This window comes from Elgaria multicarinata, chromosome 1, assembly GCF_023053635.1.
Source record: "Elgaria multicarinata webbii isolate HBS135686 ecotype San Diego chromosome 1, rElgMul1.1.pri, whole genome shotgun sequence".
Lineage (NCBI taxonomy): Eukaryota > Metazoa > Chordata > Lepidosauria > Squamata > Anguidae > Elgaria > Elgaria multicarinata.
The window spans coordinates 213,917,645-214,031,387 of NC_086171.1; the positions used below are offsets into that span (position 1 = coordinate 213,917,645).

The 113,743-nt window shown below is 46.6% G+C and overlaps 1 protein-coding gene, 1 long non-coding RNA gene and 2 other non-coding genes across 5 annotated transcripts; 1 reads left to right on the top strand and 3 right to left on the bottom strand.

Annotated features, from left to right (window-relative positions):
- Positions 1 to 9,938: 9,938 nt before the first annotated feature.
- SIRPB2 (signal regulatory protein beta 2) lies at positions 9,939 to 94,582 on the top strand. The gene is made up of 4 exons (XM_063143357.1): positions 9,939 to 10,042; positions 85,815 to 86,159; positions 90,913 to 91,239; positions 94,407 to 94,582. Exons 1-4 carry the CDS (start codon positions 9,970 to 9,972, stop codon positions 94,580 to 94,582), a joined length of 921 nt encoding a protein of 306 aa, XP_062999427.1. The 5' UTR covers positions 9,939 to 9,969.
- Positions 94,583 to 97,412: 2,830 nt separating this feature from the next.
- Positions 97,413 to 105,740, bottom strand: LOC134413289 (uncharacterized). Of its 2 annotated transcripts, XR_010026463.1 has the most exons (6): positions 105,637 to 105,740; positions 103,363 to 103,600; positions 101,460 to 101,681; positions 101,018 to 101,180; positions 99,299 to 99,431; positions 97,413 to 97,743 (listed from the first exon to the last, which is right to left on the bottom strand). It is a non-coding gene; the product is annotated as an uncharacterized LOC134413289 (long non-coding RNA). The 2 variants fall into 2 exon arrangements; XR_010026462.1 differs by lacking the exon at positions 101,460 to 101,681 and having other exon boundaries at positions 105,637 to 105,738.
- Positions 98,601 to 98,735, bottom strand: LOC134413503 (small nucleolar RNA SNORA5). The gene has a single exon (XR_010026510.1). It is a non-coding gene; the product is annotated as a small nucleolar RNA SNORA5 (small nucleolar RNA).
- Positions 103,026 to 103,160, bottom strand: LOC134413502 (small nucleolar RNA SNORA5). The gene has a single exon (XR_010026509.1). It is a non-coding gene; the product is annotated as a small nucleolar RNA SNORA5 (small nucleolar RNA).
- Positions 105,741 to 113,743: the final 8,003 nt, after the last annotated feature.

Consider the following 113,743-nt stretch of genomic DNA (forward strand, 5'->3'; position numbering starts at 1 on the left):
GGTAGGGTAAGCAGGCACAGGGTAGGGTAAAACTAACAGTATAAAGTCTGCACAACATCAGTACAGGGATCTTTTCCAGAGAAATGGCATCAAGCAAAGCATGACACAGCATTTTGTGTTACACTGTATTCTAACCAAGAATAGCATTTGTACCATGCTGGGTTGAAATGTCTCCATGACAAATGGCCATATTTTGTTGATGGATAACTTTTTAGTGCTGGCTGAATTGGACTTTCTTCTTGAGACTGTACAATGTAACTTTTCTTTTCTTTTTTTCTTTTCTTTTTTATAAAGGGAGGCATTAACTGAACCCCTAAACAAGTATCCGGAAACTCTGAAACAATTTTGTCTTCAGAATTATCTATTTCAGAAATATCAGACTCACTACTATTGCCAGATAATTTATCCTCCCAGTCATGTTGGAGCATGTTCAGAGGAGGGCAACCAGGATGATCAGGGGTCTGGAAACAAAGCCCTATGAAGAGAGATTGAAAGATCTGGGCATCTTTAGCCTGGAGAAGAGAAGATTGAGGGGAGACATCATAGCACTCTTCAAATACTTAAAAGGTTGTCATACAGAGAAGGACCACGATTTCTTCTCAATCCTCCCAGAGTGCAGGACATGGAATAACGGGCTCAAGTTAAAGGAAGCCAGATTCCAGCTGGACATCAGGAAAAACTTCCTGACTGTTAGAGCAGTACGACAATGGAACCAGTGACCTAGGGAGGTTGCGGGCTCTCCCACACTAGAGGCCTTCAAGAGGCAGCTGGACAACCCTCTGTCAGGGATGCTTTAGGGTGGATTCCTGCATTGGGCAGGGGATTGGACTCGATGGCCTTGTAGGCCCTTTCCAACTCTGCTATTCTATGATTCTATAAGTTCTGGTTCAGTTAGTCTCTCCAAGGAACCCCTTCTTCTGTGACATCAGACCAGTCAAGTCGTGGTTCATTTAGTCTTTCTGAGGAACCCTGTGCTTCTGTGTTATTAGACCAGTCAAGTCCTGGTTCAGCTAGTCTTTCTGAGGAACCCTGTGCTTCTGTGACATCAGACCAGTCAAGTTCTCATTCAGTTAATCTTTCTGAGGAACTCTGTGCTTCTGTGACATCAGATCTTTTCCTGAGCTTGTGAAGTACTCGTCTAAAGAACCAAAGGACTATGTTTTTGAAGATGATGCTCCTGATGAAGCTGGGTGTTTTTTTATTACAATTCATTGCCTTTGTAATATGTAATAAAAGAAATAAGAGGCATTGAATATGGTGGGATTAATTGATGAGTAAACATTCATAGGCTTGCACTGTGAGTAGATTCTCCCCACCCCCTCATTCCTGTCCTAATTCTCTGAGGAGAAAAAAGGAAGATGTGGAGAAGGTACAGATTAATTCTTTTCTCCCCCCTCTCATTTTTCCTGGTTTACTGTAATGAGAAAAAAAGGAAGAGATCCATGGAATAAGCAGATTAATTCTTCTAAGGGTGTTCTTCTGGCTGGCGGCTGGTGCTGGAGTATAGTTTGGAGAACTGCCAAGAATAAGTTTAGGCATCAGGGGGTTTACATGTGATGCAATTATGAGTGCCCCCACCCCAAACCTCCGGTACCTATACCTAATTGGTGGGGCAGAAAGTGGGTTCATTGGAAGCAGAGCCAAGGGGGTCACCACCCTCCCAGAAAAATCTCCAGAATAACACAGAGAAAGAAGTTTGTGGCAGAGCCAACTTATTGAAGCAAGGGGAGGTGCGAAATGAAGAAGCCCATTTCACACACAGGCAAACTGAGGTAGCAGGAAAATAAGAGACAATTACTGAAAGAGAAAGAGTGGGTTACATAAATGCAGCACAGTATGTTCCCAGGACCAACAGTGACCATGCTTTTTTAAGTGTCTTAGAAAAACACAATTTACCCAGGGTATGTCACAACACAGAGAAAGGCATTTATAGACAAGCCCACTTCTCCAACATTTAAATTAAATGGAGATGGGAGACCAGGAAACCCATTTCACACATCGACAAACTGAGGCAGCAGGTGAATAAGAGTCAATGACTAAAAGTGAGAGAGTTTTCCCCCTTAATCACATGTTTAAGGGGGAAATGTGCCCCATCAAACAGGAGGGATTCAGCTAGGAATATGTATTAACTTGCACCATGAGAAGGAAAGAAATGATTTTTTTAAAAACCACATGTTCACAATATAATTGAGATTAATTATAAAGCAAAACAAAATGGATTCTAGGCCCAAACACACACACACACATGCACACACACACACACACACAAATAAATATCTCAATCTGCAAATCACACACACACACCAAGCACAAATAGATTTTTACACAACATGGCAGCACAGACTTCAATGCAATCCCTACTCAGTCACAACCCCATGAAAAGATTTTTACATGAATCTATTGGGCTCTGATGGGAATGGGTTTTGTTAAAACAAAAGTATTAGTGCTGAGGGCAATGACCCCTACCTGCCCAGACATGAACAAAGGACACCAGAACCACCACCAGCAAGAAACATTTTTTTAAAATAGCAATAAGATCATACCAGGATGAAGATGATGATAGTGATATTCTTGAAGCTGCCTGCCCCCACCCCCGGCCCCTGCTCAGGACTTAACTGAGACAAAGGTTAAACAGAAAAACTTTAGCAGAACTATTATACGCTGGGCAAAACAGGCTGATACCAAAAAGCAATATGCACCCCCCAAAATAAAAACAATATAAAGGAAGACAGTCCGCTGAACATTAAAAATCCCCAAAAGCTTTTTGCAACTAGCACAGAAATATTCTACCAACGAGATACAACTCACAGAAAGGCAAGAGTGGGGTAAATAAAATGTCCGTCAGTGCAGAAGATTTAAATAGTGTATTGAGCATTTTCCTGATAAACGATATTAGGAGGTGTTTTTATAAGGGAGAGCAATAATGTAAATGGGATGCTTGATTGTCAGCAGACTGCCTTAAGGGAATGAAATAAGATATCAGTAATTTGATGAAAAGAAGGAGAATCTTTCAAAACATACTCATGTAAACGGGGTGCAGTTAGCAGCGGTGGGGAAAGCAGGTCTGGAACTGGCTCTGGAACGGGATCAAACCCTCGCCCTTCACTGCCTTCTTGGCCGTCCCAGAATGCAAGCAATTATAACAGGAGTCCAGAAACTGGGGTGGCATGCCCCTTGTATGGGTGGGGGTGCTTGCCCCCCTCCGTCCCCACCTGGAGCCACTACTGTTCAAAGCATACTGTATTTCCACCTTACCTGGAATCTGGCATTTCCCCCCTAGTCTAGGGTGACCAACTGTCAGGATTTGTCCGGATTTGTCCTGGTTTTTGTTCTTTCCATGGTGTCAGGGGGGATTTTCTATAATTTTCAATAATGTTCTGGAATGACACACCTTCCCCTTTAAGGCTGCCATTAGCATGGCAGGAGGGAATGACATGCTTTCTTGAGGCACATCATTCCCCCACCCCAAGCTCCAATTGAGGTCTTAAAGGGGAAAGTGGGTCATTCGTGGACGTTATAGAAAAGGCCCCAATTGGAGTGGATGGTGGTAGTGCAGAATGAAATCCTTTCCCCTCCTCCACTCCAATCGGGTTCTTTAAGGTGGCGGGGGAATAACGTACTTTTTGCAGGACTCAGAAAGCTGCTTCCCCACACACACACTAGGTGTCCTCTTTTTTGGTTTCCCAAATATGGTCACCCTAATTTGAAGGAATGGGAGAATATAACACACAGAGTATAGCAAAAGCTTCAAAGTACAGCAAAACCTACAAAAGTAGGAGTGAGTGAAGTTAAATTCAGATACATTGAATCTCTCACTTGTTCTATATTTCAGTGATTTTAACATTAAGATGTTACGTAGAGCAGATTTGTCTTAAATGTGTGCTATAAAATCAGACATGTGACCAAGGCTATGTTCAGGTGGGCACACCCCCTTGGTGCTGGACACGCCCCCTTGGGGGCCGACCATGATGTCCTCCTTTTTGGTTTCCAAAATATGGTCACCCTACCCTAGTCATACTTAAAGCGTGTTCAGAAGAGGGCAACCAGGATGATCAGGGGTCTGGAAACAGAGCCCAATGAAGAGAGACTGAAAGAACTGGGCAGGTATAGCCTGGAGAAGAGAAGATTGAGGGGAGACATGATAGCACTCTTCAAAGACTTAAGAGGTTGTCACACAGAAGAGGGCCAGGATCTCTTCTCGATCCTCCCAGAGTGCAGGACACGGAATAACGGGCTCAAGTTAAAGGAAGCCAGATTCCAGCTGGACATCAGGAAAAACTTCCTGACTGTTAGAGCAGTACGACAATGGAACCAGTTACCTAGGGAGGTGGTGGGCTCTCCCACACTAGAGGCCTTCAAGAGGCAGCTGGACAAGCATCTGTCAGGGATGCTTTAGGGAGGATTCCTGCATTGAGCAGGGGGTTGGACTCGATGGCCTTGTAGGCCCCTTCCAACTCTGCTTTTCTATTATTTTATTTATTTATTTATTTATTACATTTTTATACCGCCCAATAGCCGAAGCTCTCTTTCAGGGTATGAAAGTCCCCAGTGAGGTACCGTATTTCTTCAATTGTAAGACGCACACTAATTTCAGTACCACCAACAGAGAAATAAAAACTCTAAGACACACCTGTGATTCTAAGACACACCCCATTTTTTTAGATGTTTATATGGGGGGAAAAGTGTGTCTTAGAATTGAAGAAATAGGGTATGTGCTGTTTGCTTGTTGTACACAGCTTTTCCGGGTAAATTTCAACATTGTGGGCTCGTGTAATGTTTGCGCTAGGTGGAGAAGCAAATGATTCTTGGGTGCTTTGGTTATTTTCAGAGCAGGGCCATGTCTAACGCCCTCCTCTCCAGCCATATTAGAATACAACTCCATCGTATTAGAATGCTACAAACACATGCTGCTTTTACACCACATCTTCCCTGTTTCTCCGTCATGGGTTGTGTGTTGTGTCTGGAATGGTTGCCTGTTTTACGCTGCAGTCATTTCACTAGTATTTGTCGTAATCAGACTCCTTGCGCAATTGAGACATTGAAAGAAGCGAGGAAGGGCTTTACCACAGCATTTATGGACGTTGTCGCACACAAACGACATTTGTGGGGACAGTAACTACTTGCTCCCATTGAAGATTATCAGAAGATATAACAAAAACTTCACATCAAACTCAAATCCTAGGGTGACCCTATGGAAAGGAGGGTATCTTTAACAGTTGCATAGAGAAGGGAATTTCAGCAGGTGTTCATTTGTAGGCATGCAGCACCTGGTGAAATTCCCTCTTCATCACAACAGTTAAAGCTACTGGAGCCCTGCCCCAGTGACCAGATACAAAAGAGGGCAAGGCTCCAGCAGCTTTAACTGTAGTGATGAAGACGGGATTTCACCAGGTGCTGAATGCATACAGATAACAACTGATGAAATTCGCTTTTTAATACAACTGACAGAGGAGCCCAGTCCTCCTTTCCATAGGGTCACCTTAAAAGCCACACCCCTTCCTCTAAAGGAATATGTAGTCTCACCCCTTTCAAAGGATTACCCTCACCTCCTGCTGAAAGTCCTGATGCAGACTGGACAGCCCAGCCCAGCCCAGAGGTCCTACCACCAGAGGTCCTGCCCTGAATAGAGGGGGTCATTGGATGGGGGCATGTGACCTCCCCTACAAAAACATAGAATCATAGAATCATAGAATAGCAGAGTTGGAAGGGGCCTACAAGGCCATCGAGTCCAACCCCAGGGGCTCAATGAAGGAATCCACCCTAAAGCATCCCCGACAGATGCTTGTCCAGCTGCCTCTTGAATGCCTCTAGTGTGGGAGAGCCCACAACCTCCCTAGGTAACTGATTCCATTGTCATACTGCTCTAACAGTCAGGAAGTTTTTCCTGATGTGCAGCCGGAATCTGGCTTCCTTTAACTTGAGCCCGTTATTCCTTGTCCTGCACTCTGGGAGGATCGAGAAGAGATCCTGGCCCTCCTCTGTGTGACAACCTTTTAAGTATTTGAAGAGTGCTATCATGTCTCCCATCATGGCACCAAGCATCAATAGTAAGAGGTTTTAGGTCCCTGCCATGAGCAGGGGCAGAAATGACCCACAGAGGTCATTTCCAACCACTCCCTGGATTGGCATAGAGGGAGTCACGTGACCCATCTACATAGGCATGCGCAAGGGTGCGCCAGATGTACCCAGGCACATCCTAATGTCTCAAGCAATAAGTGCTAAATTGAGGGGGGGGCATTGAGTAGGGATCCAGAGAGTGATCCAGACGCGGTGGGAACAGTCCTCTCACTGCCCACCATTGCTGCCCACCAGTAGGAGTGAAAAGAATTGTTCTGCCAGAAGCCTCTCTGGAGGAGCCCCGCTTCGAAGAAGCCAAGAGGAGGAGCCCCAAAGGCTAATATCGCCTTGTAAGCCCCTCCCCTGGCCAGTGTCACCACAAAGCCCCACCAATGCTGGTGCTTGAGGAGCGTCTCCTCATTCCCCTCCCTTGCCTGTAAGAGACCCCCATGGTCAGGCAAGCCAAACGTGGAGCAGGGGATCAGTGTCTAAATAAATAAATAAATGCAAATAGCGTCCTTTGTTATTGAGTATTCAATAAATGTTCGCCTTTTTAAAAAAGCCCTGTGTACATACCCAAATGAAATATGCTGTGCACGGCTAGGCCCCTTCTACGTACTTGCTCCGTCGTAACAGACCAATAAGAATGAGAAGGATTTTGGAATTGTTGTAGATCACAAGCCGAATATGAGCCAACAGTGCGATAGGGCTGCAAGAAAGGCAAATGCTGTTTTGGGCTGCATTAATAGAAGTATAGCTTCCAAATCGCGTGAGGTACTGGTTCCTCTCTATTCGGCCCTGGTTAGGCCTCATCTAGAGTATAGCGTCCAGTTCTGGGCTCCACAATTCAAGAAGGACGCAGACAAGCTGGAGCGGGTTCAGAGGAGGGCAACCAGGATGATCAGGGGTCTGGAAACAAAGCCCTATGAAGAGAGACTGAAAGAACTGGGCAGGTTTAGCCTGGAGAAGAGAAGATTGAGGGGAGACATGAGAGCACTCTTCAAATACTTAAAAGGTTGTCACACAGAGGAGGGCCAGGATCTCTTCTCGATCCTCCCAGAGTGCAGGACACGGAATAACGGGCTCAAGTTAAAGGAAGCCAGATTCCAGCTGGACATCAGGAAAAACTTCCTGACTGTTAGAGCAGTACGACAATGGAATCAGTGACCTAGGGAGGTGGTGGCCTCTCCCACACTAGAGGCCTTTAAGAGGCAGCTGGACAACCATCTGTCAGGGATGCTTTAGGGTGGATTCCTGCATTGAGCAGGGGGTTGGACTTGATGGCCTTGTAGGCCCCTTCCAACTCTGCTATTCTATTATTCTATGATGTTTCAGGGCCGTAACATACAATCATTACTGCAGTACCCTGCAGTACCCAGGCCATTTCTACACCAGTCTGTAAATGCTGGTCACAGCCAAGTCCCTGTGTGTCCAAATGAGGCACAGGGACTCCCAGGGGCTGGAAGGGGGGATGAGCATGGGTTTTCCCTGGGATAAATAATCCCTGGGGAAATCCGATTCTTCCCACGGTCTTGGGATCATCCAGAGACCACGGGAGGTGTGGCCACCCATCCCAGCTTATTCCCTCCTCCCCGGGAGTAGCGGGGAGCAGTAGAAGGAAGGAACCAGGCTGGGAGGAATCAGGGGTTGGGGGGGAGCGGGAACTTTAATAAAAAAAACCCTCACTTTTTGTTGGAGCGCACATGCGCTCAGCTCCTTTAAACAATTATTTTTTTAAAATGGCGGGCGCGACACCCTTCTTCCACCTGTGATGTCACGCCCACATGTGGATTAAGGGGAGGATCTCATAATCACGCCCTAAGCAAGGTGAGCTACTTTCACCCCACCCCCACCCCCCGGCGTACCACCCCCACCCCCACCCTACCATACCTCCACCCCACCCCAGGTAGGCGGAGACAGGCGTTACCTTTCCCTCGCCTGAAGTTGTCCCGGCTTGGCTTCAGCTGGGTGGGGCAGGCGGGCGGGCAGCTCCACGTTCTGACGTCTGTCGTGCCCGGAAGTCAGAACGTGGAGTCGTCTGTTCGCCCCCCCCCCCCCCACCAGTGTCCTGGCTTAGCTTTGGCTCGGCGGGCCCAGCCAAAGCCAAGCTGGGACACTGGGGGAGTTGCGGTCAGACGGCTCCACATTCTGATGTCCGGCGCGCACCGGAAGTCAGAATGTGGAGCCATCCGACCACCCACCCACCCCGTGTCCCAACTTGGGTTTTGCCGGGCGGGCGCCCAGCCGAAGCCAAGCCAGGGACGCTAGGGTAGGGGGGCGGAAGGGCGGCTTTGGAACAGCGCACCCGGAAGCTGCCCTCGTTCGGCCACAGCAGCTCTGGGAGTGGGAGGGCGACTTCCGGGCGTGGCGTTCAGCGCCCCCTTACCTTCGTGCTCTAGGCGGCTGCCTGACTGGCCTCTATGGCAGCTCCAGCCCTGATCCTCCCCCCTCCCTTCCTCCACACCAGACTGGTGTAGAAATGGCTCCAGTTTGGCTCAGTAGGGACCTGGGACCCTATATGGCCATACCTTGCCTCACAGGCCAATAGGAGGAGTTTTACCCCCAGATAAACACCCTTCCCCACCAGCCAATCAGATTCGAAAGAAACGGCATTGTTTCCTTGTCCAGGCGCGTTTTCTGCATAGAGAACACGGAGGTGCCCAGATGAACTCTGCGACACGCGGGTTTTCCACCTGTGAGGTGTGTGATGTTCGTGTGTTGTTCCCGGCTTTTCTGGGTAAACCGTCAACATATTGGGAATGTGTAACGTTTGCCCCAGGTGGTGAGGCAAATGACCCCCTCGGTGCTTTTGGGAGGGGGGTGTTTCACAGCAGGACAGTGTCTAACGACCCCCTCTCTCCAAAGTATAGTTACACACCTCCATCATAGTGGAATGATGCAAACACATGCTGCTATTTCTCTGTTAGGGGTCGAATTTTGAGTCTGGAACTGTTGCCCGTTTTGCTTTGCACGCATTCCACTAGTATTTATTCTAGGGTGACCCTATGAAAAGGAGGACAGGGCTCCTGTATCTTTAACAGTAAAGTAGAAAAGGGAATTTCAGCAGGTGTCAAATGAAGAGGGTGAAATTCCCTCTTCATCACAACAGTTAAAGCTGCAGAAGCCCTTCCCTCTTTTGAATCTGGTCACTCTACAATAGCTAGTGTAGCTTTAACTGTTGTGATGAAGAGGGAATTTCACCCTCTTCATTTGACACCTGCTGCAATTCCCTTTTCTACATTACTGTTAAAGATACAGGATCCCGGTCCTCCTTTTCATAGGGTCACCCTAATTTATTCTAATCGGACTCCCTGCACATTGCTGCAGGTGGGGAAATGCAATTAATATATTCAGAAAAGGGGAGGCTCAGAGTTTGATGTGACGCAGCCTTTTTTTACAACCTCCGTTGTAAAATCTGCAGAGGCCTACCACAGCATTGATTATTTATTTATTTATTTATTTATTATATTATTTATTACATTTGTATATCGCCCCACAGCCAAAGCTGTCTGGGCAGTTTACATAGGAAGAAAACGCTTAAAAAAAAATATACAAACAATTTAAATTGCAAAAACTACATCGATGGATTTTGTTGCACGGAAGCGACACTCAGGAGACAATTCTCAACTTGCTCCCATGTGAAAATTACCAGCAAATATTACAAAAAGAGCCATGAAAGGTTCTTCAGATGTTTCTCTTTTCTTACAGAAACGGACCTCCGTTAAGTTACCCTCCAACATCGTAATGCTCAGAGATGTGGGGGTGTATAGGAATCTAAAGGCACGATCATTGGTTCAGATTCAATAGGAGGAAGTGACCATTTCCTCTTCGTTCTTTAAAAGAAGACAGAGATCTGATGGGGAAAGAGATAAGTGAGAAAGAACTCAGAAGGATCTCCTGCCTGCCACCCCGATGGCTGCCTCAAGCCCCTTCTCTGGGTGGCCACGTCTATTTCGGCTGCTGCTCCTTCTCTTGCTCCTTGTTGGTGAGTGCTCAAATGTAGAAATTGGACTTGCCACTGTGCTCAGATTTTGAGTTGCAGAGAAGTCCTGTTGAAAGAGAATATTACAGCAAGACCGGATTGATGTCTCCTTGTGGTGGGGGTAGGGAGACCCTACCTGGCGCCGATGGCGTCGTCACAGAACTCCAATTTGGATCTGGAGCTCCGCAGCAGAGCGGAGCAGACCATAGGTGGATTGACGCAGGGTGGAGCAGACCCAATCCAGAAGTTGTGGATCGGGAACCGGAGAGGATCGGGGGGGGGGGGTCCGTGCACAGCCCTAGTGAACAGATACAAAAGAGGGCAGGGCTCTTCTGCCCAGGCTTCCAGCAACAAATCAGGGGGGCGCCATCCATCCGGGAACACCACCGCCTTGACACCAGAACAAGGTCAGACGAAGCAAGGGCTGTGATCACCTCGCTCCAGTGTAAAAAGTTAAGGCAAATCCCCAACTTTTTAAATCCGCACCTTCGCAGGAAAGCCCCGTGGTGGCTGCAAGGTGGATGCTGCATTGTAGAACCGACACAGTCCCAGCATTGCTGCCATCGTGGGACTTTGAAATGTATAGCCAGACCCCAGATGGGTTGGAGCATTGGTTGCAAGGACCAACTCTCCTTGGGGTGGACTTGAGCATCTCTCCTATGAGGGAAGGTTACATCAACTGGGATTGCTCACCTTTGGAAAAGAGGAGGCTAAGGGGAGACAGGATAGAGGTGTACAAAATGAGGCCTGGTGTGGAGAATGTGGAGACATTTTTCTCCCTCTCTCATAATACTAGAACCCAAAGGAGTCATCCCATGAAGCTGATTTTTGGGAGATCCACGACAAATAAAAGGAAGGGCTTCTTCACTCAGCGCATTGTTAAATTATGAAACTCACTACCACAAGATGTACTGATGGCCACCAATTTGGATGGCTTTAAAAGGGGGTTGGGTCAATTCCTGGAGGAGAAGCCTATCCATGGCTACTATCCCTGATGGTTGTGTGCTATCTCCAGTATTCGAGGCAGTAAGCCTGTGTGCACCAGCTGCTGGGGAACATGGGTAGGAGGGTGCTGCTGCACCATGTCCTGCTTTGTTGGTCCCTGGCCAATGGCTGCCTGGCCACTGTGTGAACAGAGTGCTGGACTAGATGGACGCTTGGTGTGATCCAGCATCAGGGCACTTCTGATGTTCTTCTTATGACATGTCTGGGGAGGGGTGGACCTGCTGGCCAAAGCAAAAATGGTAGGTCCCTGGCTAACAGACATGAAAGGGAGATTAATCAAAAGAACAGTCAAATGTTTTCTTTTCGTTTTAAAAAAGAATAATTGTTATTACTAGTTATTATGAAGTAGGGATGGCACAATACGGGCCGCAAACGCTTGCGTGCAGGACCAAGGCGAAAAGGGGAGAGCAAGGCTTCACTTGCCTCCATCTTGCAAGTTGCCCCGGCCTCCCCATTTTCCTGCCCCGAAGCCCAGAAACTTCCTCCGCCTGGAATCAAGAGAAGATGATAACATTCATTTCCTTGCAGGTGCTGAAGGACGGAAAGGGGGGAAGTTTATGGCAGGATCACCAGGTGAGATCCTCAATCTGACTTGCACACTTAGAAGGGCTGATCTACCAGGAGGTGTGAAATGGCACAAGGGCTCAGGCAGATGGCACCCCCGCCCCCACGTATAGAATCAAAACGAGTCTCCCCCCCACCCCCGGGTGAGGAGGCTTTCCCCTGCATCAAACACAGATGATATCAAGGTTGCGTTTTGCAAGCCTTGGGATGGAGTTAAGGTCATTTCTGCATCAGAACCACTGTCTATTATCTTTCCGAAATCATGGAAGATGGGTGAGGTGCTGGATGACTGGAGGAGGGCTAACGTTGTCCCTATCTTCAAAAAAGGCAAAAAGAAGGAAACTGGGAACTACAGACCGGTCAGTCTGACATCCATCCCTGGGAAAATTCTGGAGCAGATTATAAAGAAGTCAATCTGTAAACACCTTGAAATCCATGCAGTGATTACTAGAAGCCAACTTGGATTTGTCAAGAACAAATCTTGCCGGGCTAATCTGATCTCATTTTTTGATCGAGTAACCTCCCTTGTGGACTGTGGGAATCATAGAATCATAGAATAGCAGAGTTGGAAGGGGCCTACAAGGCCATCGAGTCCAACCCCCTGCTCAGTGCAGGAATCCACCCTAAAGCATCCCTGACAGATGGTTGTCCAGCTGCCTCTTGAAGGCCTCTACTGTGGGAGAGCCCACAACCTCCCTAGGGAACTGATTCCACTGTCGTACTGCTCTAACAGTCAGGAAGTTTTTCTCAAACTGTAAACCTGCCCCCTCAACTTATGCTTCACTTTTTCCAGGGGGATCATAGACCCACTTTTGGGAGAAGATGGAGGCAAAGTAGGAATTGAGCACTTCAGCCTTTTCTTTGTCCTTTGCTTTGGTTTGGAACTGAAGCAGAGCCTTTCTTTGGTTAATTTCGGGAAGGTTTGGATGTTTTCCCCAACAACAGCAATGGAGAAATCAACATAGGGGCTACAATTATTTCCCTCTGGACAGAATTGTAGGAAATTTGCAGGCATAGTATCCCCACCTGACAGGTGGGAGTCTGACATATAGGTTTGTGTAAGGAGAGACAAAAGGAGTTATTATTATTATTATTATTATTATTATTATTATTATTATTATTATATTTATTTGTATCCCGCCTTTTGCCCAATGCTGGGCCTCAAGGCGGCCTTACAAAGTTTAAAATATACATGGGGGGGGGGGGTGGAGGGAAACAAAACCATAAACAATTAAAAAATACACAACAAAATTATAAAACATTAACATAGATGGAGGGCTGGATTATTCTCCAAAGGCCTGCTTGAACAAAAAGTGCCTTTAATATTTGGAAGGGTTTTTGGGTTTGGATTTTCAAAAAAGTGGATTTGATGGTGATGATGATGATGTGATGATGTTTTCATTTCTACTCTGGTTTCTCTTCAGATCGTAAAAATCCTTTTCCTCCTATTTATGAGGAGGAAGTTCTGGGTAAGAATTATTATTATTATTATTATTATTATTATTATTATTATTATTATCTCCTTCATTACTCTAGGATGCAGTTCATCAGGCCCTAGAGATTCAAACTCATTCAAAGAAATTAGGTGTTCCTTTACGATTTGTTTATCAATCTCAAACTGCAATCCTGCCCCCTAAATTTGTGCTTCCCTTTTTCCAGGGGGTCATAGACTAGGGTGTCCATATGAAAAGGAGGACCGGGCTCCTATATCTTTAACAGTTGTATTGAAAAGGAAATTTCAGCAGGTGTCATTTGTATATATGGGGAACCTGGTGAAATTTCCTCTTCATCACACCAGTGAAAGCTGCAGGAGCTATACTAGAGTGACCAGATTTAAAAGAGGGCAGGGCTCCTGCAGCTTTAACTTGTCCTGCTGGCCAAGACAAAAATGGTAGATCCCTGGCTAACAGAGGTGAAAGTGAAATTTAACAAAGAACAGTCAAAATGGTTTTTTTTTTCTTTTAAAAAGTTATTATAAAGTAGGGATGGCACAATACGGGCTGCAAACGCTTGCGTGCAGGACCAAGGCAAAAAGGGGAGAGCAAGGCTTCGCTTGCCTCCATCCTGCAAGCTGCCCTGGCCTCCCCATTTTCCCTCCCCGAGGCCCAGAAACTTCCACTGCCTGGAATCAAGAGAAGCTGATAGCATTCATTTCCTTGCAGATGATGAAGGACAGAAGGAGGAGAATGTTGAGCCTCAAAGTCCAATGGAACTATCACCAGGTGAGACCCTCACTCTGACTTGCACACTTATGGCTTCATCACACCAGGGTTATACTGTGAAATCACTGCGAATTGCGTGCAAAGGACTCCAAAGTTTTCCAGTTTATAATCTGCTTTGACTGTGAAGTACTCCCATGCATCCTGCTTTAATTGTACTATAAAGCCCCCCCCCCCAAAAAACCTCATCTTATTTTGGTACCCCTTTGCGGTGAGGTCAATTCACTTTCTCAAAGGCTTTAGAGACCCTGTTTCAGGGGGTGGATTCAGGGAGACCCCGTGCAGGAGAAACCCAGGATCCAAACTATTATTATTATTATTTATTTATTTATATAGCACCTTCCCCCAGTAAATTCATACTTCTGCTGTCCCCGGTCTACCATCCCTGTGGGACTCCAACCATCAAGAGAGCAGCTGTTATGGTGGATTATGAATGATGCAAATTCCAGTGGGTCATTCGTACACTCATGGGCCTGAGGGACAGTGCTGGCCCAAGGCTGCCGGAGCAGGGGGTTGGATTCGATGGCTTTAGAGGCCCCTTCCAACTTGACATTTTTCTCCCTCTCTCAAAATACTAGAACTCAAAGGGGTCATCCCATGAAGCTGATTGGTGGGAGACCCTTGACAAATAAAAGGAAGGACTTCTTCACACAGCGCATAGTTAAATTATGGAACTCACTACCGCAAGATTGATAGCTTCAACCCACGTACCTGTTTCCCTCTAATTATCCTCCACAGTGCTAATCTGTCGGCGTTGTTGTTGTTGCTGCTAAATCACACCCTAGGCGGCAGCGCTCCTAAGATCCTTTGCAAAGGGTTTAAGGGGGGAAATGTAAAAAAATCATAAAAATCAACAGATGACCCAATCCTATTCAAATTTGGTATGATTAAAGCTCTCCTTAATATCTATTACTGTGCCAATTTTGAAATTTTTATCTTTAAAACTTACGCAGATGTAAGCATTTGTTTAATTCATATAAAATCCTGCTCCTGCGCCCCAGTAGCCGCTCCAAAAACATGCTCAGAAACTAGTAGCAAAATAGGGCGGGTCTTTTCCCTTTATAGCACAATTAAAGCAGGATACATGGGAGTACTTCACAAATAAAGCAGATTATAAACTGGAAAACTTCGGAGTCCTTTGCACGTAATTCGCAGCAATTGTACAGTATAACCCTGGTGTGATAAAGCTCATTGTGATGGCCACCAATCTGGACGGCTTTAAAAGGCGGTTGGATAAATTCTTGGAGGCGAAGGCTCTCAATGGCTCCTAGCCCTGATGGTTGTGTGATATCTCCAGTATTTGAGGCAATAAGCCTGTGTGCACCAGTTTCTGGGGAACATGGGTAGGAGGGGGCTGTTGCACCATGTCCTGCTTTGTTGGTCCCTGGCTGATGGCTGGTTGGCCACTGTGTGAACAGAGTGCTGGACTAGATGGACCCTTGGGCTACCTTTGTGCCTAGTCCGGTAACTTCAACTAGTTCAAAATATGGCAGCCAGGCTGGTGTAATGTGGTACACCTAGGGGTGACCACATTACACCAGTTTTAAAATCTCTTCACTGGCTGCCAATTAGTTTCCGAGCAAAGTATAAAGTGTTGGTTATCACCTTTAAAGCCCTACATGGTTTGGGTCCAGGCTACCTGCAGGGTCGCCTTCTTCCGTACAATCCGCCCCGCACACTCAGGTCCTCTGGGAAAAATCTACTTCAGCTAGCAAAAACTAGATTAACAACCGTTACCCAGTGGACCTTCTCTTCTGCTGCTCCCAGACTGTGAAATGGCCTGCCGGAGGAGACTCGTCAACTTAACAGTCTACTAGCATTCAAGAAAGCTATCAAGACTGATCTCTTCCGGCAGGCCTATCCAGTGGAATTTTAAGATGTTTTAAAAATGTTTTTAGGATGTTTTTTAGCAAGTATTTAACAATGTATATTATGTTTTAATTGAGTATTATGTATCATATGTTGTTGTTCCCTGCCTCGATCGGGATGAAGAGGTGGGCAAGAAATACTATTATTATTATTATTATTATTATTATTATTATTATTATTATTATTAGTCTGAGCCAGCATTAGGGTACTTCTGATGTTCTTATGACATGCATGGGGAGGGGAGGGTCTGCTGGCCAAGGCAAAAATGGTAGGTCCCTGGCTAACAGAGATGAAAGTGAGATTTAACAAAAGAACAGTCAAGCGGGTGTGTGTTTTTATTATTATTATTATTATTATTATTATTATTATTATTATTATTATTATTATTTATATAGCACCATCAATGTACATGGTGCTGTACAGAGTAAAATAGCAAGACCCTGCCGCATAGGCTTACATTCTAATAGCATCATAATAAAACAATAAGGAGGGGAAGAGAATGCACAATGAATAGTAGTTATTATAAAGTAGGGATGGTACAATACACGCTGCAAATGCTTGCGTGCAGGACCAAGGCGAAAAGGGGAGAGTAGGGCTTCTCTTGCCTCCATCCTGCAAGCTGCCCCGGCCTCCCCATTTTCCCTCCCCGAGGCCCAGAAACTTCCACTGCCTGGAATCAAGAGAAGATGATAGCATTCATTTCCTTGCAGATGATGGACTGAAGGAGGAGAATGTTGAGCCTCAAAGTCCAGAGGAACCAGGTGAGACCCTCACTCTGACTTGCACATTTATGGCTTCATCACACCAGGGTTATACTGTGCAATCACTGCGATATTCAGACTATGGCCGTAGCTAGACCTATGGTTTATCCCAGGATCATCCCGGGTTCGTCCCTGCCTGAGCGCTGGATGCCCTGTGTGACATGTAGATGAACAGGTTTGACCCCAGGACAATCCTGGGATAAACCTTAGGTCTAGCTATGGCCTGTGTTTTACAAGCCTTGAGACGGACTTAAGGTTGTGTCTGCATCTGTTTCCTTTGTCAGGGGAAGCCCAATTGCCTTTGAAGTTGGAGGCTTTGTAGCTGGATTGACCAACAAACTTTTCCCTGCAGCCAGGTCACTGCGGGGCTGTTCATACGTCATGTTAACCCACGGTGGCTTATGAATTAAGCACAGTAGCTTATTTTGCAAATAGCTGGCTTTGCCCCCTCACACGATGAGACAAATAAGCTACACGGCAGAGTTTATTCCGAGCGGATCTACACTGCGTAAGGCGCTTGCGTGTGCCTGCAGTGCGCCCCCAAAGCGATTGTGTAGATCCTGGAAGGAAGAGGCGGAGGAAAAGGCGGCTGGGGAATCCGGCCGCTTCCTTGCCGCCACCGCCCACCTCCCCGCCGGCCTCCTGCTGCCAGTGAAAGAGCCACCCGGGTCGGAGAGCTTCTTCCGCTCTCTGCCCCGCCTTCTTTCACCGAGTGGCTCTTTTGCCGGCAGCAGAAGGCCGGCTGGGAGGTGGGTGGTGGCGGCAGCAAGGACGCAGCCAGATTCCCCAGCCTTCTCTTCCTCCGCCTCTTCCTTCCAGGATCTACACGATCGCTTTGGGGGCGCACTGCAGGCGCACGCAAGCGCCTTCAGTACACAGTGTAGATCCGCTCCAGATCCCTCCTCAACCCATCCCAAGTCTTTGCTAGGTCCCTTTTCTCCAATTCTGCATAAATCTGCTGAACTGAGTTACCTGCTTCCCTTTAGATTGGGGTGAAGTCAATTCACTTTCTCAAAGGCTTTAGAGACCCTGTTTCAGGGGGTGGATTCAGGGAGACCCCTTGCAGGAGAAATCCAGGCTCCACTACCAAGGCAAGAGTCTTGAACTTCCCCCAGTGAAGTCATACTTCTGCTGTCCCCAGTCTACCTTCCCTGCTGGGCGCTAACCATGAAGAGAGCTGATAGAGTTGATTACATATTTATTTATTTGTTCATTTATTTATTACGTTTATTTATTTATACTGCCCAACAGCCTAGGCTCTCTGGGCAGTTTACAACTGAAACCATGATATGACAATACAATTTAAATCTTTAAAATCACATGAAACCAGAGAAAGTTACAGTCCAGGGAAGGCTTCTCTTAAAAGAGAGATGTTTTTAGGAGGCGTTTCAAAGATACTACATTTTCCGCCTACTGAACCACATGAAGGAGGTTTTTCCAGAGGGTGGGGGCCGCTACAGAGAAGGCCCCGCCATCGAGGTTCTTCATGACGACATTCTCTTAGTCTCAGAATAATGCAAATTTCTGTGGGTCATTCATACACTCATGGGCCTGAGGAACAGTGCTGGCCCAAGGCATTTTGCCGTCTGAGGTGGGGGAGAAGATGCTTCCTCCATCTCACGAACAATCTCACTTCAACAATGGCAATGGGACAATGACTTCAGCCACACATGACGGCAATAGGCTTAGGAGGATGGCAGGGCAGGCCGCATTGCACAAGGAGCTCCAACACTCTGGTTGTGGCAACGGTGTGGGCCTCAGCAGGGCCCCAATAATGCCCACCCCTGGTGCTGGCCCTGCTTGTGGAGGGATCTGATTGGCCTCTGTGAGAACTGGGTGCTGCACTAGATAGGCCTTTGGTCTGATCCAGCATGGCTCTTCATAGAATCATAGAATAGCAGAGTTGGAAGGGGCCTACAAGGCCATCGAGTCCAAACCCCTGCTCAATGCAGGAATCCACCCTAAAGCATCCCTGACAGATGGCTGTCCAGCTGCCTCTTGAAGGCCTCTAGTGTGGGAGAGCCCACAACCTCCCGAGGTAACTGGTTCCATTGTCGTACTGCTCTAATAGTCAGGAAGTGTTTCCTGATGTCCAGCTGGAATCTGGCTTCCTTTAACTTGAGCCCGTTATTCCGTGTCCTGCACTCTGGGAGGATCGAGAAGAGATCCTGGCCCTCCTCCATGTGACAACCTTTTAAGTATTTGAAGAGTGCTCTCATGTCTCCTCTCAGTCTCCTCTTCTCCCGGCTAAACATGCCCAGTTCTTTCAATCTCTCTTCATAGGGCTTTGTTTCCAGACCCCTGATCATCCTGGTTGCCCTCCTCTGAACACGCTCCAGCTTGTCTGCGTCCTTCTTGAATTGTGGAGCCCAGAACTGGACGCAATACTCTAGATGAGGCCTAACCTCTTCTTAGGTTGTCCACCCTTGCTCCTTCTCCTCCACAATCTGCTGCCTGAGGTATCTGCATCCCTGTGCCTTATGACAGAGTGGGACAAGGGCCAGAAACTTTTATGGAGCAGAATGGAACCCACCCCCATGACTTCGGGGAAGTTCTTCCTACTGAGCACAGCTCAAAGAGCAAGGCTGATCCTTTTGGTTGGGTTACTAAACCCATATTTTGACAGGTGAACTGTGAACAAATGGATGAGGACACGCTAGGTCAGCCTTCACTTGGTGGCCACAGATGGGTTGGACTGCAACTCCCATCATTCCCAGCCAGCAGGGACAAGGAACCCAGGGAAGGTTCACCCCCAAAGGCCTCCTCATTGCAGTGAGGAAAGCTCCACCACAGGTGATGTCACAGAGATGGTCGGGCTGCAGAGGGACATCTTACATGGGTGGACTGAATGGGGTTGGCTTTGGATCTACTTTCCAAAGTCCCCTTGTTCGTAGGACAGGCCCCCACGAGGTGTTAGACTACAACACAGAAGACGATATCTGCTAAAGCAAGGCTACACAAAACAGTCAAGATTCAAGTAGGCCCTCTTTATCGGGTTCATGAAGGATTAATACTATTTGGATGTTGACGGGAGTCTCCCTTTCCACATTCTCCGCCCCAGGCATACCTATGTACACCTCTACCCTTACTCGCCTTTTCTCCCACAGATATACCGTCCATGCTGTCCAAGCCAGTGATCAATGGCCCTAGTACCAGAGTGGAACCAGGGACCACAGTTACCTTCAACTGCACCACAGGTGGATTCTCCTCCAGTAACATCACAGTCACCTGGTTAAAGGGTACGAATGTAATCCAAGCCTCAGAGATGGTCATTCTGCCCCAAGACGGGAAGAACTCCTACCGGGCCGAGAGCTCTGTGCAAGTGCAGCTCACCAGAGAGGATGTGATGACCCAGCTCACCTGCCGGATCAAGGATGAGGCTATTCAGGACGTCCTGGAGGAACGTTTTAATCTTTCCAAAATCCTAACAGGTATGGAGACGGGTGGGGCTATGGGTACCAGTTTGGGGGCAATTGCAAGCAAGGGGACAAGGGGTGAGTCTTGGATGCCAAGGAGAAGGAGCAAGTCTAGTTCTGGGCTCCGCAATTCAAGAAGGACGCAGACAAGCTGGAGCGTGTTCAGAGGAAGTCAACCAGGATGATCAGGGGTCCGGAAACAAAGCCCTATGAAGAGAGACTGAAAGAAATGGGCATGTTTAGCCTGGAGAAGAAAAGATTGAGGGGAGACATGAGAGCACTCTTCAAATACTTAAAAGGTTGTCACACAGAGGAGGGCCAGGATCTCTTCTCGATCCTCCCAGAGTGCGGGACACGGAATAACGGGCTCAAGTTAAAGGAAGCCAGATTCCAGCTGGACATCAGGAAAAACTTCCTGACTGTTAGAGCAGTATGACAATGGAATCAGTTGCCTGGTTAGGTTGTGGGCTCTCCCACACTAGAGGCCTTCAAGAGGCAGCTGGACAACCCTCTGTCAGGGATGCTTTAGGGTGGATTCCTGCATTGAGCAGGGGGTTGGACTCGATGGCCTTGTAGGCCCCTTCCAACTCTGCTATTCTATGATTCTATGAAGTCTCCATTAGCGACTTTTTTTCCTTTTCCTTTCCTTTCCTTTTTTGAGCTACCAGAAGGCATTTGCCAGGCCACTGGGTTGCTGGAGTCAACTTTTTCCAGCAAGGCAGTTCTTGTCCTTGCAGTTCTAGATATTAAAGTGCAAAAGCTCATCATGACTGCCCTTGTAGCCGTGCCCCCAACGAGAATCCATAGACCCCCACCCACAAATAGTCAGGTCTTTATTTGATCTCTTTCCCAGCAACAACAACAACAGTTGTGTGTATATAACATTCAGAGGTGCTAAGACTCTGATTAAAAACTCTATCATCAAACATACACATCCTCCCAACAAAAACCCATTAACAAAAGCTCACGGTTATGTTTGCTGGGCAGTACCTGTGAATTGGATGACTTGGCTTGTCAAGAATTCCAGCCTACCTGTCCTATTGAAGGATCAGGTCGTACAAGAGTTGGGGACCCTGATGGGCACGCTTGGCAAAGGGCATTGGCTGGCCGTGTGTCCTACTTCACGGGTGGCAGTCCTCTGTATGAAAGGCTGCCAGAGGGCTGTCCTCTATTCTGAGCATCATGTTTGAAGGTCTGTCCAGTCTAGGTGGGAATCTACACTGGTGTTATTCTAACGTTTTGAATGGGTTACTGTGACGCATAGCGTCACGTGACCCTGGGTCTCCAACGTTGTAAATGAGTTGTACTTACAGGTTCTTCTGTTTCTTAGTTCCAGCGTGGCTACAGATTCATGTGCCTCCTTCTACCGGTATCAGAGCTGCTGGGTTTGCTCCGCCCACTTCCTGTTCTCCTTCCTTCGCCCCGTTTGCTATCTTATCTGCTACAGCAGATAAATCACACCAGCGTTACACTGGCCAATCACTGACAATTGCATGCAAAGGACTCGGAAGTTTTCCACCTTAGAATCTGCTCTTATTGTGAAGTACTCCCATGCATCCTGCCTTAAAATTTGAATCAAATTGGGTCATCAGGTTTTTTTTATGATTTTTTTTTAACATTTCCCCCCTCTTTGCAAAGGAGCTGAGGAGCGCTCAAAGGATCACTGTAGCTCCGTGCAGGAAAATTAACAAGGATCCAAAGTCCAAAACTCATGACCAGCGGGGTTTAAATGCGGCTGCTGCTAAAACTTTTCAATTTGGTCTCGCATCCCAACCCTGACCAGACCCAACCCTGCTTAGCTTCAGCAAAGTGGCTGTCTCCTATGCATTCAGGCAATTCCCTGGGACTTGTGTTAAGATGTTTTGGGAGGGAGGGAGTTTGTGTGTGCTTGCTTATGACTATTGCCCTGCACTCCTGGCTAGGAATGAGGCAGGCAGTGGGCGGAGCAAACCCAGCAGCTCTCAGAGAAGAGGGAGGGAGAACAACGGAAGGATTGAACCATGTGCCCTGCAGTAACGTTACAGCTACAGAGAACCACATTAGAAAGGGACACTAGCAACGGTATAAGACTAGTGTAGATCCGGCCCAAGTCCGGTATAAAGACAAAGAACCCAAAGTAGGGTGAGTCCGGGGGCCCAGAAGGGACCCATCCACAGTGAGCATCTGCACAGAAGGCTAAGCAGTGACACGGGTCACCTGGTCAGCCTGGCCCCCTGTGGTTCTCCTACTAAAATTTATTTATTTATTTATTTATTTATTTAAAACATTTATATCCCGCCCTATATCAGTAGGCTCTCAGGGCGGCGTACAGATAAAATCAGACAATATAAAACAGTAAATATACACAGCTAAAAACCAATTAAACCATGAATCAAGGTAAAACCAGTATATAATTAAAAAAGCAGTGAAAGCAATTAAAACAGTTAAAACAATGTGCCATTTAGTGAAATTAACCATTAAAGGCTTTGTTAAAAAGCCATGTTTTCACTTGGCGCCGGAATAAAATAAGCGTTGGCGCCAGTAGGGCCTCCAAGGGGAGGGCGTTCCACAGTCGGGGTGCCACCACAGAGAAGGCCCTCTCCCTTGTCCCATCATAGCGAATGTGTTGTGCTGGTGGGATGCGGAGAAGGGCTCCTCCAACAGATCTCAAGTCTTGGGCAGGCATATAGAAAGAGAGGCGCTCCCTCAAGTATCGAGATCCCAAGCCAGTTAGTTAGGGCTTAAATTTAAAGCAAGTATTTCTAAATCTGCATCTATACATATAAAGTAGAACATGCAAACGTTATGCTTATCTATGCCCTATTATGGGGTGATGCATTTCCAGTCTGGTGCGATGCGTGAGAGGACACCCTGGTTTTCAGCATGCAGAAATGACCCTTTTGTCTGAAGGACAGATGGCAGCCGTGGGCTCAGCGACACGGTCCGTGCAATGGATCTCTTATTGGTGGACAAGCTGCTTTCAGAGGGGATTGGAGAGGAGTGAGATTGGAGGCGTGGCAGGTGAAGGGTTAAATGCCCGTTCTGCCTTTGCTTCCAGTTCCTCTCCCCCAGGGTGAAGGGGCATCAGTAGGTAACATAAAGCTTGGACCTTAGCTGTTTTGATGTAGGGGAAATGAAGTGACTAAGGCCATGGCTAGACCCACCTGGGCCGGATCTACACTATTGCTTTAAAGCGCTTTATAACAGTTTTATAGCGCTTTAAAGCAGTTAAAACGCTTTATAACTGTTATAAAGCGCTTTAAAGCAGTAGTGTAGATCCGGCCCTGGTCTAGCGCGACGGAGGGGTGAGGATCTCGCGATGTGGTTATCGCAAGGTCTCTCCTCTGTCTACACACGGTGTGCGATGTCCCAGGAGGAACAGGACGTCGTCTCCGCCATTTTTTTATATATATATTTTTTTGAAGGGGACAAAGAGCACGAGCGCTCGTGCAAAACATGGTAAGTTTTTTTTTTAAAAAAATTAATTTCCCCGTTCACCCCACCCCACCCGATGAGGAGCTTTGTGCCCCGTGCCCAATCCTTGCAGTTACTCACGAGTAGCCAGGAAAAACTGCTACGCCCGGCCACACATTCCGTGGTCTCGGGATCATCCCAAGACCACGGGAAAAGCGGCCTAAAAGTCTATGCCGATATCCCGAGGCAAGGGATGGATCATCCCTCCCTGCTCCCAGGGTCCCCTGTGCATCATGTGATCTCGGGGTGATCCCCAGGATATCGGCAGGTCTAGCCATGGCCTAAGGAGCCAGGCTAAGAGCCCAAGTTCACCTGGTGCTAATCACACGGCAGGCAGATGAGGGTTAAGGTTTCCTTTAACGTAATTCGAGTTGGGACCACTGTGCAGTGGGAAGGGGGGATTAAATTTCCCCCCTCCCCATTTCCCACTGCAAGTCCTCCACCCCCAGGGCAGAGGATGGGAGGCTTTATAAAGAGAAAGAAGTCTCCATTGGTGTCAACGGAGGTTTTCTCTCTTTTGTTAACTCCCCTTTCCTGTGGCAGTCGGGAGGGACAAAAATTGGGGAGAAGGTTCAATCCTCTTCTCCCAGTGTACAGCGATTGCGATACAAATTTGGGTCACGTGTACTTAAGCTAAATCTAACACACTCCGGCACATCCTCACAGTCGTTTTGAAGGAGATCCCATTGCACGTCAAGCGCACATAGTTTACAGGTCCACACCCATGCCAAGCCAAGAACATGGGCTGTTGCTACCTGCAGATTAAAAATACATCAGACAAACTAAGTAGACCCAATAGGTCCTGACGACGGCACTTGACTTGATGGGTTTAAGATGCTGGTTTGATCAAGATCTGTCTATTCCCCTTAAACCACAAGTCCAAACCAAAGCAGAATGAAAAGATTTCCCCTCATGGATATTAAAGCCTTAATGCTGATTTCTTTGCCTTTGTCTAGTTTCACCCAAAGTGGTCATGGAAAGCAACCCGTCTCCTCCCATCACGTTGAATGCAAACGTGACTCTCACCTGCATCGCACATCAGTTTTATCCGAATAAAACAAAAATGGAGTTCTTTGTCAATAAGAGCCAAATCAAACCAACAAAGATTACCCGGTTCATCCGTAGTGACGGGATGTTCTCCCTCAGGGGTATTGTGAACATGACAGCGACCAGAGAGAGGGACCTGTCGGAATTTGCTTGCCGGGTCACGCATGACTCTCAGCCTTCAGTTGAAAGAACTGTGATGCTGTTAGTGAAAGCAGAAACTGGTGAGATCATAAACGTTCCAGTAATCTTGGAGGTGAATGTGGATTTGCACAACCATTATTCAGGGTTTTTGTCTCCCCTAGATTGACTTTTTCCTCTCTTTTCATCAATGTGCAGGAATCCGCAACGGATTCAAAGGAGTTCCGATTATTTCTATGAATCCAAACTGCAGATGAGTCAGTGGGCTGGCTATGTCTGAGTAATGCAGATGGGTTTTTCACTTTGGAGGAGGGGGTACTTTGAATTAGGGGTACTTAGCACTTGCACTAAGATACGTTTAGGCTAATGTGAATTAGCACAAGCAGAATGAAATTTTAGCTGCGGGGAAAAGAATCCAATTCCCTCAATGACAGTGCAAGAAACATTCAAAGAATGGATTTTTAAAAAAAAATCCATAGATCCCTTGTGGGCTGTGGGTGCATAACCCTTTTCCTGGGTCCTGCTTCTCTTGTCACTAAGGGCTTTGCCAGACCTACCTGGGAATCTGGGCCTGTAGAGGGGCCAGCCCGTGCTAGAAGCAGCACAGGCTTTCGCTCCTAGCTAGACGTAACACGCAACGGGGTAAAGGAAAGCCCCATCGTGTCAGCCATTTTTTTTTTTTTATCTTAAAGGGGCCATGTGTGCAGGAGCGCACCAACGATAAGGTAGGGTGGGTTGTTTTTTTAAAAAAAAGGGTTCCCTGCTCCCCCCTGCCTCTGATTTCCCCGCAATGCCCCCCTCGCCCGCCATGTCCAATGCCCTCCTCGCCCCCCGCCATGTCCAATGGCCCCCCACCCGCCCGCCCACTGTATCCAATGCCCCCTTCGCCCCCCCGCCCCCCACCATGTGCGATGCCCCCCCATTGCCCCTGGGCCACGATTCCCCCCCCCCTGCGATGTCCCCTGGCTCTCCTCTTCCCCCCATCTCTCCCACCAGGGGGGCTTCCACACACAGTCTTCGGGGCGCCCCGAAAGCACTTCAGGGCGCCCCGAAACTCCTAGTGTAGCTACCTGGTCAGAAGAGACAGAGGAAGAGGCGGCTGCAGCGGCGGCGAAAAGTTCCCAGGGCTCGGCGGCTTCTCTGGTGAGTCCTTGCTGCGGAGCCCAACTCCCCGCCGGCCTCCTCCTGCTGCCAGCAAAAGAGCCACCCGGGTTGGAGAGCTCGGCGGAAGAAGGCGGGCCAAGGGAGGGTTTAGTCCGGGCTGACCCCAGGATCCCCTGTGCATCATCTGGACGCACAGGGGTGAGCCCGGGTATCAGACCGGGCTAAACCCTCGTCTAGCAACGGCCTAAGTCAGGTACCTCAGGTGTGTGTTTGCCATGGCCGGGGGGGGGGAGCCTCCAAGGCAGCTTTCCCTGACCTGGTCCTCTCCAGATGTTTTGGATGTCAACTCCCATCAGCCCCATCTAAGATGGGCAGCGGTCTGGAATCCTGGGAGCTTTAATCCGAAATATCTGGAGGGTACCAGGTTGGGAAAGGCTGATCCAGGGGGAGGCAGCAGGGAAGAATCAGCACGTAGGGATGTAGGGATCTTATTACAATCATTGGATTTGTGGTTTGCAGATTGTCAAGCGTCTTTTGTTCCATCATGGATAGAAACGGATTTATTTTTTTACCAGGTTTTCATTCCACTTGTGCTAATTTGCATCATTGCTACTTTGCATAGCGTATTAGTGCGCTAATGAGCTCTTGTGCAAATGTCCATCAGTTAATGCAAATTAGTGTACATTTGCACAAGTGCAAATTAGCTCTAGTGCAAATTTTCTCCCCCCCCCCCCATGGGAAAAATCGGTCTGCAAGTCCGCAGAATTCATGTGACTTAGAAAAATCCATTCGGATGCAGAATCCACAGGGTCATAGATGTCAGAACTCATTCGAATCCTTTGTAGATTTTCTCTCACGTTGCTAGTAACACGTGTGGGAAAGTATGAAGCAACTTTTTCCTGAATTTTACTTGGGGGGGAAAGTGAGTCAGGGAAGACATGACAGAGGTATACAAAATTATGCATGGGGTGGAGAATGTGGGTAGATAGGGAGACATCCTCCCTCTCTCTCATCACACTAGAACCCAATTGGGTCACTAAACCATGAAGCTGATTGATGGGAGATTCAGGAGAGATCAAAGGAAGGACTTCTTCACACGGCGCTTAGTGAAATTATGGAACTCACTACCACAAGATGTAGTGATGGCCACCAATCTGGATGGCTTTAAAAGGGGGACTGGATAAATTCCTGGAGGCAAAGGCTATCAATGGCTACTAGCCCTGATGGTTATGGGCTACTTCCAGTATCTGAGGCAGTAAGCCTGGGTGCACCAGTTGCTGGGGAACATGGGTGGGAGGGTGCTGTTGCACCATGTCCTGCTTGTTCATCCCTGGCCATTGCTGGTTGGCCACTGTGTGAATAGAGTGCTGGACTAGATGGACCCTCGGTCTGATCCAGCATCAGGGCTCTTCTGATGTTCTGATGTTCTTATGACAGCAGAAGTATGAATTCACTGGGGGAAATTCAGGGTTCTTGCTTTGGAAGTGGATACTGGAAATCTCTTGGTCGGAGTTCTTAAAGATGACATTGCCCTTGAATCCAGTCTCTGGAACAGGTTCTCTAAAGTCTATGGCCTTAGCTAGACCTACCGTTTAGCCCACAACAGAGGAGGGAAGACCCTGCGATGTGTTTATCACGAGATCCCTCCTCTGTTTACATGCAAGGCGAGACGACCTCAGAAGGAGAAGCGTTGCACCCGCCATTTTTTAAAAAAATAAATAAAGGGGCAGCAGCGCACGAACACTCGTGCGCTAAAGGGAAGTGGTTTTTTTAAATTTTAAATACTTTCCCCACTCTCCACACCCTACCCCCGATGGGCACAGCACTTCCAACTCTGCTATTCTATGATTCTATAGTTCTCAGCATTGAAATGAATGAAGCATCCATGAAACTCCACATTCACCTTCATCTGCCTTGAATGTGTTACAGAGTCTCTATATGCAAGAAGGGTCTCTCTTGGTGGGTACTCATTCATCTGTCTTTTCCTTGCAGGTCAGTGGCCGTTGTCCATCCCTGGTCTCTTGATTGGACTCGTCTTGAGCAAGATTGTAGTCGGTCTTGTTCTCTTACACCTTTTCCTTAAAAAAGAACCTTGGAAGAGAAACACAACAGTGAACCCCTGAGGGACAGGGGACAGCAAAGAGCGCTACCTAGACCTTGTCTACGTCTCCTCTGCTACCATCTTGTCCTCACAGAGGACTGGAAGAAAAAAGCAGAATGTGGATTGAAAGATCAGCACCAATCTGATTTAAAAAAAAGTGTTATCTTAAACCAAAAACAATCCAAAGAACAAAATAGGTTTAAGGAAACTGAGAGAGTGCCTCTCCTTAGAGATGCCTGCCTGCCCGAGACTTGAGATCTGTTGGAGGAGCCCTTCTCCGCATCCCACCGATGCAACATATACACTATGATGGGACAAGGGAGAGGGTCTTCTCTGTGGTGGCACCCCGACTGCGGAATGCCCTCCCCTTGGAGGCCCGACTGGCGCCAACGCTGATTTCATTTCTACGCCAAGTAAAAACATGGCTTTTTAGCAAAGCCTTTGATGGTTAAACTCACTAAGATGGCCCATTGTTTTAACTGTTTTCATTGTTTTTACTGCTTTTAGATTATATACTGGTTTTACCTTGGTTTAATTTGTTTTTAGCTGTGTATATTTATTGTTTTATACTGTATGCTTTTAACCGTATGCTGCCCTGAGATACTAGTAATATAGGAGGTGATACAAATGTTTTAAATAAATTAAATAAATAAATAAATTAGAAGCAATGAAATTAAATAATTAAATTATTATTTTAAATAAATTAAATAAATAAATAAATTAGAAGCAATGAAATCAAGAAATACTTTTGTAAGCCGCCATGAGAGCCTTTTTTTGGCTGAATGGCGTCATAAAAATGCTTAAATAAATAATAAAAAAAATGTGCCAAATTCAAATGGAGCTATACCTGTTGGAATAAAATCATGTGTCCAGAGAAAATATATTTAATCATAAAACAAATATGTATAATTTGAATGGAATGGTCCACAAACATACAACAAACAATAAACCCAAATGCGTTTTGACCCACAAGGACTTCATCAGTGGGGAAGGGGGGAATTTAAACAGATTATAAAAAACTTTTTTTTGCCCCAAATACAAGAATTTCCAATAGGACCTGAAAGCAGAAACAAAAACAGTAATCTTGGTTGCCAAATACCTGTTCGTACTATTCCCACCTTGATCCCATGAATTTGACCTAATAGTAATTATTTTACCAAAAAATTGGCTCCTATAAATCTTCAAAGATATAAGATGGGGGACTAGGTGTTCCCTCCCGTCTCCAAGAAACTGGGGGATAAAAAACATACCTAATTAGCTTTTACAAAATGGCATAATCTAAAACAACACTCCCACAAAATGCTCACTCGGGAAAAAATAATAATAATCTGACTTTGACTCCCAAATTATATCTGAAGTGTAAATAAGGTCTTTAGTTTGTGCAGGTTTGTAAAAAGTAGGGCTGTGCACGCCCCCCCCCCCCCCAACGAACCGCTTCGGATCCCAATCCAGACCTTCCGGATTGGGCCGGAACTAGTTCAGGTCAATCTGGACCTCGCCCAATCCACTCCGGAACCGGATCCGGAGCGAGATCTGAAGGTCCGGATTGAGATTCAGACCCAATTTTGCCTCCCCTTCCCCACTTACCTATGGTGGAAGGCGGAGGCAGGTAAGTGGGGAAGGGGGGACAAAATGGGGGCCAAATAAGCCCCCCTCCCCCTTACCTGGCTCCGTCGCGGTCCGGGTGGCGGCTTCAACTAAAGCCCAGGCCTGGCTTGAGACCTGGGCCTCAGTTGAGGCTGCCGCCTGGACCGCAATGGAGCCAGGTAAGCCCCCCTCCCCGGCTCGCCCCCTCCCCCTTACCTGGCACCTCCGCCATCACCGCATGGGCTGGAGCGGTGGTAGCAGCACCTGGTAACCCCCCTCCCCCCACTTATCTGCATCCGTCGCGTTCCAGTTCCGGCTTCAACTGAAGCCCAGGCCTCAAGCTGGAAGAAGCCCGGACCGCTACGGAGCCAGGTAAGCCCCCCTCCCCCTTACCTTGCTCCGCTGCTGTCGCACACTTCCTGGTACAGGTATTTGGCCACCCAGTTCTATCAATGCACTAAAGAGGGGAGTAGAAGAAGCTACAGATGGTTTCAGCTCAAGATGCCAGGCTGTAACACCTGTAAGGTGAAGGAGGGCTGGTTTTCAATGAAGAAAAACAACCTGCCCAAGGTCACCCAGAGAAAATAACAAAATTGGCACATCCTGAATTCCAATTCCAGTAATTCTGGATAGCAGCTTTGCGTATGGTGGCCAGGTGCCCTGCTTTACTGAGGACAGTGGGCTAATTGAAGGAGTATCATAAGACAGTTTTCTGTTGGAAGGACTCATCTATTTCAGGGGTGATGAACTTCTTTGAGCCTGAGGACTGAGTTCTGTTTTGGAGAAGCTCTTGTGGGCAGCCTTCCAGTGGTGGACAGGGCTGAATGAATAATCCCCCAGGGATGGAAATTAGGGGCAGCCAACCCAATCAATTTCATCGGGTCCACTGGCTTGGGAAGGGTATGATAGGGGAACCCAGTTTGGGCTATCTATTTGACTATTCATCCAACTGGTGAAACAAATAGTATACGGAGTTCATGTGGCATGAATAGATAAATGCATACAGGCTTACAGATGCATATGTGCAAATGTACCACATAACATGAAAGGGACACATCAGAGCCATGAAATAATTATTTACGACATTTATATACTGCTCCACATCTAAACAAATTCTGGAGCAATGAACTTTTTCCAGGTCTAGCCTTTAAGGCACTGCCAAGCTTTTCCTTGGCAGCTGTTTTAAAACCTTTAGTTTTGGTTTTTTGTTTGTTTGTTATCATTTTGCATTGTTTGCTATTTTTGTGTGTTTCATAAAATGATTTATTTATTTATTGCATCTATATCCCACCTTTTTTCCTCCAAGGAACTCAAGGCAGCGTACGTATTCGTTCTCTCAATTTATCCTCACATCAAAAACGTTGTGAGGAAGGTTAGGCTGAGAGTCTGGGACTGGCCCAAACTTACCTAGTGAGCTTCCACAGCTGAATAGCGCCCAGAACTCGGATCTCCCAACTCCCAATTCAACACTCTAACCACTATACCACACTGGCTCTCAGTGCTGTGTGTGTTGTTGTTTTTTAAAAAATAGAAAACTGGGGTAGAATTTAATAAGAATTAATTTGTGGAAGTAATTATCAAGCATAATTGTCCAAACCAGCCAATCCTATGCTGATGTGACCACCAGTGACCAAAGTCCAGAAGTCAAATGCATGCCATAAATGTGGCCCTCTTCTATAACTCCATAACACCTATGATCTTAATACTATCTTGAAAGTGAGTTTAAGTGGGATTTCTTTCAAAGTGGGGGAGGGTATTGGATAAGAAAATAACTTGCCCAGCACAGTTTCATCTGAAGGAGCCCTGCCCCCCTCTGAGAATCCTCTCCTAGGCAAGGAGTGCCTGAACTCTGGCTCCAAGGGGAACAACTCTCATCTTGGGAGGGACTGATGGGATTTGAGGGCCAACATCATCTGAAGGGCCATAGGCTCCCCAGCCCTGATCTGAGGTGACACGGCCCTCTTACTTACTCTCCAGGGAAAACGGTCTACCTGGCAGCTTCTTTTGCAAACTGCTTAATCTTGCTCTTTTGGAAGGCTGGGCTAGTTCTAGTGAGAGTTTTATAAAGATATTTTTAATTCTACCAGTTGACACTTTTATTGACGTAATTTGTTTTCTTCATATTAATTTCATACGCCTTTGCCCGAGCCGTTCTGTTAGGCATGTGGCTCAAAATACCAAATAAAATGTTGAAAACAACCTCAACGAACTTCCTGACCTGAAGGAAATGAATGGCTACATTGGAGCTAATCGCCCATCCCACAAAGGTGCGTCATGGTATGTGAAGCTGTAGTCTAACAGGGGTTCTTCTCAGTAGAGTTCCAGGCCCTGCTGTAATGCAGGGTCCTTGGGAAAATCTATTTCACCCCCACTTATTGTGAAGACTGCAGCTAAGCTCAAAGGGAATAGGACATTCTGAAGGGTGGGGATGGTGGAAGATGTCAGCATCCCAGCTAATAAACAATGTACCAACATGGCCTACTTGTGAGCCCTGTACCACTACCCTGGGATTATCTAGTGTCAGTTTTCACATTGGGAGCAGATGGCTGGCTGTGGCAAAAAGGGCAAGCCAGAGACTATCCTCTGTATTTTCTGACAGCAGGCTTTCCTTCTCCCTTCCCAAGCCAAGGACATGACAATCTTGCAGCAGATCTCCTCCCTGGACATAATTTTAACTGATGTTGCTCTACCCAAGGTAAGTGAAATAGTAATAAAAGAAGTCTTAATAGAATGTCTAAAGCTAAAGGGAGGGAAGCAATGAGGGAGATGAATAACCTGAGTGTAGCAGAACAAACCCAATTTTGCATCCCAGCCAACCACACCTTTGAAGTTGGACCACATTTAGCTAATCCCCTTTGAAGCATCTCATCTCTCTTCAGTAACACCTACTGTCGAGGAAATCAAGCTGGTTCTTGATTCCTCGTACAAGCAGGTACTTTCTAAGAAAATTGTTGTATTAGTCTGAAAATAATGCCCACAGGTATAGGAAAATGGCTCTATAACACATTAGCTCAATCCAACAGAAAGTTCATATCTTCCTGCTTAATTAAAACCTATTTTTAATTTTATACTGCTGTCAGAATCTAGCTGATGCTGAAACCACATGCCACAAGACAGTTAAACAGATAGTGGGATATTTTTAAAGGCTAGCTAACCACAAAAAGGAAATAGATAGGAAGACGTATTTTTTAAGGTGAGCTAACCACAACTAGGAAACAGATGGAGATGTATTTCCTGTAGCTATTGTAATACCCATTATGGTGTTCTAGTCAGAGAAGTATTATTATTATTATTTATTTATTTATATAGCACCATCAATGTACATGGTGCTGTACAGAGTAAAACAGTAAATAGCAAGACCCTGCCGCATAGGCTTACAATCTAATAAAATCATAGTAAAACAATAAGGAGGGGAAGAGAATGCAAACAGGTACAGGGTAGGGTAAGGAGGCACAGGGTAGGGTAAAACTAACAGTAGAAAGTAACAGTAGAAGTCTGCACAACATCAAGTGTTAAAAGCTTTAGGAAAAAGAAAAGTTTTTAGTTGAGCTTTAAAAGCTGCGGTTGAACTTGTAGTTCTCAAATGTTCTGGAAGAGCGTTCCAGGCGTAAGGGGCAGCAGACGAAAATGGACGAAGCCGAGCAAGGGAAGTAGAGACCCTTGGGCAGGCGAGAAACATGGCATCAGAGGAGCGAAGAGCACGAGCGGGCAATAGTGTGAGATGAGAGAGGAGAGATAGGAAGGAGCTAGACCGTGAAAAGCTTTGAAGGTTAACAGGAGAAGTTTATATTGGATTCTGAAGTGAATTGGAAGCCAATGAAGAGATTTCAGAAGCGGAGTAACATGGTCGGAGCGGCGAGCCAAGAAGATGATCTTTGCGGCAGAGTGGTGAACAGAAACCAACGGACTGATGTGAGAAGAAGGAAGGCCAGAGAGAAGTAGGTTGCAGTAGTCCAACCGTGAAATAACCAGCGCATGAACAAGCGTCTTGGCGGAAGAGACAGACAAAAATGATCGAATCCTGGCAATATTATACAGGAAAAATCGACAAGATTTAGCTACTGCCTCAATATGAGGAATAAAGGAGAGCGAGGAGTCGACTATAAAGCCAAGGCTACGAGCTTCCTTGACCGGAGTAAGCGTAACATCATTGACAGTAAGAGAGAATGAGAGATGAGGAGAAGGTTTAGGAGGAAAAACAAGCAATTCAGTCTTTGCCATGTTAAGTTTCAAGCGACGATGAAGCAGCCAAGCTGAGATATCTGAAAGACATGCCGAGATACGATCGTGAACATCAGGAGAAAGTTCCGGAGATGACAGATATAGTTGTGTATGCCTAGGTGCTTTGCTTCTAATTGGTTGTTGTGTTGCAGAGCTGTATTACGTATTATGATTGGTGGGAAGGTTCTGCCATTGTATCTGAGGGGAACTGACCCTATAAATATGTTAACCTGTCCTGAAATTGTTGGGCAGTTCCTCAGACTGCCACCCTGCAGCGCTGCTTGTAATAAACCTTCTAAAGAGAGAGAAATCATGTCTTGAGAGTTTGTGACCACCACTCAGCGAACCACAGGGGCCTGAAGTTTCGGGTTCCACCACACCTACATTCTTGGTGATAAGATGAAAGCATACGTGGGCTATATTATTGTCTATTGAAGGGGTAGAATAACGTGACACATCAAGGCAACAACCTTCTGCTCCAGCCATCCTTGCTTCATTATCATTATTTATTACATTTCTCTACTGCCCCATAGTCAAAGCTTTCTGGGTGGTTGACATAAAATTAAAAACATATACAATTTAAAACCATAAAAACATGCAGCGTACACAACATACATTTGAAACCATAAAAACATGCAGCATACACAACATACATTAAAAAAAACCAATAAATATGCTTCTTCTGCCTTTATGCAATTCCAATGTGAGGTGGCTGCCCTCTGCCATCCCCGTTTGTACCCGAAAGGAAGCCTAGGCAGGTACAATTGAATTGGCTCACCTTTGTTGGCACCTTCTCCATAAAACTCCACAAATATTGATATATCAGCAATCCCCAACCTGGTACCCTCCTAATGTTTTCAACTTCAACTCCCATCAGCCCTTGCCAGCACAGCCAATGGTCAGAAATGCTGGGGATCATAGTCCAAAACCTCTGAAGGGCACTAGGTTGGGAAAGGTTGTGCTCTATAAACTAGTGGGAAGATGTGCCTCAGGTGAAATTGTTGTTTTCCTGTAGTCGCTCAAACAAGAGTTCTAATTTAATATGAAATCTCATTCAATGTGTCTGGGCTTTTCACCTTGGAGGTTTCCTCACACTCAGCTACATTTCCAGGAAGGATCCATCACGATGCCCCATCATCAAGCCACCTTCTGTTAGGTCATCATTGCTAAGCTGAGACGTCCTCATGAAGGGGACTCTGGCTATGTGCAACACAGTTCTAAGTCAGCCATGTGCTGATGGCCTTGGCAGCCTTCCCAACGTACAACTTGAAGCAGCAAATGGACATTTGGAAGCAAGCAAAACACATAAACATACAACCCAGAGCTATGAGTATCTTCTTCCCTGAACTACTTAATGAATTCCATAGTGGTCCCCAAAAGTTCCATTGGGCTCCCTCAACCATTCTATTTTGTAGGGACAATTTCCTTCCTGGCCCCATTTCAGGACTCATGGCTCCGAGGGCTTTGGCCATAGAGTTTCCCAGTTCTTCTAGGGCTGAGGATAATTTTAAAATATCCATGTGATTGGCACCTGCCTCATAAAAGGGAACAGCTCCTCTGAGGTACATTTCTATTATTGCTCCTCCATTAGCATTGAGATAATTGTGAATCTGGGGAGCAGGCAAGGATTTCAGGGTTCTCTCAGAGGAGGAAATATATGAAAGGGAACACAGGCCAGGGTCACTGCACGGAAGCATTTTGTGGACACTCTCTCTGCATTGCCAAAATGTTCCAGCTGCATATGCATAGACAAATATAATCTGCACATTGGTCAGACTGTCTTGGAAGGGATCTGCATATCCTAATAGTACCCTAAGCATATATTTGGGTACTATTAGCATATGGGGAGGGTACCCACTTGTGCTAGAGGGTAAAAAGTTTTCGTTACTTGGGGCCTACATCCAGGAGACATTTTCCCCATCCCACTCATGACTGGCCAGGACTGAAAATATGGGTAGGCCACTTTTGGCATCTTTGAGCCTGTGAGAACAGACCCAGTAGTGGGTCTTGTTCTGAGTCTTGTTCTATCTGCTTTACATGATGGAGTGTTGCCTTAGTAGAAGGAACTCACAGGGGTTACAAATGGGAAGACTAATAGGATTTCTCTTTTCATGAGAATTCTATCAACAGAATTATAGTAACAATAATAATGACTGTGAAAAGCAAACACACTAAGTAAGGCCAGCGTGGCTGAACCCATGAATAACTAGTTTCTAAACCAGTTTTCACTGAGGGCAAATCCTTTAAGTTCAGTCACTTCAACTTCACTTTGAGGTCTCCCGAGGGGTTAGCAGTCATGAGAAAGCCATCCGCAACTGCAGTCAGTTTTTTCTGGGCTGGGCAGCCTGCATCGCTCCGTTGGAAATCGCTGTCTCTGTCCCTTGGTGTCATCTTTTGTCACTCTTTCGCAGTGCGAGAAGTAGACCCAGCTGTTGTAGCCCTCACACTTATGGCATTGATTACCCTTAACAGCGGCGTTGGTCGCAAGAAGCACCTGATACGGACTTTTCCACCTCGGTTGCAGGACGTTCTTCCTTTGAAACAATTTGATGTACATTCAATCTCCAGGCTCTAGTAGTTGATGCAATCTGTTGACTACCTGTGAATGAGAAGCTTGAACACACTTCATTAGGTTCTTGCAAAAGTAAGACAGCAGTTCATCTACTAGCTCAGTCTGGCAAACCACTCTGTATATGGCTCAAAATACCCAGAAGATACGGGTTTTCCTCTCCTCTGAAACATGATGTGTCCTTATATCCTCAATATTCCCTTTTCTTAAATGCAAAAAGAGATTTCATTAAATTCCAAGACCCCCAGGTGATCAGGCTGGAAGTTGGGATTTCATGAAGAGGAGTCAGGAAACTCAAACCAGCCTCCAAAGGAGGAAAAGGCCACATCATGCCTTGCAACAAGGTCACAATATGTTTAGGGTATCAAGACATGCTCTATGGGGTGAATAATAAACTTTACATTCTTTACTTACAGAGGTGGTTCTGTTTTGCTTGGTCTCACAGAATTCCTGGGTTGGGATTCGAGCGTGCTCCGGACCCACGGTTCCACCCGAAGGGGAGGCCAAGCCAATAGGGATTTCAAAAGGTCCCTTACCTTGGTGCGCGCTGGGATGGTGGTCCCCAAAGGGCTTCTACCGATCTGGTCCTGACGAGCCTTGTCGACTCCCAGACAAGGAATCCAGGTATTGTCATGGATTTCCAAGGCACTGACAAAGACATTAGCAACAGCATTCGTTTCGGCAGCAAAAATTTTATATTACAGAGTAAAGAAACTCCATTTGCGTGACTCTTTTCTGGAAGAATTAACTAAATACTTTATGAACTCATCCTTCAGGATTAGAAGCTGCTGTGCAGGAGAATGGTCCATATGGATTGTTGAGGGTCAAGGAGTCAGCAGGGTCCAGAGAAGCAAGGCAACATCTTGAGGTTAACTTATAGTTGACTGCAGCAGAGATCTGGTTCCAGCTGGACTGATTTATGCCTGGTCCTTAAGAAGCAAAGCAGGCTAATTAAGTCACCATGTTACTTTCAAAGGAGGCGCCAAGCTATGGCTTCTTCCTTCTCTACCGTTCACATCTGAACCTATGGCATATGTACAGATGAAGAATTTCTGGGTCTGCTTCCTGCACATAGGGACATCTGAGAACAACATTGGAGGAGCCAAGCTGTTCTTCCAAACATTTTGTGGAGTGCTGTCAGCTGGACCATGAGATCTCTTGCCTGATGGGCATCAAGGTAGGTTTAGGTCCCTAACAACCCAATGAAAGGAATGCTTTAACGGGCAGCTGGGTAGCTATAAGTCCCTGGCATCCCTATGAATGGGACACTAGTTGTGTCTAACCCAGTTTAAAGTCTGCCAGCTCTTAAACGGGTGGCCGGGTAGCTAAAAGTCCCTGACATCCCAATGAATGGGATACTACCTGTGCCTAAAACAATTTTAAGTCCACCAGGCCTTTAACGGGTGGCCAGGTAGCTGTAAGTCCCTGGTATCCCAATGAATGGGATACTAGCTGTATCTAACAGAGTTTTTAGTTCACAAGCCCTTTAACAGGTGGAAGGGTAGCTATAAGTGACTGGCATCCCAATGAATGGGACACTAGCTGTGGCTAACACAGTTTTAAGTCCGCCAGCCCTTTAATGGGTTGCAGGGTAGCTATAAGTCCCTGGCATCCCAATGAAAGGGACACTAGCTGTGTCTAACACAGTTTTAAGACCAACAGCCCCTTAACGGCTGGTAGGGTAGCTATAAGTCCCTAGGGTACTAGCTGTGTCTAATACAGTTTTTAATCCACTAGCCCTTTAACAGGTGGCATGGTAGCTCTAAGTTCCTGGGATCCCAATGAATGGGATATTAGCTGTGTCTAATACAGTTTTTAATCCACCAGCCCTTTAACAGGTGGCAGGGTAGCTTTAAGTCTCTGGCATCCCAATGAATGGGACACTAGCTGTGTCTAACACAGTTTTAAGTCAGCCAGCCCTTTAATAGGTGGCAAGGTAGCTTTACGTCCCTGGCATCCCAATGAATGGGACACTAGCTGTGTCTAACACAGTTTTTAATCCACCAGCCCTTTAATGGGTGGCAGGGTAGCTATAAGTCCCTGGGATTCCATTGAATGGGACACTAGCTGTGTCTAACACACTTTTTAATCCACCAGCCCATTAATGGGTGGCAGGGTAGCTATAATTCCCTGGGATCCCATTGAATGGGATACTATCTGTTTCTAACACAGTTTTAAGTCAGCAAGCCCTTTAACAGGCGGCAAGGTAGCTTTAAGTCCCTGGCATCCCATTGAATGGGACACTAGGGGCGTTACTAGACGAGGCTCTAGCGCGCGTTACCTTCCGCAGTCACGTCGAGGCTTCCAGATGACGTTCACGAGGATCCGCCGTTATCCCGCGGTGAAGCCTCTTTCTCCCGACTTTAAAAAAGTGAGTTTTAGGGCGCCTTTTCCTGCTGTCCCGCGGTAATTCGGAGTACGTGTGGGAGGATGTGAGGTCACTGCGGTCGGCACTGGTCAGGAAAAGGCGTGCTAAGGGGGAGTGGTCAGCGGCTTCGGTCAAGCCGCCTCCGCCATTTGCGCGCAGTCCGCCAGCTGGGGCAGCGCGGCGGAGCGGCTTTTTTTTTTTATTTCCCCAGTGACAGTTTGCGCAGGACCGGAGAACCGGAAAAGTGGCTGGTGACTCCTTGCGGTGGGCAGCTACCGTGGCCGCATAATGGCGGTGCTGTACGCTGCCTGTTAGTGTGGGTACCAGGCTGGCAGAGGGCAGAGCTGCTTGTGGGCTGCTGCCATGGCTACGGCCAGATGTGGGTTGGCTCCTTGGGATGGGGCAGAGGGCACAGAGGCGATCATCGCCGCCGACACCTCAGAGGCATGATGGGAGATGTAGGCACAGAGTGGCCATGCAGACGATTGACCTCGGGTCATATGACACCCGCCACGATCCCCATCAGGAAGTGAGCGCATCAATGTTGACCCTCAACAGCACCAGCAGCACTTCAGCTGGCACTGGCACTGCCGCCGCTGCCGCCGCCAGGGCCGGCGGCGGCATCGCTGACGGCTGCGCAAGTTTGCGGTCTTTCGGATGTGCGCAAACCGTGCAGCGAGCGAAAAAAAAAGCCGCGGCAATCAGGCCGGTGTGGCTGCGCAACCGTTCTCGCGGCGGCAGCAGCACAACCGGCGCAAACTTCCGCCACAAATCGAAGGCAGGTGTGGAGCATGAGGCGTCACGGCTGAACGGGAAAAGCCGCTTTCACCGCTCCTCAACGACGGAACACCCGGTAGGTCTAGCAACGCCCTAGCTGTGTCTAACACAGTTTTTAATCCACCAGCCCTTTAATGGGTGGCAGGGTAGCTATAAGTCCCTGGGATCCCATTGAATGGGACACTAGCTGTGTCTAACACAGTTTTTATTCCACCAGCCCTTTAATGGGTGGCAGGGTAGCTATAAGTCTCTGGAATCCCATTGAATGGGACACTAGCTGTTTCTAACACAGTTTTAAGTCAGCCAGCCCATTAACAGGTGGCAGGGTAGCTATAGGTCCCTGGGATCCCAATGGCAGGGACACTAACTGTGTCTAACACAGTTTTTAGTCCACCAGCCCTTTAACGGGTGGCAGGGCAGCTATTAGTCCCTGGAACCCCAAGGAATGGGACACTGCCTGTGTCTAACACAGTTTTTAGTCAGCCAGTCCTTTAACAGGTGGCAGGGTAGCTATAAGTCCCAGGGATCCCAATGAAAGGGATACTAGCTGTGTCTAACACAGTTTTAAGTCAGCCAGTCCTTTTATGGGTGGCAGGGTAGCTTTAAGTCTCTGGCATCCCAATGAATAGGACACTAGCTGTGTCTAACGCAGTTTTAAGTCAGCCAACCCTTTAACGGGTGGCAGGGTAGCTATAAGTCCTGGGATCCCAATGAATGGGACACTACCTGTGTCTAACACAGTTTTAAATCCACCAGTCCGTTAATGGGTGGCAGTGTAGCTATAAGTCCTGGCATCCCAATGAATGGGACACTCCCTGTGTCTAACACAGTTTTAATTCAGCCAACCCTTTAACGGGTGGCAGGGTAGCTATAAGTCCCTGGGATCCCAATGGCAGGGACACTACCTGTGTCTAACACAGTTTTTAGTCCACCAGCCCTTTAACGGGTGGCAGTGTAGCTATAAGTTCCTGGGATCCCAATGAATGGGACACTACCTGTGTCTAACACAGTTTTAAGTCATCCAGCCCTTTAACATGTTGCAAGGTAGCTTTAAGTCTCTGGGGTTCTAGCTGTGTCTAACACAGTTTAATGTCTGCCAACCCTTTAACGGGTGACAGGGTAGCTATAAATCCCTGGCATCCCAATGAATGGGACACTACCTGTGTCTAATACAGTTTAAAGTCAGCCAGCCCTTTAACGGGGGGCAGGTAGCTTTAAGTCCCTGGCATCCCAATGAATGGGACACTAGCTGTGTCTAACACAGTTTTTAATCCAACAGCCCTTTAACAGGTGGCAGGGTAGCTATAAGTCCCAGGGATCCCAATGAATGGGACGCTAGCTGTATCTAACACAGTTTTAAGTCAGCCAGCCCTTTGACAGGTGGCAAGGTAGCTTTAAGTCCTGGCATCCCAATGAATGGGACACTAGCTGTGTCTAACACAGTTTTAAGTCAACCAGCCCTTTAACGGGTGGCAGGGTAGCTATACGTCCTGGCATCCCAATGAATGGGACACTCCCTGTGTCTAACACAGTTTTAAATCCACCAGTCCGTTAATGGGTGGCAGTGTAGCTATAAGTCCTGGCATCCCAATGAATGGGACACTCCCTGTGTCTAACACAGTTTTAAATTCACCAGACCTTTAACGGGTGGCAGGGTAGCTATAAGTCCCTGGGATCCCAATGGCAGGGACACTACCTGTGTCTAACACATTTTTAGTCCACCAGCCCTTTAACGGGTGGCAGGGTAGCTATTAGTCCCTGGGATCCCAATGAATGGGACACTACCTGTGTCTAACACAGTTTTAAGTCATCCAGCCCTTTAATGGGTGGCAGTGTAGCTTTAAGTCCCCGGGGTTCTAGCTGTGTCTAACACAGTTTAATGTCCGCCAACCCTTTAACGGGTGACAGGGTAGCTATAAATCCCTGGCATCCCAATGAATGGGACACTACCTGTGTCTAATACAGTTTAAAGTCAGCCAGCCCTTTAACGGGGGGCAGGTAGCTTTAAGTCCCTGGGATCCCAATGAATGGGACGCTAGCTGTATCTAACACAGTTTTAAGTCAGCCAGCCCTTTGACAGGTGGCAAGGTAGCTTTAAGTCCCTGGGGTACTAGCTGTGTCTAACACAGTTTTAAGTCAGCCAGCCCTTTAACGGGGGGCAGGGTAGCTTTAAGTCCCTGGCATCCCAATGAATGGGACACTAGCTGTGTCTAACACAGTTTTTAATCCAACAGCCCTTTAACAGGTGGCAGGGTAGCTATAAGTCCCAGGGATCCCAATGAATGGGACACTAGCTGTGTCTAACACAGTTTTAAATCCACCAATCCGTTAATGGGTGGCAGTGTAGCTATAAGTCCTGGCATCCCAATGAATGGGACACTCCCTGTGTCTAACACAGTTTTTAGTCAGCCAACCCTTTAACGGGTGGCAGGGTAGCTATAAGTCCTGGCATCCCAATGAATGGGACACTACCTGTGTCTAACACAGTTTTAAATCCACCAGTCCGTTAATGGGTGGCAGTGTAGCTATAAGTCCGGGCATCCCAATGAATGGGACACTCCCTGTGTCTAACACAGTTTTAAATTCACCAGCCCTTTAACGGGTGGCAGGGTAGCTATAAGTCCCTGGGATCCTAATGGCAGGGACACTACCTGTGTCTAACACATTTTTAGTCCACCAGCCCTTTAACGGGTGGCAGGGTAGCTATTAGTCCCTGGGATCCCAATGAATGGGACACTACCTGTGTCAAACACAGTTTTAAGTCATCCAGCCCTTTAATGGGTGGCAGTGTAGCTTTAAGTCCCTGGGGTTCTAGCTGTGTCTAACACAGTTTAATGTCCGCCAACCCTTTAACGGGTGACAGGGTAGCTATAAATCCCTGGCATCCCAATGAATGGGACACTAACTGTGTCTAATACAGTTTTAAGTCAGCCAGCCCTTAAACGGGGGGCAGGGTAGCTTTAAGTCCCTGGCATCCCAATGAATGGGACACTAGCTGTGTCTAACACAGTTTTAAGTCAGCCAGCCCTTTAACAGGTGGCAGGGTAGCTATAAGTCCCTGGAATCCCAATGAATGGGATACTACTTGTGTCTAACACAGTTTTAAATCCACCAGCCCTGTAATGAGTGGCAGGGTAGCTTTACCTCTCTGGTGTACTAGCTGTGTTTAACACAGTTTTTAGCCCACCAGCCCTTTAACAGGTGGCAGGGTAGCTATAAGTCCCTGGGATCCCAATGAATGGGATACTATCTGTGTCTAACACAGTTTTAATTCAGCCAGACCTTTAACGGGTGGCAGGGTAGCTTTAAGTCCCTTGGATCCCAAGGAACGGGATTCTATCTGTGTCTAACACAGTTTAAATTAAGCCAGACCTTTAACGGGTGGCAGGTTAGCTTTAAGTCCCTAGGATCCCAATAAATGGGATACTAGCTGTGTCTAAAACAGTTTTAAGTCAGCCAGCCCTTTAACGGGTGGCAGGGTAGCTTTAAGTCCCTGGTATCCCAATGAATGGGACACTACCTGTGTCTAACACAGTTTTAAATCCACCAGTCCTTTAATGGGTGGCAGTGTAGCTTTAAGTCCCCGGGGTTCTAGCTGTATCTAACACAGTTTAATGTCTTCCAACACTTTAATGGGTGGCAGGGTAGCTTTATGTCCCTGGGATCCCAATGAAAGGGATACTACCTGTGTCTAACACAGTTTTAATTCAGCCAGACCTTTAACGGGTGGCAGGGTAGCTTTAAGTCCCCGGTGTTCTAGCTGTGTCTAACACAGTTTAATGTCTGCCAACACTTTAACGGGTGGCAGGGTAGCTTTAAGTCCCTGGGATCCCAATGAATGGGACACTAGCTGTGTCTAACACAGTTTTAAGTCAGCCAGCCCTTTAACGGGTGGCAGGGTAGCTATAAGTCCTGGCATCCCAATGAATGGGACACTACCTGTGTCTAACACAGTTTTAAATCCACCAATCCGTTAATGGGTGGCAGTGTAGCTATAAGTCCTGGCATCCCAATGAATGGGACACTCCCTGTGTCTAACACAGTTTTTAGTCAGCCAACCCTTTAACGGGTGGCAGGGTAGCTATAAGTCCTGGCATCCCAATGAATAGGACACTACCTGTGTCTAACACAGTTTTAATTCTGCCAGTCATTTAATGGGTGGCAGGGTAGCTATAAGTCCTGGCATCCAAATGAATGGGACACTACCTGTGTCTAACACAGTTTTAATTCAGCCAGTCATTTAATGGTGGCAGGGTAGCTATAGGTCCCTGGGATCCCAATGGCAGGGACACTAACTGTGTCTAACACAGTTTTTAGTCCACCAGCCCTTTAACGGGTGGCAGGGTAGCTATTAGTCCCTGGAATCCCAATGAATGGGACACTGCCTGTGTCTAACACAGTTTTAAGTCATCCAGCCCTTTAATGGGTGGCAGTGTAGCTTTAAGTCCCCGGGGTTCTAGCTGTGTCTAATACTGTTTAATGTCCAACCAACCCTTTAACGGGTGACAGGGTAGCTATAAATCCCTGGCATCCCAATGAATGGGATACTACTTGTGTCTAACACAGTTTTAAATCCACAAGCCCTGTAATGAGTGGCAGGGTAGCTTTACCTCTCTGGGGTACTAGCTGTGTTTAACACAGTTTTTAGCCCACCAGCCCTTTAACAGGTGGCAGGGTAGCTATAAGTCCCTGGGATCCCAATGAATGGGATACTATCTGTGTCTAACACAGTTTTAATTCAGCCAGACCTTTAACGGGTGGCAGGGTAGCTTTAAGTCCCTGGGATCCCAAGGAACGGGATTCTATCTGTGTCTAACATAGTTTAAATTCAGCCAGCCCTTTAACGGGTGGCAGGGTAGCTTTAAGTCCCTGGTATCCCAATGAATGGGACACTACCTGTGTCTAACACAGTTTTAAATCCACCAGTCCTTTAATGGGTGGCAGTGTACCTTTAAGTCATCGGGGTTCTAGTTGTGTCTAACACAGTTTAATGTCTGCCAACACTTTAACGGGTGGCAGGGTAGCTTTATGTCCCTGGGATCCCAATGAATGAGACACTAGCTGTGTCTAACACAGTTTTAAGTCAGCCAGCCCTTTAACGGGTGGCAGGGTAGCTATAAGTCCTGGCATCCCAATGAATGGGACACTACCTGTGTCTAACACAGTTTTAAATCCGCCAGTCCGTTAATGGGTGGCAGTGTAGCTATAAGTCCTGGCATCCCAATGAATGGGACACTCCCTGTGTCTAACACAGTTTTTAGTCAGCCAACCCTTTAACGGGTGGCAGGGTAGCTATAAGTCCTGGCCTCCCAATGAATGGGACACTCCCTGTGTCTAACACAGTTTTAAATCCACCAGCCCTTTAACGGGTGGCAGGGTAGCTATAAGTCCAGGCATCCCAATGAATGGGACACTACCTGTGTCTAACACAGTTTTAATTCTGCCAGTCATTTAATGGGTGGCAGGGTAGCTATAGGTCCCTGGGATCCCAATGGCAGGGACACTAACTGTGTCTAACACAGTTTTTAGTCCACCAGTCCTTTAACGGGTGGCAGGGTAGCTTTAAGTTCCTGGGATCCCAATGAATGGGACACTACCTGTGTGTAACACAGTTTTAAGTCATCCAGCCCTTTAATGGGTGGCAGTGTAGCTTTAAGTCCCCGGGGTTCTAGCTGTGTCTAACACAGTTTAATGTCCAACCAACCCTTTAACGGGTGACAGGGTAGCTATAAATCCCTGGCATCCCAATGAATGGGACATTAACTGTGTCTAATACAATTTTCAGTCAGCCAGCCCTTTAACGGGTGGCAGGGTAGCTTTAAGTCCCTGGGGTACTAGCTGTGTCTAACACAGTTTTACGTCAGCCAGCCCTTAAATGGGGGGCAGGGTAGCTTTATGTCCCTGGCATCCCAATGAATGGGACACTAGCTGTGTGTAACACAGTTTTTAATCCACCAGCCCTTTAACAGGTGGCAGGGTAGCTATAAGTCCCTGGAATCCCAATGAATGGGACACTACCTGTGTCTAACACAGTTTTAAATCCACCTGTCCGTTAATGGGTGGCAGTGTAGCTATAAGTCCTGGCATCCCAATGAATGGGACACTCCCTGTGTCTAACACAGTTTTAATTCAGCCAGTCATTTAATGGGTGGCAGGGTAGCTATAGGTCCCTGGGATCCCAATGACAGGGACACTGCCTGTGTCTAACACAGTTTTAAGTTAGCCAGTCCTTTAATGGGTGGCAGTGTAGCTATAAGTCTCTGGCATCTCAATGAATGGGACACTAGCTGTGTCTAACACAGTTTTTAGTCAGCCAACCCTTTAACGGGTGGCAGGGTAGCTATAAGTTCCTGGGATCCCAATGAATGGGACACTACCTGTGTCTAACACAGTTTTAAGTCAGCCAGCCCTTTAACGGGTGGCAGGGTAGCTTTAAGTTCCTGGGATCCCAATGAATGGGACACTACCTGTGTCTAACACAGTTTTAAGTCATCCAGCCCTTTAATAGGTGGCAGTGTAGCTTTAAGTCCCCGGGGTTCTAGCTGTGTCTAACACAGTTTAATGTCCGCCAGTTTAACACAGTTTTAAATCCACCAACCCTGTAATGAGTGGCAGGGTAGCTTTACCTCTCTGGGGTACTAGCTGTGTCTAACACAGTTTAATGTCCGCCAACACTTTAACGGGTGACAGGGTAGCTATAAATCCCTGGCATCCCAATGAATGGGACACTACCTGTGTCTAACACAGTTTTAAATCCAACAGTCCGTTAATGGGTGGCAGTGTAGCTATAAGTCCTGGGATCCCAATGAATGGGACGCTAGCTGTATCTAACACAGTTTTAAGTCAGCCAGCCCTTTAACAGGTGGCAGGGTAGCTATAAGTCCCTGGAATCCCGATGAATGGGATACTACTTGTGTCTAACACAGTTTTAAATCCACCAGCCCTGTAATGAGTGGCAGGGTAGCTTTACCTCTCTGGGGTACTATCTGTGTTTAACACAGTTTTTAGCCCACCAGCCCTTTAACAGGTGGCAGGGTAGCTATAAGTCCCTGGGATCCCAATGAATGGGATACTATCTGTGTCTAACTCGGTTTTAATTCAGCCAGACCTTAAACGGGTGGCAGGGTAGCTTTAAGTCCCTGGGATCCCAATGAATGGGACGCTAGCTGTATCTAACACAGTTTTAAGTCAGCCAGGCCTTTAACAGGTGGCAGGGTAGCTATAGGTCCCTGGGATCCCAATGGCAGGGACACTAACTGTGTCTAATACAGTTTTAAGTCAGCCAGCCCTTTAACGGGTGGCAGGGTAGCTTTAGGTCCCTGGGGTACTAGCTGTGTCTAACACAGTTTTAAGTCAGCCAGCCCTTTAACGGGGGGGGGGGGGGGGCAGGGTAGCTTTAAATCCCTGGAATCCCAATGAATGGGATACTACTTGTGTCTAACACAGTTTTAAATCCACCAGCCCTGTAATGAGTGGCAGGGTAGCTTTACCTCTCTGGGGTACTAGCTGTGTTTAACACAGTTTTTAGCCCACCAGCCCTTTAACAGGTGGCAGGGTAGCTATAAGTCCCTGGGATCCCAATGAATGGGATACTATCTGTGTCTAACACAGTTTTAATTCAGCCAGACCTTTAACGGGTGGCAGCGTAGCTTTAAGTCCCTAGGATCCCAATAAATGGGATACTAGCTGTGTCTAAAACAGTTTTAAGTCAGCCAACCCTTTAACAGGTGGCAGTGTAGCTATAAGTCCCAGGGATCCCAATGAATGGGATACTAGCTGTGTCTAATACAGTTTTAAGTCAGCCAGCCCTTTAACGGGTGGCAGGGTAGCTTTAAGTCCCTGGTATCCCAATGAAAGGGATACTATCTGTGTCTAACACAGTTTTAATTCAGCCAGACCTTTAACGGGTGGCAGTATAGCTTTAAGTCCCTGGGGTGCTAGATGCGTCTAACACAGTTTAATGTCCACCAACCCTTTAACAGTTTGCAGTGTAGCTATAAGTCCCAGGGATCCCAATGAATGGGATACTAGCTGTGCCTAAAACAGTTTTAAGTCAGCCAGCCCTTTAACAGGTGGCAGGGTAGCTATAGGTCCCTGGGATCCCAATGAATGGGACACTACCTGTGTCTAACACAGTTTTAAGTCAGCCAGCCCTTTAACGGGTGGCAGGGTAGCTTTAAGTTCCTGGGATCCCAATGAATGGGACACTACCTGTGTCTAACACAGTTTTAAGTCATCCAGCCCTTTAATAGGTGGCAGTGTAGCTTTAAGTCCCCGGGGTTCTAGCTGTGTCTAACACAGTTTAATGTCCGCCAGTTTAACACAGTTTTAAATCCACCAACCCTGTAATGAGTGGCAGGGTAGCTTTACCTCTCTGGGGTACTAGCTGTGTCTAACACAGTTTAATGTCCGCCAACACTTTAACGGGTGACAGGGTAGCTATAAATCCCTGGCATCCCAATGAATGGGACACTACCTGTGTCTAACACAGTTTTAAATCCAACAGTCCGTTAATGGGTGGCAGTGTAGCTATAAGTCCTGGGATCCCAATGAATGGGACGCTAGCTGTATCTAACACAGTTTTAAGTCAGCCAGCCCTTTAACAGGTGGCAGGGTAGCTATAAGTCCCTGGAATCCCGATGAATGGGATACTACTTGTGTCTAACACAGTTTTAAATCCACCAGCCCTGTAATGAGTGGCAGGGTAGCTTTACCTCTCTGGGGTACTATCTGTGTTTAACACAGTTTTTAGCCCACCAGCCCTTTAACAGGTGGCAGGGTAGCTATAAGTCCCTGGGATCCCAATGAATGGGATACTATCTGTGTCTAACTCGGTTTTAATTCAGCCAGACCTTAAACGGGTGGCAGGGTAGCTTTAAGTCCCTGGGATCCCAATGAATGGGACGCTAGCTGTATCTAACACAGTTTTAAGTCAGCCAGGCCTTTAACAGGTGGCAGGGTAGCTATAGGTCCCTGGGATCCCAATGGCAGGGACACTAACTGTGTCTAATACAGTTTTAAGTCAGCCAGCCCTTTAACGGGTGGCAGGGTAGCTTTAGGTCCCTGGGGTACTAGCTGTGTCTAACACAGTTTTAAGTCAGCCAGCCCTTTAACGGGGGGGGGGGGGGGCAGGGTAGCTTTAAATCCCTGGAATCCCAATGAATGGGATACTACTTGTGTCTAACACAGTTTTAAATCCACCAGCCCTGTAATGAGTGGCAGGGTAGCTTTACCTCTCTGGGGTACTAGCTGTGTTTAACACAGTTTTTAGCCCACCAGCCCTTTAACAGGTGGCAGGGTAGCTATAAGTCCCTGGGATCCCAATGAATGGGATACTATCTGTGTCTAACACAGTTTTAATTCAGCCAGACCTTTAACGGGTGGCAGCGTAGCTTTAAGTCCCTAGGATCCCAATAAATGGGATACTAGCTGTGTCTAAAACAGTTTTAAGTCAGCCAACCCTTTAACAGGTGGCAGTGTAGCTATAAGTCCCAGGGATCCCAATGAATGGGATACTAGCTGTGTCTAATACAGTTTTAAGTCAGCCAGCCCTTTAACGGGTGGCAGGGTAGCTTTAAGTCCCTGGTATCCCAATGAAAGGGATACTATCTGTGTCTAACACAGTTTTAATTCAGCCAGACCTTTAACGGGTGGCAGTATAGCTTTAAGTCCCTGGGGTGCTAGATGCGTCTAACACAGTTTAATGTCCACCAACCCTTTAACAGTTTGCAGTGTAGCTATAAGTCCCAGGGATCCCAATGAATGGGATACTAGCTGTGCCTAAAACAGTTTTAAGTCAGCCAGCCCTTTAACAGGTGGCAGGGTAGCTATAGGTCCCTGGGATCCCAATGAATGGGACACTACCTGTGTCTAACACATTTTTAAGTCGGCCAGTCCTTTAATGGGTGGCAGTGTAGCTATAAGTTCCTCGGATCCCAATGAATGGGACACTACCTGTGTCTAACACGGTTTTAAGTCATCCAGCCCTTTAACATGTGGCACGGTAGCTTTAAGTCTCTGGGGTTCTAGCTGTGTCTAACACAATTTAATGTCCGCCAACCCTTTAACGGGTGACAGAGTAGCTATAAATCCCTGGCATCCCAATGAATGGGACACTATCTGTGTCTAATACAGTTTTAAGTCAGCCAGCCCTTTAACGGGTGGCAGGGTAGCTTTAAGTCCCTGGGGTACTAGCTGTGTCTAACACAGTTTTAAGTCCACCAGCCCTTTAACGGGTGGCAGTGTAGCTATAAATCCCTGGCATCCTAATGAATGGGACTCTAGCTGAGTCTAACACAGGTTTAAGTCAGCCAGCCCTTTAACAGGTGGCAGGGTAGCTATAGGTCCCTGGAATCCCAATGAATGGGATACTACTTGTGTCTAACACAGTTTTAAATCCACCAGCCCTGTAATGAGTGGCCGGGTAGCTTTACGTCTCTGGGTTACTAGCTGCGTTTAACACAGTTTTTAATCCACCAGCCCTTTAACAAGGGGCAGGGTAGTTATAAGTCCCTGGCATCCCAATGAATGGGATACTAGCTGTGTCTAACACAGTTTAATGTCCGCCAGCCTTTAATGGCTGGCAGGGTATCTATAAGTCCCTGGGACACTACCTGTGTCTAACGCAGTTTTTAGTCCAACAGCCCTTTAACGGGTGGCAGTGTAGCTATAAATCCCAGGGATCCAAATGAATGGGACACTATCTCTGTCTAACACAGTTTTTAGTCAGCCAGTCCTTTAACGGGTGGCAGGGTAGCTGTAAATCCCTGGGATCCCAATGAATGGGATACTAGCTGTGTCTAACACAGTTTTAAGTCAGCCAGCCCTTTAACAGGTGGCAGGGTTGCTTTAAGTCCCTGGGGTACTAGCTGTGTCTAACACAGTTTTAAGTCAGCCAGACCTTTAACAGGTGGCAGGGTAGCTTTAAGTCTCTGGGGTGCTAGATGCGTCTAACACAGTTTAATGTCCACCAACCCTTTAAAAGATTGCAGTGTAGCTATGAGTCCCAGGGATCCCAATGAATGGGATACTAGCTGTGCCTAAAGCAGTTTTAAGTCGGCCAGCCCTTTAACACATGGCAGGGTAGCTATAGGTCCCTGGGATCCCAATGGCAGGGACACAAACTGTGTCTAACACAGTTTTTAGTCCACCAGCCCTTTAATGGGTGGCAGGGTAGCTATTAGTCCCTGGAATCCCAATGAATGGGACACTACCTGTGTCTAACACAGTTTTAAGTCAACCAGTCCTTTAATGGGTGGCAGTGTAGCTATATGTCTCTAGCATCTCAATGAATGGGACACTACCTGTGTCTAATGCAGTTTTTAATACACCAGCCCTTTAACAGGTGGAAGGGTAGCTTTAAGTCTCTGGGATCCCAATGAAAGGGATAATATCTGTGTCTAACACAGTTTTAATTCAGCCAGACCTTTAACGGATGGCAGGGTAGCTATAGGTCCCTGGGATCCTAATGGCAGGGACACTAACTGTGTCTAACACAGTTTTTAGTCCACCAGCCCTTTAACGGGTGGCAGGGTAGCTATAAGTTCCTAGGATCCCAATGAATGGGACACTACCTGTGTCTAACACAGTTTTAAGTCACCCAGTCCTTTAATGGGTGGCAGTGTAGCTATAAGTCCCTGGCATCGCAATGAATGGGACACTACCTGTGTCTAACACAGTTTTAAGTCATCCAGCCCTTTAACATGTGGCACGGTAGCTTTAAGTCTCTGGGGTTCTAGCTGTGTCTAACACAGTTTAATGCCCGCCAACCCTTTAACGGGTGACAGGGTAGCTATAAATCCCTGGCATCCCAATGAATGGGACACTAACTGTGTCTAATACAGTTTTAAGTCAGCCAGCCCTTTAAGGGGTGGCAGGGTAGCTTTAAGTCCCTGGGGTACTAGCTGTGTCTAACACAGTTTTAAGTCAGCCAGCCCTTTAACGGGGGGCAGGGTAGCTTTAAGTCCCTGGAATCCCAATAAATGGGACACTAGCTGTGTATAAAACAGTTTTTAATCCACCAGCCCTTTAACAGGTGGCAGGGTAGCTATAAGTCCCTGGGATCCCAATTAATGGGACACTAGCTGTATCTAACACAGTTTTAAGTCAGCCAGCCCTTTAACACGTGGCAGGGTAGCTATAAGTCCCTGGAATCCCAATGAATGGGATACTACTTGTGTCTAACACAGTTTTAAATCCACAAGTCCTGTAATGAGTGGCAGGGTAGTTTTATGTCTCTGGGGTACTAGCTGTGTTTAACACAGTTTTTAGCCCACCAGCCCTTTAACAGGTGGCAGGGTAGCTATAAGTCCCTGGGATCCCAATGAATGGGATACTATCTGTGTCTAACACAGTTTTAATTCAGCCAGACCTTTAACGGGTGGCAGGGTAGCTTTAAGTCCCGGGGATCCCAAGGAACGGGATTCTATCTGTGTCTAACACAGTTTAAATTCAGCCAGACCTTTAACGGGTGGCAGGTTAGCTTTAAGTCCCTGGGATCCCAATGAATGGGATGCTAGCTGTATCTAACACAGTTTTAAGTCAGCCAGCCCTTTAACAGGTGGCAGGGTAGCTATAAGTCCCTGGCATCCCAATGAATGGGACACTATCTGTGTCTAATACAGTTTTAAGTCAGCCAGCCCTTTAACGGGTGGCAGGGTATCTATAAGTCCCTGGGACACTACCTGTGTCTAACACAGTTTTTAGTCCACCAGCCCTTTAACGGGTGGCAGTGTAGCTATAAGTCCCAGGGATCCAAATGAATGGGACACTAGCTCTGTCTAACACAGTTTTTAGTCAGCCAGTCCTTTAACGGGTGGCAGGGTAGCTATAAATCCCTGGGATCCCAATGAATGGGATACTAGCTGTGTCTAACATAGTTTTAAGTCAGCCAGCCCTTTAACAGGTGGCAGGGTTGCTTTAAGTCCCTGGGGTACTAGCTGTGTCTAACACAGTTTTAAGTCAGCATGACCTTTAACGGGTGGCAGGGTAGCTTTAAGTCTCTGGGGTGCTAGATGCGTCTAACACAGTTTAATGTCCACCAACCCTTTAAAAGTTTGCAGTGTAGCTATAAGTCCCCGGGATCCCAATGAATGGGATACTAGCTGTGCCTAAAGCAGTTTTAAGTCGGCCAGCCCTTTAACACGTGGCAGGGTAGCTATAGGTCCCTGGGATCCCAATGGCATGGACACAAACTGTGTCTAACACAGTTTTTAGTCCACCAGCCCTTTAACGGGTGGCAGGGTAGCTATTAGTCCCTGGAATCCCAATGAATGGGACACTACCTGTGTCTAACACAGTTTTAAGTCAACCAGTCCTTTAATGGGTGGCAGTGTAGTTATATGTCTCTAGCATCTCAATGAATGGGACACTACCTGTGTCTAATGCAGTTTTTAATACACCAGCCCTTTAACAGGTGGCAGGGTAGCTTTAAGTCCTTGGGATCCCATTGAATGGGATACTATCTGTTTCTAACACAGTTTTAAGTCAGCAAGCCAGGTGGCAGGGTAGCTATTAGTCCCTGGAAGCCCAATGAATGGGATGCTAGCTGTGTCTAACACAGTTTTTAATCCACCAGCCCTTTAACGGGTGGCAGGGTAGCTTTAAGTCTCTGGGGTACTAGCTGTGTCTAACACAGTTTAATGTCCGCCAACCCTTTAACAGGTGGCAGAGTACCTATAAGTCCCTGGGATCCCAATGAATGGGACACTAGATGTCTAAAACAGTTTTTAGTCCACCAGCCCTTTAACGGGTGGCAGGGTAGCTATTAGTCCCTGGAATCCCAATGAATGGGATACTAGCTGTGTCTAACACAATTTTAAGTCAGCCAGTCCTTTAATGGGTGGCAGTGTAGCTATAAGACTCTGGCATCTCAATGAATGGGACACTAGCTGTGTCTAACATAGTTTTAAGTCAGCCAGCCCTTTAACAGGTGGCAGGGTTGCTTTAAGTCCCTGGGGTACTAGCTGTGTCTAACACAGTTTTAAGTCAGCATGACCTTTAACGGGTGGCAGGGTAGCTTTAAGTCTCTGGGGTGCTAGATGCGTCTAACACAGTTTAATGTCCACCAACCCTTTAAAAGTTTGCAGTGTAGCTATAAGTCCCCGGGATCCCAATGAATGGGATACTAGCTGTGCCTAAAGCAGTTTTAAGTCGGCCAGCCCTTTAACACGTGGCAGGGTAGCTATAGGTCCCTGGGATCCCAATGGCATGGACACAAACTGTGTCTAACACAGTTTTTAGTCCACCAGCCCTTTAACGGGTCGCAGGGTAGCTATTAGTCCCTGGAATCCCAATGAATGGGACACTACCTGTGTCTAACACAGTTTTAAGTCAACCAGTCCTTTAATGGGTGGCAGTGTAGTTATATGTCTCTAGCATCTCAATGAATGGGACACTACCTGTGTCTAATGCAGTTTTTAATACACCAGCCCTTTAACAGGTGGCAGGGTAGCTTTAAGTCCTTGGGATCCCATTGAATGGGATACTATCTGTTTCTAACACAGTTTTAAGTCAGCAAGCCAGGTGGCAGGGTAGCTATTAGTCCCTGGAAGCCCAATGAATGGGATGCTAGCTGTGTCTAACACAGTTTTTAATCCACCAGCCCTTTAACGGGTGGCAGGGTAGCTTTAAGTCTCTGGGGTACTAGCTGTGTCTAACACAGTTTAATGTCCGCCAACCCTTTAACAGGTGGCAGAGTACCTATAAGTCCCTGGGATCCCAATGAATGGGACACTAGATGTCTAAAACAGTTTTTAGTCCACCAGCCCTTTAACGGGTGGCAGGGTAGCTATTAGTCCCTGGAATCCCAATGAATGGGATACTAGCTGTGTCTAACACAATTTTAAGTCAGCCAGTCCTTTAATGGGTGGCAGTGTAGCTATAAGACTCTGGCATCTCAATGAATGGGACACTAGCTGTGTCTAACACAGTTTTCAGTCAGCCAGTCCTTTAACGGGGGGCAGGGTAGCTTTAAGTCCCTGGGGTACTAGCTGTGTCGAACACACTTTTAAGTCAGCCAGCCCTTAAACGGGGGGCAGGGTAGCTTTAAGTCCCTGGCATCCCAATGAATGGGACACTAGCTGTGTCTAACACAGTTTAATGTCCGCCAGCCTTTAATGGCTGGCAGGGTATCTATAAGTCCCTGGGACACTACCTGTGTCTAACACAGTTTTTAGTCCAACAGCCCTTTAACGGGTGGCAGTGTAGCTATTAGTCCCTGGAATCCCAATGAATGGGACACTACCTGTGTCTAACACAGTTTTTAGTCCACCAGCCCTTTAATGGGTGGCAGGGTAGCTATTAGTCCCTGGAATCCCAATGAATGGGACACTACCTGTGTCTAACACAGTTTTAAGTCAACCAGTCCTTTAATGGGTGGCAGTGTAGCTATATGTCTCTAGCATCTCAATGAATGGGACACTACCTGTGTCTAATGCAGTTTTTAATACACCAGCCCTTTAACAGGTGGAAGGGTAGCTTTAAGTCCCTGGGATCCCAATGAAAGGGATAATATCTGTGTCTAACACAGTTTTAATTCAGCCAGACCTTTAACGGATGGCAGGGTAGCTATAGGTCCCTGGGATCCCAATGGCAGGGACACTAACTGTGTCTAACACAGTTTTTAGTCCACCAGCCCTTTAACGGGTGGCAGGGTAGCTATTAGTCCCTGGAATCCCAATGAATGGGATACTAGCTGTGTCTAACACAATTTTAAGTCAGCCAGTCCTTTAACAGGTGGCAGAGTACCTATAAGTCCCTGGAATCCCAATGAATGGGATACTAGCTGTGTCTAACACAGTTTTCAGTCAGCCAGCCCTTTAACGGGGGGCAGGGTAGCTTTAAGTCTCTGGGGTACTAGCTGTGTCTAACACATTTTTCAGTCAGCCAACCCTTTAACGGGTGGCAGGGTAGCTGTAAGTCCCTGGCATCCCAATGAATGGGACACTATCTGTGTCTAACACAGTTTAAACCCACCAGCCCTTTAACGGGTGGCAGGGTAGCTTTAAGTCTCTGGGGTACTAGCTGTGTCTAACACAGTTTAATGTCCGCCAACCCTTTAACGGGTGGCATGGTAGCTCTATGTGTCTGGCATCCCAATGAATGGGACACTAGCTGTGTCTAACACAGTTTTTAATCCACCATCCCCTTAACAGGTTTTATGGTAGCTATAAGTCTCTGGCATCCCAATGAATGGGACACTAGCTGTGTCTAACACAGTTTTAAATCCACCAGCCCTTTAACGGGTGGCAGGGTAGCTATAAGTCCCTGGGATTATTATTATTATTTTTTATTTATTATTATCTTTTTATATAGCACCATCAATGTACATGGTGCTGTACAGAGTAAAACAGTAAATAGCAAGACCCTGCCGCATAGGCTTACATTCTAATAAAATCATAATAAAACATTAAGGAGGTGAAGAGAATGCACCAAACAGGCACAGGGTAGGGTAAAAATGGTATACTAGCTGTGTCTAACACAGTTTTTTTTCAGCTCTAACGGGTGGCAGGGTATCTTTAAGTAACTGACATTCCAATGAATGGGAAGATTGCTGTGTTGTTTTTATGATTCTATTTTCGCACGCCTACAAATTATACTCTCACCTTGTGAAAAGTGATTTCATAATTCGTTTGCACACTTACCTGGTAGAAAGCTAATAAGCAACTTAATATTTTAAAAGGTAGCACAAGCAAGGTCTTACAACTAAGTTCTTTGGACAATTAAGAACAACTGTTAAAACCATATCACACATTATTAATTATAATGCGAATTTCCAAATGTTGGAAGTACGCAGAAAGTTTAAACATAAGGAGATGGTACAATGTATTATGTTAAGTAACTCTGACAGAAACTTATTGAACATTTGAGAGTATTAAGAGGCGAAAAGAAAAATGACACTTTTGTAACAGAATGCCGGTGTTTTATTATACACACAAACGAAATGAAAGCACCCACACGATTTTGAAATGTCTTTAATAGGTTATCATTACAATAGTTTCTCAGTAGAAAACATTAAAATACACAGTAATAAACTGACAGCCTTCCTTTTGATTTGGGACCTATCCTCTCATTAGTTAATTATATTTTAAATCTGCCTAAGAACTAATGTTAAATTTGTACTGTGTATTTATAGTGTTGGACTCTATAGTTGGACTTTATTTCTTTTTTTAAGAAGTATTTGCAATTTACTACTTACTCCTTGCATGCTGATATTTAAGTTTTATATTTGCAAATAAATTAAAATAAAATGAAATCCACAGCAATTCAAACCACAAAATATATTATGACGTAAAATGCAAAAGAACATTTATAAAGCCAGGAAGTAATCTTGGTGAGGGTTTTTTAATCCTATCACTGCTAGACAGTTTCCCTCTAAATCACCATCCCCCAACCTGGCGCCCTCCCATTTCACAGTTAAAGACGTTGGGATTTACTTCTAATTAAATACATGTAGAGGTGTGTGATAAAACCCTAAAAATAACACAAACCAACTCCCACAACTGATCTCTCTGGGCAGTTTCCAACAATTCAGAGCACGAAATGCATCATCAAATGAAATTAAATCCACATGTCAAACCACAAAATGCATCATCAAATGAAATTCATTCTACAATTCAATCCACAAAATGCATCAACTAACAAAATGCAGTATTAAATGTGAAATCACCATTAGAAAGCCATGAAGGAATCTCGGTAAGGTGTGTTTAACCTTGTTATGGCCAGCCGTTCTTCCTCTACAACATCCTTCCCCAACCTGGCGCCCTCCCATTTCACAGTTAAAGACGTTGGGATTTACTTCTGATTAAACACACAAAAGATTGTGTGATAAATGCTAAAGAATGACCCAAACCAACTCTCAAACCGCAAAATACATGACAAAGTAAAATGCAACTCCCAACAATTCAAACCACAAAACATGTTATAAAATCAAATCCCAGACACTTACCTTTCTTTGAAGCAAGCTGATCAAGCAGATAGACAAGCTGGGGAAGAGAAGTGAAAATGTACAATTACGTACAAGAACAAAACACACACAATAAGACTAAAAAAAAAGGTAAAACTTACTAATTGCAATATCCACAGAGACACCTTAGTTTTCAGGTGTCCCTCAAGCAGAAGCTGCATTTCAAAAGGGATTCTTTGCTCATTTGCCATTCAGTACAGCCAGGAGGAGAAGGCCAGTAAAGCTAGCTCAGATAAGCCATGACAGGCAAGGGTCAAGGGAAAATGTGGTGGGTTGAACCGATGCTAGTGTCTTGCCCACATCCTAGGCTCCAAAAACTGGGATTGATCCCACAAAACAGGATAAGACCATGCACTGGACACCTCAACAGACACTGAATCAATAGTGGCATTTGAGCCAGTGTGAAGGTGAGCAATTTAATCCTCAATGTGTCTTGCAAACTCATCACAGTGAGCCCGCGAGGGTTCTAGTATTGAATTGGGTGGGTTAGATGCAAGTAATCCCTGAACCACTCTGAAAAGCTTAGCTAGACAACAGCTTGATGCAATGGAGGCAGCAAAGTAAGCCTTCTTTGCTGCCTTCACCACCATGCAGTAGGCGTGATTATACACTCTTATGCATGTTCGGTCACCTACATGATTAGTCTTACGCCACTAACACTCCAGCCATCTTCTGACCTGTTTCATTGCCCTGATCTCCCCAGTAAACCACAGCACCTTCAATGTTAGCAGAGGTGCCTCCATTTTTAAAAGGGAACTGTGAAGTAGCCCAAAATGTCATATCATGTATGCGAAAATATCTCGAGTGCATCCTTGCATCTGTCTTATCTAATATAAACAAGAGCTCCGGCTCCAGTCCTCCTGTGTCAAAGTTAACTCTCTGTAACTTACTGTAAGGCCAAAGGTATTGTTTATAGAACAGAGAGAATTGTTTAGCATAATTAACTATGCCCCAGTGTTATGTTCTGATTGGTTAATGCTGCAACAGGGCCCTGCCCCTTGCAGGCTCAAATGCTGTGCTGAATTCCCAATGTCTTTGTCTGATTGCTCCCTTTGAAGGGACCAGGCCTTGATTACTAATCAATAAAGCTTATTAGAATGTAAGCCTATGCGGCAGGGTCCTGCTATTTATTGTTTTACTCTGTACAGCACCATGTACATTAATGGTGCTATATAAATAAATAATAGTAATAATAATTTTGAACCCTCTGTCGCTGGAATGGTGGAGTCGTGCTTAAGGGCTGTTTGGATTTCGTCCTTGGGTGAAAGAACATTGATCTAACACAAAGTCCTACAGTGTTGAAAAGGGCACTCAGGAGTGATTGGGTCAATGGTCCTTTGCAAAGCATCCTTCCATAGTATGACAAGGGCCTTGACAGAATCGCTGGCTCTGGCTACTGAAAATTCTCCCAAAGCATTCAGGAACCACTTGGATTTCATAAGTCTCTGGGGACAGACCATCTTAATGGGTCCCCCACCCTTGCAGGGAGGGACTGCCAGTGGCAGCACCAGAAAGGAAACTCCGGGGGGGGGGCACAGAAGGGGCAAAGTATATTTCTAGGTGAGCGGACTGTGTCTCACATAAGTTCTCTGAAATAAAAATAATGGTATATTCTCACAATAAAACTGCTATCCTAACCATATATTCTGAAGTCATATATTGATTAATTTACCCAGGAGGTGTTTGTTTTTTAATCTAGCATGTATGAGCCAAATTCTAATTACAGTAAGTAGAAAAGCTTTCAAACAAGTTAAGAGTCACTACACAAACATTTTCTTGACATACAGATTAGACAGACAGAACACTTTCTTTAGGAAACAGTTACTTTTGAACCAGTACAGGGTAGACTCCTAGTGTAAGGAAAGTAAGAGCAAACTGAGGCAAGATCTACACCAAGCAGGATATGACACTTTGAAAAATGGTTTGAAAACTGTACATGTAGTGTGTCCTGGGCCCCAACAGTTGTCACTACTGTTATAAACCATTTTAAACTGGGGAGAGGTAATGTGGGGGTACCACAGGGCTCAGTCCTTTACCCAGTGCTCTTCAACATCTTTATTTATGACTTGGATGAAGAGGTGCAGGGAATGCTTATTAAATTTGCAATTGACACAAAATTGGGTGGGATAGCTAATACCCTGGAAGACAGAAAAAACTTCAAAGTGATCTTGACAGGCTGGAACAGAATGAAATTTAATAGCAATAAATGCCAAGTTCTACACCTGGGAAAAAGAAACCAAATGCACAGTTACAAGATGGGGGATACTTGGCTCAGCAATACTACAAGCGAGAAGGATCTTGGAATTGTAGATCACAAGCTGAATATGAGCCAACAGTGTGATGTGGCTTCAAAAAAAACAAATGCTATTTTGGGCTGCATTAATAGAAGTATAGTGTCCAAATCATGCGAGGTACTGGTTCCCCTCTATTCGGCACTGGTTAGGGCTCATCTTGAGTATTGTGCCCAGATCTGGGCACCACACTTCAAGAAGGATGCAGACAAGTTAGAGGGGGTTCAGAGGAGGGCAATGAGGATGATCAGGGATCTGGAAACAAAGCCCTATGAGGAGAGAATGAAAGAATTGGACATGTTTAGCCTGGAGAAGAGAAGACTGAAGGGAGACAGAATAGTACTCTTCAAATACTTGAAAGGATGTCACACCGAGGAGGGCCAGGATCTCTTCTCAATCCTCCCAGAGTGTAGGACATGGAATAACAGGCTCAAGTTACAGGAAGCCAGATTCCAGCTGGACATCAGGAAAAACTTCCTGTTAGAGCAGTACAACTATGGAACCAATTACCTAGGGAGGTTGTGGGCTCTCCCACAATAGAGGCATTCAAGAGGCAGCTGGACAGCCATCTGTCAGGGATGCTTTGAGGTGGATTCCTGCATTGAGCAGGGGGTTGGACTCAATGTCCTTAGAGGCCTTTCCAACTCTACTATTCTATGTTTCTACGAAAGCAGTCGTGTAGATCCTGCCTGAGACACCTGGGCCCTGTACAGCTAGGAAACCCAATGCATGTTGTTCTGTATCTAACTTACAGCCATCTTCGGCCAGGGCCACCTGAAGACATTTTGCTGCCTGAAGTGGAATAGCAAATGACTTGATGCCCCCCCTCTCAAAAAAAGTCACAGTGCACAAGCCAGTCAAGTCATTTTGGCACTTGGGGCCAGTTGACAACAGCTTATTATGCCTTAATAAAGTTGTGAGTCTTCACGATGTCACAGGACACTTTATAGCTTTTGAAACCAAAAGAAGAAGACTTCCCTATTCTTCCCTTAACATCTGTTCACCTTTCTCTAGCAAGTGCAAACCCCTGCCAAGGAGGACTATACCACAACCTGGCCTTGTGGATCATATAACTAGCAGGTACAGTCCAGAAAGATGTTTTGAGAGCCAAGGAAACCCAGACACAAGCAATTCAAGCCAAACCACACTACATACCCACATATTATCTTGCCCCTAGCCCAAACGTTGCTGCTCACATCCCTTTTTGCTGCAGTGCCACTTCTTCCCCCTTGACCCAGATAAGGGGCCTGGGCAGCTTGGAAGAAGCAACAGGTAAAGAAGGCCTCTGGCACTCCATTGAATATGGCAGAAGCCAGTCCACCCACTCCTCCCCTTGCCAGGACCCTCACTGTCTATAATGGCAAAGTGTAGTAATTGGGTGGGCACCTCTTTCTGCATAATCAGGTAGTAGCTTACAATGGTGTTGTTTAGCAATTTTAGATACTTATAGGCCCCTTTATATCTTAAAATGTATCACTTCAGTTCAAATGGCAGATATACCTTCCACACTGACAGCTGCTACATTCCTGATACTAGAGCAATTATATCAATCAAAAAATCGATCAAAAGTTTACTGGCTAAGTCTTCAGACCATTTCACACACAATAAACATGTGTTAAAAACAAACGATACATGAATCTTAAAACATTACTTTTAAAAAGTCTATAATTAAGGTTATACAATATTTTAAAAGATCAAAGTACATGCTCCTATTAAGGCCCCACAAGATTTAGAAGCGGATACATGGCTCATTTAAAACACACACACACGTACGTGTCTGTGTGTGTTTCAACACATGTGAGGAGTTCCACATTTTAAACTCATTTAAGGTGCAACCCTATGCATGCTTGGAAAGAAAAAAAAAGTCCTACAATTCTCAGCATACCCTAGCCAGCACACCCTAAGAGTTGAAGGACTTTTTTCTGTCTAAACATGCATAAAATTGTGCCTTTAACTCATCATGCCGCACTAGCATGAATATAGGAATCAAATAGGATTTCCTTTTGCAGTGGAACATGCTTACTTAGGAGTAAGCACCATTTTGTTATTGGAAAGGATATGTTTTTAATTTTAAAAAAACCCTATCTGTTACCTGGTACAGAGTTTTCTCATGGAAAACCTAGCTGGTTCACTTTTGCAATTATTTGATTGATTGAGACTAAAATACAGTTACACATGAATGAAGGAGAGGGGCACTAATTTTATGGGCACTAATCATTACTGTACTTATTTTCTTTAAATATGGTTAAACATCCCACAGTTATCTTGCTATTCTATTTCTACAATGCCTTCATCGGTATCCTTTTCTCTTGTCTTTACTTCACCCTCCCTTCTTTTTCAGGCTGACTCTTACGCACGTTTACCTCAGAGTAAGTCCTACCGATCTCAGTGGGGCTTACTTCTGTGTAGACATACTTAGGATTGTGCTGCAGCTCTGTTTTTAAGGTGAAACAAGATACACACCTACCATGTTTGCCAAAAGAACAGCTTGAAAAAAAAGGGGGTTGGACACCCTAAAATTAGCAAGGGCAGATAAGAATGGTTTTAGCAAACATTCTGAAAAAAGTGCTGATGGTGAGTCCTCCTTAACCCTCCCTCCTTTCTCTCTCAGTCTTGCTGGAGTCCAGACTTGGGGGGTGGGGAGAGAGAAAGAGCTAAGGAGAGAACTCTCAAACATACAGCTTCTCTCTCTCTCCTTGGTCAGCAAGGCCCTGTCTAGACGTCGTAGTGAAGGCGCACGCATGCGCCCCAAGTACGACCCCAAAACGATAGTGTAGACTACAGCCAGAAGAGACGGAGGAGGAGGAGGCTGGGGAATCCGGGCGGAAGCCGAGCTCTCCGACCCGGGTCGCTCTTACCCAGGCAACAGGAGGCTGGCGGGGAGATGGCGGCAAGAACGTGCCCGGATTCCCCAGCCGCCTCCTCCTCCGTCTCTTCTGGCTGTAGTCTACACTATCGTTTTTGGGGTCGTACTTGGGGCGCATGCATGCGCCTTCAGTACAACGTCTAGACAGGGCCCAACTGTCGCGAGAGGTCAGGCAGAGCAGCTCATAGCAAGGAGCGGCTGGGTGGGAGAGTGAGCGGAAGAGCGAGTGAAGGCAGCAGCTGAGCCAGTGAGAAAGATGTCCTTGGCCTTCCTTTGCAGGAGCGGGATGGGGAGAGAGCAGCTGAATTTGCCACTCTTTCCTGCTCCACTGCAACTGGGGTGGCAAGCTCTGTGTTTGGGGGGAGCATTAGCCCCCACCCCCGCCACTGTGTGAGACCAAATTTCACCAGGAAGTAGTCTGACCATGACAATGGGGTAATTTCCATTCCCCACAAAATCCAGACCACCCCCTCACACCCGGAGGCAAAGACCGAGTCAAGGGTATGCCCTGCCCTGTGACAAATGGAGACAGCCCCACAGTTGTCATGGAGAATATGAAATCCTGAGCTGGTCCTGTTAAGGCAGCCTCAACGTGAATATTGAAATCCCCCAGGACCAAGGCCCTAGGATTTCCCAAGACCACATCCGAGAGCTCCTCAGGCAGCTCAGTCAGGGAGCCCATTGGGTAGCAGGGTGGGTGGTCCACCAATAGTATCCCTAATCTGTCTCTTTGGCCCAGCACAAGGTACGGGCCCTCATAGCCTATCCCAGGGCATAGGGGATCTCCTGGTGAGCAAGATTTAACTTGTATGGATCATGGCAACTCCCAACCCTGGCCCTCAAGCCTGGATTGGGTCTGCACTAAATAACCAGATGGGCAAAGCTGGGTCATGTCTACACCATAGGGTGACCATACAGAAAGGAGGACAGGGCTTCTGTATCTTTAACTGTTACATAGAAAAGGGAATTTAAGCAGGTGTCATTTGTATGCATGCAGCACCTGGTGAAATTCCCTCTTCATCACAACAGCTAAAGCTGCATGAGCCCTGCCCCTTTTTGTGTCTGATAATAATAAAAATATTTATTTCTTACCCACCTCTCCATTTTGATTGAGGCGGGGAACAACAGTATAGCTCCTGCAGCTTTAACTGTTGTGATGAAGAGGGAATTTCACCAGGTGCTGCATGCATAAAACAGCACCTGCTGAAATTCCCCTTTCAATACAAATGTTAAAGATACAGGAGCCCTGTCCTCTTTTCCAAATGGTCACCCTGCTACACTGCCCAGCTCACTGAACCATGTCTCAGTGATGAGTGAGATCTTGTTGCAAGCTGACCTGGCATTCACCAGAATAGCTGTTTCCACAAGGATACTGTTGTTTTTATGCTTATGTTTTTAAATTTTGTATATTTGTTTTTAATGTTTACTGTTTTTAACTTTAGTAAACTGCCCAGAGAGCTTCGGCTATGGGGCAGTATATAAATGCAATAAATAAACCAAGCCAGAGGGTTCAGTAGCCAGTCCACCAGGAACCTGGAGTGTGGGGGTGTGGATCTGATCAGAAATGGCAATGGCTTGTAGCCATCTAGGTCCCCCACAGCTTCGATAACATTTCCTCCCCATTTATTTATATTTATTTATTTATTGCACTTATATACCGCTCCCATAGCCAGGGCTCTCTGGGCGGTTTACAGAAATTCTAAAAATTGAGGTAAAAACAAGTATACAAAATTTAAAACTCTAAAACACAGAACATACACACATAAAGCATTAAAAAACGATTAAAAACTAAACATGTGGGTAATTAGGATGTGCCGCCATATGCCTGGGCAAAGAGGAAAGTCTTAACCTGGCGCCGGAAAGATAGCAGCGTTGGCGCCAGGCGAGCCTCATCAGGGAGATCATTCCACAGTCTGGGGGCCACCACCGAAAAGGCCCTGTCCCTCGTTGCCGCACTCTGAGCCTCTGTCGGAGTAGGCACCCGGAGGAGGACCTTAGATGTTGAACGTAGTGACCGGGTATTGTGCCAGACCTTTCCTTATCCATGACAACTGCTATGGCAGCACCCTCTACCTCCATCTTACCCTCCCTTCTATCCTGGCACATCCTGGTTTGTAAAAATCCCTACCCCCGAATTGAGAGAGAGAGAGAGAAAATGAATAAGAAAAGCGAGAAAGAAGGGGGAGAGAAATGCCCAGCTCGCCCCACATTTGGGGGCAAGGCACCACTTGGGAACAAGCTAGGCAAGCCCCCCTCCCCATAGGTTTGGATGTTTATGAGCCTCTTCCAGGGGAGGGGGATCTACACTACTGCTTTTAAAGCGCTTTGAAAACGTTTTGAAACCTGTATATGCCGTGTGTCCTGGGCCCCAACAGTTGTCAAAACTGTTATAAAGTGCTTTAAAGCAGTAGTGTAGATCGCTGAGGCTCTGGCCCAATCCATCCACCACACAGTCCCCAGCAGCAAACCCTTACCAGCAAAGCTGCAGATTGAAACAGTCCAGGTAAGCAGGCTGGCCACCAAGCAGAGCTTGGAGAAGCAAGAAGGCACTCTTACTGGCAGGTAAAGCAGCTAAGGCAGAGGGTGAGGTGTTTTGAGTGGCCCAATCAGCCCCATGCTGCCAGTTGGGCCCTTGTGCTGCTGGAAGGAAGGAAGGAAAGCCATGGCAGGGCTGGTACTTTCATGAGCCTCTTCCAGGTGAGGCTTTGGCCCAATCCAGCCACCACACAGTCCCCAGCAACAACCCCTTACTAGCCAGCTGCAGATTGAAACAGTCCAGAGAAGCAAGCAGGCCAAACAAGAATGCACTCTTAGTACCAGGTAAAACACAGCTGAAGGGCTAGCTTTCTTGTGTGTGGCCCAGTAAGCCTCATGCTGCCAGTGGGTCCTTTGTGTTGCTCCCAGGAAGGCACAGTAGGGCTGGTTTTTTCATGAGCCTCTTCCAGCTGAGGCTCTGGCCCAATCCATCCACCACACAGTCCCCAGCAGCAAACCCTTACCAGCAAAGCTGCAGATTGAAACAGTCCAGGTAAGCAGGCTGGCCACCAAGCAGAGCTTGGAGAAGCAAGAAGGCACTCTTACTGGCAAGTAAAGCAGCTAAGGCAGAGGGTGAGGTGTTTTGAGTGGCCCAATCAGCCCCATGCTGCCAGTTGGGCCTTTGTGCTGCTGGAAGGAAAGAAAGCCACTGCAGGGCTGGTACTTTCATGAGCCTCTTCCAGGTGAGGCTTTGGCCCAATCCAGCCACCACACAGTCCCCAGCAACAACCCCTTACTAGCCAGCTGCAGACTGAAACAGTCCAGATAAGCAAGCAGACCAAACAAGAAGGCACTCTTAGTACCAGGTGAAACACAGCTGAAGGGCTAGCTTTCTTGTGTGTGGCCCAGTAAGCCTCATGCTGCCAGTGGGTCCCTTGTGTTGCTCCCAGGAAGGCACAGTAGGGCTGGTTTTTTCATGAGCCTCTTCCAGCTGAGGCTCTGGCCCAATCCAGCCACCACACAGTCCCCAGCAGTAAACTTTTACTAGCAGGCTGTGGATTGAAACTGTCCAGGTAAGCAGGCCAGCCACCCAATAGAGCTTGGAGAAGCAAAAAGGCACGGTTGCTATCAGGTAAAATGCAGCTGAGGCAGAGGACTGGGGTGTTTTTCGTGTGGCCCAGGAAGCCTCATGCTGCCAGTGGGTCCCTTGTGCTGCTCCCAGAAAAGAAGCCCATGGCAGGGCTGGTTCTTTTATGAGCCACTTCCAGGTGAGTCTCTGGCCTAATCCGGTCACCACAGTCCCCAATGGCAAATCCTTACCAGCAAAGCTGCAGATTGAAACAGTCCAGGCCAAGCGAGAAGGCGCTCTTACTAGCAGGTAAAACACAGTTGAGACAGAAGGCTCATGGCTTCGTGTGGCCCAATGACCCCCATAGCGCCACTTCGGCCTTTGCGCTGCTCTCAGGAAGGACAGAAAGCCATGCGAGAACTGGTTCTTTTTTGAGTTTCTCCCCTATGCAAACTCCCTACCTAACTAAGGAACTGGGAATACTGAGAGATTATATGCACTGTGGCTCTGTAGCTGCAGCTGAATTGAGTCTGGCTCATTAGTATTCACAGGTGGTTCTTCCTTCACTTGAGTAGACCCCTCTGGTCTTCACCCTTTTGCTCCTGAGTAGGAATTTTCAGCCTTGAGCTTTTCGGTGTTCTATAATGTGACAAGGTGGCACACACACACACACAATTAATTAATTAATTAATTGTGGGGGAACTGGTTCTTCCAAAGCTGATTTTCTCCTGCAAAGTAGGTGCATTACTACTGAGCACCAGCGCCAGTCCTCAATCCCCTTTAACTCTGCTTATGGGAAGGAGGGGGGAATGGACCCCTTCCCCTTCTGTAGCTGAAGACTCTAGACTGGGGGAACCCATGGCTTTTGTTTCCCTTCCGTTAATTTTACTGGGAGGGAGCAGCGCATCTAATGGGTGATTTGTGGCAGAGGTTTTTCTTGAAAAGGGACCTGGAAGTTTGGAGGTGGGGTGGGTGCCTGAGAGTGAGGAGAGAGATTAAGGACTGAACTGTGGAATGGGGCGGGGGAGAGAGTAAAAATCCCAGACATGAGGGAATACTCATATTTACTTTGGGGGTTTTGAGATTGCTTGGTGACAATTCTGTCTGAAGGACTTGAGAAACATGGCTGCTGCTGCTGCTGCTGCAAGCTTCTTAATGGCTTTTTACCTCGGGCCAAATTCCCTAAACCGTCACCCTCAGCAGATACACCCACAACCAGGTCCACCTCTTGGGTACAGCCTTCCTCTCACCCCTAATGTTTGTTACACTGCAGTCAGCTGTTACTCATTGCATTCTGATTTCTTTGTCTGGGAACTGCTCTGTTAGGAGTTCAGGAGTTGCTCCTTTTGTTTGGGGGGGGGGATTTTTCTTCAGCATTGCTACCACCTATGTGATTTCTTATTTACAGCAAATGCCTATAGAAACACTCAACTGTAAGTACCATCAGTTTTGAAGAGTCCAAGCGTCCCCACTGCCCAGAGGCATGGGGCCATGATGCTGAAATTGTTGGGTGCCTTTACCACCACCTGGGGGGGAGGTGCCACACTGCTGCTGAAATCACTGAGCCTCTCCTCCCAGAGGAAAGGCTCCTGCTGAGACCACTAGGCTTCTTGCTTGCCAGTTGTATTGAAAGGGGAATTTCCACAGGTGTCATTTGTATGCATGCAGCACCTGTTGAAATTCCCTCTTCATCGCAACAATAAAAGCTGCCCTCTTTTGTATCTGGTCACGCTAGGCACAGAATTAATTTTTAAACTTAATTTGTGTTTCAGGTAGACACTTCCTGCCGTTGGAAGCTCTACCTTTAAAGCAGACTATTTATTAGGAAGCAAAATCTGTTTAACAAATACAAGGAGTTATTTACTAGACTTTACCACCATTTCAAGAGACAAAGGCAAGATCTACACTACTGCTTTAAAGCACTTTATAACAGTTTTGACAACTGTTGGGGCCCAGGACACACCCCATATACAGTTTTCAAAACATTTTCAAAGTGCTTTAAAGCACTTTAAAGCAGTAGTGTTTCTTGAGAATGTTCTTTCTGTGCTACACAGCATTCCTTGACAGGCTGTATACTTGTAATTTCTACTTCTAAACATGCCACAGGATTTTGTTTACAATTTGGCATGGCAGAAACTTTAGACTGGGTTTGTTTACAATTTGGCATGGCAGAAACTTTAGACTCGTGACCATGGTCTTTGCTTCCTGATTAGGACGTGAGGGCTTTTCTAGGGGAGGGAGAGCTGGCACAACGCGACAAGGGGGAGGGGGAGAGGGAGGGAGGGAGGGCGGTGAAAGAGGGGACAGAGGCTTAATTTTTTAAAAAAACCGCTTATCTTTCGGGGCGCACGTGGCGCCTTTAAGACGCTGCAGGGCTTCCCTCGTCCCTACGCGTCGCCCCGCCTCCCTGCCGGCTTATCCCGGCAGGTCTAGCTCAGAGTCACCGGAAGAAGGAGGTTTACTTCAGAGCTAATGAAGAACGTTCTAAAGAAGAGTGTGCCCGGGTAAAACGATAGAAGAAAAGGTATTTCGATTGACTGGGCTCAAGTTGCATTTTGTAACGTAGCAAGGGAGGACGCAACAATGCACTTAAACAACGGTGTAATGAATAGTGTAGATCCTGCCCAGCTCCCGGTTGAAGGGTCCCCAGATGTGGCTGGGAGGAAAAAAGAGAAAGGAATTGGCTGTTATTCAGGCTTGTCCAAGGACCATCGTTTGGATATACCCCCAGCCCCACTCACGCACACAGCCATGTCCTTCGGAGAGGCCTTTCATGCTGGCAGAGAGTATTGCCTAAAAAGCTCTCCTCCCTCCTTGACCAAAGCCGCCAGAGGGGTGAGTGTGAAGAGACCAATCCGTGACCCCCTGCAGACCCCATCAGCCATCGTCGTACCTGAGCCCATAAATGGCTTTTGTGGCACATGCCAGGAGGCAGTGTGGCAGCGATTGTCCTGGCCTGGTTTCCATGGCCACCTGGGAGAGATGTTGACAGGGAGAAGGCAAAAGATGAGATTCAAGGCCCTCTCAAGCCCCAGCCTGCCCCAGGAGGGAGATTTCACCACCCTTCCCACTGGTGGGCAGGGGCTGCATCGCACTCACCGCTATGGCCTCCACCAATTCTTCCGTGGAGCAGGGGAACGCCAGGGCCCTCCCCCTGCTCTTCCGGGTGGCTCTGCATGTAGCGATGATGGCACGGAGGAAGATGAACTTCGCCTTGCAGTCGAAATGCTGGAAATGATAAGGAAAGGATTGCTAGTAAAACTCTACCACCCCTCACCCCTCCGTCGCCCACCCCTCACAATGTTGTTCTCAGGCATCTCACAGGTCATGGAGGATGAGGAGAAGAGGAGATGAGCTGGACTCCATCCCCCTCCCCGAGCGTGACCAGGCCCTCTGCCCTATCAGTCCTGGAGGCACCAGCCACCACGGGCCCTAAGTGACACGTACCTTTTCTCCAGCTTGGACCTGCTGTGCAAAGGCGAAGATCGTGTTCATCAGGTCGGCCAGATCTTCCTCCGTACGGCTTGGCGGCAAAGAGGTTGTGGAATCCAAGCCTGCCATAGATGCAATAGAGAGAGGTCACAACCGGAAGAACGGCTGTGTCCTTCCCCCTTCCAAAGACAGGCTGCTGCCTTCTTGTGAGACCTTTGGCCTCCGGTCATGCCTCCCCCCAACCCTCCCCCCAAGCCCTGGCCATCACCTCACCTGCTCCCTCCGATCCGGCCTGCTGGTCCACTTCCAGGGCCTCCAGCCTCCGGCGCAGGGTGCACAAGTCCAGTGCCTTCCGCTGCGCCGGAGGTTTCAGCCCCAGTGGGTGGACTTGGCTCTTCCTCCAGCAGCAGAACTCCTTCCAGAAGGGCCTTGGAGGGGCTGCAGGAGATGCCAACCCTTTCTTCATGCTGCTCCATTCCTCTGGATGGACTTTATTTTGCTGGAAAATGGTTCGCAGCTTCTTCAGCCTAAAACGGAGAAGGTGGAAAGTGAGAAATGGGGAGTGCAGGTCCTAATCCCCAAGCAGGTTTATCGGAAAACAGGCGGCCCAGTCAGAGGGCAGAACTCCAGGTATTTTTCACTTCCACTCCCAGAAGCCCCTTTAAGGCATGGCTAAATAGTCAAGACTAGGGTGACCATATTAAAAGGAGGACAGGGCTCCTATATCTTTAACAGTTACATAGAAAAGGGAATTTCAGCAGGTGTCATTTGTATATATGGAGAAGCTGGTGAAATGCCCTCTTCATCACAGCAGTTAAAGCTGCAGGTGCCCTGCCCTCTTTTGTATATGGTCACTCTAGTATAGCTCCTGCACCTTTAACTGTTGCGATGAAGATGGAATTTCACCAGGTTCTCCATATATACAAATGACACCTGCTGAAATTTCCTTTTCTATGCAACTGTTAAAGATACAGGAGCCCGGTCCTCCTTTTCATATGGTCATCCTAGTCAAGACTGCTGTGAGTGGAGGCCAAAACACCTGGAGATCTTGCTTTCTCCCCCTGCCTCAAATTCCTAATCTGAATCCGGTTTGTGTTCCTATGAAGAATTGTGGGACACCGAAAGGGAGGGTAGACCCAGCTGCCAAGTGCTACCCTCTCAGCCAGCTTAGCCCACCGAGGCCCATGAATACGGGAGGGGATCCATCAGAGGACACCCACCCCCGGGCCCCCTCTAAGCTGCCCAGGCCCTATTTAAGCTGAAATGGATCAAAAAGCACTTTGGGCTCAGCTCCGTACTCCACACCGAATGGATGCTTCCCAATGGAGGTCCTCAGAGTTAAAGGTCCGTCGAAGACCCCCTCCCTCAGATGGCCACCCTACGTCAGTACAGAGGGGGCACCAATCAAGCAGATGCCCTTTGGGGGAGGTGGGGAGGGTACAGCCTCCTCCTGAAAATCAGGGGGAGCCCTGAAATTCTTATAGAGGCTTGTAATAACAATGGGCCTATCTGGCAGCCCCAGAAAATCAGGCAGAGCCCCAAAATTCTAATAGAGGCTTGTAATAAGACCCTAAGCATGCTAAAAGTTTTTGCTGCAGGCGTGTTCCATTGGAATGCTGCACACAGGTTAGACAAGTTCTTTGCCCTTAGGGACGAGATCCAATTCAGCCCCCAAGCACGACTCCACACTTCCAGCAACAGAGGGTTCAAAAGCGCTTTATTGATTATAATCAAGATCTGAGTCTCTTGAAAGGCGAGTGGTCAGACAGAGAAATTGGGAATTCAGCACAGCATTTCAAGCCTGAAAGGGGCAGTGCCCAGTAGCAGTATTAACCAATCAGAACGTAACACTAGAGCCTTCTTATCTTGTGCAAAACAATCCCTTTGTAACAGTAAGTTACAGTAAGTTAACTTTCTGCATTCTATGTGGCCCAGGGATTCAGGAACTAGATAGATTAACTCTTCAGAACAGCCTTAAATGTTGTAGTCCCAACAAAAACTCAAGTGTTCTTCCTCAATTCATCCAGAATACTCTCTGTTCTCTTTGTTCCCAATACCAAGAGTAGGCTCTCTCTTCACTGATTTTAATTTGTAGATGATCCCTAAACTCCTTCAATGGTTTCCTATGGCCATTCGGAATGACACAATGCATTTCAATGGCCATTCAGTGTCCTTCGGTTTAGTATGTCCCGAGAGAGCCCCCCTAGGGTGAGAAGGAGAATATAAATATTGTACTCACATCTTTGCAGATTCAATGTCTCCGTCTAGATCTGAAACCTCCCTCTCTCAACTGCCTCTAACTCTGGAGTTCTAAAAACTAGAGTTCTAACTCTATCCTATGATGTTTCAATAATCCTCTACCACTCTCTACCACGCTCTACCACTCTCTACCAACCTCTAACTCTATCCTATGATGTTTCAATAATCCTCTACCACTCTCTACCACGCTCTACCACTCTCTACCAACCTCTAACTCTATCCTATGATGTTTCAATAATCCTCTACCATTCTCTACCACGCTCTACCACTCTCTACCAACCTCTAACTCTATCCTATGATGTTTCAATAATCCTCTACCACTCTCTACCACGCTCTACCACTCTCTACCAACCTCTAACTCTATCCTATGATGTTTCAATAATCCTCTACCACTCTCTACCACTCTCTCTAGCTCTCTCTAACCTTCAAATGCGCTCCCACTCTCTCTTCCGCTCCCTCTCTCTCTCTCCTCACTACCCACAAAGACCTCCTCCCCCCACAGGCCTCCTGAAGCCCTTCCAGCTGGGGGTCGTGTCACAATGGAAGACATGCCGCCATCACTTAGCAACCTTGCTCAGCCATGGCCAGTGTTCTGCTCAGTACTGGTGGTTTTAGTGGGGGGCTATGGCCTGTGGTTTACAAGGGTGCCCAACATTGGGCTGGCCTCCTTAGCCAGGCCCGTTTTGTGGCCACCCGAGTTCTGCCCCTCTCTTCCAGGCAGATGGGTGGCCCTGCAGACTCCTGGATGCATTGTCTGCTCAGAGGGAGCGTCACCAAGGGAAACCTTCCAGCCAGCTAAGGAGCAGACTGGGTGCCTTTCTTGCAGGGGAGGTGGTCGCGTGGCTTAAGGGAATATGACTATGAGGGGATGAATTTTACAGCTTCCTCCTTAGAGGTCTGACGCTTAGGACCTCTTCATATTATTAGCTGCAGGAAGATTCTGTCTTTACACTTCTGTTTCTTTCAGTCCTTCCAAACTGTCATCAAGCACTTTGGAAAACCCCAAAATAAATATTAATGTTCCCTTATGTACAGAATATTCCTTTAGTGACTCCACTTGCTTCGCAGTTCATGTTACCTCTAGTGCTGGTGCCAGTGTCATACTTTGGATATACCTTGAAAGACTGCCTTCACTTGTATCAACCTGCTCACATGCTCCAATCAGCAAGAGAGGCCTTCTCCTTGACCCACCTGTGAGAGCAGTTGATCACAAGTGGGAGGCCTGCTCTGCAGTGATCCCACATCTCTGGAAGAAGTGGCCCTTTAGGGTCCTCTATGCCCCATCACATCAAGCTTTTAGGAAGGCTGTGAAAACATATGCCTGGAACCTAATGGCACCCATTTAGAGAGAGGAACGGACAAGAAGATTTCCAAGCTGACCATGATGGAAGACCCAGTGCAAACAGGAAAGACCCAAATGCCCTGGATCCATCCTTCAGTCAAGGGAACCTCAGGCGAGCATGAACACCAGCGGGAGAAATCAACCGGACCCAAACTGACTCAAAACTCCTCCCCTTCCTCTTCCTGCCATTCCCCTTCCCATGCGTGTCATTACCTAGGGTGATCATATTTTGGAAACCAAAAAGGAGGACAACATGGCCGGCCCCACGGGGCATGTCCAGCACCAAGAGGATGTGCCCACCTAAACATAGCCTTGGTCACATATCTGATTTTACAGCACACTATTAAGACAAACCTACATAACATCATAATGTTAAAATTAGGGCTGTGCATGAACCCCCTGACCTGCTCCGGAACCCGATCTGCAACTTCCAGATCAGGTCCGCTCCGCCCCGCATCACTCCGCCTATGGTCCTCTTCGCTCCGCTGTGGAGCTCCGGATCTGAATTGGAGCTCCGTGTTTTCCCCCATAGACTTGCGTTGAAATTGAAATGCTTATAACTGTTTTACTGTTAATGTTACAAACCTCAAAGTTGGCACCATGAGAGCTTAGCCATGTACCCACATTCCTGCCAAGCTCCAAGCAAATCTGAGCATGCCCTGATTTTGGGGGAATTTTTGAAAATCCGACACCCCATTTTCAGAAATGGAATTTACTCCGACATTTTTACAGATTCAAACTTGCAAATGGGAACCCTCACAGATGTCATCTAGATCCACATTCATGGAATGCTTCAAGCAAATCTGAGCATGCCCTGATTTTTGGCGATTTTTATTCGTTTTGAGCATCACCCCCTAATCCCAATTCACACCCCTTTCAAGAACGCTGTTAGTTTTCATGTTACAAACCTCAAAATTGGCACCATGAGAGCTTATCCATGTATCCACCTTCACACCCAGTTGGAAGCAAATCCAAGCCTCCACTGATTTTTGGGGAATTTCTGAAAATACTACACCCCATTTTCAGAAATGGGATTTACTCTGACATTTTCATAGATTCAAACTTCCAAATGGGCACCCTCACAGATGCCACCTAGACCCACATTCATGGCATGTTTCAAGCAAATCCGAGCATGCCCTGATTTTTGGCAAAAAAATAATAATCATTTTAAGCATGCTAATAGCTCTGACATCTTTCCATACCTGCCCATAAGGATCCATTGCAAAGCACTTGCCCATAGCAATTAATAATTAATTTCGTGGAGCGCCCCGCCCACCATTTTGGATTTTTTCGCCCATAGCATTGCATTGAGCAAAAGATTAGTGGATAACTTTTTTGTTTTTCAAGCTAACTATTTGAAACTCGCTGTGCTTAGAGAGTCGTGGGTGGGGGTCATTTTGAGCCTATTTTCAGTACTCTGCGTGGTGCAGTTTGCTTGCTATAATTTTTATAAAAATAGGGTTTAAAAAAAGCGAGAGAGGTACCTTTTTGAAGTGCTGGGAGGCAGATTCAACTCCCAGTCATGATCACCTGATGAAGCATCCTCCAATCCCAAAGTTGGAGGGGGGGGATAGGCAAAATGGGATACTTAGTATCTTGGAATACTGGGAAACTTCTATTTCTTAGTCTCTGAACGGACTTTTCCCAGTGTTTTTTTAAACAGTAGCCCCACCAATTGCACAAACACAACCTGAAATCATATACTAAGTAAATAAATAACAGATAGGAAACACAGCACTGCTACCCACCCTAACCTTGGTGAACAACTGAATAAATGTGGTGCAAGGGGATGAGGTCCCCTAGGGCATGTGGACGTGCCCAGTGCACACACTCCTGCTCTTCCAGGGTCATCCGAACACTCCAAAGCTTAAACAATCTAGAACTTCTAGAAGCTAATGCCTGTCATGAGTTGAAGTGTCAGGTAGCTTCTTAAAGACTGCTACTTACTTAGGGCAAGTCAAATTGGCATATCCCCCTCCCCCTGGGCATGTGCCCTTTCCTCTTACTGGTAAAAGACAGACATAGCATTTTAAAAAATATTCTTCTTGTTGTTTATTCAGAAACACTGCTGCTTTTATTTCCACCCCTCCTTTATTTGTTTGTTTATTTATTACATTTTATATTTCTACACCCCATAGCCCAAGCTCTCCTGGCTTTTCCTCTTCAGTGAAGTCAGGCAGGCTTTCATTGTGGTTCAACTCCTTATTGTTGTTGTTGTTGCTATTAATATTAATTAGTACTTCTATTATTAACATTATTATTTTGTTGTTTAATAATGGCTGTGATGATCACAATGCAGTCAATCAACTCTGAAGCAAGGATCACAAAGCTTTACTCTTATCCTCCTAGCCTCCTAGTTATGGGATGCAAAAGAAAAGGCATCTCTCTGTGCTGCTCCCACCTCGCAGGGATGGTTTGCATTACTGGCTTTGAAACAATCCTTGCCTCACTTCCTTGTGCCCCCAGAAATTTCTGCTCCATGCCTGCCTGGCTGCCTTCTCTCCTTCCCCTGTGTGCTGCTGTGGTGGGGCATCTGCCGGGACTGACTTCCCCATAGATCTATGGCATATCTCTGCCTGCCTGGTGCCTGAGAGCTGCACTACATGATGGGCTTTGTGGTTCAACCCCACAAGCCTCTGACATGCTTGCTCCCAGTGCTGCCTGTCCGCCTCTGTGCCCGCCTCGCAGGGATGGTTTGTGTGTGTCTTGCTTTGACTCAGGGGATAAGTCTTTCCTGCTCTCACTTAGACTTTTTGAAGTTCCAAATAAATTTTTCAAGTGTGGAAGAAGATTCATATTTAGGTTTATCTACTCCCCAATTCATGGCATGTTGGGATTTCCTTTGAAATGGCCATGAATAAAGCCCATTGAGCTGTCTGCAGCTTCCCTGAGATACTGGGGTGTCCGGTTTTCAAAAATCTCCCCAAAATCAGGGGAGGCTTGGATTTGCTGGAGGCTTGGCATGCATGTGTATACATGGATCAGGTGTCATGGTGCCTAATTTGACGTTTCTAACATGAAAATTGACAGAGTTCTAGCATGGGAGTTGCTAGAACTCCGCGGAGCGGAGCGGACCTGATCCAGGAGTTGCAAATCTGGAAGAGAAGCGGATCGGGGGGGGGGTCCATGCACACCCCTACCATTTACACAGACCATTTTAAAAAAAATTCCATGAAGCAGGTCAATAATTTAAAGGAGTGTGTACATCAGTGGATATTAAAGACAGTTCCAGTTCATTTTTTTTCTGTGAAATAACCTCCCCGCACCAAAAAAGAAGTGACTACTGGACATTGCCAATATATATATATGTTTAAAAGAAGCATTAGCTGTATTGCACCACCAGCAATTAGCTGAATTAGAGCTCCATCCAACGAGCGTTTTACTGCATGCTCTTTACTGGGCAGTCACGAATTGCTCACATGACATCGTCTGCCTCTCACACATCTTCCGCCCCTTCTGGTCTTTGTTACACCGCAAAAAAACCCAGAAAAAGTCCGGTTGCTGCTCTCTCCTGGATTAAATGGGGCTAATTACTTCCTGTTTTCAGTAAATGACGCTTGGAGCGGCAACAGAGAAGGGACAGGAGCTGCATGTTTGACCTAGATGTGATCCCTTATTCAATCCGTTATTATAGAGACATTGTGGTGACCAATAGACACGAACCAACGTGTGTGTTTTTTCTGAATAAGATGCAGCCAAAGATCCATAGACACGAAAAGTAGACGACAAAGTGGCATCCCATTGACTAGGCATTTTATGGAGGTGGCCACAGCAGTATCTCAAATTCCCAAATGCCCAAAAGGTTGGGGACTCATGGCTTAGGATGTGGCATGCCAAGTGACGCACCAATGTTCATTCATACTGAAGTATCCCAGGGTGCAGGACACAGAATGATGGGCTCAAGTTACAGGAAGCTAGATTCCTGCTGGACATCAGGAAAAACTTCCTGACTGATAGAGCAGTATGACAGTGGAACCGGTTACCTAGGGAGGTTGTGGGCTCTCCCACACTAGAGGCCTTCAAGAGGCAACTGGACAACCACCTGTCAGGGATGCTTTAGGGTGGATTCCTGCATTGAGCAGTGGGTTGGACTCAATGACCTTATAGTGTCCTTCCAACTCTACTTTTCTATGATTCTAACTATTACATTGGTGTTATTGGCAGATGCACCGTTACATACAATTAGGACCATAGGGATTGTAATTTCACTTAATTTTAGATACATGACAACATTTCCCTGATATTTAACATTTATTCGCTAAGGGGATCCCACCCATTTGACATACTGCATTTCTTTTTAGGGCATTGCCTTTACTTTTGGAGATGCATGCCATCCAGTCATTCTGAAAATTGTTCCCTGCCAAAGAGTATTCAGTGGAAAGCCTGCTGTAGCTGCCAAGCCAACAAGTCTTTATTAGGATAGCGATGGTTTTAGATAGTTCTTTATTCTTCTCAGTTGATGGAAACTACACAGATCAACTCTGAGAGCACTGCGTGCCTCAATATATGGTATTGCACCATTCTGAGTCTGATGCAATTTTACAATTAAACACACCGAAGCCCAAACTAGTTGGAGCGCCCTGTTCGATTGGATTTGGGATTGTCCTTCCTTGCTTTGAATGTTTGGACTCAGTCTTCTCCACTCCCCATGACCAGAGCCAGAAGAGAGCATGACAAAAGCACAGCCAGGACTAAAGGGATGAAATGGCAGCAAGAATAAGCAATAAGCTGTTATAAGAACTTACAAATAATTTAAACATATTCCAATTTAAAAATTCACATGAACAAAAGGAGCAACAGGTAGAATATTTCTCAGTATTGAAATGAATGAATCGCTCATGAAGCTCCACGTGCACATCCATGTACCTTGAATATGTGCCAGGGTCTCTCCTTGTTATGGTGCAGGGTCTCTCCTTGTTATGGTGCAGGGTCTCTCCTTGTTATGGTGCAGGGTCTCTCCTTGTAATGGTGCAGGGTCTCTCCTTGTAATGGTGCAGGGTCTCTCCTTGTAATGGTGCAGGGTCTCTCCTTGTAATGGTGCAGGGTCTCTCCTTGTAATGGTGCAGGGTCTCTCCTTGTAATGGTGCAGGGTCTCTCCTTGTTATGGAGCAGGGTCTCTCCTTGTTATGGTGCAGGGTCTCTCCTTGTTATGGTGCAGGGTCTCTCCTTGTTATGGTGCAGGGTCTCTCCTTGTAATGGTGCAGGGTCTCTCCTTGTAATGGTGCAGGGTCTCTCCTTGTAATGGTGCAGGGTCTCTCCTTGTTATGGTGCAGGGTCTCCCCTTGTTATGGTGCAGGGTCTCTCCTTGTTATGGTGCAGGGTCTCTCCTTGTCGGTACCCATTCATCAGCTGATCTACCGTTTTTTCCTTGCAGGTCAGTCGCTGTTGTCCGACCCCGGTCTCTGGATTGGACTTGTCCTGGGCAAAATGATAGCTGCTCTTTTTCTGTTATACTTTTTCCTAAAAATAACACAGGGCGAGATGAACCTGAGACACACAGCTCTGAGACCCAAGGAAGAGAGGCTGGTGGAGAGCGCTACCTAGACCTGGTCTACATCTCTCCTGCTGCCATCTTGCCCTTGCAGGGGATTAAAAGAAATAGGCAGGATGTGGATTAAAAGAATGAGCCAATCAAGCTTTAGAAAGTGAATGCTGGCTGTAACTCTATTTGCTGGAAGTGCAGTGAAGATGTTGGATATGTCCAGCAGGAACCACATATGTATGTGGAAAAGAAAGGAAGCAAATGCTTTAATTTTTTGCTACAGGAGATTTCTGAATAGCGAAAGTCTAAGGTGACCCAGAGATACTTGATGGCTTAGATCCAAAGGTCCTGGTGCTGCAATGGGAATGCAGGGCCAGGAGATGCTAATTTCCCCCACGTTCTCTCTCTAGTGCCCCACAAAAAGGATTTCCAGGGGCAGGGAGGCATCCAGAGTGGCTTTTCACTGATGCAGGGGGCTACATAATGTGGGGGAGGGTGAAAGGAAGGATTGATGATTTCTGACAATTTTAAAGTTACTCCCGACATTTTCAATCAAAGATCATAGAATCACAGAATGGCAGAGTTGGAAGGGGCCTACAAGGCCATCGAGTCCAACCCCCTGCTCAATGCAGGAATCCACCCTACAGCATCCCTGACAGAAGGCTGTCCAGCTGCCTCTTGAAGGCCTCTAGTGTGGGAGAGCCGCCCTAGGGAACTGATTCCATTGCCGTGCTGCTCTAACAGTCAGGATGTCCAGCTGATTTTCCTGATGTCCAGCTGGAATCTGGCTTCCTTTAACTTGAGCCCGTTATTCCGTGTCCTGCACTCTGGGAGGATCGAGAAGAGATCCTGGCCCTCCTCTGTGTGACAACCTTTTAAGTATTTGAAGAGTGCTATCATGTCTCCCCTCAATCTTCTCTTCTCCAGGCTAAACATGCCCAGTTCTTTCAGTCTCTCCTCATAGGGCTTTGTTTCCAGACCCCTGATCATCCTGGTTGCCCTCCTCTGAACCCGCTCCAGCTTGTCTGCGTCCTTCTTGAATTGTGGAGCCCAGAACTGGACGCAATACTCTAGATGAGGCCTAACCAAGGCCGAATGGAGAGGAACCAGTACCTCACGTTATTTGGAAGCTATACTTCTATGAATGCAGCCCAAAATAGCATTGGCCTTTCTTGCAGAAGAAAGACCTTGAAGAAGACCTTGCATGGTCGAAACGTGTTTGGTTTTTTATCGTTTCTTTGTTCTTTATCATTTCTATTGATGTTTTAATGTAATACCACATAGTTTATATATACTTGAACTATACAGAGTAGCTATTTTGCTCAGTATATTAAAGGTTTTTAAAAAAATACTTCAGTTGTTTTCATATTTCATGTGACTATTGACAGTAATACGGTCACCAATACATCCACCCCTTTCTCCCATCTCACCGTCTTAATTGTAAGGGGTCAAGATAAGTTTTTTTTACTTATTTGTGTCCTCCATGCCTATGTGGCCAGCATATGTGAAAGTTTTGTGAAATACATTTTTCTTTCTCGCCTCCTCACCTGCTTCTTCCATGTTCTTGAACCAGATCTATGGTGTTCACATGTTGTTAGTTATTTTAAAAATGTGCTGGAGGTTATTTACTTGAAAAAATATTTTTTTATTTTTTTGTTGCACTTATATACCGCTCCCATAGCCAGGGCTCTCTGGGCGGTTAACAGAAATACTTTCGGGGTAAAATTACTGAAGCTCACAATTTGTAATTATGGCTGTAGTCTTATACTCACTTACCTGGTAGTAAGTCCCATTGAACACAGTAGGATTTACTTCTGAATAGACATGTTTACACCATTGTTTTTTTGGAGGGATCATCCCGAGATCATCCCTGTGTGTCCAAATGACGCACAGGGGATCCCGGGATCAGGGAGGGATGATCCCACCATTTCCCCAGGATAACTGAGACCTCAGTTATCCCCATTTTACATGCGGTCCTGGGATGATCCCGAGGACTGCAGGTGGTGTGGGCATCTGTCCCGGCTTCTTCCCTCTTCCCCACGAGTAGTATGGGCTGGATGAGGAAAAACAAACTGAAGCTGAATCCAGACAAGACGGAGGTGCTCGCTGTCAAAGGCCAGAACCTAGGTTTGGAGGTGTGTCAACCGGTTCTGGATGGGGCTACACTCCCCCTGAAAGACTGTGTTCGCAGCTTGGGGGTGCTTCTGGATCCGTCACTCCAAATGACAGCCCAGATAGATGTGACGGCCAGGAGTGCCTGCTATCAGCTTCGGCTGATACACCAGCTGCGCCCCTTCTTAGAGTCGGAAGACCTAAAGACGGTGGTGCACACGCTGGTAACTTCGAGGCTCGACTTCTGTAATGTGCTCTACATGGGGCTACCTCTGTGCCTAGTCCGGAAACTTCGATTAGTCCAAAATATTGCAGCCAGGCTAGTCACTGGTACACCTAGGGGTGACCACATTACACCAGTTTTAAAATCTCTTCAATGGCTGCCGATTAGTTTCCGGCCGAAGTACAAAGTGTTGGTTATTACCTTTAAAACCCTACATGGTTTGGGTCCAGGCTACCTGCGGGATCACATTCTCCCATACAATCCGCCCCACACACTCAGGTCCTCTGGGAAGAATCCACTTCAGCTAGCAAAAACTAGATTAACAACTGTTACCCAGAGGACCTTCTCTTCTGCTGCTCCCAGACCGTGGAATGGCCTGCCGGAGGAGATTCGTCAACTTGATAGTCTTTTAGAATTTAAAAAAGCAATAAAGACTGCTCTATTCCGGCAGGCCTATCCAGTGGAATTTTAGGATGTTTTCAGGATGTTTTAATCATGTATGTTATGTTTTAATCCGTTTTAATGTGTATTTTATATCATGTTTTTATACTGTTTGTTTTACACTTTGAATTGTTTTCGTTTTTGTGAACCGCCTAGGGAGCTTCGGCTATTGGGCGGTATAAAAATGCAATAAATAATAATAATAATAATAATAATAATAATAATAATAATAACAACAACAACAGAGAAGGAGCCGGGATGGGGGAGGGAGTCCAGGGCCCTCGGGGGTGGGGTGAGGAGCAGGGTCAGGGGGGGATGTTCACCTAATTGGGGTCATGTGACTACTCTATGAACTCACCATGCCACCGTGGACTAATAGAAAGAGGTTTTAGTGATGTGCTATACAAAGGGTTTTTTTTAAATAACCTTGCAAAAGTCATTTCCAATCTCTCCCTGGATTGGACCAAGGGGATGATGTTATTCCTCTACAAACTCACCCCATCACAATAAACTAATAGGAAGAGTTGTTTAATTGTTGTGAAGCACCCAGAGAGCTTTGGCTATAGGGCAGTATAGAAATGTAATAAATAAATAAAGCCTTAACATACAATCTCTACAAGGACGTGTCTGGGATTCAACAGCGTTAACTCATAAACCTTCTTAAGCACTTTAGCGTGGCTAGATGCAAACGAAGAGAGTGCTCCTGTCCTGAAACTGTATTATTATTATTATTATTATTATTATTACATTTTTATCCCGCCCTATATCACTAGGATCCCATTGTTGAGAAGAAGAGGGAATTTCAACGGGTGTAGTTGCCAGAGTGCGTTTTTCCACACATTTGAGAACTACAAGTTCAACCGCAGCTTTTAAAGCTCAGCTAAAAACTTTTCTTTTTCCTAAAGCTTTTAAAACTTGATTTTGTTCTGACTTTATACTGTTAGTTTTACCCTACCCAGTGCCTGTTTACCCTACCCTGTGCCTGTTTGCTTTCTCTTCCCCTCCTTATTGTTTTATTATGGTTTTATTAGAATGTAAGCCTATGCGGCAGGGCCTTGCTAGTTACTGTTTTACTCTGTACAGCACCATGTACATTGATGGTGCTATATAAATAAATAAATAAATAAATAAATAAATAATAATAATAATAATAATAATAATAATAATAAAGGCTGTTAATTGCTGTATCTACATTCGGACAAAATTGAGATCTCAGCTCTACACAAGAAGCTTTTCCTTCCCTGGTTTTCTGCTCCTAGGCTGCCCTGTGCTATAGAGGAATGGTTCAAATTCACAAGGAGAGACAGGGCCATTTTGCCCATTCTAAAAAACAACCACCACCCACTTTCCCCACTCTAAAAAAAATAAAAATAAAAGCCGGGTGGGTGGGGGGAGAAAGTGGTCTGCAAAAAACAGAAGTGAAACTGGAGGATCATATGATGCCATCTCAAAGGCCCATCAACAACGATGAGTAAGGAATCACGAGGGCTCAATAAACGCCTTGTGTAGAACAGCTCTATGAGGCAGAGAGTCCTCCTTTCAAATGTGAATTTCCAGTTCTCCACTGTAATACTTGCATAGGCTTTACCGAAGTCTTTGTGGCTGTTGTCACACAGATGTAACATTTGGGGAACGTTATCTACTTGTTCTTATCTGACGACTGCCAGCAGATATTAGCAATATCTTCAGGTCTTTCCTTTTTCTTACAGAAACCAACCTCCATGAAGCATCCTACTATTCAGAGAGGTAGGGTGTGTGCATAGGCGTGCGCAGCACATTTCATTAGGTGGTTCGGCCAAGGATTTTTTTTTTTAGGTAAACATTGATTGAATATACAGTAATAAAGGACTTTTTTTCATTCATCAAACAAAAGAAATAAACGAAAACTGAAGTAAACTGTATTTTTTTAATTAACAAATAATCTGTACTGCATTGTTGTAATTATTTGATTGGGACTGAAGTAGAGGAACACTAATTTCACTGTACTTATTGTCTTTAAATATGCTTAAATATCCCACAGTTACCTTGCTATTCTGTTTCTACAGTTATTTTTCTCCTGTCATTTTTGTCATCCTCTCTTCGTTTTCAGGCTGCATCCTAGGCACATTTACCTCAGAGTAAGTTTGATTGATCTCAGTGGGGCTTACTTCTGAGTAGACGTACATAGGATTGTGCTGCGGCTCTGTTTTAAAGCGACACAAGATACACACCTCCCATGTTTACCAAAAGAACGGCTTGAAAAAAGGGGGTTGGACACCCTAAAATAAGCAAGGGCAGATAGGAATTGTTTTAGCAAGCATTCTGAAAAAGGTGCTGCTGAATGAACCCTCCTTAGCCAGGAGGTCCTGGGGGGGGGGCATTGTGGTTCTCCCCCCTTCCCACTTTCTTTTCTCTTGCTGGAGTCCAGACTGGGCTGGGCGGTGGGGCAGCGATGAGGAGAGGAGGCACGTAAACAGACAGCTTCTCTCTCTCTCTCTCTCTCTCTCCCAAACATTACAGTACCAGCAGGGCTGATGACGAGAGGAGGGTCAATCTTACTCCTTACAGAAACAGTCCCCTCCTTGGCTCCACCACGTGCTGCTTCCTGGCCCCAGCGTGGCTGCTGCTCCCACCTTGTTCAGCAACTGTCTCGCGAGAGGTCAGGCAGAGCAGCTGGGAGCAGGGAGCGGCTGAGTGAGTGAGTGAGTGAAAGAGACAGTAGCTGCACCGGTGAAAAAAGCCTTCCAGAGGAGGAGCGGGGTGTGGAGCAGCTGAATTTGTCGCTCTTTCCTACAGCTAGCACCGGCCCTTCTACCGCAACATGGCGGCAGTGGCGGCAGATTAGGGTGTTCAACTGAACCCTTTGAACCTGTTGTCCGCACGCCAATGGGTGTGTGCAGGAATCTAAAGGCAACCTCATTTATTCAGATTTAGAAGGAGGAAGTGACCATTTCCTCTTCATTCTTCAAAGAAAGAAGATTTGATGGGGAATGAGATGAAGTGAGAAAGAGTTTAGAAGGGTCTCCTGCCTGCCACCCCGATGGCTGCTTCAAGCCCCTTCTCTGGGTGGCCGCGTCCATTTCAGCTGCTGCTCCTTCTCCTGCTCCTTGTTGGTGAGTGCTAAAATGTAGAAAATGGACTTGCCACCATGCTCAGATTTCCAGCTGTGGAGAAGTTCCGTCCGAGGAGAATATTACGGCAAGAACCTGACTGGTGGGGTAGGCCTGTGTTCGAGTCAGGGCCAGGGCCAGGTTTTGGCAACATACAATATAAAAGCACAACCAAGATCAAAACAGCAGCAATGCAAGAAATACAAATTTAAATTACAAATTTAAAACAGCCAAGTTAAAATTGATTTATAGGCTGTTTAAATACTGGGAGAATAAAACGGGTCTTCACCTGGCGTCTAAAAGAATATAGCGTAGGTGCCAGGCGAAATGATACCAGTTAATGTAAAGTAAGGATATCACAGCTTGGAGCTTAAATACTTGTGAGCATGATCAAGGCAAAAAACGGGAAGAGCAGGGCTGTGCTCGCCTCGGTTCTGCAAGCTGCCCCGGCCTCCTCTTTTGCCTGCCCTGTGTCGAACTGGGCATGTTTAGCTTGGAGAAGAGAAGATTGAGGGGAGATATGATAGCACTCTTCAAATACTTAAAGGGTTCTCACACAGAGGAGGGCCAGGATCTCTTCTCCATCCTCCCAGAGTACAGGACACGGAATAACGGGCTGAAGTTACAGGAAGTCAGATTCCAGCTGGACATCAGAAAAAACTTCTGTCAGGGATGCTTTAGGGTTGATTCCTGCATTGAGCAGAGGGTTGGACTCGATGGCCTTGTAGGCCCCTTCCAACTGTGCTATTCTATGATTCTATGATTCTATGAGGTAACTAAGCTTATACTGTTAGTTTTACCCTACCCTGTGCCTGCTTACCCTACCCTGTGCCTGTTTGCATTCTCTTCCCCTCCTTATTGTTTTACTATGATTTTATTAGATTGTAAGCCTATGCGGCAGAGTCTTGCTATTTACTGTTTTACTCTGTACAGCACCATGTACATTGATGGTGCTATATAAATAAATAAATAATAATAATAATAATAATAATAATAATAATAATAAGTTTCTCTTGTTTTAGAGAAGACAGCTGGAAGATTTTAGTGTGCGGAGACACAGCCAAAGACAGCGAAGATAACCAGAAGCTTGAGTTCTTCAATAACATTTACTGAGGCTTAACATAGTTTGATAAAAATATATTTACAGCATACGTGGCACATAACACAATACTTACAGTATAACAGCACATACAGGAGAGAAGTAAGGTACATTCATGCACTGGACATATATATATATATATATATATATATATATATATATGTATGTATGTATATGTATATATATATACACATACAACAGATTATCTGTACAACCAATTTAGCCAATAATTGGCAATCAAGTCACCCCACAAAACGCCTTGCCAAAGTCCAGGTGGCTGACCTTGATCATTAACAGCCTTCTGCATAATCTTCTTCTGTGGGCAAACCTAAAACTGTGGATAATGGAAATCCTATCCCAGACACCCTGAGGACCAAAAACTCCACTGTCCGGAGTCAACAGAAGATGATAGTAGATTCATTTCCTTGCAGGTGCCAAAGGACAGAAGGTGGAGGTGTTGCAGTCTCCGGAATCCTTGTCAGTGTCGTTAGGACAGACCGTCACTCTGACTTGCAAACTGAAAGGGACTGATCCACCAGGAGGCGTGAGATGGCACAAGGGCTCAGACAGACAGCAGCGACCCGTTTATAGTCAAAATGAGTCTTTTCCTCCCCGGGTGAGCAGGGTTTCCCCAGAATCGGACGCAGACTTCACCATCAGCATCAGAGACATGCAGCCAGAGGATGCCGGGATGTATTACTGTGTGAAGTACAGAGCAAGAGCCACAGGGGAGACGGAAGAAGCCTCTGGGAAGGGCACGGTGGTCTCTGTGGTTGGTAAGTGCAGGAAAAGCCCTTATGGGATGGGGGGAGGAACTTCCCGTCTTAGCCTGGTTGCTAACTAGACAAAACACAGGTGGGGGGGGGGGGGGCTGAAGAACCTTGCAAAGTCATAGAATCATAGAATAGAAGAGTTGGAAGGGGCCTACAAAGCCATCGAGTCCAAACCTCTGCTCGTTGCAGGAATCTACCTTAAAGCATCCCTGACAGATGGTTGTCCAGCTGCCTCTTGAAGGCCTCTAGTGTGGGAGAGCCCACCACCTCCCTAGGTAACTGGTTCCATTGTCGTACCGCTCTAACAGTCAGGACATTTTTCCTGATGTCCAGCCGGAATCTGGCTACCTGTAACTTGAGCCTGTTATTCTATGTCCTGCACTGTGGGATGATCGAGAAGCGATCCTGGCCCTCCTCTGTGTGACAACCTTTCAAGTATTTCAAGAGTGCTATCATAGAATCATAGAATAGCAGAGTTGGAAGGGGACTACAAGGCCATCGAGTCCAACCCTCTGCTCAATGCAGGAATCAACCCTAAAGCATCCCTGACAAATGGTTGTCCAGCTGCCTCTTGAAGGCCTCTAGTGTGGGAGAGCCCACAACCTCCCTAGGGAACTGGTTCCATTGTCGTACCGCTCTAACAGTCAGGACGTTTTTCCTGATGTCCAGCTGGAATCTGGCTTCCTGTCACTTGAGCCCATTATTCCATGTCCTGTACTCTGGGAGGATCGAGAAGAGCTTAAATGCTTCTGGATGTTTCTGTAGCACCTTCTTTTGCTTTCTGGGCTACTCTGTGAAATCTAGTACTGTGCCTAAAGTTTCTCCCATGAGAATTTCGACCATTCTCATTCAATTTGATCGAAAAGGAATTGCTTTCAAAAAGAAATTCAAAGGAGAAGAAATTTAGGAGAAATTTTCACAGGTTTGGTTCTGAGTTCTTGTGGGTTTTTTTACTTATGAGATGGCCGAGGTGTGTGTGTGTGTCCTGACATTCATTGTACAATCACTTCTCTGACAGCTTGCAGCCTCCTTAGATTTCTACACTTCCTGCCCAGGGAAAGACATCATGGATTTATTCCTCCCGTAGGGCCATTTCAGATCAGCGAGTGCAGACAGCCTGGGAGACTGTAGACCAATCGTGAGATGTGTAATAGGAAGAAAAATATAGTCAGTACCCTCTACGGGTGTGCTCCGCTCCGTCACGGATCCCCGGATCCAAAGCGGAGTGGGCCAACCCGGACCTCCGAAGCCCGGTTCCGGAGAGGATAAGGGGAGGTCCAGATCGGCCTGAAGTGGTTCGGACCAGTCCGAAGCGGTTCAGACCGAGCTGAAGCTTCGGAGCCAGGTAAGGGGGGAGGGGGATTACCTGGGTCCATTGCAGTCTGGGCGGCGGCTTCAACTGACGCCAAGGCCTATGGCCGGAAACAGGCTGTGGCGTCAGTTGAAGCTGCTACACGGACTGCGACGGAGCCAGGTAAGTGGGGGAGGGGGGAGGGGGCTTACCTGGGGGGAGGGGGCTTACCTGGCTCTGCCACCACTACCACAGTCCGTGCAGTAACGGAGCCAGGTAAGGGGGAGGGGGCTTACCTGGGGGAGGGGGACTTAACTGGGTCCATCTCGATCCGGGTGCAACCTGTTTCCGGCCTTAGGCCCCAGCGTCAGTTGAAGCTGCCGCCTGGACCGTGATGGACCCAGGTAAGTGGGAGAGGGGACTTACCTGGCTCCGCTGCCGCCACTGCAGTCCATGCAGCAACAGCAGCGGAGCCAGGTAAGGGGGGAGGGGGGCTTACCTGGGGAGAGGGGAGCTTACCTGGTTCCAGCGTCCACCAAGGTCTGTGCGGCAGAGGACAGTGGAGCCAGTAAGGGGGGAGGGGGCTTATTCAGCCCCCGTTTTGTTCCCCTTTCCCCACTTACCTGCCTCCGCTGTCTGCCGCGGAGGCAAGTAAGTGGGGAAGTGGGGGCAAAATGGGTGCTGAATATCAATCTGGACCTCTGGATCTCGCTCCGGATCCAGTTCTGGAGCAGATCGGGGGAGGTTCGGGGCCCCTGTGCACAGCCCTAGTACCCTCAGCCACCTCACAGTGTTTAGTTAAAGAAAAGAAAAAACAGCACCAACGCACCTTCAAAATAAATTATAGAATGCCCAGTGAATAAGGTAGAAAAATGAAAGCCCCTTTCAAAAAGAAGCTGTTCTGCAACCCTTGGCAATGGTGGCACCTACCTGTGTGAAACTGTTGGAGAATTTCTCCTCCCTCTGGAGAAATTCAGTGAAATTGCCCCTCCAATTTCTTTACCCACAAATAGGGTGGAGAATTTTGAGAGGCCGCTTGCTCACAGCTCTAGTGAAAACAGGCTCCATCATGTTGATCCATCAGTACATCCCCAAACATTTACTGAGTTTGGGGTTGGGGGCCCGAATCACACTTCCCCGGGAGTAAGCCCCACTGAACTCAATGGTGCTTCCTTCTAAGTATGGGGTTGCATTTTAACCTGCTAGTAGCTATCCGGTTAGATAATTTCAATTAGGGCTCTGCATCGCTTTGGATACGAATCCCGAATCTGAGGTGAATCAGGGTGACTCGGAGGGCTTTGAAACAGATCTGAAGTGAATCAAAACAGGTCCGAATCAGTCTGAAATGAATCGGCATGGTCCGAATTGATTTGGATTGATTCGGACCCTTTCTCAAGCACAGACAGACATGAAAATTGGCTTCAGTAGGGCTTCATCTCTGCCAAGTTTGAAGCATATTGGTCCATCCCCTGATTTTTAGGAATTCTTTTAAAATTTGAGGTTTATACATATATATATATATATATATATATATATATATATATATATATAAAAATACGCTGTCATTTTTATAGATAAAAAGATAAATCTCAACACCATGAGAGGTCCTAAGTAGGGCTTTAGGAATACCAAGGTTGAAACATTGGTTCATCCCCTGATTTTTAGAAATTTAGCCGTCCTTAAATTTCGCTGTATTCAGGCTTGTTTTGTTCAAACACTACTTTCTTACACAATTTCCCACCCCATGGAGAGGCAACTGAATTAACTCCAAAAGCTGCAGCAAATGAATGGGGTGAAGGGAAAGGTAAACAGTGTTCAGTCTGGTCATGCGCCATGTCCCGGAAACCTTTGTGAATCGAGATTCAGGATGTATTATTCAGGGTCTTCAGTACAGGTGCATCGAGGTGTGGAAAGCGGTGCTTTAATTTCACATTTGTCACTGATCTGGAAATGGCCTTCAACCTTTTACGTGATTATTTTCAACATGGCCCCATTCAGGGAGGAATGTGCTAACAGGATAGCAAGAACCTGACAAGGCCAAGCTATGTGAAATCCTGGCTGAAGGAGCACGCTTTACCCTCGAGAAATCACACTGGAGACTCTGGGCCAAAGGAATATTGCAGGATATACATGTTGGATGGCAGGGCCCCCATCTCAAGATGGAGCGAGACCCAAAGGGACGTCTTCTCACTTGAGAGGCAAGAAACTTCTCAAACTTGGGAGAGGCAACGAGTGGGGTACCGCAGGGCTCAGTCCTGGGCCCAGGGCTCTTCAACATTTTTATTAATGATTTGGACGAGGAGGTGCAGGGAACACTTATCAAATTTGCAGATGACACAAAATTGGGTGGGATAGCGAATACCCTGGAAGACAGAAACAAACTTCAAAGTGATCTTGATAGGCTGGAATGCTGGGATGAAAACAACAGGATGAAATTTAATAGGGATAAATGTCAAGTTCTACATTTAGGAGATAGAAACCAAAGGCACAGTTACAAGATGGGGGATACTTGGCTCAGCAATACTACAAACGAGAAGGATCTTGGAATTATTGTAGATCGCAGGCTGAATATGAGCCAACAGTGCGATATGGCTGCAAGAAAGGCCAATGCTATTTTGGGCTGCATTAATAGAAGTATAGCTTCCAAATTGCGTGAGGTACTGGTTCCTCTCTATTCGGCCCTGGTTAGGCCTCATCTAGAGTATTGCGTCCAGTTCTGGGTTCCACAATTCAAGAAGGACGCAGACAAGCTGGAGCATGTACAGAGGAGGGCAACCAGGATGATCAGGGGTCTGGAAACAAAGCCCTATGAAGAGAGACTGAAAGAACTGGGCATGTTTAGCCTGGAGAAGAGAAGATTGAGGGGAGACATGAGAGCACTCTTCAAAGACTTAAAAGGTTGTCACACAGAGGAGGGCCAGGATCTCTTCTCGATCCTCCCAGAGTGCAGGACACGGAATAACGGGCTCAAGTTAAAGGAAGCCAGATTCCAGCTTGACATCAGGAAAAACTTCCTGACTGTTAGAGCAGTACGACAATGGAACCAGTGACCTAGGGAGGTGGTGGGCTCTCCCACACTAGAGGCCTTCAAGAGGCAGCTGGACAACCGTCTGTCAGGGATGCTTTAGGGTGGATTCCTGCACTGAGCAGGGGGTTGGACTCGATGGCCTTGTAGGCCCCTTCCAACTCTGCTATGCTATGATTCTATGAACATGAAGAAGGTGGAAACAGGAAGCGAGGTCAGCAAGAGAAGGAAGGGCAGCACAGATGAGAGGACAGTCTAGGAAGCTTAGAGGTCCTCCCTCTATCGATTCCCCCTTTCTTTTCCTTTTGACACTAGGTGCGTTGCACCCAGAGCATGCACCGCTGTTTGTTGACCACTGTTGAACCCAAACGCAACAGAGGATGCTTGGAGGAGCTGTAACAGCAGGTTGGCGTTTGTCTTTTCAGGTGCTGAGGACCAAGGGGTAAAAGTGGTCCAGCCACAGGATGCCTCAGTAACAGCAGGAGGGACCCTTAGACTGAAGTGTACGGTGACCGGTGGAGGTCGCCCAGGACCTGTGAAGTGGTTCTTGGGGGAAGGTCCCAGTCGGAAGCTCATCTATGCAGATGTTGGAAAGTTTGAGAGAGTGATGAGGGAATACCAAGGCTCCAGCACGGATTTCACCATCCTCATCCGTAACGTTTCTCTTGAGGATACTGGGACTTATTACTGCGTGAAGCAGAAGTTAAGACATAACGATGACACTGATGAGGAATGTGGGCCTGGAACTAAGGTGCTTGTGACAGAAGGTGAGTGGTGGGAACTAGTGGAGAATATTGTTCCTTTGTTGTTCCCCATCAGCTCAGACCCCCACAGCTCCAGATTTCTGGAGACCCTGGGCAGGCTGCCTTCAGAGCCCCACCTAACCCCCTGTGCTGACTGCCTCCTAGGTTGCCCTGCGGTGGGACTCCTCCTACCCCCCGCCTCGCCCTGTACTAGCGTTTGCTCTCACAGGTCAGGTTTACCTAGGGCGGGAATAAGTGCCTGCCAGTCAGGGCCGGCGCTTCCATAGAGGCCACTCATGCGGCCGCCTAGAGCGCCAAAGTAAGGGGGTGCGCTGAACGCCGCACCCGGAAGCCGCTCTCCCACAGCGGCTCTGAGAGGGCGGCTTCCGGGCGCACCGTTCCAAAGCCGCCCGCCCACCCCAACATCCTGGCTTTGCTTCGGCTGGGCGCCCACTCAGCCAAAGTGAAGCCACGCCCGCCCCCATCCCCACCCCAGCATCCTGGCTTCGCTTCGGCTGGGTGCGCACCCAGCCGAAGCGAAGCCAGAATGCTGGGACGGGGGGCGGCTTCGGAACGGCACGCCCGGAAATTGCTCTCCCAGAGCAGCTTCCGGCGCGGCATGCCTTTCCGAAGTTGCCCGCCTGCTGGCCCCACCCCACCCCAGGGTCCTGGCTTCGCTTCGGCTGGGTGGGCGCCCAGCCGAAGCGAAGCCAGAATGCTGGGGGGGAGGGGCAGGCGTACCTGCCTAGGGCGCAAAATAGTCTGGCACCGGCCCTGCTGCCAGTAATGTTTTCTTGCATTCTGCATAGCACACAACCCTGACCCTATTCTACACCCCACCCCCACCCCATCATGCTTTAAAACTGCTACTTCGTTCCTGATATGTTACAGGGGAGAAACCCCTGCTGATTAATCTTGCTAAAAAGCAAATACACTTTGCATTTCCAACGCACTTAAATCATAGCACCATCATGACAGGGATAAAAGGGCCTTTGCTTCCACTGCCCTGAGGCTAAACACCTTGACTTGGGAATAAGCGGCATTTTGTGGTAGAGAAAAGGATAAAGTGAAATTAATAAAATGAGCATCTGGAATCATGTATGTCTGGCTGCCCGGACTATAAAATACTTTTAGTAATAATAAGAAAAGGATGTAGCCAGGGCCCAGGTGGAGACGCAGGGCCTGTTTGCCACTGGCCCCACCACCTGCAGCTGGGAGGTCATTTGAGGCCTGGCTGGGTTGCAGGGCTCTGGATGTTGGCCCCAGTGTCCAGCCTTAGTAGGACCACTGTATGGATGGGTGTGTATATGAGAGAGGATGAATGGATGATGAAGGGTAGACAGCTTCCAGTTCTGGGCTCCACAATTCAAGAAGGACGCAGACAAGCTGGAGCGTGTTCAGAAGAGGGCAACCAGGATGATCAGGGGGTCTGGAAACAAAGCCCTATGAAGAGAGATGGAAAGAACTGGGCATGTTTAGCCTGGAGAAGAGAAGATGGAGGGGAGACATGAGAGCACTCTTCAAATACTTAAAAGGTTGTCACACAAAGGAGGGCCAGCATCTCTTCTCGATCCTCCCAGAGTGCGGGACACGGAATAACGGGCTCAAGTTAAAGGAAGCCAGATTCCAGCTGGACATCAGGAAAAACTTCCTGATTGTTAGAGCAGTACGACAATGGAACCAGTTACCTAGGGAGGTTGTGGGCTCTCCCACACTAGAGGCCTTCAAGAGGCAGCTGGACAACCATCTGTTAGGGATGCTTTAGGGTGGATTCCTGCATTGAGCATGGGGTTGGACTCGATGGCCTTGTAGGCCCCTTCCAACTCTATTCTATGATTCTAGGGAGAGAAAACAGGGTGGCAGAAAGGGAGGAGGGTATTCCTGCCCAGTTTTTGTCTTTGGACTCAAGCCCACCCCAACCACTTTTCTCCAACATAACACGGCTCATGACTTTTAAAAGGTTTCCCACTTCTGGCTTAACTACTAGGCAGCATCACCAGGCCCAATTGTATCTGGGTGTAGAGATGATCAGGTTCGTTTCCAGCGTTCCGTTCCTTTTCCTTGCCTTTCCTCCTTTGCCTCTTGGGTTGGTTTGAAGTTGGGCTGCAACAACTGGATCAGCTCTTGCTGTCATCGGCCATTACAGTTTGAACAGTAAAAATCACTGATCCTGCCGGCACCACCCTAACACGAATAATAATAATAATAATAATAATAATAATAATAATAATAATACTGATCCAAGGCCTCTGTTTGAAAGGCTGTTTATCCACGTAAAAAACAAAGAAACTAGAACAACAGCACCTTCAATTTGCCCATCCACAGTTAGTACCTGTATAGCGGACTGAGCAAGTGGGCATACAGGTCACCTGGTCCGTCTTCTGCATAGTGAGAGGGACTGTATTTCTAATTATAGTTAATATTTCCAAATTGGTATCTATTCATCTATCCAATCCTGGAACTGACTTTCGTCTGTGTGTGCATGCGTGTGCCTCTCACTGGCACCCAATTCATTCACTTATTTGTTTCCTAACCCTGTGCAACCCTGCTTTTTCCTCCCAGTTGGTCTGGCCTCTTCCTTTCATTCCCCCAGGTCACTCTGCCCCACCACCCTGCCCCAGTCACTCCTACACTCCCAGTAAACTATGGTGACCCTATGAAAAGGAGGACAGGGCTCCTGTATCTTTAACAGTTGTATTGAAAAGGGAATTTCAGCAGGTGTCATTTGTATGCATGCAGCACCTGGTGAAATTCCCTCTTCATCACAATAGTTAAAGCTGCAGGAGCCCTGCCCTCTTTTAAATCTGGTCACTCTACTATAGCTCCTGCAGCTTGAAATGTTGTGATAAAGAGGGAATTTCACCAGGATCCCCATATATACAATTGACACCTGCTGAAATTCCCTTTTCTATGCAACTGTTAAAGATACAGGAGCCCGGTCCTCCTTTTCATAGGGTCACCCTACATAAACTTGTTTTCTTTCTCCCCTCCACCCGCTTTCTTTCCTCTACCCCCACTTTCATTCCCGGTTGCTCCCCCCCTCCCTGCATTCCTCCCCGGGCATCTCTTTGGGGAACACCCGCTTTAAGATACGGGGGGTGGGGATTAAAAGGTTTCTGGAGCGGGGGCAGGGGGCACTTTAATTGCGAATGGTGAACCACATTAGCTGATCTGCTCTCTTTTCCCAACAGTTCGATGGCACTTGGAATTTTCCAGCCTTGGTCTCTGGATTGGATTTTTCTTGATTAAGATTGTAGCCATCTCCTTCCTGGTGTGCTTTCTTCTGAGAAAAGAGCATAGCAAGGTTACTCCTGGAAATACTGCTGCGCCTGCCCTGGAAAGGACTTTGGCAAAGAGATCTGCTTAGGATTTCATTTTGTCTCCAGCTAACAGTCCATGATGGGAAATGGGAGAAAGACCTGCACATCTCTCTCTCTGATTTAGAAATGCGGTCAAAATGCAAATGACTGAACTCTTTGCCCCTGCATTTTCCCTGAAGCTGCGGGGCCTTGCTAGACCTACCAGAAAATCCGACTGGGAGGAGGGGCGACGGCGCGCTACAGCTGGCGCACGCCGTCGCCCTTTTCCAGATGTAAACACGGCCCCGTCGCGTGCTCCGGGTTTTCGCCCCTTAAAGGGCCATGTGCACAGGAGCGCACCGCCGGAACAGGTATGGTGTTTTTTTTTAAAAAATAAAGGGTCCCCAGCTCCCCCTGATTTCCACCCCAATGTTTGATCCCCCCCTGCCCGCTCGCTCGTCCTCCCCCTGTCCGCCAGGCCTGTCTCCATCCTCCCCGCCCGTCCACCATGGCTGTCCCCGTGCCCATTCTTCTTCCCCCGTCGCCCGTGCCCGTTCTTCTTCCCCCACCCCATCCCCGATGCCCGTTCTTCCCCCGCCCCCGATGCCCGTTCTTCTCCCTCCCTCTCCTGCCGGGTCGGTCTTTCCCCTGGCCCCCATGATCCCCCCCCATGATCCCCCCCCTGGCCCGATGGGCACAGTGCTCCTATGGAGTGCTGTGCCCAGTCCGTGGCTTCTCCCAGCTACTCATGAGTAAGCGAGCAGCCGGGAAAAGCCACGGAAGTCGCTAGACTTTCCGCAGCCCCGGCCTCAGCCCGGGGCTGCGGAAAAGCCGGGCCATAAGCGAATCCGCTTATCCCAGGTTAAGGGAGGTCTTAGCCCGGCTTGACCCCGGAATCCCCTGTGCGTCATCTGGATGCACAGGAAGGAGACCGGGCCTCACACCACGCTAACGCCTCGGCTAGCAATGGCCTGGGTTTCTTCTGAGTTTGACTCTTTACACCAAAGATGAAGAAATGTCGTGTGAAGCTTCTAGGTTAAAGGGACCCGGAAATGCTAGGAAACCATCAACAATTTAAGTTTCAGCAGAGATAGGATATATAAACATTTGGATGTTTTCATGCAGGCCAATTTGTGAACCCTCATTTTAACCCCATTGATGGTAACATTCACAAATGTACCCAGCATCTCCAAGAATACATATATACAAAGAATACAAATATACACCCAAAACAATGTATTTCCCCACCAGTTCTGCCACAGGCTATGGCTGTGTGTTGAGTCTGATGATACACTGATGGTGGTATATAAATAAATAATAAATAATAATATATAGCACTCTCAATTGGGCCTAGTGCCCCATCTTTTCAATTGGCTGAGTGCTGAAATCTTTCCTGTATTGGTAATACGCTACAGAAACCTTTGCTGTAGCGTATTACCACTACAGAAAAGGGTAGTAAAAAGCATTTATATCATAAATGGTGTCCTAGGCAATACACAGAATTTAGATATAACCTATTCCCTGCCTAGAGAGAGTACAATCCCTGTGATATGGAAAGAACAGGCAGGGTTCAATGATGAAAAGTCATCCTGGAGAGGAAAGCATCAAACAGCAATAGAAATAGAACATTAAATAAGATGGGGCTGAGATGACACAACTGAAGGTTAGAAATTCAGACGGGGCTTGAAGAAAAACAAGACCTTCATCAATTTATTTTACAATTCACTTCGTTCCGGCAGGCCTTTGGCAAATAATCTGGGCCTCCGTCGATGTATTTTAAATGTTTAATGTTTTAATATTGTAACATATTTTTAACTTCTGTATATTTCTTTTCATAGGTTTTAAAATGTGTATGTTTTAAATTTTGTAAGGCTGCCTTGAGGCCCAGTATTGGACAAAAGGCGGAATCCAAATTAATATAATACATTGGTTTCCAGTGAAGGGCTGAAACATTAAAATGCTATAGCACCCTCAACTGATTAGCTAAGAAAATCACTCTGCTGAGTCAGGTACAACCTGCATTTTGTAACATCTTGCCTCTTGAAGATATCTGGAGATATCAAAACAGTTAACATTTGTTGTGATCTTTTCTTTGTCCTAATAAAGTTATTACACAAATGTGGATTTTGGAATTTTTCTTATGGCCAGCACAGCTACCTTTGCTTTTTACATTTCTTGCCTTATTCAGGGAATCTTGGCGCCTCTCTAAAATAAAAACGTGCTTAGGGGGGAAAGGACACATTGGCCTCCATTATGCAAAACCCATATTTGAGGATCTTGCAATGATTGACTCCAGATGGAGAGGTAGGGGTACTCAAACTCATCCTTCCTGCATTACGAAGCAACATCCTAACCACCGAACTAGACAGGAGAGCTGTGTAGGAGGGAAACCTTTGTGATCTACCACAGCACACCCTCCTCTCTCCTCTAACCACAAATCCTAGCACAAAAGGAGCCCTGATGTAGCCATAACTCAGAACAAGTTTAGCCTACTTTATCCACCTTGCCCAAACCCCCTTTTTCCAACTCCATCTGGTTTTCTGCCTGATGTGCAGTTTTTCCAGCACTTGGGTACAATTTCCTCCCACAGGCTTAAGGTCATACTCTGCTTTGTCAAGAGTGCTTAGAAGCGGTCTTATCTCACTCGGTGGGTATAACCCAAGGGTCAAACTGTACTGCAAGGAAAGGTAATGCTTCTTTGATTAAAGGAGTCGGGAAAGACTCTTGACAAAAAGCAGTGGCTCAGAATGCATTGCCTGAACTTCAAAGGCGCCTTTGGAATGTTTTTCTCCTATGCATGCTGTGATTTAGTACAGTGCTTTTCTTTCTGGTGTTCAGCAAAGCCTGGCTGGTCCCACAAATGCCTCTGGTCAACTTACTTTAATAAAACACAACATAAAAGCTGAAAGACATTTTTAATAATAAAAAAAATAGTATCAGCCTTTTAAATAATACTAGCAAATTTAAGTTTCCAACAGTTTTTTTTTTTAATCAGCTTCATCCCATGACACCTGCTGAGACAATAATATACAAGCCACAGTTCCAAGACGTTTAATTCAATGACAGCTGCTCCATGTGTTCTTCTGCTGTCTTCCTTCGTGGTGGTTTCACAAGGCCATTTCCTGGACTGCAGCATATATTCACAGGGGGTCATTCATTCAAAGGTTTCTGCTTCCATGAAGCTTTGAGATACTGGAGCTTTCGAATTAAAATATATAGTCTTCCAAACCTGTTACAAAAAGGAAAAAAAGTGTTAATCCTATATATTCTTTATTCGTTTCAAAAGAATGGCTTGTACAAAGTAAAATACTCCCAATGGTGAATGCCTAATCAAAAATATCAGTATTTGAAAGACGTGTTCTCAAATAAAGTCTGAAACCGCTGACTAATCATCAGCATATATAGGGCCCTGCATGCCCGGTTCTTTCAGTCTCTTTTCATACGGCTTTGCTTCCAGACCCCTGATCATCCTGGTTGCCCTCCTCTGAACACGCTCCAGCTTGTCTGCGTCCTTCTTGAATTGTGGAGCCCACAACTGGGCGCAATACTCTAGATGAGGCCTAACCAGGGCTGAATGGGCAGAACAAGGCTGTCTCTTTAGTCTTAGGTCTCATCTACACCAAGCAGGATATTCCACTATGAAAGCAGTATGAAAGCGGTATATAAAAGGCAGGATCTACACCAAGCAGGATATAGTGGTATGAAAGCAGTATATGGTATGTGTCAATGTTATGTGTTAACTGCTGAACTTTCCAACTAAGATTGTAGTGCCTGAATTTGCTTTCCTTTTCCCCCTCCTCCTCCTCCTCCCTCCCAATCCCCTTTCCTTTTGTGTCATGTCTTTTAGATTGTAAGCCTGTGGGCAGGGACTGTCAAGAAATACTTTTGTAAGCCGCCGTGAGAGCCTTTTTTGGCTGAATGGCAGCATAAAAATCCTTAAATAAATAAATAAATAAAAAATGTGCCCCAACAGTTGTCAATGCACTTCAATACTGCTATAAAGCAGCAGTGTGGCTCCTGCCTTTTATATACCACTTTCATTGTGGAATATCTTGCTTGGTGTAGCTGAGCCTCTAGTCATCTAAGCATTATCTGTAGCATGCTTTTATCCCCAGGTCCAACGGCATAGACCTGGGGCCCATGAACTACAAGTTTTTTGTGGCAGCCACAGGGCCGGTCCCCACCACAGGACAGGTGAGCACCGAATTTGACAAGGCTGCATGAGGGCAGGGGAAGGCAACCCAGTGCCCGCCAGATGTTTCGGGTGACAATTCCCATAATCTCTGTCCATTGCCATGCTGGTTGGGGCTGATGAAAGGTGTAGTCCAAACATCTGGCGGGCGCCCCAGTTCCAGGTGAACAGAGGCAGCTGGGCCATGCTGCAATAAACAGCTCCTGCTACACACCTGCAACCAGGATCTTTGACCTAGCGACATGAAGCAAACTGGCTCTTGCGGGTCGCCCGAACGTCAGGGTGTGGTATTTACAACTTGGTCTGAAACACACATCCTTCCTGAAGTGGTGGTTATTGTTTAGATCTTGCACATTATGCCAAACGTGACTCTTGAAATACATTTCTTGTTAACGATGATGTGTGCAAAGGGGGACCGGGCGGGGACCCCTTGTATTAATGGGTCCTGAGATGGGCCCAGAAAGCTGCTAAATCATACACTGATGTTCCAGCTCCCCTTAACTTGTTGGGCCAGACACCGACACTTTGCCACCATGCTCAGCAAACTTGGAAGCAATCAAACAAGACCACCCAGCCCTTCCTTGTCACTCACCGGTACAGAGGCCACAAAGGGGGAAGGGTGAGCCATTTAAGGCAAGCAAAAGACTTGACGCACCAAGTCCCCATGTGCCATCTCAGTCCAGTGCCATCTTCTGGTACCCCTGGGTCTGGTGGAAATTCACCTTCTGAAAGAGAAGAAACGAGCACTTGTTTGAAGAGAGGGAAAAGGGGGCCACGGAACAGGAGAGATGGTGCCGAAGAGTAAATCCCTGCTCACTTCCTCCATTTCCAGTTCAACACTCTATGCCTTATGTCTAAGTCCTCACTTCAGGCTGTGCCTCCTATCTCTTCCCCCTTCTTACACTCTCTGCCCAGCCTAAGTTCATCTCTCTTGATATCACTCTCCCATGTTGGAATCAGAACTTTTCCTTGGGAATCCTGTTTGTGCTCAGAAACACAGCGCACAATGCAGGTCTTACTTAGCAGAGTAAGTTTATTAGCTTCAGACTTCTTAACAGTTCCGCGTCATTGTGCAGAGTGACAAAAGCTATACACATATACATATACACACAGTTCTTATCTATATTACATACAGCTGTGATTAGGCTAACCCAGCCTCAAGGATCTTTGGTATATATTCATATCATTAACACCACGATATCTTAGAGAATCCTGGCAAGGTTCCCAGTACAGCTTCTATCTCAAGGTCATTGCTCACAGATAGTCTTTCTCTGCTTAGCTTTGAAATAGCCACACACACAATTTTAATGACTACGCAAGCCTTTTCCTTTCTTAAACTTAACAGTGTTTACCAAGCTGCCCACTTCGCCTTAAGCTGTCTCTTACGCAATTTCCTATCTACAAGTTCTAAATACAAAACAAAACACTCTGCAACACCACGCTGTCACTTCAACTGCACTTCCTGCAACCCATCCAGCCTTCCCCAAGCTTGTGCCCTCCAGATTTTTTTGGGACTACAATTCCCAGCATGCCATGCTGGCTGGGGCTGATGGGAGTTGGAAGCCCAAAACATCTGGAGGGCATGAGGTGGAGAAGGCTGCCCTAACCCATTATTGATTGTTCCTTCCTGAAACCTCATCCAGCCCCTCAATCTTAGATGACAAATGACTTGGGAAGGAAATACTGTATTTCATAGAATCATAGAATGGCAGAGTTGGAAGGGGCCTACAAGGCCATCGAGTCCAACCCCCTGCTCAATGCAGGAATCCACCCTAAAGCATCCCTGACAGAGGGTTGCTCAGCTGCCTCTTGAAGGTCTCTAGTGTGGGAGCGCCCACCACCTCCCTAGGTCACTGGTTCCATTGTCGTACTGCTCTAGCGGTCAGGAAGTTTTTCCTGATGCCCAGCTGGAATCTGGCTTCCTTTAACTTGAGCCCGTTATTCCGTGTCCTGTGCTCTGGGAGGATCGATTGTAAGACGCCATCGATTGTAAGACGTACACAAATTTCAGTACCACCAACAGAAAAAAAAAAAACCTAAGACACACCCGCGATTCTAAGACGCACCCCATTTTTAGAGATGTTTATAGGGGGGGGGGGGAGTGCGTCTTAGAATCGAAGAAATAGGGTATGTCACTTTTGCATCCTGTACAGTGTCCAGCACACCTCCGATGCTAAATAAAGGCAGCAACAGAATCTGATCTGGAACAGAATATTTCAAAGCAGCCGGCTGTTATGGATTTCTGTGAGAACCCAAGTTCAGGACAAAGTGCAGGCCAAAAGGCTAAGGATGGGCTGACCGAGCCACTTACCTAGGAGAAACCCGGTCTAGTAAGACTATGATGCTAAAATGAAGTTCTTCTAGATGGAATAGTCCAAAGTGGCCTGGATCAGATGGAGGGAGCATCGATTCCCAAGCGTTAACACCACAGGTACTTTTCAAGTAGGGCTGAACTGCTTGGTTGATTCTAGGCCCTGTTGGTGAATAAGCTTAGTATGGAAAAGGCATGCTATCATCACGGGGTAAAAAAACATGTTCCATCTCAAAACAGCATGATGTGACTTCCATTTCTAAAGTTTAAGGAGTAAAGTTAAACTCCAATAGTATACAGATTAGAGCGTCATATTAAGAAACAGGGAGAACTGAAATAAAATCCATACTCAACCGTGAAGGTCACTACCTTTAGATCCCATAACTGAATCCCTGACATCTCTAGGTAAAAGAATCAGGCAACAGATGGGCAAACGCTCTACCTGCAGCCTTGGAGAGCCTCTGCCGTACAAGACCAGGCTAAATGGACCAAGGATCAGATTCTGTATATGGCAGCTTCATGTATTCATGCGGTTCTAGCCACAGAGGCAGATACAGGCTCCGATATTCTCTCGCCAAGGATTAAGAGCCAATCTGGGATGGTGAAGTTCCATTCACATGCCACTGAATGAGTGTTTGGTTAATGCTGAGTTGAGCTGTGGAGGCTGCAAACATTCATAGAATCATAGAATAGCAGAGTTGGAAGGGGCCTACGAGGCCATTGAGTCCACCCCCTGCTCAATGCAGGAATCCACCCTAAAGCATTCCTGACAGAGGGTTGTCCAGCTGCCTCTTGAAGGCCTCTAGTGTGGGAGAGCCCACCACCTCACCAGGCAACTGATTCCATTGTTGTACTGCTCTAACAGTCAGGAAGTTTTTCCTGATGTCCAGCTGGAATCTGGCTTCCTTTAACTTGAGCCCGTTATTCCGTGTCCTGCACTCTGGGAGAAGAGATCCTGGCCTTCATCTGTGTGATAACCTTTCAAGTATTTGAAGAGTGCTCTCATGTCTCCCCTCCCATCTCCTCTTCTCCAGGCTAAACATGCCCAGTTCTTTCAGTCTCTCTTCATAGGGCTTTGTTTCCAGATCCCTGATCATCCTGGTTGCCCTCCTCTGAACACGCTCCAGCTTGTCTATGTCCTTCTTGAATTGTGAAGCCCAGAACTGGACGCAATACTCTAGATGAGGCCTAACCAGGGCCGAATAGAGAGGAACCAGTACCTCACGCGATTTGGAAGCTATACTTCTATTAATGCAGCCCAAAATAGCATTTGCCTTTCTTGCAGCCATATCACACTGCTGGCTCATATTCAGCTTGCGATCTACAACAATTCCAAGATCCTTCTCGTTTGTAGTATTGCTGAGCCAAGTATCCCCCATCTTGTAACTGTGCCTTTGGTTTCTATTTCCTAAATGTAGAACTTGGCATTTATCCCTATTAAATTTCATTCTGTGGTTTTCAGCCCAGCGCTCCAGCTTAGCAAGATCACTTTGAAGTTTGTTTCTGTCTTCCAGGGTATTCGCTATCCCACCCAATTTTGTGTCATCTGCAAATTTGATAAGCGTTCCCTGACTTGGTGTTTCTGACTTGGCTAACACCACAGATCCTATATCCTCATACTAAAAGGGAAGTTGGCACCAGCGCAGAAGAGGCAGGCGAAAGAAGGAGAGGGCAGGGAAACTGAATGGAAGTAGGCAACTGCCCCAAATCATTTCGATGGCTGACCTAACACAGCAGTCAGGAGAGCCCCAGATGTGCCCACTCTCTCTAGTACAGGGATGTGGTCCTCCAGTTGTCCACATGTGGTCCTCCAGTTGTTGTTGGGCTGATATTTGCATCAGCCCTAGCCAGGATAGTCAATGTTGAGGGCTGATGGGAACTGCAGTCCATCAACATCGAGAGGGCCACACATTCCCTATCCCTGCTCTAGTAACATAGAAAATGAAGTTATCAGTCACCTTGCCATGATGTGGATACTCAGATTTGGAGGGGCAGGAAGGCGTGGTACCCGTGTCTGCAGATAAAACTGTCCCCAGAGCCCACAAAGAGTTCTGAGGCCCATGATCTACAGATGTTGCTGTGGCAGCTGTTTGGACCAATCCCCACCATAGGAAAGGCGGACAATGAATTTGACACAGCTGCAGAGGGTTTGGGGTGGGGGAGATTTCCCCCAGCCAAGCTCACTAACACCTCAAGAGGAGTATTTGTGTGCTTAGCTCTAGTTACCACAGTGAAAAACAAAACAGACTGGAAGAGAACCTAGAACTAGTATGTTCTGTATAAAGACCCACCCACACTCGTAACTTTTTAAAAGCCTATTTCTGTTGGACTATATCAGTTCTCACCACTTTCTTATGCTCCAGTTGGTCATTCCAATCCTTCTCCACGTGTGCCATCTGGTTGTTTAAGAGCTGGCTCTGGTCTCTCCTCATGGTGCTGGCAGCTGTGTACTCAAGTCAGAGACAAGATCCTTGAAGGTTAGGTACTCTAGCCACTAACAGACCTCCTACTCCCTTCTTGCTCTGTTCCAGACACAGAAAACACAGGGGCTTCACGAGGTTCATCAGGGCAGACCTAAGAAAGCTGGACAGAAGAGGAAGACAGGCAAGGATTATCGTGGTACTCAGACACACAGTCAAACAAAGGCTAAAATTAAGTTTAAAAGGCTAGAGGTTAGCTTTAAAGTTTGACAACTTGAAAGTTTTTTTTTAAAATAAAATCATTCTGTGCTAGACACACATCATGGCCTTCCCCAATTCTGTGGCAAGGAAAGTCAGGTTGTGCACCCTAAAATTTTGCAAATACCGTATTTCTTCGATTCTAAGATGCCATCGATTCTAAGACGCACACTAATTTCAGTATCACCAACAGAAAAAAAGCTTTGATTCTAAGAAATAATAAACGCACCCGCGATTCTAAGACGCACCCCGTTTTTAAAGATGTTTATGCGGGGGGAAAAGTGTGTCTTAGAATCGAAGAAATACGGTAATTTCTGTAAAGATTGTATCGCCTTATGGAGATTGTCTGCTTATATCTACTTATTGCAATTATATCCTGCCTTTTTTCCTCCAAGGCAGTGGATATAATCTTCCCCTCTCCATTTTATCCTCATAACAAACCTTTGAGGCACGTTAGGCTGAGAATCAGTGGCTGAATTTGGACGACACACTAATCAATGGTTGTTTCCCATTCTGTTGCTCTTACCTCCCCCCACCCCATCCCACCCCGGTTGATTAGTGTGTCATCTGAACTCAGCCAATGTCTGGCCCAAAGTCACACAGTGAGCTTCCGCGGCCATGTGGAGACTAGAACTTGGATCTCCAGACTCCCAGTCTGACACTATAACTGCTACACCACACTGGCATTTTATCTGTAGAATAAAACGACAGCTAAACAATCCAGGTCTTGAGTAGGAATAAGTAACTCTCTGTACCTCACTATATTCCTGCAATGGTAAACATCTGGGTGACATTTTGCCCATATTTTCTGCAAATAATGTACCAGTAATGCTTTCTATTTCAGGCAGGTGCTTGAAAATGAAAAAAGAGAGATCTTCTACAGCCATCGTAACACAAAATAGCTTTTAAAAAAATAAATAAAGTGATGCTATTTTGGGTAATCCAAATGTTATTTATTATTTATTGCATTTCCATACCACCCAATAGCCGAAGCTCTCTGGGCGGTTCACAAAAATTAAAACCATTCAAAGTGTAAAACAAACAGTACAGAAACATGATATAAAATACAATATAAAAGCACAACCACGATAAAAAAATCAGCAGCGGTGCAGAAATGCAAATTTAAAATACAAATTTTGCATGCCTGCGATGACAAAAGCTTACGCCAGAATAAATGTGTTAAGTCTTTAAAGTACCATAAGGGAGAGGCGGGTAAGAAATATATTATTAGATTTATTGTAGATCGCAAGCTGAATATGAGCCAACAGCGCTTTATGGCTGCAAGAAAGGCAAATGTTATTTTGGGCTGCATTAATAGAAGTATAGCTTCCAAATCACGTGAGGTACTGGTTCCTCTCTATTCAGCCCTGGTTAGGCCTCATCTAGAGTATTGCATCCAGTTCTGGGCTCCACAATTCAAGAAGGATGCAGAGAAGCTGGAGTGTGTTCAGAAGAGGGCAACCAGGATGATCAGGGGTCTGGAAACAAAGCCCTATGAAGAGAGACTGAAAGAACTGGGCCTGTTTAGCCTGGAGAAGAGAAGACTAAGGGGAGACATGATAGCAGTCTTCAAAGACTTAAAAGGTTGTCACCCAGAGGAGGGCCAGGATCTCTTCTCGATCCTCCCAGAGTGCAGGACACGGAATAACGGGCTCAAGTTAAAGGAAGCCAGATTCTAGCTGGACATCAGGAAAAACTTCCTGTTAGAGCAGTACAACAATGGAACCAGTTACCTAGGGAGGTTGTGGACTCTCCCACAATAGAGGCATTCAAGAGGCAGCTGGACAACCATCTGTCAGGAATACTTTAGGGTGGATTCCTGCATTGAGCAGGGGGTTGGACTAGATGGCCTTAGAGGCCCCTTCCAACTCTGCTATTCTATGATTCTAATTCTAATTATTATTATTATGCTATTAATACTGCACTGCTGGCCATACTTACCCTATCAAGAAATACTCTTCAACGTGAAGCGGCTATAAGGAGAGATGAAGGCCTGGCCCCAACGGAGGGTGGCGACCCCAATGCCCTCCCCACCCCCAAATCCCAAGCTTTCCCCCATAACTTGTTGTAATAATTTTTTTTAAATAAGCTCCTTCACCCTCCCCACATCTCGCTCTCTCTACCTCCAACGGCCACCCGCGCGTGCTCTTACTCAGGAAACGGCCGGAAAAGAGGGCGTCGCGCGCTGAACGCGTCACTTCCTCCGCGACTCCACCGCGCTTCTCTCTCGCTAACCCCCCATTGGCTGACGAAAGAGGTATGACCGGAAATGCCGCCCAAACCGTCTTTTTGAAGAGAATTAAAAAAAATTTTTTAAAAAAAATTGGTCTCTCGCGTCATTGAGTGAAGAAAGAGAAAACAACAATTAACTTTATTAGGTGTTTTAATTCAAGAGGGCATTTCCCCCCCTTTTCCCACCACAGAGATAGAAAAAAGTAGAGTCGACATACAGCCCAGTTGATCACTTCCGTTTGCTGAGTGAGCAGCAGCACAAAGGGAGAGAGCTTCGGCAATAATAATAATAATAACAACATTATTATTTATTATTATTTATTTATTATTTATTAATAATAATTTATTAACAACAACAACAACAACTCCCACCCGCGTCGTATCTCTATGTTGCCCTGTCGTATTTGCCTGGCTTCGGTTACTTCAAAAATGGCGGCGTGTAGCTCGCCGAAGGCTTCTCAGAGTTGGAATGCTAGTACGACTCTTCCTTTCTCTATCTCTATGGCTTCTCTCCGCCCGCTCCCCCAGCGAACAATTGACCAATCCGCGATGGGGAAGTGGGGGCTGGTGGCTGGGTTACACGGGGAACGTGGCGCGCGTGCGCGTGCGTCAGGATGTGTATATATAGCCGAGCGCCGCCATTTTGTCGCTCACTTGCAACGTGTTTTCGTCTGGGTTGTTGTGGGAGATGGATGTCAGGGTGGCTCATTTTGTCTTCATTAAGGCATTGATAAGTGCAGCTCTGGAGTTTGGGAAGGGTGATAGGGTGGCAACCTAATTCACAAAATAAAATTGGAGGAGACGGTTACCTATGATGCTGTAGAGTAGCCTTTCTCAACCTGGGGCGCTCCAGATGTGTTGGACTACAACTCCCAGAATGCCCCAGCCAGCTCTGCTGGCTGGGGCATTCTGGGAGATGCAGTCCAACACATCTGGAGTGCCCCAGGTTGAGAACCACTGCTGTAGAGCATCTTTAATAAAGTCTGAAATACTAATAATACTAATAATATCTTTCTTAACTGCCTCTCCCTCTGGATCGAGACGGGGTGCAACAACAAACACAAAATGCCACAAATTACATTTAATATATATAACATGACATATAACATATAAAACTAACACGTCATTATAAAACTAATATTTATTCATTACATTTTTATACGGTCCATCAGCTGAATCTGTGGGCAGTGTACAATTAAAAAGCATAAAATACAATTAAAAATGTAAAAGGTAATGTAAAACCAGCTACATTAAAGGCCAAGGAAACCCTGTGTAAAAAGGTTACAGGAGGCATTTAAAAGAGATGTTTTCCGCCTCCCGAAATGCAGGAGGAAGGCTGGGTGCCACCACAGAGAAGGCCTGTTCTAGAGAGAGAATCTCTCTAAGGGACTGCAGAGTCAGTCAACTGCAGCAAAATCAACAAAAGGAGTCAAACTCCCCTTAAGGACTAGCAACTTTATTTGCTTTCATGGTCAATAGCTTGTCAGTTTTGTTTAGTTTTAATGAAACTTTTTAAATCATTCAGTAAAGTTGCTGTCTTGAGGACGTTAACCCCACACTCTGAGGATTTTTTTTACAAGTTTTAAAGTTATTTTAAATGGGAAGGAACCTTAATTGTGGTCTGGGTAAAATAGGGATCCAAGAAATCAAAAAGGGATCCTCGTGATTTCATATGATTTTTGAAGAGGACACCCACAAAACCACCGGAAAAATCACAGACCACATCTGCCTCCACAGACTAAACCGCAAAAATCAGCGATCCACCACTCGTAGGAGTTGCTGCAGCACAAAAGTAAGGATCTGAGGCAGGGATCCTCATTACTTTTACATGGAAAATGCCCCCAAACCACAATCCAATCACAGAACCCATCTGCCTCCGCAAACTGGACCACAAAAATCAGATCCACCACTCATGGGCGGGGGGCCACTGCAAAAATACAGAAAACACAAGGAACCTCATGATTTCATATCCCCCGTCGAGAGCGTCTGGATTAAAATAAATGGGGCTAGGAATAATATGATAATCGGAGTCTACTACCGACCACCCAATCAAGGAGAAGACAAGGACGAAACTTTTGAGAAACAAATTGCCAGTGTTTCAAGGAAGTGTGATGTACTAGTGATGGGGGACTTCAATTACCCTGATATCTGTTGGGAGACCATTACTGCCAAAAGCCGCCCTTCCAAGAAATTCCTGACATGTATGGGTGACAACTTTCTCCTACATAAAGTGGTGGAAGGAACTAGAGGATCGGCAATCCTTGACTTGTTATTGACCAATAGGGATGATTTAGTGGATAAAGTGGCAGTTACGGGAACTCTGGGGGAAAGTGACCACGTCATACTTGAATTCTTGATTATGAAGGAGACAAAAGTCGAGCATAGCCATACACGTACTCTGGATTTTAGGAAAGCTGATTTTAATAAACTCAGAACTATAATAAGTAAGGTCCCGTGGCAAGGGAGCCTAATGAGAAAAGGAGTGCAGGATGGGTGGGAGTATCTAAAAAATGAAATTTTAAAGACACAGTTACAAACAGTTCCAACAAGGAGAAAAGATAGAAGACAACAGAGGATACCAATGTTGCTCCACAAAAAGCTTATTGATGAACTGAAAACAAAAAGGGATACATATAGGAAGTGGAAGGAAGGCCAGGCTACAAAAGAAGAGTACAGACAAGTGGTGCAGAAGTGCCGAAATGGCGTCAGGAAGGCTAAAGCTGTGAATGAGCTGAGATTAGCGAGGGATGCTAAAAGCAATAAAAAGGCTTTATTCAGATACGTGAGTAGTAAAAGACAGAGGAAAGAAATGGTGGTTCAACTGCTTAATTAGGATGGCAAATTTTTATTTATTTATTTATTTAATTACATTTATATACCGCCCCACAGCCGAAGCTCTCTGGGCGGTTTACAACATTTAAAAATAGTAAACATTAAAAGTATACAATTTAAAAACACACACACACACACACACACACACACATAAAAACAGTATAAAAACAACAGTATCCATTTAAAAACAACAATTGTGGGGTCCATTAAAAACAAACTTAACGTTGTTAAATGCTGTTAAAATGCTGTTAAAAATGCCTGGGAGAAGAGAAAAGTCTTGACCTGGCGCCGAAAAGATAACAATGTTGGCACCAGGCGAGCCTCATCAGGGAGATCATTCCACAGTCGGGGGGCCACCACTGAAAAGGCCCTCTCCCTTGTTGCCATCCTCCGAGCTTCCCTTGGAGTAGGCACTCGGAGGAGGACCTTAGATGTTGAGCGCAGTGTACGGGTAGGTTCATGTCGGGAGAGGCGTTCCATCAGGTATTGTGGTCCCAAGCCATGTAGGGCTTTATAGGTTAAGACCAGCACCTTGAATTGGGCTCGGAAACATATAGGCAGCCAATGCAAGCGGGCCAGAATCGGTGTTACATGCTCAAACCTCCCTGTTCCAGCTATCAATCTGGCCGCCGCATTTTGCACAAGCTGCAGCTTCCGGACCGTCTTCAAAGGCAGCCCCATGTAGAGGGCATTGCAGTAATCTAATTTGGAAGTTACCAGAGTATGGACAACTGAAGCTAGGTTATCCCTGTCCAGATAGGGGCGTAGCTGGGCCACCAACCGAAGTTGGTAGAAAGCACTCCGTGCCACCGAGGCCACCTGAGCCTCAAGTGACAAAGATGGTTCTAGGAGAACCCCCAAGCTACGAACCTGCTCCTTCAGGGGGAGTGCAACCCCATCCAGAACCGGTTGAACACCCCCCATCCGATCAGAGGAACCACCCACCAGCAGCATCTCAGTCTTGTCTGGATTGAGCTTCAGTTTATTAGCCCTCATCCAGTCCATTGTCGCAGCCAAGCACCGGTTCAGCACATCCACAGCCACACCTGATGAGGATGAAAAGGAGCAGTAGAGCTGCGTGTAGTCAGCGTACTGATGACAACGCACTCCAAAACTCCGGATGACCGCACCCAACGGTTTCATGTACATGTTAAACAGCATGGGGGACAAGACCGATCCCTGCGGAACTCCATACTGAAGAGTCCACGGGGCCGAGCAATGTCCCCCAAGCACCACCTTCTGGAGCCGTCCTGCTGAGTAGGAGCGGAACCACTGCAATGCAGTGCCCCCCACTCCCAACTCAGCCAGACGTTCCAGAAGGATACCATGGTCGATGGTATCGAAAGCCGCTGAGAGATCAAGGAGAATCAACAAAGTCACACTCCCCCTGTCCTTCTCCCGACATAGGTCATCATACAGGGCGACCAAGGCTGTTTCCGTGCCAAAGCCGGGCCTGAAACCCGACTGAAATGGATCCAAATTGATAACAGATGACAAAGAAAAGGCTGAAGTGCTCAATTCCTACTTTGCCTCGGTCTTCTCCCAAAAGCGGGTCTATGATCCCCCTGGAAAAAGTGAAGCAGAAGTTGAGGGGGCAGGATTGCAGTTTGAGATTGATAAACAAATGGTCAAAGAACACCTAATTTCCTTGAATGAGTTTAAATCTCCAGGGCCAGATGAACTGCATCCAAGAGTAATGAAGAAGCTAGCAGAAGAACTCTCAGAACCTTTGTCTATTATCTTTGCAAAATCATGGAAGACAGGTGAGGTGCCGGACGACTGGAAGAGGGCTAATGTTGTCCCTATCTTCAAAAAGGGCAAAAAGGAGGAACCTGGGAACTACAGGCCAGTCAGTCTGACATCCATCCCTGAGAAAATTCTGGAGCAGATTATAAAGAAGTCAATCTGTAAACACCTTGAAATCAATGCAGTGATTACTAGAAGCCAACATGGATTTGTCAGGAACAAATCCTGTCAGACTAATTTGATCTCATTTTTTGATAGGATAACCTCCCTTGTGGACTGTGGGAATGCTGTGGACGTCATATATCTTGACTTCAGCAAAGCTTTTGACAAAGTACCACATGACATTCTGATTAACAAACTAGCTAAAAGTGGGCTAGATGGAACAACTATCAGGTGGATCCGCAGTTGGCTACAGAATCGGACTCAAAGAGTACTTATCAATGGAACCTTCTCAAACTGGGGAGAGGCAACAAGTGGGGTGCCGTAGGGCTCAGTCCTGGGCCCAGTGCTCTTCAACATTTTTATTAATGATTTGGACGAGGAGGTGCAGGGAACGCTGATCAAATTTGCAGATGACACAAAATTGGGTGGGATAGCTAATACCCTGGAAGACAGAAACAAACTTCAAAGTGATCTTGATAGGCTGGAGTGCTGGGCTGAAAACCACAGAATGAAATTTAATAGGGATAAATGCCAAGTTCTACATGTAGGGAATAGAAAACAAATGCACAGTTACAAGATGGGGGACACTTGGCTCAGCAATACTACAAACAAGAAAGATCTTGGAATTGTTGTAGATCACAAGCTGAATATGAGCCAACAGTGCGATATGGCTGCAAGAAAGGCAAATGCTATTTTGGGCTGCATTAATAGAAGTATAGCTTCCAAATCACGTGAGGTACTGGTTCCTCTCTACTCGGCCCTGGTTAGGCCTCATCTAGAGTATTGCGTCCAGTTCTGGGCTCCACAATTCAAGAAGGACGCAGACAAGCTGGAGCGTGTTCAGAAGAGGGCAACGAGGATGATCAGAGGTCTAGAAACAAAGCCCTATGAAGAGAGACTGAAAGAACTGGGCATGTTTAGCCTGGAGAAGAGAAGATTGAGGGGAGACATGATAGCAGTCTTCAAATACTTAAAAGGTTGTCACACAGAGGAGGGCCAGGATCTCTTCTCGATCCTCCCAGAGTGCAGGACACGGAATAACGGGCTCAAGTTAAAGGAAGCCAGATTCCGGCTGGACATCAGGAAAAACTTCCTGACTGTTAGAGCAGTGCGACAATGGAATCAGCTACCTAGGGAGGTTGTGGGCTCTCCCACCCTAGAGGCATTCAAGAGGCAGCTGGACAACCATCTGTCAGGGATGCTTTAGGGTGGATTCCTGCATTGAGCAGGGGGTTGGACTCGATGGCCTTGTAGGCCCCTTCCAACTCTGCTATTCTATGATTCTATGATTCTATGTAACCTGGACCCAAACCATTTAAGGCTTTAAAAGGTAATGACCAACACTTTGTACTTTGCCCGGAAACTAATTGGCAGCCAGTGGAGTGATTTTAATGTTGGGGTAATATGCTCACCCCTAGATGTACCGGTGACCAACCTGGCTGCCATATTTTGAACTAGTTGAAGTTTCCGAACTAGATACAATTGTAGCCCTGTGTAGAGCGCATTGCAGAAGTCAAGCCTTGAGGTTACCAGCGTGTGCACTACTGTCTTTAGGTCTTCTGACTCTAAGAAGGGGCGCAGCTGGCGTATCAGCCGAAGCTGATAGTAGGCACTCCTGGCCGTCGCATCTATCTGGGCTGTCATTTGGAGCGACGGATCCAGGAGCACCCCCAAACTGCGAACACAGTCTTTCAGGGGGAGTGTTGCCCCATCCAGAACCGGCTGACACACCTCCAAACCTAGGTCAGAGCCCTTGACAGCAAGCACCTCTGTTTGGTCTGGATTCAGCTTCAGTTTGTTTTTCCTCCTCCAGCCCATTACCGCCTCCAAGCATTCATTCAGAGGAGACACACTAGCCTTAGCTGATGCTGTTATTGAAGGCATAGAGAAATATGTTATGTACTATCTCTATAGTAGAGTTGGAAGGGGCCTATAAGGCCATTGAGTTCAACCCCCTGCTCAATGCAGGAATCCACCCTAAAGCATCCCTGACAGACGGTTGTCCAGCTGCCTCTTGAAGGCCTCTCGTGTGGGAGAGACCACAACCTCCCGAGGTAAGTGGTTCCATTGTCGTATTGCTATAACAGTCAGGAAGTGTCCCAACTAATGCACTCATAAGAACATAAGAACAACCATGTTGGATCAGACCAAGGGTCCATTTAGTCCACCACTCTGTTCACACAGTGGCCAACCAGCTGTCGAACAGGGACCCACAAGCAGGACATGGTGTAACATAATCTTCCCACCTATGTTCTCCAGCAACTAGTGTATACAGGCTTACTGCTTATCATACTGGAGGTAGCACACAACTGTCAGGACTAGCAGCCATTGATACCGTTCAGTAATTTATCCAGGCCCCCTTTTAAAGCCATCCAAATTGGTGGCCATCACCACATCTTGTGGTAGTGAGTTCCATAGTTTGACTCTTTGCTTCATGAAGAAGTCCTGGAATCTCCCACCAATCAGCTTCATGGGATGACCCCACTGGGTTCTAGTATTATGGGAGATTGCAAAGTGGGGCTTCTGTGCAAGAATCATGAGGACCCTGCTTCTGATCAAAGCTGGTGCAACATGCTGGATCCATGTTGATTTTTATGGTGCACTCCATAGATAAGGGTGTAAAGTGTGACTTAACATTTGATTTTAGGTGTTCCATGTAAAAACTATTAAGATGGTTCATGAGGATCCATTCTTCATGAACCTGTTGTTGTTCCCTCTTCATCACAACAGTTAAAGCTGCAGGAGCCCTGCCCTCTTTTAAATCTGGTCACAGTCTAGCTGCAGTCTAGCTCCTGCAGCTTTAACTGTGGTGATGAAGAGGGAATTTCACCAGGTTCTCCATATATACAAATGACACCTGCTGAAATTTCCTTTTCAATACAACTGTTAAAGATACAGGAGCCCTGTCCTCCTTTTCATAGGGTCACCTTAAATAATAATAATAATAATAATAATAATAATAATAATAATAATAATACCGTATTTCTTCGATTCTAAGACGCACTTTCCCCCTCATATAAACATCACTAAAAACGAGATGCCTCTTAGAATCGGGGGTGCATTTATTATTTCTTAG

Excerpts from the sequence above, each read along its gene's own strand:
- SIRPB2 (XM_063143357.1), top strand. The coding sequence starts at position 9,970 with ATGGCTGCCTCAAGCCCCTTCTCTGGGTGGCCACGTCTATTTCGGCTG. Across the intron at positions 10,043-85,814 it reads CCTTCTCTTGCTCCTTGTTG|GTGCCAAAGGACAGAAGGTG; the intron begins GTGAGTGCTCAA and ends ATTTCCTTGCAG. Across the intron at positions 91,240-94,406 it reads TAAGGTGCTTGTGACAGAAG|TTCGATGGCACTTGGAATTT; the intron begins GTGAGTGGTGGG and ends TTTTCCCAACAG.